This window comes from Talpa occidentalis, unplaced genomic scaffold (assembly GCF_014898055.3).
Source record: "Talpa occidentalis isolate TD23 unplaced genomic scaffold, MPIMG_talOcc4v2.1 talOcc4.11, whole genome shotgun sequence".
Lineage (NCBI taxonomy): Eukaryota > Metazoa > Chordata > Mammalia > Eulipotyphla > Talpidae > Talpa > Talpa occidentalis.
The window spans coordinates 35125192-35269370 of NW_023601104.1; the positions used below are offsets into that span (position 1 = coordinate 35125192).

The 144179-nt window shown below is 37.4% G+C and overlaps 2 protein-coding genes across 7 annotated transcripts in view; both read left to right on the forward strand.

The window, feature by feature from the left end:
* The first annotated feature begins 5102 nt into the window (after positions 1–5102).
* LRRC49 (leucine rich repeat containing 49) lies at positions 5103–117670 on the forward strand. Of its 6 annotated transcripts, none has more exons than XM_054688535.1 (17): positions 5103–5456; positions 6130–6186; positions 8031–8127; positions 13847–14044; positions 14380–14482; positions 18405–18608; positions 26357–26423; positions 30898–31041; positions 50023–50084; positions 72980–73127; positions 82326–82409; positions 86370–86536; positions 106447–106684; positions 107818–108003; positions 110693–110802; positions 115246–115399; positions 117449–117670. In XM_054688535.1, the coding sequence occupies exons 1-17, from the start codon at positions 5409–5411 to the stop codon at positions 117650–117652; spliced, it is 2271 nt and encodes a 756-aa protein (XP_054544510.1). In that variant the 5' UTR covers positions 5103–5408; the 3' UTR covers positions 117653–117670. The 6 variants fall into 6 exon arrangements, with proteins under 6 accessions (XP_054544510.1, XP_037358740.1, XP_037358739.2 ...); XM_037502843.2 differs by having other exon boundaries at positions 8031–8118; XM_037502842.2 differs by lacking the exon at positions 13847–14044.
* Positions 117671–140165: 22495 nt separating this feature from the next.
* The window catches only part of THSD4 (thrombospondin type 1 domain containing 4), a 594279-nt gene continuing 590265 nt past the window's right edge, over positions 140166–144179 (forward strand). The window contains exon 1 of the mRNA XM_054688541.1: positions 140166–140222. The gene's annotated coding sequence lies outside the window, so the exon portion shown is untranslated. The remainder of the gene's footprint in view (positions 140223–144179) is intronic.

The following is a 144179-nucleotide window of genomic DNA, read 5'->3' on the forward strand; positions in this document are numbered from 1 at the left end:
AAAACTGAGTCTCTAGAAATTATGTGAAGGAGGCAAGAAAAATATCTTGAAAAGGTAAAGTCTGAGGGGAGAAAAACTAAGAAGTGATAGAAAACCGAAATCAAAATTAAAGTGCACTGCAATTTAATTGCAGCCCTGGTAGAAGCAAACTGCCTGAGACTAATGGAAAAATATTTCAGCTGTCATTTTTGGTTGCTGTAACACATGCTATTAATACCCAAGTTAAAGAAACTTTGTGAAGAAATTTTTGTGAAGAGTCTCTTTGTAACATGAATAACATATTAAGGTTTTTATAAAATTATGACTAATTTCCACATCTATTTCTAAGCCAAGCATTATAAAGGCTTAGAATAAGCATTTATTTTTTTTTCATAAAAGATGTTTTCAGGAATTTCCTGAGACTTTAAAATAACTTTGGGCCTCCCTGGTGGTGCAAGGGGTTAAGACGCAACCTATGAAGCTATCCACAGCCACTGCAGCATGAGTTCGATCCCCTGGCCAGCCTGTGAGCAACCCAAATGGCGCAGCAGACCTCTCCTGTTACACTCCTCCCCACAGCAGTGTACTTTGGTCAGTCTGCCTGTTCTGTTCTCCACTCTGTCTCTGGTGAATCCTATCACCACCACCACCACCCCCAGCACCTCTGGCCTATACCCCAGTTCTTGTATGCATAAATAAATCTTTTAAAAAAATAAAAAATAACTTTGGTTCCTTGTATGACAATAATACATTTATTACATAGAATAATCTACACCATAGAGAGAAGCAAGGGGAAACTAAAAATTGGTCATAATCTCATTATCAATAGCTAACAACTTCATATTTTGGTGCATTTTTTTGTCCCTCCACCCTAATCACCAATCTGTTCTGTATCTGATTTCTTAAGTCCTACATATAAATGAGATTATGGTATTTGTCTTTCTATTTGACTTATTTCACTTACCACAGCCCTCAAGTTCCATTCATGCTATTGTAAATGATGAGACTTCCTTTTCATGGCTGAATATTCCTTATATACTTTTAAAGTAACTAATATTAGCACCCATACATAATTTACTAACAACTCAGCAAGTATATTAATGAAATGGATTACTAAAAACAGTTGGATATGCTTACTAATTGGATAGATTTGTTTTTCTGGATTTCTCTGTGGTTAGTCTTTGTTGGATCATAAAATCTTTGGATGTTTCATTAGCCTGACTTTTTTTCCTCCCAATTTTTGACTGGGTGGTATAATTAGGGGAAGAAAAATGGTGTACAGATATGTATGTGAGATGTTTAATATTTATCTTTTTTACTACACATGTATTTATACATGTTTGTGTAGGGATGAACAGCTGATTCAAGGGCAGGTGTTTTGACTGATATATAGCTTGGGAGAAGGGAAACTGGCAGAAGAAAATCTATTTTAGTACAAAAAAAAATTGTTCTTATAATCACATAATTCCACAAATATTTACTAAACTTCTTAAATTTACAAAATATTATTCTAGGTACTAGGCAATACAATAATAAACAAATCAGCTATGATACCTGCTCTCATGGAGTTTACATTCCAAGGTGCAGGACAAACATTAAACAAACTACATAATTACTTCATAATAACTATGATGAGTGCCACTGAAGCATACTGAAACATGAAGTATATGAAGAATGAGGATATATAAGGAGAGGAGCAAAGGATATTTGACCTGACTTTTAAAGGAAAATGATTTAACTGGTGATGATGGGTAATGAGGACCATAATTCCCAGTTATTACATGAGCAATTGAACAAAGGTTTGTTGGTAGGACTACAGTATGTTCAAGAAGTGAAAAGATGAATGTGAGTAGTATACAGCAAGCAATATGGATGGTGGTGTTGGCTAGGACTGCTGTGGTATGCAGGGATGAAGAGTATGCAAGGACTTATAGACTGTGTTAATCATTTTGTTCTTTATCCTAAAACTACGTAAGTCCACTAGAGTCTTAAGCACCCACCAACCGTAGGGAACAGGTTGGTATTGCAGAAAGACTTCTCGTCTGGCCTTTAGACCTAAAGCAACAATTAGAGGACTTTGAGGAAATTATTAAACTCTAGGATTGACTCCTTAACATAAATTGTTAAGTTTGGACTAGAGGAGCCTTGTGGTTTCTTTTCACTCTAAAATTCTATCAATTCCTTAACTTCTCATCTCTGAAAATAAATACCTTTGGATCTATTTAAGAGCTATAATTTAACCTATGTAATAGTAATCTAGAGCTGAAGTTTGATTATCTCAAAGTGCAACAGGGTGGTCCCCAGGAAAGGGGGAGGTTCCCTGCCCCACCCAAGGGAGTGTGGAGCTGAGCAGGAAGGGGAGAAGCTGAAGAAGAGACTAAGGAAGGAAGCAGGATGGAGCCAGGAGACCTGGAGGAGGCGCATGGAGCCTAGAGACACATAAAGAAACTGCGCTTGTCTTTTGGTCGTGGACTGGGTGACACAGATGTGGGTGAGACCTGTGGGGAGGTGACAATGGCAGCTTTTATCTTGATGTTGATTTTGCTCTTTTCCTTCCGGGCTTGTCCGGTTGTTTGTGACCCTTTTCTGTGGGTCCCCACTGGAAGATGCTTTAGACTTGTAGCAGGCTTTGGGGCCTTGTTCTGGGCCGATCCCATATGGATGGACTTTTACCCACGAGGGGACGGGTAACTTTGGGTGCTTCATTTAGAAACTAGACTCTTTGCCTTACCTGTATTGTTTCCTAGTTTTATTAAAGATCCTTCCCATTAGTCTCATGTGTTTTGTGTTGATGCGGCGGATGGCAGAACCCATTTAGTATAGGCAGGTTTGCGGGGTTTGGGCTGCCCCTCTCCCTGTCCTATAACAAAAGGAAGCTGTATGTCTTCTTCAAGATCCAGGAGGGAATAAGATAGCAATGATCAGATACAAAGTAAGTCTAATCAATGCTTATAAAGATAAAGCAAGCAGGCAGAAAGAGGGTGTGATGGGGAAATTCAGCTCACTATAATCATTTAACTTCAATGCAGTCAGTGGCAGTCAAGGGGTAAGTTTAAAAGTGGCGATTCATCAGTAGCTCCAATTTCCTTTCCCCAGCATTCTGACATGTATAATTGACATTTCTTCAAGCTTATGTGTTCTGCAAAGGGTTTCAAGCAACCCATCCACTGAAATTTGCTCAAATTAAACCTCTTCTATTTACAAACTCTGGAGCAATAAGTGAAGGCAATTCTGTAAACTAAAGGTCTTGAGTGTGTGTGTGCGCGCGCGCGGGCGCGCTGTGGGGGAAAGAGTAGGTAGAAATTAAAAATTTAAAAAGTAATGCTATTTTGGGGCATTTGGGTTGTTTCCATAGCTTAGCTATTGTAAATAGTGCTGCTATAAACATAGGGGTGCAGGTACCCTTTTGAATTAATGTTTCTGTGCCCTTTGGGTAAATACCTAGGAATGGAATTGCTGGATCAAAATAAAAAAAAAAAATGAAATGGATCTAGTCATTGGAGGTTTTAACAAAGACTGGAATAATTAGTAACGGATGTTAGCGATATTTCCTCTAGATGAGAAATTGAATTAAAAGGCCCCTTTCCATTTTAAAATTCTGTAATTCTCATGGAAAACATACAACAGAAATTTACTTCCAAAACAATATGAAACAAATACTTAGGAATTAAGGCTTAGGAAAGAATCGAGCGCTAAAAAAAAAAAAAAAAGAAAAGAAAAGTAATGCCAAATAGAATGTTGGAGATCAGCTCTCGAGCACACTCCTACTTTTACATAACATCTTCGAGGTAAGGTGACCTTCCCAAGGTGGAAAGTGCCTCGCCACAGTCCGAGGGTCCTTCTGTAACAGGGTGGTCCCCAGGAAAGGGGGAGGTTCCAGGTTCCCTGCCCCACCCAAGGAAGGGTGGAGCTGAGCAGGAAGAGGAGAAGCTGGAGAAGAGACTGAGGAAGGAAGCAGGATGGAGCCAGGAGACCTGGAGGAGGCGCGTGGAGCCTAGAGACACGTGAAGAAACTGCGCTTGTCTTTTGGTCGTGGACTGGGTGACACAGATGTGGGTGAGACCCGTGGGGAGGTGACAATGGCAGCTTTTATCTTGATGTTGATTTTGCTCTTTTCCTTCCGGGCTTGTCCGGTTGTTTGTGACCCTTTTCTGTGGGTCCCCACTGGAAGATGCTTTAGTCTTGTGGCAGGCTTTGGGGCCTTGCTTTGGGCCAATCCCATTTGGATGGACTTTTACCCACGAGGGGACGGGTAACTTTGGGTGCTTCATTTAAAAAATAGACTCTTTGCCTTACCTGTATTGTTTCCTAGTTTTATTAAAGTTCCTTCCCATTAAAGTGTTATATGTTTTGTGTTGATGCGGCGGATGGCAGAACCCATTTAGAATAGGCAGGTTTGCGGGGTTTGGGCTGCCCCTCTCCCTGTCCTATAACACTTCCACGACCCTCGCTGGACTTCTGGGCCTCCCTTTAACTGTGGAGCAGCACCCGCAGCCCTCTTCCAGCCCGCAGACGTGGGCAGGGTCAGCCTCGCTTTGCCTGGCTGCCTGGGGCTCTCGGTCCTTCTCGCGGCCGCCGCCCCCCTTGGTTCTCTCTTACTGCCCCTTTGACTCTGGGGAGGACACCCGCTGCGAGTGGGCACAGCACCCACACGAGCCTTGGGCGTTGAGACGCAGGTTCTGCTGAATGAAGAGATGCCACAGCGGGCCCGGGCAAAGTGGTCAGAGCAGGTGACCGAGCTGGTCACTGCACCAGCTGGCGCGGCGGCCACGCACGAAGCGGCCCCAGAGCCGTCGCGCCGCCCAGCCCTAGAGGAGCGGAACAGCAACCTTCCTCACTTGGTGGCGCTGCCGCAAGTGTGCTGCCACGCAGCGGCCCGGCACGGCCGCGGCCCGGGTGCGGAGGACCTGCGGCCCCCGGCCTCCGCCCGCGCCCACACTGGCCGCGTCCGGCCAGATTCCTTCCCGCGCCTCCGCTACCGGAAGTGCCGACCCAGACCCACAGGCCGGGTCCTCTCCTGAGAGAGCGCGAGCCCAGGCGGGGGGATACAAATTTCGCGCGGCTCGAGCTGAGGGGAGCCCTAAAGAGGGACGGACCGGAAGTGGCGGTTGTCATAGCTACCAAGGTGGTCGGCCTCCCTGTGGTGTCCTCCTCCTCATCCTCCAGCTGTTTTTACGAGCCAGGAAAATAGAAGGAGGAAGTGCTGACGCAGCAACAGCCCCCCTTCTCCCACCCCTCCCCCCCAATATAGCCGGAGGCTCGAACGCCGGAGTTGGTCAGTGAATTTCAGAGGACCAGACCGGAAATGATGGTTTCCATGGTAACCCCCGAGCGGGTTGCCGGGGAGATGACCCCTTTCAGTCTTTTCGAATCTCCGCTGTAGCGTCACTTCGCAGGCAGATCCAACAGATCCTGGACTATCTGCTGCCATGATTCCTGGGAAATACCGCTCGGTTTCTGGCCGGGCTGCGAACAACGTATGTTGGGGCTTCTACTTTCTCTTCTCGTTCATATCGTCCTTTCTGGGTGGCGTCTTTGTCTTAGGTGATGGGCTGTGTTATTAGGGCTGGGATTCCTGGGCTTACTCAAGCTTTTGTCTGACTGACCGAGGTTTTTAGATTCGTGGACCGGACCTAGGTTCTTGGAGAGTATTTATTATTGTGTGATGGGGATTCAAAGCCTTGTCCAGGATCTGTGTATCCCAGAAGGTGGAGCTGGTCTGCTGTGTAAAGCTCAGTTCATTTAAATTCCTTTAGCCAGTCAATTCCTTTTTTTTTTTTTTTAATTAAGAAGAGAGTTTATTATTGACAGACACTTCCATGTCCTTCACCAGCTCACTGAGATATTATTTATTAGACCTGAGATGGAAAGTGTTAAAAGCCTGAGGTGCTAAGCAGAGGGTTAAATTACTGCAGACATTTTGGAAAATAAATCATAGAAAAACCTTGTAATGCTTAGTTGTAATTTCCTTGTTTTCAAAAAATCCTCAGAATATGGTGATGTACCAGAAACAAGTCCCCAAAATGAGCATTTTGCTTTATTCTAATTATTTTGTTGCATCTTTTCTTGTACTATTTTTGGCGAGAAGTGGGTATATGTGTGTGTATTTAAGTTAAGAGCGTATTTTATGGCTTAATTTTTACATTGCAGGTGAACTGTGGGCTTCATCTGGTTATTCAAACTTCATCCCTTCCTGAAAAAAACAAAGTAAGATTTAAGCAGATTTGTATTGCAACTGAAGCTAAATTGTTTTATATTCTACACAAATAGCATGATTTAAACAGTAGAATGTGAGCTGGAAATTTTTAGCATATTTAATCTCCAATGTCAAGCTAATTTTTATTTTCTGCCTATATAAAGACAAAAAACCTCTTTTGAAAATGCAATTATATTTCACCAGTTACAAGAGGTCAGGATTTTTTTTTTTTTTTGTTACACTTAAACATTCCAGAATCCTTAAAATTGATGGCACATCATAGTTACTTGAGAATATTTTCTTTCTTTATAGTGGGTAAAACAATGGTATGTCTTACTCCTGACAGAACCTTAGAATGGATGAAATGTGGAAATTTGGGGGGATATGTCTATACATGCCATTTAAAATCACAGAAAAAAAAACTGTTAGTGGAAATATATTAGGGTTAATGCTGTTTAGCATTTCAGATATGAAACATCACATTCTTTTTTCCTAAACTATTTGCCCATAATTGCCCTAGTATTTCCAGTTTCTGACTTTTAATTTGATTTTTGAGATACACGATTTTCTTATCCCTCACCTAAGCAATCATATTCCAGCTGCCTCACAACTCACTCAAAAGACAACACAACTTTACTTTTTTTTTAACAAATTGGATTCTCCAATCATTACAAGTCAGGATTTTCCTAAAAATATTGCTAAATACATGTCACTGGAGAAACTCAAAAGTAAATGGCAGAATTTATAGATACACAGCTTGAGGAGGGTAAGGAAAGGCATAAAGAGGGTAGGTGGAAGGACATCATTGGTTTAGGAGGCAGCAATTGATTGCATTATGTGGATGAAAACAAACGCTTGGAACAGAGACCAGGTGATAATGTGGTTAATTAGATTAATTGAAATGAGTACTGTAATTTGGCTTAATGGATTTCCTTCTAGTTTTCCTAACATTTCCTATTGTTGCATCATGGTATATATTTCTAGAAACTATGTACGTCGCTAAATTCTTTCCAAAGCATTTCTTTTCTCTTGTGTGAACATATGTTTTGAGAAAATACCTATAGTAAATATAATTCACAAAGACATAATGTAAATGCTATTATGTTTATAGTATGAATGAACCAGAAGCATCATAATTCTTTCAAGATATATATTTAAAGTTTTTTGTGACTCATCTTGAGAGGTGATTTTGGTTTTCCCACTCTTCTTGCCAGGTAATTACTTAAAATAATTTGGAAAAAAACTTTCGTAGAAGTCTGGACTCTTAAAAGGAATCTAATAATAAAAACTGTGGTTTTATTCAACAGAATTCACTTTTCATTTTGTGTTTTTTATTTTCATTTCTGAAAATGATTCTTTTAATCATTATACTTGCAAGGTTGTGGAGGATGGAAATATGTCAGATTGGCACATGGTTTCATTGGACTGTGTTATTAACTCTGATTTTTTTGTGTGTGTGATAATAAAATACACAAAGCAAAAATTTACTGTTCTAACTTGTATAAATAAAAGGCATCAAATACATTCACAGTGTTGTGAAGCTATGATGACCATTTAGTTTTAGGACTTGACATCTCTGGAAAGGGAATCCCTGTACCTATTAAGGGGTCACTTCTCACTCCCTTCCACCTACCTTCTAGAAACCTCAAGTCTGCTTTCTGTCTCTATATATCTGCCTATTCTGGATAGTTCATATAATAAAATGCTACAATATGCTACATTTTGTGTCTGATTCATTTTACTTAGTGTGATGTTTTCAAGTTTCGTCTATGTTGTAGCATGTGTCAGTTATAATTATCTTCAGTACTTATTATTAAAATCTTCAAATGTTTTTATCTTAAATAATGTTTTTTAGGTTGAATTCAGGATAAATAAAGAAGCACCATCATTTCCTGGTCGACTCTTACAACATGACCTTGAAAGGAACTACTCAAGTAGGCAAGGTATTTTCAGTGAGTAAGACCAGACGTGGTTTCTTTTCTTTGTTTAATAATGTTGATGCTCTAGATTTAAATAGCCTTGAGTTAAAGGTGAAATGGCTCAGTGGTTAACAGTTGGTGTGCTATTTGTTTGAATCAGATTGGGTTTATATATGCAGCATAGTTATTTCCATGACAGAAAAAAATATTGTATTTTATTTTGGGGGTGGGCTATGCACAATAAAATGGAGAAGAATGTTCAAAATACTGTATTAAAACTAGGAAATGGCATACTAATGAGGATAAGAGTATGGAAACACAGATATTTAGAAAATATGGAAGCAATGGAAAGAGTAGAAAGTCAGGAGCAGGAAAGAAAATCTCCCTTACTGGAGTGTACAATTGTAGACATTTTATATCAAAGGCCTTAAAAGTTAGTGTACATCATTTGGGCTCTTGTTAAAAATGCAGGTTCTTAGTGCTTGCCTTCCCTGATTCTGATTTTGTAGGTCCTGGAAATGTGCATTTTGATATTGATGTGCTTTGTGAGATATGCTTTGGAAAAAACTGCCTGATATGATCTAGTATATTTCTAAAATATATATTTCACTTCAAGAAGAAATTTACTTTAGTATATTTGAGTAGTTAGTTGGTTGCTGACCATTGTTAGCTATCTGTTATGTGCTTATGTTATACATTACAGAATCTTTATATACAGTATTGTCTCCACCTAGGAGTTTATATGAGAGAACTGATCAGTATAGACCTCTCTAGATTGTTCATCTCATTATTATAAGAACATGTGGCAATTCTGAATATAGATTATTTTTCCCTTTTTGTTTTGTTACTCCTGAACCTTCCTTTTGGGCCCAGATACCTCATCTCATCTCACATGACTTTTCTCTTTCTCATATCCTATACTTTTGTCTAGGCTAATTGCTAGACATGATGTCACCCTATCTGCAGTTTCACTATGCAGGAAGCATTTTTCTTGCTGGTTTTGGTACTGTTCAGTACATAGTTATTGAGTGTATACTATTTGCCAGACCCTTTGTTAGATGTGAACTTGAAAAATCTCAAGTAAGATGTTTCATGTTTGCATTGTGAATTTCCTTCACATTTTTGATAATTTCTTAAAATTTGTTTTCTAAAGTATGAATCAAACTTAAGTACTTTCCCCAAGCTAGTCCCCTTGTATACATATTTGTGGGTGACTGATCAGGTAAACTTATTTAAGTGGTAAAAAGTATTATTAGATATTTGCTAATAAGGAAATTGTATGGAAGCATTGAATTTTGTGAAGCTAAGAGGTAAATTAAGCCATATATATGTATACACACACACACACACACACACACACACAAATAATGACCTATCAAATACAAAATTAATTCTTTAGGGAAAAATAAACCTATTTTTTTAATTACAAGATTTTATTATAAATTTCCCTGGGCAGGCTACTCATTTGTACCTGGTTGTTTCCAAATACTCATAGAATGTTGTTTTCTTGACTTTGTACTTAACATTCTACCTCTGGAGGCATAAAACTTTGGAAAAATTGTAAGTAGTACTTTATTAGGAAAAGCTTGGGTATCTCTATCAAATTTACTGCATACTGATCATTGTGATTAATTTTATCCCATTTCTTATTAGTCTCCATGTTGCAGAATTAATTGCACATATATAATAACCTATAAATATAAATGAACCAATGGTATTCCAAGTAAAAAAGCTCTGTGTTTTAGTTAGTCTAAATATTGTTAAGAAGTAACCCATATATCCTTGAGATTTTGCAAGAGCAAGATATTACAGGGACTACTATATAGTATAATATCAGTTAACCAGAACTTAATTGACTAAATCACTCAATTAAGAATTCTAAAATGTGTATGGAAAGAGGAAGAGGCAGTGCTAAACTCTTAAGATCTTGTAAATCACTGAATAATCTAGAGTCAGAATTTCAGTTACCAAAATAATCTGAAATAAGACTTATGTGGCATGTACTGTATCATCTATCCAGTCAATCACCCGCCCATCTGTCTGTCCATCCACTTTCCACCCATCCATTCACCTACTCATTTACCCATCTACTATCCATGTAGTCCAGGATGCTGTGCAGTGAAGATGCTTACCAATGTAGACCATTATGTTAAGACAATCTTAACACTTTGAGTTCTTCATTATGGAAGAATTTTTTATTTTCTTTTTTAACAAAGGTAATAGTACTAAATAAATTTCCAATTAACTTATGTAAGTTGGAAATTCAATTTACTAATTACCTACTGAATTTAGATTCTACCAAGAATATAATATGACATCCATCTCTAAGAAATTTATAAATTCAGTTGGGAAGACATGGGCTATCTGTCTGGTAAATTAAATGGTGACAGTTAATTTACAATAACAGGAAATATTTCAGTTGAAATTTTGATTCATAGTAATGCTGTTTATATATGTATGATTCAACATCCCACAAATATATGTAGATGTTTGATACACACACACACATACATACACACACAGATATATATGCATATCTATATATATGGGGGTGTTTAGATATCTACTTAAATATGTGGCTGTTTCAACTGAAGATCTCTCTAGTTCTCAGTCATTTAGAGTCTCTTGTTTGTGAATTTTAAGGCCTATCACTGTCAACGTTGCTATATATGGTAATATGTATGCATACTGTAATAGTGATAGTAAGATCACCATGTGGATCGTGCTTTAAATGGTGACTTCTTTGTGTAATAGGGATTGAAGAATGGAGATAAAAATCCTTTATTCACTGAATATAAATTAAATTTACTCTTGATTATTTTTATATACCAAGTCTTATAAACTTTAAGTCTACCTCTTAAATTGAAGCTTGACTTGAAGCATTTACAGAACAATTTTAAAAACCTAACTAATGCTAGCAAGAGAAATCAAGGCTGTCTGTTGTTTGGAGTTTTCCATTGATTGATTGCCTGTGAAACAGGTGACTAAACAACAGTGAACACTATAAAATTTTATATGTATGTCCATTAATTTTAAGATGTGACATTATTACATGGTTGGTTAGTTGTAAAAGAAAGATCATTTACTTGAATTTTGAGATTTATTATTTCACCACTTATACATTAATGATGTATTAAGAATGGACTTATTCTCTTTCATCTCTCCAGCCAACATCACATTTTTCCCCCTTATCACCGTCCATTATACTCCTCTGATTCTTTCTCCCTCTGCCCTTCTTCGTAATCTCGGAAACCTCAGTTTGGTTATCAGTTATCAGTGTCTGTCAGTTTAGAATTATTTTTTTCTGTCAATTTATTTTCTTTGTTTCCTTTTGTTACTGACATATATAAAATAGACCAATATCTGTCTCAGTTACTTTGCTTCACGTAATTCCCTTGAATTTCTTCCATTTTGCTATAAATGGTGACATTTCATCTTTCTACTGTAGTGGAAACTAGTTTTCCACTGTGTGCATATACCACATCTTCATCTAATTCTCTGTCAGTGAGTACTTGGATTGATTCCAAATCCTAGCTATTGTAAATAATGCTGCAGTAAACATTTTGGAACATGTATTTTTTTCAAGTTGATGATTTCATGTTCTTTGGATAGATATCCAATTGTGTGATGGTTGGAGCATAAGATAAGTCCAGATAGTTTTCCAAAATGGCTGTGCCAATTTTACATCCTACCAATAATGTATTAGGGTTCCTCTCTTTCCACATGCTCTCCAGTGCTTATTGTTGGAGGTCTTTTTGATGGATGCCATTCTCACAGATATGAGCTCATATCTCATTATGTCTTGACTTGCATCTCTTTTATTAAAAGTGACTATGAACATTTTTTAATGTATCTGTTGACCTTCAGAATATCCTCTTTGGAAAATTGTTTTCTCAGATCTGCCATTTTTTAATTGGGCTGGGTTTCTTTTCTTTGTTGTTGTTAAGTTACCCAAGTACTTTGTATACCTTGGCTATTAAACATTTGTCTGTTGTATAACATGTGACTATCTTCTTCCATTCAGTAGAGAATGTCTTTTTAATCTACTAATATTTTCTTTTGCTGTATAAAAGCATTTTCATTTGATCTAGTCCCACCCAATTGTTTATTTTTGCTTTTATTTCCCTTGGTGTAGAGGTAGAATCGCCAAAGATATTTTTATCATTGATGTCGTGTCAGGTACACCAGTGATTTCTTCTATGTATTTTATGTTGCAGGCCTTATATCTAAATCATCCCTTTTGAATTTATTTTTGTGTATAGAGTTATTAGAGAGTGATCTACCTTCATTCTTTCAACTGTGTTTGTCCAGTTTTCCTAGCCTCTTTTGTTAAAGAGACTCTCCTTTCTTGTTTTTCTCAGAATTGTTAGGGCTATTCAGGGTCTTTTAAGGTTCCATATATTTTAGTAATTTTTGTGCTACTTCTTTCAAGAATATCATTGGAATTTTAATAGCAATTGCATTAAATTTAAATATTGCTTTTGGTAAGATAGTCATTTTGACTATTGTCTCCTATTGATCGACATGGAGTTTATTTCTATCTCTATGCCTTGTTCTTTATCTTTTAATAGTGTTGTATCTTTTAATAGTGTTGTATAAATTTGTTGTATAAATCTGTCATGTCCCACCTTTAGATTTTTAACTAGCCAGTTAATCCTTAGACTAGTTTTTGTTTTTATTTTTTAACTACCTGATTTTTGATTTCCAAATCAGTTTACAAAATCGTGGTCCTTGGGTGTCCTGCTAGCAGCTGGTCATGTCACAGGACCGGTTCACTAGTAATCGTAATATCAGTTCTGAAGGCTGGTACTCCAGAATAGCATTATTAGTTATCTTGATATTTCAAACTCTTCAGAATAGTAGGGTGTGAGCGCTGATTATTTTGTTGAGGAAGCTAGGTGTTTGATACTTTGGTTTATGCCTTGCAGCCAGCAGATACCATTGCTTTACTGCTCTTTGTACTAGCTATAAGGAACTTGATTTTAAGTTATTATGATATTGTCTCATGGCTTACCAAAGAGTATGTTAGCTTCTTAGATTTGTTTTTCATCTTTTCACCTTATTTGTCAGTTTAAGCAACAGAATTCAATGGTAACCTCAGGTTCCATTTTAGTGCTTATAGCTCCCTTAAAGCACTTCAACGTCAATTGTAGCTTTTAAAAGATTTTCTATTTATAGAGGAAAACACAGTAGATTTCCTCCTGTGTCCAAACTGTCACTTTTGATGCATCACTCTAATATTATCTTGTTTTTAGAAACTTCACAGCATCTCTTTGTGACTGTTCTACATTCTTCGAGGTTTTTAGAATATATCTTAATATTCACCTGCCCTCAAACCCATCTGTAACCTTCTTCATTAAGTGAAAAATAATCAAATGCACATAAGTGTGAATATTTAAATAGGTATTGTTTTTACTTTGCATTTTGTGCATGTTATTCTATATAGTTTATTAATTTAGCACATTTGCCTTCTAGATTGAAAGTTACTTAATGGCAGAAGCAGCAGCTAATGGCAGAAGCAGTCTGTAAATCTCATAGGGTTGTTTATGCCCTGTGGACCCTAAACTACAAGTGTACAAGATTTGTTGGCATCCACTTTGATTTCTTCACTATTCTCTAATAGTAGCTGAACATACAAAAAAAAAAAGTGATGTTGCAATTTGCTATCCAAAACTACTCTAGTCTCTCTGTATTTCCTATAACAAAATCATGTATTGTGTAGCTTTGTGATAAACTTTTTGATATTTTGAAGGAGATGGAAGAGTAATAAGCCCTTCGCCTCGTAATAAATCATCATGCATCTCATCCACAACAAACGTGACAGAACTATATGGGCTGGAAATGAAAACTGCCACAAGCTCCTTATCAGCATTTGGAGATTCTACCATTCAGACACCTTCCAAGTCCAGAATCCGGCAGGGCTGTCATAGTGCTGGCCCAAGTGTATCTGGTAATAAGGGACTATCATCTCAGTTATGAGAATTAAAGTTTAGTGTTAGGAATCAGGATTATGAAGGGATAAAGATAGCACTAGGGAAGTTCTGTACTTTCAACCAATCTGTAAGGCAAGGGAAAAATTATTTGGCACACACAGAACACATAGTTTAGGTTTGATGAGGAAAGAAGCAACTCAGATTTAGTAATTTCAAAAATGAAGAGCTTTTGAAACTATACTTTCTAAAACAGATGTTTGTCGGTGCCAAAGTTCTCCAAATATAAGATTACTTTAGTTTCAAGTTTTTCAAGTTTTTCTTAATCAAGTAATTTGTATATCATTTTCAATAGGTGATCATATTAATTTGGTGAGTTCATCAGTGTCATCATTTCCCATTCTCCAACGTTCTTCTGAAGAGAAAATTCTTTACTCAGACAGGTTGACCCTAGAAAGGTGAGGACAATTTATTTTATTCAATTTTATTTTTTGATTAGATAATACATAGATTATCATGGTATAAGATTTGAAAGGTACAAAAGTCTTCCTCCCCCTTCTTGTTCACCACCTATCTAATTCTCCTACCTAGATATGATCAGTTACTAATTTTTTTATTTGTCCTTCCTGAGGCATGGGGTTTATATCTATATAATGTAAAAGATCTTGAGTATCCTCTAGCAGAATACTATAGCAATTCCAAAATATGATTTTGATGGAAATGGATCAGGATTGGAAAATTTTATAATGCAGTCCTTGCATGCTTCTGGGCCCTATCCAGTTAAGTTCCCTGTTCCCTCAGCTCCTCATCTTCTTTTAATCATTTCTTCACTCATTCTGCCCCAGTCACACTATCCCCTTGCTACTCCTGAATACACCAAACATGCTGACACTTCAGTACTTTTATCACTGTTGTTCCTCTGTTGGGAATTCTGTTCCTCTCCATATTCATAGGTGTACTCCCTTGCCTTCGGTCTTTATTCATCTGTTATCATCTCAAGGATGACCTTCCTTAGCCATCCTTTACAAAACTGCAAGTCCCTCTACCCCGAGAGTCTCCACCTCCCTTCTCCTCTTTATATTTTTTTTAGCACTTGTCAATCTCTAACATGCTAAATATTTTACTAACCATGTTTATTGTCTGTCTCCTAATAGACTATAAGCTCCAAAAGCACTGGGAGTTATGCTCAGTTCTTATCCCCAGCTCCAAGAACAGAGCCCTATACAAAAATAGACTCTTATGAAAGATTTTGAATCCATGAATATATTTAGACTTGATCCGCATCCTTAAATCTGAGCAGGTATCTGCAGGAATGGTGGATGAAGGGTTCTCCCTCTACCTTAGTGCTTCTGCTTAGCTTAGCAGTGCTATAGTGCTTTAGCTTAGCAGTGTATATCTGACTGTAAATTATTGTGTACATTTGTTTTTGTCGTTGTGGAAAAGCTCTTTGGAGTGTTTTATGTTTTTTGTAGACAAAGTAACACTTGAGGACAGTAACTCTCATGACATCTTTATAATAGTGTTAGTTTTGGGGATTCTAATGCTGTCTAGTATTTATAACTTTCATGATGTTATTGTAAAGTTTTGAGGATTTTGTGGTGATTTATATGTCAGTCTTTAAAAGTCTAGCCAAGAATAGGTACTTCAGCTCTTCAATTAAGTGTTAGTTGATACTAACAGGAGCCAGTATTTGTAAGACTGTGACATAACAAGTTAGACACTTGTGCTATTGCTGGGGGTGACTCAGGCAATTGTGAAGATGATATTTGGCAGTATGAGCCTCTTTGGGGGGAAGCAGATTGGTCAGGTGGAAAGTCAGGACCAAAGGAATTGACTCAGCTTCAAAAACTGCTTGTAACATGGTAGGATGACAAAGTGTAGGCATAATTTAGTCAGTACCAAGGTAAATTGCAGTCAAGAAAGTTTGAGTAGCAGCAAGATAGTCAGGGGTCATTAAGAGCTACTGGCTAACGGCATTGAGTTTGAAAGGCAGATCTGCCATACTTTGTTATTTCTTAACCAAGAGACTAAGGGGTTATTAAGAGTAGCATCCAGTCCTCAAAAGAAATGCTTGGAAGAGCTAGTTTTTGGCTCTTCTGGGAGTTAGGGTAGGTCTTGAGTACCATAAAGACAGCTTGCCAGCCTCAAGTAGGAACTTGAAAGGCAAAAGCGTAATTGAATAGACATATCAGAAAGGGGATAGGAGGTAACAACTCACAGATTTCATAGGCATAACAAACTCCCCTGGAAAGAACTGAGTTTTGTATGTTTGTTTGCTTTTTTGATAAATGACAGGTGCTCATGGGGTTCAGGGGTAAGCATTAGCATCTGGGATCTTGAGAAAGTGACTTTATTTCCAATTACAACGGTTTATATAAGTGGACTTTTGGAGGTTTTTATCATACCTTCCGTGATAACTGACTCAATTATTGGATAAACTATGAGTTGGAGATATTAATATGTTTGACTATGGGAAAAAGAGGGAAACAAGCAGGAACAATGAGACTGTTTAAGTTATTTGCTAAGCTGACACGTATAGATAAACATTTTAAAATAGAACACTTAAAATTTATGAAATAGAAGTACCAAGTTTGGTAGTATAATTGAATACATCCTAAATATTAAAGCACACATTAAAAAAATAAACTTGTCGTAATTTTTTTACATTTCCTAAATTTTTTTTAGGATTTATTTTTATTTATGCATACAAGAACTGGGGTGTAGGCCAGAGATATGGGGAGGGGTGAGAGGATTCCAGAGACAGAGTGGGGAGCAGAAGAGGCAGATCTACTGAAATACACTGCTGAGGGGAGCAGCAGCAGAAGTCTGCTGTGCCATGTGGGTCAGTTCCCTGGCTAGGGATCAAACTTGTGCTGCAGTGGCTGGTGATTGCTTGATAGTGCTGAGACTGAACCCCTTGTGTCACCAGAGAGGCCCCTTTTCCTCAATTTTAAGCCAATTTCTTTAGGGTCTACATTTTTAAACATTATACCTTTGTTAGCCATTAATATTTATCAGTTATTACCCTGGGGTAATCTTTCTGTTTTTATGAGGAGGATTCTGATCACTTCCATAGTTTCACTTATGCTTGTAGCCCTCTAATTTGTTTTCTTTTAAGGTTACAGTAGTTTGATTTTTACTGAAAGGAAGTATTTCTTTTTTTTTTCCTTCAAGTTTGAGGGTTTTTAATTTTTATTTTTTAATTGAAATATAACATTGCATTACAACATGATATGTTTCAGATTCTTATCATTAAAAATCAGCATCTGTATTTACTACATTAAGTTCAGCACTAAAAGTCTACTTCTATCCTTCATCATAAAATTTATTCCTTTACCCTACTTACCCATCTTCTTTTTCCCAGAAGGAAATTTTGGTAATCGCTAATTGATATTATGATTTCATTTTATTTATTTCATCAATTGTTTGTTTTCAGTCTATATCACATGTAAGTCAAATCGTAAGGTGTTTATATTTTTTGAAAGGAAGTATTTCTAATAAATATTCTTATTAGGGTTGTTCATTCTCTTATTGATAGAATTACATTTTCCTTGAAGACTGTTTAAAAATCCCAGAATAGACGCACTCCTAACTGGCTGTTTTATTTTACAAGTGGAATTCATAAAGGAACCCTGCACATGTCTATTGATACTTCACATGTAATCTTTTAAAACTGTTTGCATATTAGAGGCTTATTGTTTGAAATATAGTTAACAGTATTCATTATTAAGATTCATCCTACCCTCCATCATTCTAAATGCTCTGCAAACTTACTGTTAGTGTTAAATCTATAGACACAAACTGGTCTTTTGAAGAAGTGATCCATAAGGTTCAGTAGCGATTATCTTATCATTAGTGGATTTCAGTATGAAATTGTTTTCATCAGTGTGACTAGTAGATGACTGAGTTTCTTGTTCTTCCCATAATATCATCCAACCCAAGAGTCTGATTCTGTGAGCGACATTTTAATATGGTTTTGCTCTGATGACTTAGTTTTCTGGCAGTCTTAAAATCATTAGATTATGGCAAGGATTCTTTCTCCAGTTATGTGACATGTTTCTTTCAATTATCTCATATTCTACTGAGGAAGGCAATTACTTTGAATGCTTTCTGATAAGTCAGTTGTGAAATATTTAATATTGGAGATTTTTAAAAACACACTGAGCGCTTAGACTTAATTTTAATAATTACCCTGTTAAAGTATATTGACTTTTAGATGGATATTTACAGTTAGATGTAGGACGCTTAGTTCAAGGAGGCAGGAAGTGATTTGGTTTATCTTTTTCTCCTCATAGGACAAATATACTAATAACAATAATTGTGAGTAAGGAGGCAGGCTACCAAATCAGAACCTCATTAACTTTTTAAAATGTTTTCTAGGCAAAAGCTTACTGTATGTCCTATCATCGACGGGGAAGAACACCTTCGTTTGTTGAACTTTCAACATAATTTTATAACTCGGATCCAAAATATTTCTAATCTACAGAGACTAATATTCTTGGATTTATATGATAACCAAATTGAAGAAATTAGTGGGCTTTCTACTCTGAGATCTCTCCGTGTCCTTCTGTTGGGGAAAAACAGGTAATTTGTAGAACAATTTTTGTTCTTTATACTTGGGACTAATGTTGAATGCTATGGTGTTTACAAGCAGCTCAGAATTATATAATACTTAAGAAATTAGTGGTCTAAATTTTTTGAAAGATTATTTGAATGCATTAAAATTCAGTCATAATTTGTTTCATGAGATTCAGTTTGACAGTCAAACCAAATATTTATTTATTTATTTTATAAAAAGATTTATTTATTTATACAAGAACCCAGGTAAAGGCTAGATGCACGGGAGGGTGAGAGGGTTCACCAGAGACAGAGTGGGGAACAGAACAGGCAGACTGATGAAATACACTGCTGAGGGGAGCAGCGGGCGAGACAGGAGAGGTCTGCCACGCCATGTGGGACCCTCACTGGCCAGTCGGGATCGAACCGGCACTGCAGAGGCTACGGACAGCTTCACAGCGCTGCGCTCAAATGCCTGCGCCACCAGGGGAGGCCCCAAACCAAATATTTATTGAGTGTGTATTCTATTATTTCCTTTGCTTTCCAGTGCCATATCATAAAGTAACCAATATTGACCTAAACTTTATGTTTAAGCTTCATTTTAAACATGTGTATTTACTTTAGGTTTATATGTTCACTTATCACTTCCCAGTGCTTGACTAAGGGTAGATGCTTGTTTGATATTTTGTGATTGTCGAGTTACTGATTCTTATTCAGATGGTATTTTCAGTATTAATTTAATATTACTTCCTATATGCACTTCCCCAGTTCCTTTTATAAATCTTTTATGTAATATTGCCTCACAATTCTTGACTCATTTCCTTGAAATTTGTGCATGACGTTTCTCTATTCTGTTTTATTGGATAGCATTTGTGGTGCCTGCAAAGGAGGGATGTTTAGAAAATTCAAAAAAAGGCTTTCATATTATCAAATGAGGAAGTTTAGTGTGGTACAGTATCCGTTCATTTCTCTTCTCCCTCTTTTTTCCCCTATGTCACGCATCTTGTATTCTTTTTTCTCACTAGTCAATCATGATGTTGATACAATTTTTAAAGTCACATCCTAGAGTTCTAGGTTCTTGTCTATTCTCTGTGGTTTTTCTGAAAGTTACCATCTTTGCAGTTTGTCACCTATCATTGGTTTACACGTTAAGCTAAACATTAAAGTAGCTTGAGGAAATTTAAGGAGATTATAGGATCATAGAGTATTAGAGCTTGAAGTGACCTCAGAGAGCAACTCTCATTTTACAGGTGTAGAAATGGAAACACAAAGTGATTTTTGCAAGGCTGAATTTGTGCAAACTATATGCAATAGGAGTATGCCGTCAGAGCAATTCACTGGATAAAGTGAGGAGTAAAGTTAACTTTCCTTAGATTTAAGGCATCATCTGCTAGGTACTCCCTATTATCTCTCTCAGAGATTTTTTTATTTCTGATCCTTGGAGTTATTGGTCTGATTGTCTAACTCCCATATATTATTTCCTACCATTGTCTTTATGTTCTCCTTTTTGTTCATCAAGATTATTTTCCAGTGATATTTTAAATCTCCTTTTCCAGTTTTAAACATTGCATCTATAAGCTGCTCCCGGTTCCTAACATTTTAAATCATCTTTCAGTGTAACTTTTCTTGCTTCAAGTTTTCAGCTTCCCTAACTTCTCAGAAATAATCTCTAAATTCTTATTGGTTTAATTATTTATGCTTCAAAGACACCAGTCTATCTAACCTTCTAACCTTTCTGAAGGTTTCTTTGCTCCGCTAATGCTAAGGCACCTAATGCCCTTGCTGTATCTTTATTTTGGTCAAGTAAAAGCAATATAACACATTCTCTGCTTTCTCCTCCTACAGTCTCCTCTTCATCCTTTGTCTTTTACTACTCTGTCTTTTTGTTTCTTTGCTTTGGCCATATGCTACTTATTTTTTTCTTCATAAAATAACTGTTAAACTGGTCTATAATTATTGGTGTTCTTGAATCGAAAAAGAAAATGAGTCAGAGGACAGTTTTCCACATTCTTCCAAATTGCATATTTCTGAAATACCAGAACAATGCAAATCTGATACCTAATACATATGCCTATTGATCTCCAGCAAGCTGACTTTGTCACAGCAGGGGGTCAGAGAGCCTTGAAGTTACAAATCTGCCCTGAGGCAGTACATGAGGCAAACCTGGTGGAAGGGACAGGGGAAGAGCGAAGCTCATTTGCCATCCTGTCTCTTCCTATTTGTCTTGGATGATTTATTCTCCTCATATGGTTCATGTGCAGGAAGTTTTCTTCCTCCCACTTTGCAAAGCACTGCACTATCTTTCAGTCCAAAGCAGTGAAAATACAGGGCAACTGTCAGCTCCAATAAAAATTTTTGCTCAGAAGCTAGAAAGACCCTGCTTGGATTCTGTATGTGAAGTTTGCATTTCTACCAAAACACTGCCACCCACTCTGTACCATTTCGCTACTGAAATTCTTGCCACCCAACTTTTCCGCCTTTTATATCTCCTGCTTATCCTTGTGAGACTTTTGGTGCCCTCATGGTCACAGACTAATGAATAGAACTTTTATGCATTTTCTTCTGATCACCCTACACTGTAGATAAAAAATTCTTCAGACTCCAGTATTCCATATTTCTTTCCCTTTTGGGTCCTTAAAGTTTTGTATTTGTGGATTTGTCTCTGACACCTGAAAAGCTTAGCTTTCATATACATTTGATAGAGGGATTTTTTTTTTTAATATTCAAAAGGGCAGGTTTATTATAAAAAGGAAAGGGAGGTGAGGATATTTATATAGACATAAGTGGGCAGAAAGAGCTGCCCTGAAAGGGAGAGCTTTGTTAATGAGAGGCCTCTATAATCACAGGCGGGCAGTCTTGAGAGTAGAGCTGTTTTGCAAAGGAAAAAGGTTGGTGAAGAGTCACACCTGCAAAGTCACAGGCAGGCAGGAGAGCTGCTACAGATAGAGGGATCCTTATCCTAGCATGAGTAACAGTGTAATCTGCAGAAACAGATTGTCATATATATATATATATATATATATATATATATATATATATAGCTGCTGAGGTGATGGGTCAGCCTTGTATTTTTGTAGTTTCAGTTCTATTTAATGGTAGAAGTTCTTTTTTAAAAAATTCTTGTCATGTTGTTATTAATGTAAACATCTTCAACTATTGGGAAACTGACTAGTATTCTGCAAATTCCTCACATGAGACCTAATCTGTCCAGTGGTCTTTTAGATTAACTAATGCCTTTATCTTCCTCTGAATGCTTTAGAATTCTATCTGTTTTTATGTCATTTCAGGTGCTAGGGAAGGTGAGGGAGTCTGGGACAAAAGCAGTTAATGACAAGACAGCAAGGTGTTTAGTTGGTCTTGAGTTTAACTAAGCAACTTCTGGGTTGTTTTTTTTTTTTTTTTCCTTTTCATATGGGCAATCAGAATCTGAATTAAGAGTCATAAAACCAAAACTAAGAAAACGCTTGAAGTCACAAAAGTTAAGGAATTTGTATATGATGCCCAGTGGAACTCTCTGGGAAGACATATTGTAACTGAAGTTTTCTATAACTCAAGTGCTTTAAAGGTGCCCAGAATTCTGATTAATACAGAAACAGATTTATTGATTTCTAAGTCAGAGAATGTTGGGCTAAGACAATCTCTATTCTTTGTGTATAATTTTCAATATGTTAAAAATACAATTCTGAAACATATAGATAATAATTAAAGGCCGGCATTTTAATTAACTTAGTAATGAAGAAACCAGCAGAATGACAAAGCTTGTTAAAAGTAGGGTAAGAGAAACTGATATATAGTCATCAATAAGAATGCTGGAATAAGATTCTAAAATTAGAGTTTGGCAAGATGATGGCAAAGTCAAGACATTGGGCTAGCCTCCAAATATTTACAACCAAAATATACCTAAAACAAAGACAGTAGTCCCGATGATGAATGGATGACGATTATATATTTTCAGAACAATGGCATGTGGATTTGGGTCAGGTAAAACTAAACCATGTTTGGAACCATACCAGGGTAGTAGAGTACAGCTCATGAGAAAGAGTCATGGCTGCCATATGAAGCCTCTCTGCTGTTGTTAACACAAAGGCGCATGCCCACATCAGGGACTTTAAAATCAGGAAACTATACTGGAGAAAGGGGGGTGAATGCAGGAGAAGAGTGTACCAGTATAGATCTATAGGATTAGGAATGTTGAATGCTAATTGTTGACTTGAGTCTGTGGCTCCCAAAAGAGAATAGTTGGAGCAAAACTGTCAGCAAGGGCCAGATTGGATCACCTGTGTCTACTTACAAGAAAGCATTATTTTCAGCCTGTGGCTGTGATACATGAACTACCTGACTCAGTCACACCCAGGGCCAAATCCAAGATAACCAAAAAAATACTGTTATTAACCAGAGTTTGAACCACCTGAATTTTAACAATAGAGTAAGCACCCTAAACAAATAGAGTAAGCACCCTAAACACTCCCTAAACAAAAAGGCAAAGAGAATAATTCCTAATTGTTCTCAATAATACCCATCTGGTGCTACACTTACTGCTCATGCATATCATAGAGATTGAAACTGACAAGAGATTGAGATTTTTGGCTGGGGATTTGACCTAGGGGAGAGAGTTACTGTGGATCTCTACTATACAATTTGTTTAACCACAGTGCTATAGGACATTTGAAGCCTTGTTACTTATTGGAAGCATCCATTTAGTGTCCCAATGCTCTGGTTCTACTACCTCTTACTGGCACCAGTGCCCTGGTAATCTGAACAGATGCAGGGTCATCAATGAATGAAAAATAGACACCTACGCTTCTGGGTTAAATACCCAGGACTACTCAGTTGCTTGTAGGCAGGGTATAAAGCAAATTAATCAAGAGAAGAAATGAAAGAACCTTATTACAACAAAAAATGAAGAGACAGAAGAACGTACCACAAATTCAGGAGCCAAAAAAAGCCCAAGAGAAGTGTAAATCCAGAAGAACTGCAGAATATGCCTGAGGAGGAGTTTATGGTAATAGTTGTAACCATGCTTATTGAATTACAAAAAAGCAATAATGTATGATCAGATAAAACACATTTATAATTTTAAATGTAGTAAGAGATAGAGATGGGCTTTACGTTATGACCAAGGGCCTTTACACACCAAAAGATGGAGCACCAAGCTACATAAGGCAATTATTAATAATAACAACACAATAATATTAGAGGATTTTAATACTCCATGTACAACTGTGGACAGATAAACAACATAAGTTAAAAATTATTAAATTATAAAACAGGCTAGTTATCTTTCTATGAGACAAACCATTTCAACTTACCAATTTTTTACAAGTTAGTATATTTTGTACAAAATTTGGACCCTAATTAGTAGTGGTAAGTTAGATGACCCTTAGGTAGGCTTATTGACAGTGCTCTGATATGACATTGAAAGGACATGCAGCCATCCCTTTGCCTTACTGCCAAAATTTGGTTATCAACACCGATTACTATCTTTGCTTCTCTACTCTCATATCAGTTTCACAAAATTTGCTTTTAATACTATGTATTTATTTATATTTTATTATTTATATTTCCCATTTTATTAAATGTTCTTCAAAAGTGCAATTTTTTAAAGATCTATGTAATATATAATATATATTTCTTTTTTGTCAGACATTTACATTGTATCCTTTTTTCTTTTTTTGCTAAATAGGTGAGTTCACCCTCATAAAACTCATATGAGGGGGAATCAAAATTTGATGAGGAAGGGCCTCCCCGGTGGCGCAGTGGTTGAGCGCTGGGTTGCGAAGCTGCCGGCAGCCTCTGTAGCACTGGTTCGATCCCTGGCCGCTGGGCGAGGGTCCCACATGGCGCGCAGACCTCTCCTGCCGCCCGCTGCTCCCCTCAGCAGTGTATTCCGTCTGTCTGCCTGTTCTGTTCCCCGCTCTGGCTCTGGTGAATTCTCTCACCCTCCCACGCTTCTGACTGTACCCAGTGCTTGTATAAATAAATAAATAAAATAAAAAAAAAATTTGATGAGGAAGAAGGTGTTTATTTTAGGGCAGTGTTTTTCAGCATGTGATCCGTGGGGCAGCAATATCAGCATCACCCAAGAACTTATTAGAAAGGCATAGTTTTGGACCTTATCCCAGAAACTCTGGAGATTGTACTAAAAAATCTATAGTTTAGCAAGTCCTCCAGATGATTGCGATGAACACAGAAATTTGAGAATTGCTAGTTAAGAGAATGTGAGCATGGGAGTATAAAAGAATTAAAGTCTCTAATAGTTGTGAGGTCAGATTGCTGTTAGAAAGCATCTCTGTGTACTGTCTTAGAGTATGATATTTTTCTGCAACTCTTCTGGGTGTTTCAGCAGCAAAGCATACAGAGGGATGGTTTTGTAAATTTTACCTTTTTACTCATCTGGTTTGGCTGCTGCTGTTGTTATTATTGCTGGTTACTATTAGAGAGATTTATGTGTTATACAGTCTAGTACTAAACATTTGACTCTGGGCGAAGGTTAATGAAGGATTCCAGTGAGTGCAGAAGGATGTTTATTGTTTAGATGAAGTGACTAAAGGGTCTTCAGGAGGTGAAGTACTTTCTAGTATTCTGCCAGTGTGATGGTATGAGAGAGGAGACTGATGATAAGGTTGTGGTTGTAAGGGAGGGGACTTGGGGGTGTGTGTGTATGTCATAAAGGAGAGAGGAAAACTACAACTACATGGTGATAGTACAACGTGTGTATGATAAATATTTTTATAAATTAAATTGGATTGAATTGGTTGTGGTGTGATAGAATCCTGTAATGTGACTGAGGTTAAATACAGATAGGAATTCAGGAAATTTATTTTTGCCTATGTTTACCTGTAATTAGATAGATGAAGTTTCAAGGACAATCCAGGTTTTGGACACATTTAGGAATGTGGAAATGGTTCTGTGAGGTGGTAAACAATTGCAACAGAAGCAGTGATAGGCAGTTGATGATAAAGATGGATTGCATAAACTTCATTTTTATCCTTTCTTTGTCATTGGGCCTTTTTCTTCACTGAATAGCGATAGTAAGGGGAAGTAGGATGTATAGAAGGAAGAACTATAAGAAAGGAAAGTGTTTTTGTTTTGTTTTTCTTGTTGTAGAGTCCCCTTGGAGGTAGTTGGACAGACAAATTAGCCAGAGGGGATAGGAATAGTAGACAGTGGGTATGCCATAGTCATTAGGACTAGAACATTTTAGAGACAAAATTTTATAGATCTGAACCATGTGAAGTTCTGGGAGAAGTATATTTATGGAATAGTAATAGCAGTAGCAAATACCCTAAGTCAGCAATGAACTGGTCAGGTTAGAGACAGCAAAAAACCCCTATATGCGGTACAGAATAAATGAGTCTGAGTCATGGTAGGAGATAAGGCTGGAGAAAGAATCAGTGGCTAGATGGTATGGGACTTTGAGGACTAGGGAATGAGTTTGCCTTGTATTCTAAGTGTGAAGGCAACTGCCTTGTTTAGGTGCCATCCTACAATTCTTAGGAAGAGAACTGCTTTTTTCTAAACATAAGACTTTTAAGCTGTCTTTTTGATAGTCTAACCAGTGGGACTACAAATTTAACAAAATTAAATCATTGGGAAACATATTTTTGTTTAATATGTTTCTATATAACCTATATATTTATATGGATATATATATAGTGATCTCTGTATCTACATAGATATTGTTAATAAATTAAAATGAGTTATTTCTTAGCATGTCTTGTTTACAGTAGATGTGATGTGAATACATCCCCAATTCTATTCATTCTGATTTTCAGAATCAAGACTATCTCAAATCTGGAGAATCTAAAAAGCTTGGATGTCTTGGACCTTCATGGAAATCAGGTATTGTAAAATCCTTTCATTTCATTGTTTTTTGAAAAAATATCCAGGAAATTTGGTATTATAAAAGTTTTAAGAATTATACTTGTGTTGAAATTTTTCCACAGTTATCTTGCTGATTCATTAAAATTCCTGAGCTATAAAGTTTATATGAGATTTTTTAATCCTTCAGTAGTCAGTAGTAAATCACAGATAAAATTTATCAAACGTTTGGAATCTTCCGGACAATTTTTGTTTTAAAAATGTGCGTTACTTAACTCAAACCCAAGAACTAGAATATACATACAAATGATCTTCTAATTAAGGAAAACCCCACATTTCACATTTATCATCCCTTTGTGGATTAATTTGGATTTATAACATGTGTGTGTCTAAATAATATGTTGTTGGGCCTCCCCTGGTGGCGCAGTGGTTGAGTGCTGGGCTGTGAAGCTGCCCGCAGCCTCTGCAGCACCGGTTCAATCCCTGGCCGCCGCCAAGGGTCCCACATGGTGCGCAGACCTCTCCTGCCGCATCTGCTGCTCCCCTCAGTCTGCCTGTTCTACTACCCACTCTGGCTCTAGTGAATTCTCTCACCCTCCTGAGCTTCTGACTGTACTCAGTGCTTGTACAAATAAATAAATAAATAAATAAATCTTTAAAAATAAATATGTTGTTTAGTAATATTGTCTTTTAATTAAAAAAAGATGTCATACTCACAAGGATGGTTCAACATCCGAAAATCAATCAACGTTATCCAACACATCAACAAAAAGAAATATAAAAACCATATGATAATGTCAATAGATGCTGAGAAAGCTTTCGACAAAGTGCAACACCCATTCATGATAAAAGCCCTTGAAATTCTTGGGATACAAGGAACATACCTCAACATCATAAAGGCCATATATGACAAGCCAACAGCCAGTATCATTCTCAATGGTGAAAAGCTGAAAGCATTTCCATTAAGATCTGGAACAAGACAAGGATGTCCACTCTCACCACTGCTTTTCAATATAATACTGGAAGTCCTAGCCAGAGCAATAAGACAAGAGAAAGACATACAAGGAATCCAAATAGGAAAAGAAGAAGTCAAACTATCACTATTTGCAGATGATATGATAATATACATAGAGAACCCCAAAAAGTCCACAGAAAAACTAATTCAACTCATCAATCAGTTTAGTAAAGTGGCAGGATACAAAATCAACACGCAAAAGTCAGTAGCCTTCCTATATACAAGCAATAAATCTGAAGAAGAAGAAATCAAAAAACCAAACCAAACAAAACAAAAATCAAATACTTGGGAATAAATCTAACAAAAGAGGTAAAGGACTTATGCAAAGAAAACTATAAAACACTGTTAAAAGAAATAGAAGAAGACACAAAGAAATGGAAAGACATCCCCTGCTCATGGATTGGAAGAATAAGCATTATTAAAATGACCATCCTACCAAAAGCAATATACATATTCAATGCTATTCCAATAAAAATTTCAATGTCATTCTTCAAAGAAAAGAACAATTATTGATGAAATTCATATGGAATCACCAAAAACCCCGAATAGCCAAAGCTCTCCTGAAAAAAAAAGGGAATGGAGGCATCACACTGCCAGACTTCAAACTATACTACAAAGCCATAATCATCAAAACTGCATGGTATTGGAACAAGAACAGACATACAGACCAATGGAATCAAATAGAAAATCCAGAAATAAACCCACAGGTTTATGGTTAACTAATCTTTGACAAAGGAGCAAAGACTATGCATTGGAGCAAAGAAAGTTTGTTCAATAAATGGTGCTGGGAAAACTGGGTCGCTACATGCAAAAGCATGAAGCTTGACCACTACCTCACACCATACACAAAAATCAACTCAAAATGGATTAAAGAACTAGACATAAGACCTGAAACCATAAAATGCATAGAAGGAAATACAGGCAAAACACTACGTGATATGCACATCAGACATCTTTACAGACACATCACCCAAAACAGTGATAGTGAAAGCAAAGATAAACAGCTGGGACTACATCAAATTAAAGAGCTTCTGCACAGCAAAAGAGACAATAACAAAAACAAAGAGAAACCCCACCAACTGGGAGAACATTTTTGCACACAACACTAATGATAAAGGATTGATCACAAAAATCTGCAAAGAGCTGATGAGACTCAACAACAACAAAGAAAATAATCCTGTCAAAAAATGGGCAGAAGAGCTAAAAAGAAACTTCTCTGAAGAGGAAATGCAAATGGCCAACAGGCATATGAAAAAATGTTCAACATCACTTGTAATCAGGGAAATGCAAATCAAAACTACCATGAGATACCATCTTACACCAGTGAGAATGGCACATATTAAAAAAACTAGCAACAACAAATGTTGGCGAGGATGTGGAGAAAAAGGAACTCTCCTGCACTGTTGGTGGGAGTGCAAACTGGTCCAACCACTATGGAGAGCTGTGTGGAGATTTCTGGACCTACTAAACATAGAGCTTCCATATGATCCAGCAATTCCACTCCTAGGTATTTATCCAAAGGACACAGAAACATCAATTCCAAAGAGCACCTGCACCCCTATGTTTATAGCAGCACTGTTTACAACAGCTAAGCTTTGGAAACAACCCAAATGCCCAAAAATAGATGACTGGATCAAGAAGATGTGGTACATATACACCATGGAATATTACTCAGCATTCAAAAAAGATAAACACATGCAATTTGCAGCAACATAGATGGTGCTGGAAGGGATCATGCTCAGCGAAATAAGCCAGAAAGGAAAAGAAAAATACCGATGGTCTCACTCATAGCAGGAATCTAGAAAACTTAAATAAGGGACCGGGAAAAGGAATAACTTTAAGAAAGTGAAAATCAAAATCAACAAAAAACTATGAACCAGAGACACTCTATGGGGGAGGGGGTGGGGAGGGGAGGGATTGGGGTCAAAATAAGGGGGTTGCATTTGTATGGGGAATATAAAAATAAAATTTATTTTAAAAATAAGAATTGATATTCAAAACAATTAAAAAAAAGATGTCATACTATATGTTTAATCTATTGTTGATTGTTTGGATAGAACATTATGTTACTGTTTTAAGTAAGTAGCTGCAGTATTTATTTTTACTGGTATATGTTCCAATGTGTGACTATATGAAAACTTTTTTCTCCAGTTTATTAGTGATAGATATTTGGGTTGTTTTCAATTAGGAATAATATTTCTAAGAATATTCTTGTACATGTTTCTTCCATATACCATCTTCACGCTAGGGTATAGCTCTAGGAGTGAAACTGATGGGTCACAGGTAACTTAAATATCTAGCTAAAATATAATGATAAGTTTCTTTCCAAAGTGGTTGTATGGGTTTATACTTATATCAAAAGTACACATCCTTTTCAACATTTAGAATTGTAGAAGTTATATTTTTTTCCAATTAAATTGTATAAAGTGGTGTCTCCGGATGGTTTTGATTTATATTTCCCTAATTATGAATTTGGGCTTCTTAGTCTGTTGTCAGTTTCTCTTCCTATATATCTGTCTGTGTTAATGTTTTAATTTCTAACTCTACTTTCTTAGAGTATCTTGGCTTTTTTTTTAACCCTTTGTCCTTCCATTTAAATTTTAGTCTTTGAAATGTATTTATTTATGAATAGCTATGTGAACTAAACACTAGTGTAGAAGGTAAAGCTTTTCCTGAGGTAGTAAGTGTACAATCTGGGATGATCCAGAATCAGCCTGTTGATGAGTAAGATCTAGCATTGTTGCTTGCACTAGGTCAGATGCGAACCACAGATGATCTCTCTGGGCTTTCTAGTGTCTATTAATCCCAATTGTTTTGGTGTAAAGCTAATTTCTTATGCATATAAACACTGAACTATAGCAGAGGAGGTGATGGTAACAACGATACCCATGAAGTGATGAAGAGAGCTCAATATGATTTCAAGCCTCACTACTGTAACAGAAAACAGCACAAAGGGATGAGTTTCTACATGAGTTTCTACAAGTAGGGGTCCTTATGGAAGACTTCAGAAACCTTTTAATGTAACACACTGAAGTAACAATGCTATGCCTGGAATTAACTTGGTGTCCTTCCTTTTCCTTGCCTTTGCTCTCAGAAGTTAAGTCTTGCTTGGTCAAAATATTGTGAGCTTATGCTTTGGGCTCAAAGTAAGTTTCTGTTTGACAGGCAGTATTTCTACTTCTTGTCACCTTCATGGGACTTGGCACAGTGATGGGCACTTCGAAATGGCCCAAATGATGGACTCATTGATTATGTGATCAAATTTACTTTAAATATTTATTATGGAAAAATCATAAAATATACTCCTTTAATTTTTGTAAGCTAAATGTCTTCATATTATCTGAGTAGGGGAAATTGGAAATTGATTTTTAAATGTCTTCATATAATCTTGTTGCTGTATCCAGTTTATTTTTATGGTTTTTATAGCATGCATATCTGAAATTTATGGCTGTTAACCATTACTTCATCAATTTTTAACAGATTACCAAAATAGAAAATGTCAATCATCTGTGTGATCTGAGAGTTTTGAATCTTGCCAGGAACCATTTAAGTCATGTTGATAACCTTAATGGACTGGATTCACTAACTGAACTTAACCTGAGACACAATCAAATTACTTTTGTGGTGAGTATTAAATGGAATTAAGATATATTTCTGGTCTTTATTTTAAATAAATAAAAAAAAAAATCATGGTATTTCTTGTTCCAAAAAAGAATCTAAGACAATTCAGTTTATTTTTTCTGAATTTAAATTGTGGATATAATTACTAAGCTTTGTAACATTTTGATTTTGGAATTTTTAACATGTTTTCCATTCTTTAAAAGATAAATATGAATTTAGAAACAAAGTGGAAGTGTATTCAATAAATGAATCATCTAGTATAAATGAATAATGAATCCTATTTTGTCATCGGTATAGAATTAATAAGAAAAAAGATTATTGGTGAGTACAAGTTGATGAATTGTTGTGCCAAGTGTGGAAATGCACAGAGAGGGGAGGTTAAGGGCTGTGAAGACATGCATAAGTCATATCCCTTGTACTTTTTAAAGGGGTAGCTTGGTAAGCATTGCATAAAGCATCAGAATTATGGCCTCAGCTTCATCTCTCATCTGCGTGACCTTGAGTAAAAACACTTTCAATCTCTAAGCCATAGTTTACGCTTCTCTAAAACGAGTGCATTAGATTAGATTATCTCTAGGGTTCTTTTTGACTTATTGAATCTGAAAAATCAAATAAAAAAGGGGGATAACTGGTATGCAGGCAGTAGGAAAAGTTATTGTGGAGGTAAAACTCAGAAAGATTAATCTGGAAATTTAAAGATAAACTTCCTTAGATTTATAGTTTTTGTCAGCAACTAAATATCACCTTGGTGCTCATGTATTTTGTACTTGTGCATATGTGAAGAATACTGGAAATATGGCTTTTGGCTTTATGATATGGTACAGATTAAAAGACATCTAATCATTTATAAAAACATTTATTCTTTTAACAGGTTTCCTTCGTTTACATGCCATAGCAAACTATATACTTCAGTTTCTCTCTGGATATTATTTAAGCACTTTTAAAGGCACACACTGAATCTTAACTCTTTTAAAACTTTGAGTTCATTATAAAGAATTAGGTATATTGTTTGTGGCACACATGAAAAAGTTGGCGGGCAGATGATGCTTTATCTCTAGTCTCTTTGTGCAGGTTTGTTTAATTTTGAAATTTTCCCAGAATATATGGGCCAAGTAATGCTCACGTCTTAGAAGACTGGAATAATTTCAGAACCTTTCCTAAGACATAGATTTATTCCAGAACTCTAAATTATGTCAGACTTTTCCCAGATTGGATTTGTCAAAGATTGTCCATATTTGTATGAGTTTATCTCTGGCCTTTCTGTTATATTCCATTGGTCTGAGTTTCTGTTTTTGTTCCAGTACCATACTGTTTTCATTACTGTTGCTATGTAGTATATAGCTTGAAGTCAGAAAGTGTGTTACCTTCATTTTTGTCCTTTTGTTTTCGGATTACTTTAGCTATTTCAGGCATTTTGTGGTTCCATATAAATTTTACAGTTGTTCAGTTTCCTTGAAAAATGCCATTGGGGCTTTGATATGTATTGGATTGAATCTGTAAATTACTGTGAGTAATATGGTACTTTTTATTGATGTTTATTCTTCCAGTCCAAGAACATAGACTATCTTTCCATTTCTTTTTGTCTTTATTTCCTTTACCAGACTCTTATAATTTTCAATATATTGGTCCTCATCTCTTTCATAAAGTTTACTCTCAGGTATTTCATTCTTTTTGGTATGACTGTAAATGGGATTGTTTTCCTTATTTCTGTTTCTTTTGATGCATTGTTTGCATATAGAAATACAGCTGATATCTTTTTTTTTTTAAAGATTTATTTATTTATTTATACAAGCACTGGGCACAGTCAGAAGCGTGGGAGGGTGAGAGAATTTACCAGAGCCAGAGTGGGGAGCAGAGCAGGCAGACTGACGAAGTACATTGCTGAGGGGAGCAGTGGGAGGCAGGAGAGGTCTGCGTGCCTTGTGGGATCCTTGCCTGGTGGCCAGGGAGGGGATTGAACTGGCGCTGCAGAGGATGTAGCAGCTTTGCAACCCAGCACTCAACCACTGCGCCACCGGGGAGGCCTGCAACTGATTTCTTATATTGATATTGTATCCTGCCATTTTATTTTATTCATTTATTATGTCTAGCAGTTTTTTTGAGTTCTTTATGTATATTGTCACACCATCTGTAAATAGTGAGTTTCACTTCCTTTCCAATTTTGATTTCTTTTATGTCTTTCTTGTCTAATTGCTTTAGCTAGGATTTCCAATACTATGTTTGATAATGGTGGTGACAGTGAACATCCTTGCCTTATTTCTGATATTAGTGGAAATGCTTTCAACTTTTCAGTGTGATGTTGAGTGTGATGTTGGCTTTGGGTTTGTCATATATGGCTTTTATAATGTTTAGATAAATTCCATTTGCATTTTATTAAGTGTCTTTATCATAAAGGTTTCTTGAATCTTGTCAAATGCTTTTTGGCATCTATTGAAATGATTGTGTGATTTTCATCTTCCATCTGGTGATCTAGTGAATTACATTGATTGTGTATATTGAACAGCCTTGCATCCCTGGGATGAAGCCTGCTTAATCATAATGAATAATTCTCTTAATATATTTGGTTTGCTAGGATTTTATTGAGGATTTTTTGGCATTTATGTTCATCATAGAATTTGGTCTAAAGTTTCATTATTTTTTTGGTACTGTCTTTGGCTTTGGGGTAATTTTTGCTTCAGAGAATATGTTGGGGAGATTTTCTTTGACTTTTTTGATGGGTTTGAGTAGAATATTAGGTCTTCTTGGAAGGTTTGGTAGAACTCACTAGAGAAGGTGTCTGGGCTTTTGTTCTTAGGGAGACTTTTTATTACTCTTTCAATTTTTGTGCTTGTGATTGGACTGTTTTAGCTGTCTGTTTCATCCTGATTCAATCTTGGAAGGTTGTATGGTTCTAAAAATTATTCATGTCTTGTAGGTTGTCCAGTTTGTTTACATAGAAATATTCATAGTAGGTTCTTATGTTCCTATATATTTCTGCAGCTTTTGTTGTAATTTTGTCGCTTTCAGCACTGATTATATTTATGTGGGTTTTCTCTCTCCTTTTTTTTTGTAACCCGAGCTAAGTGCTTGTCAATTTTGTTTATTTTTTCAAAGAACCAACTCTTGGTTTCACCTATCTTTGGGACTGGCTTTTCATTTTCTATTTCTTTAATTTCTACTCTAATTTTTATTATTTCTTTCCTTCTTCTCATTTTTGGATACATTCTTTTTTTTTTCCCCCTAGTACCTTTAGCTGCAGAGTTAGATTGTGCATTTGAGATTTTTCTTGGTTTTTGTTTGTTTTTAATGTGGACTTCCCATGTAGTGCTGCTTTTAGAACATCCCAAAGGGCCAGGTAACTTGTCTCTCCATGTTTGTTAGTCTCCACATACTTTTTAATTTCTTCATTGACCCAGGAGTTTCTCAGAAGCATTTTGTTTAGTCTCCACATATTCTGATTTATTCTGGGATTCTTTTTGTGGTTAATTTCTAGCTTTATACCATTGTGATCTGTGAAGATGATTGATATAATTTCTGTTTCCATATATTTTTTGAGATATCTTTTGTGTCCCAGTATATGATCTATTCTTGAGACTGTTCCTTTTGTATTTGAGAAGAAAGCATTTTCATTTCTTTTGCGATAGAAAGCTCTATAATGTCCATTAAATTCAGCTCACTCAACACTTCATTTAAGGCCTTTATTTCTTTGTCAATTTTCTCTCTGGATTATCTATCCCTCATGTTAGTGGTGTGTTGAAATCTCCAACAATAATTTTATTTTTTAAAAAAGATTTATTTGTACAAGAACCAGGGCATACAGGCTAGATGCATGGGAGGGTGAGAGGATTCCCCAGAGACAGAGCGGGAAACAGAATAGGCAGACTGACTGAAATACACTGCTGAGGGGAGCAGTGGGCAAGACAGGAGGGGTCTGCTGCGCCATGTGGGATTCTCGCCGGCTGGCTGGGATCGAACCTTCACTGCAGAGGCTGCAGACAGCTTCACAGTGCGGCGCTCAACCTCCTGTGCCACCAGGGAGGCCCAATAATTGTATTTTTGAATGTGTTGTTTTAGATCTGTGTACCCCTAGGTGCATAAATATTAATAACTCTTGTACTTTCTTGCTGAATTGTTTCTTGATCTTTGTGTATTCGTTTTGTTCCTAGTTACATTTTTTTTTGCTGAAAGTCTAGTTTATCCAATATGTGAATAGCAGTTTCTACCTTTTCTTTGTATATTATTACCTTGTAACACTATGCTCCAACCTTTTACTTTTAGTTTGTTTTTGTCATCTGATCTTAAAATGGATCTCTTGTTTACAAAGTATACAAGCGGCTGAAATTTTTTGGCCCGCTTTTTCATACTGTGCCTTTTAATTGGTGTGTTCAGACCATTCATACTTAGTGTAATTTTATTTTCATTTTGTATTTTGATATTTGATTGTTTTATTTTCCTGTTGTTTCTTTTCCTATTTGTTTCTCTCTGCTCTTTCTGTATGCCTTACACTAGTGAATCCATCAGTTTCTTTCTTTGTAAGCCTCTGTTCTGGAGTTTTGGTTAGTGTTTACCATGGGGGTTTTGCTTGAATTACTATGCCTAAAGTCTTTTATGAGCTAGTGTTTGCTCTCTGACATCTAACTATACAGATTTCTTCCACTTCTTCCTCCCCTTTAATGTTTTGTTATTAACTCAGTCTCGTTTTCTATTTTTATTGTCATTTGCTCAGGATTTGTGCTTAATACATTCTTTTTTTGGTAGAACTCCTTTTAACATTTTTTTGTAGGGCAGATCTGCTGGTAATTAACTCCATTTATTTCTGTTTTTCTAGGAAAACCTTTATCTTCATATTTGAATTACCATTTTGCACTTTCTTCCACTCTCTTCTTGCTTGGAGAGCCACAAAATGTGAGGACAGTCTAATTTGAGTACCTTTGTAAAAATTTTTTTCTTGTTTCCTATAACTTTTTACTTTGATTTTTGATAATTTGACAATGATGTCTTTTTTTTTTTTTTTAAAGATTTATTTATTTATTTATACAAGCACTGGGTACAGTCAGAGGCGCAGGAGGGTGAGAGAATTCACCAGAGCGGGGAGCAGAACAGGCAGACTGACGAAGTACACTGCTGAGGGGAGCAGCGGGCGGCAGGAGAGGTCTGCGTGCCATGTGGGACCCTCACCTGGTGGCCGGGGATCCAACCGGTGCTGCAGAGGCTGCAGGCAGCGTCGCAACCCAGCACTCAACCGCTGCGCCACCTGGGAGGCCCGACAATGATGTCTCTTGATGTGGGTCAATTTGCATTGAAAAATTTGGTGGTTCTCTCTGTTTCCTGGACCTCCATACTTCATTTATTCCTTAGGTTTGGGGAAATCTCAGTTACTATTTCTTTGAATAGGTTTTCCATTCCCTTCTCTCTTGCTACCTTCTGGAATACCCATTATTCTTATGGTTCCTCTTCTAATTCAGTTTGAAGTTCTTGTACAGTTTCCTCATTTTCTCTATATCTTTTTTCTCTTTTTTCTAATTGGGTGATTTGTGCATATGAGTTTTCTATTTCTAAAATTCTTCTTTAAATTTAATTCTATTTAAAACACTTTCTATAATTGTCTTCACTTGGAATCTCTTTTTGAGTGTGGTTTTTTTTTTTTAATATTTTCAATCTCTTTTGTTCCCTGATCTCCTATACTTTGCATCTGTCCATCTTTGGACAGATCTTTGACTGACCTTTCAATAACTCAATTAGCATTTTTAATATTTGTTGTTTTAAAGTCTTTGTCTGATAGATCCTCTATTTCTGCATTCTTAAATTTGTCCCAGAACTACTGTTCTTCTCATTTTGCTTTTCCATTTTGTATTCAGATATTCCTTGCTTTCTTTGCATATGTTACCTTTTTTTTTTTTTTTTTTTTTTTTTTTGTGATTGGGGCTCTGGGATTTAGTTTTGTTGGGCTTCTCTTCTTAGTTTGCCTAGTCATGAGTTGGGGGCAGGATGGCAGTTGCGGGCTTTAATACTCTATTTCAGTTTGCCTAGTGAAGATGGTCACATCAAACCTCCTTTCTTTTCTCTTCACAGCAAGTTCTGTTTGGTGCTTTGGTTGTCTTAAATTTCTATGCCATTTCCCTGCTGGTCTTTCCTGCAGTGGATCCTGATCTATGAAACTTGAGTCTTCTGGTTTGGGGAGCTAGCCTGTGTTGGAGCCCAGCCTGACTCAACCTGACATCTCTTTGATATCTTCTGGGAGGAAGGGGCAAGTTTTCTTTGCCTGCTATGGTTGTGGCGCTCCCAATGTCCCAAAGTTTCTCCGAGGGAATTCTTAGTGTTCCAGAGTGCCCCTTTGTGCCTTGGATAACCCTCCCTTACTAGATTAGAGTAAGCTGTTGAATCCCACAACTTTTAGAGTGAGTGGAACGAAAATGGCATGCTCACTATGTAGTTGCCAAAATAAGAAAAACTTTACTTCTGGGGGTAGAATGTTGTTAGTTAGTATCTTTTATGCTAGGTGAAATTGTCATTCCTTTTTTTCTAGCTCTGTTGCAGTTATTAACCATCCCATAACAAAACACCCACACTCTTCATCCTTCTGACAGATACTGTTTGGAGAACAGATCCTGAGGTTTGGGTTAATGGTTTCCCAGGCAGCTGTTCTGCACATGGTTGTGTGTGTTTGTGTTTGTGTACATGAATGGCAGGAGTAGGGAGAGAGTGTGTTGGCTGGGGTGAGATGGGTTTGTTGATGTTCCAGGAATAGCTGTTGAGTAGACAGACATTTAATTACACATCCACCTGTTTAGCTACAGTTAACCTCAGTCCAAGACTGTTCTTTGTACTGATTCTGAGCATGGAATAAGATGGCATTCTGTCAGGAGGACAGCATACTATCTCACTGCAGCATACTATCTCTCTCTCTTTATGAGGTGTAACTTTCTCTGTTCAGAGTTATCATTTAATCTGAAGTTCATCAAAAATGTCAATTTGTTAAAGATAACTCTTAGTTTTAGCATTTCTGTGGATTTATTCATTTTAGTGTGTATATATATGTATATACACACACATATATATGTTTTGATTCACATAAAATTTTGAAAGGAGATGAAACAGATGCATTACTTGTTTCCTCTTGTCTAATACTATCTTTGATATAGAAAAGTTCATGATGTAGAGAAGTTATTGCTTATTGTAGTTAACTTCACTCATCTTTTTCTTGGAAATTTTGCAAATTTCAAGTGAAAGTCTTTTTAATTATATGGTATCTTTCCCTTTTTTTTAACATGCTTTGAGATTTATGTTGATACCTGTAGACATAGGTCAGTGATTTTCATTGTTATATACTATTGAATTGACTTTTTTTGTTTATAGACACTCATTATTTCCAATTTTTTGTTATTAAAATGTGGCACAAGACATTTTTGTACCTTTTTTGTGTATATGCATAATTTTTCTAGGAGAATAGCTTTCAGATTTTTTTTGCCTGTAATCTAGGCTAACAGGTGAAATTTACATTAAAATGAGATTAAATATATATTTATATGGGTATATTATAAATAATGGAAACAAGCAATTCATATTATACCTACCCATAATGCAGTTCATTCTGGTATATCTTAATTGAGTCTATTGTATCTCATTCTATTACAGCTCATTAAAAACTGTTGGAGCAAAGTGGGGAGGGGTTCCAGTGGACTGTGGTGGAGGATTGGTGGTATTTTGGTGGTAGAAGTGATGTGATAACCTACATCTGAAGAGGTGTGAACCTTTACCCCTAAATCATATATAGTCTGGCAAACCAACATTACCTCAATTTTTAAAAAAATATACAATTTTTCAAAAAGGCAAGAAAAGGAAGTTGTCTTCAAAGAAACTGAAATCCAACCAATGGAAAATTGGTTGAACTTACATTTGCAAAACAAATGCTCAGTGGTGGATGTTTGTGAGATAGAAGCATTGCTGGATTCCAGGATTGTGCACATATTTTATTTTATCAGAGATCACTGAGTTTTTCCCTAGGTGGTCATACCAAATTACATTGCCATCAGCATTACAGAGAGTTCCTTTGACTTCATATCTTTGTTGACACTTGATATTGCCAGAACTTTTAATCTTTGCCACTCTTTATGAAATTGTATAGCATTGAGATTTATGTTTTAATTTTTGTGAAGTTAAATGTGCTTCATGTTTTTATTTTTTAATATTGAGATTGCCTCTTCTCTGAATAACCTTATCTTTTACTCACTGTAGTAGCTTTTTCTTTTCCTTGTTGATCTGAGGTATTTCTTTGTTTCTGGGTCTTTTGAGGAATGACTAAAACTTGTTAGTAGTTTATTATTTCTCTTTTTTGTTTGAAAACTTTTTCTCTGTAGGCTGATTACATAAAGATATTTTTCTATATAATCTAATTAAAAGTTTTAAAGTTCTAGGTGTTTGATCTGTTTGGAATTGATTATTGCCTCATGTGGATCACCAATTTTCTCAGCACCATTTCTTGTCAATTGATATCTTTCTCTGTTGGCAATATTTCCCTCTAGCAAAATAAGTATCCACATTATGCCTGGCCTCTCTGGTCTCTTTAATTGATCTCTATCCATGTGCTGGTATAACCCTGTCTTAATGGTCACTTTCTATTATGTCTTAAAAGTTGGCAGAATGAAGTTCCCAGATTTCCTTCTCTTCCTTTTCCCTTTATCTCAGCCTTCTTTCTTCTGTTCATCTTTCTTCCTTTGTTTAAAAAATATTATCTTGGTTCTTTTTCTTTTTTTCCTATACATTCTAAAAGTAGCAGGTCAAGTTTCATAAAGAGTCCTACGGGTCTATTTAACTGAAATATGTTTGAATTTGAAGACAGTTGGCATTTTTACAGTGTTGAATTTTCAATAATTTATAAACATGGCATATTAATATGAGTGGAATAATATGAATACAGCATATATCTCAATTCATAGGTCTCATTTAATAATTTTTATGCTTTCTTCATAAATAGCTTATTAGTCGGTAGATGTTTTTCCTAAATATCTTATTTTTTCTTGTTCTTATTTTAAATATTTGGATCAGAAATAGGTTCCTTACTCTTACTAGTGCATGGAACTGCAGTTGATTTTGGTTCATTAATCTTCTGTCCAGCAACTTCAATCTGGACAATTAATTCTGATAATTAGAATATCTAATATTAAAATAAGTAGATTATCTTGGGTTTTCTATTTAGAAAATTATAATTTTTGGCTAACAATGGAAGTTTTCCCCTATTTTATATATTTTGTTTCTCCTTGTTTGAGCCAGACTAAATTTGTCTAGTACAAAGTTGAATAAAGAAGTAAAAGTGGCTGTCCTTGCCTTTCTGAAATTATGTCAAAATTAAAAATTAAAAAAGTTAAAGAATTAATATATAATAGAAAAAATAAACATAGACAGGTGATAACATTAGACTAAGGCAAGAATAATTAGTTTTCTAATATAAGCTATATACCTAGAACAAGAAGGAACATCACATTGCTGTTTATTACTACAGAGTGTAAAGAAATTATCTTCTGTAATTAGTTTGCCAAGCGATTAGTTGTTATCTTATGCCAAGCGATTATTTGATTTTTTTCAATGATTTTTCTACAACTGTTGTAGTGATCGTATGGATTATTTTCTTTATTAATTTTATAAATTATTTTGCAAGATTTTACAAGTCATCCTAGCATTCTTGGTCATTATAAATATTTTGGGCTATATTGTGTATACATTCTTGAATTTTGTTTGCTAGTATTTTATTTCTAAAGTTTACATCAATGTTAATGAAATTGGGCCTCCCCTGATGGCGCAGCGGTTGAGCCCTGGGCTGGGAAGCTGCCCGCAGCCTCTGCAGCGCCGGTTCGATCCCTGGCCGCCAGTGAGGGTCACACATGGCGCACAGACCTCTCCTGCTGCCCCACTGCTCCCCTCAGCAGTGTATTTCGTCAGTCTACCTGTTCTGTTCCCCACTCTGGTGAATTCTGTCACCTTCCCGCGCATCTGACTGTACACATTGCTTGTATAAATAAATAAATCTTTTTAAAAAAAGGTTAATGAAATTGGCCTTTTTTGTTGTTCTTTTCTAATATCAAATTCATACTAGTATCATAAAATAAGTTGGATAGTGCTTCCTATTTTTATATTGTAATTTACCATTTGGTATAAATCTCAGTTCATTTGAGGTCAAAAGCTATCCTTTGAATATTTAGTAGAACCTAACCGTAGTAAAATAAAATAGTTCAGGTAGTTTAAAAATTTTAACTCAGTAACAATAGTAGGTATCTGTTTTGATATGTCATATTTTCCTTTTGTCTAAGTTCATTTTTTGGACTGTTCCTATCTGTGATCATATCATATCCTCTTTATCACTTCTAATAGTGCTTAATTACACTTTCTTTTTTTTTTAATAAATATTACCTGAGGTTTTTCTCTCTTACTAAACATTTCAAAGAAACAGCATTTGGCTCTGTTGAATCTCTCTTATAGCTTTTCAAAAATAATATTTACTGATTTTCATATATCTTATTATCTCTGTTTTGTTACTAAAATTTTATATCGTATATTTCATACGTGCGTTTTCTGTCTTTTCAGTTTTCTAGTATAAGCACTTAAGGTTATAAGCTTCTCCTTAAGAACCACTGCAGCTTCTTTCCATGTTTTGAAATTTAGTATATTCATTTTCATTTAGTTCTAAATATTTTCTAAGGTCAATTATGATTTCTTCTTTGAGCCATGTATTATTTAAAAGCATATTAAATTTTTTTGCAATGTATGGATTTCTTTTTCTGTTTTTGGTCATTCTCTTCTAATTTAATTGCATGTGGCCAGTGAATGTGGATTTTATGTAACTGATTCTTTGAGATTTGTTGCAGTTTGCTTTATTACTTACTATTTAGTCAATATTTATAATCATTACTTATCGATATATTTGTGTAGAATGTGTTCAGTAGTTTGAATCTGTTTCTAGTACACACAGTTTAAAATTGATATATCTTCCTGCTAAATTGTTTCTTTTATCATTATATATTATCTTTATTGCTAACTCCTTCATTGAACAAGTAACTCAGGAACATGGGCCATATGGTAGCACTGCTCTAAGTATATAGTTTGTATCAGGAAACTAATAATACTTCTTGCCTCAACATTTAGTCTAATGTTAATAGCAACTAGGATAGCTTATTTTCTATTCTTTAACCTTTTTTAATTTTGATATAATTTCAGAAAAATTGGCAGCCATATGTAAGGAATTCCTAGTACCCTTTACCTAGATTCCTTAGTTAACATTTTAGTACATTTGCTTTATCCTTTCTCTTAATCGTTCTCTCTTAACTTCTCTATATCTCTACCATTCTCATTCTCTCTGCATATATTGAACCATTTAAGTAAAAGTAAATTGCAGAATGATGCCATTTGTCTTCCCATACTTTAAATGTATATTTCCTAAAAACTAGTCATTCTTTTATGTAACTACATTACAAAATCAGGAAATTAGTGTACTAAGATACTATTATCTAATCTGTAGATTTCATTTAGATTTTCCTGGTTGTTTTAGTAGTGTTCTTTATAACAAAAGAAAATCCACCATCATGTTTTGCATTTAGCTGTTATATCTCCCTAGTTTCCTTTAATTTGGAAGCACACATGAGTCTTTCTTTGTATTTTATGACATTGACATTTTTGAAGAATATTAGTTTATTATTTTGTAGAATGTACCTCAGTTTGGGCTTGTTTAATGGTGTTTCCTTGTGATTTGATTCTGGCTATCAGGTCTTTGGCAGGAATATCTACAGAAGTGATGCTGAGTTTTTCTCAGTGAATCACACTTAAGTGATTCAGTTCTTTAGCTTTCAGTTCTTTTCTTATAAAGAATGCACAACTCCTTTTTTAACTTAAAATCTGACAATTTGTCTTTTAGCCAGAGACTTTAGTTTATTACACTAATTATGTTTCCTGATATATTTAGATTTACCGCATTACTGTTCTTTTTCATGTTTTCTATTCTGATTTTCCTCTGTGTGTGTGTGTTTTTTTTTTTTTAACTTGTGCCTTATTTGGGGTTTATAGAGGTTTTTTGGATTTTTTTTTTGCCTTTTGTTAGTCACTTTAATGGTGACTGGTAACATCTTAAAATGTACACTTGACATAAATTATAGAGTTAATACACATCCCTATCATCTTCTCAAATAGGGACCCTTGAATCACTTAATCCAGTAACCCTCTCCCATTTTACATGTTTCTTTTACCCAGTATTTCCTTTTTATCCTTCTAATCCCCAAATTAGATATTTTAATTACTGCTGTTTTTAGTCAATGCTTATTTGGATTCACCCACATGCTGCTTTGATTTCACCACTCCTCCCAAAATATGTAATTTAGAAAAAGTTGCTTTAAAAATGACTGTGGTGGTAGTAAGCTCTCTCAGTTTTTGTTTGTCTAATGTTGCATTTATTTTGCTTTTATTTATGACTGTTGATTTTAATTGGTTGACAGTTCTTTTCTTCCAGATGTTTGAAGCTCATGCTCTATCATTATAATTTGTTATTATTGTCATTAAATTGTCCACTGTCATTTTTTTTTGCAGGTGGTTTTCTTTTTATTCCTCTATTGCTTTTAAGTTTTAAGGTATCTTTTTGAAGTCCTTTAGACTCACTATGAAGTTTTTCACCAATTTGAATCATACTATATTCAAACAACTCTGAAATCATCTCGAAATTACTATTGGTCAGGTTACAGAAATTTCATGACCTAAATATATGCGAACTTTGTTACACCTGTATATACTATTATTGTTTCAATTGTTGGTACTACATATTTTGAGATTAATCACTTTAAAAATATATTTTAGAAGATATACCATGATTTGGCATTGAAATGAAACATTCAGAAAAGGTACGGGTATAAAACAGCAAAGACAAAATTATTATTATTGAAACATTTTTCATTGGAGGAATAATGCAATTCCACATTTTATTGCTTATTAACAATCAGATACTTTATTTTTTAATTTATTTTTGCATAGAAGAGCTGGGGTATAGGCCAGAGGTGTGGGGGGTGAGAGGATTCACCAGAGAGAGTGGGGAGCAGAACAGGCAGATTGTGAAATACACTGCTAAGGGGAGCAGCGGGTGAGTCAGGAGAGGTCTGCTGTGCCATATGGGTAGCTCCTGGCTGGGGATCGAACTCTTGCTGCAGTGGCTGCCAGTAGCTTCATAGATTGCATCTTAACCCTGCGCTACCAGGGAGGCCCCTTGTTGGGAAGATATTTATCAAAGCTCTATAATGCTCTCCTGGAACTTGCCAGCACAATCCATTTGTTATCTGGTATATAATTTCTTAATTTGGGACTTAACTATTCTTGTATACTGTTCTTCTACCAGACATTGCGTGAAGACTTGAGAGTAGACAATTCAGTGAAAAAGAATACAATATACTCTAGATTTTTACTGGCAGTTATTACTCTTACACTTATATTATGGGGGTCTGAAAATCTTTATAGTGAGTATCTGTCCTGCTTACTAGTCTGAGTTTTAGTTCCCTTTTGTTTTTTCCTTTGGGGAGAGAGAGCAAGGATTTAATTTAAATAGTATATAGAAAAAAATCAGATTGTAAGAGTATCTTGCAGCTAGACTAACTGAAATTTATTGCTAGGTAATGGGTAGTAAACAAGTATAAAAAGCAGATAGGTGTATTAATGCCTTTGGGTAATAGCGAGATAATGGACTTTTTCCATTGCCATTTCAATATATGATTAAAGTTGTTGATATGTTGTCTTATGCATGTAACTCCTCCTGTGTGTCTATCACAAAGAGATGACTGTAGCAAGTAGTTTTTTTGGGATTAATTTAATGAAACTTTTTATAAAAAGGAATGGTTTTTTCTTTGTTTTCTTTTTCAGACTTATTCAATGCTTTATTAATAATCTGAGTTTTAGTTCTCAAAATAAAATAATTACCCCTCATATAGTGTCACTCTTTTTTAATGACAAATAAGTAACAAAAATAAGAGGGCTGTGATTGTATTATAGTCATCTTTGTCCTACTTGATGTATGCCAAAACCTCTATCTCTTTACCTTCCTTCTTCCTTATTCCTCTGCAGGAGGCTGCTCTAAAAATAGTTCCAGTAATAGCTGTTTTACACATGGTCAGATTGCTGAATCATTTGGTTCTTTTGTGGAGTTTAGGAATATGGCAAACAGTGTCTGACAGAGTAGGACAAGCATGTTTCTTAGGTGGCAAGTCATTATTCTACTGAAAATCATTATAATCCTTTCTATAATCTTACAATAAGTTATTTTATTTACATTTATTTTTAAACAATTATGTTTGAAAAATATATAAAATGGCTTTGAATCTTCAAACATGTTTTGAATGTGAGTCTCAGAATTATGTGTTATTTAATATAATAAATTTAAGATTAAGCAGATTAATAAAATGAACTATACATGTTCTATATGTGAATATTTTATTTCATCTTCTTTTTCTTATCTTAAATATACTGATATTATTGGTTCTCTGCTCTAGTTTCTTTCCCTATGAAATAGTTATCTCCAGAAAAGAATTGATGGGAGGATTTAATTTATAGTAAACTAAATGTGCTGATTGTTTTCCAAAGGATTTCACTTTCTTGTGTTACCCCTTACCTGCTGTTTCTCCTTATCATTCCAGAACAATTGTTTGTTGCTTTTTTTTTTTTTTTGATAAGCACATTGTTGAATGCTTACTCCCACCAACACCAACACATTTCCTGTTGATAAAGTAAAACTGAGTTATTACTTACTGCCAGGAATGCAACACACTGCCTTGACGTAGTCTTAGTCATGTTTTCAAGGGTAAAGTCAGGATACTTATTTTTAAGATTTCTTTCAGAGTCTGGTTTTAAGGTAGGTCTTTCAGGTGTAAAAGCTTCATTCAGATCAATGCTTTTATCATAGATTTGAATTGTTTGGTACAGCAGGATGAGTATATGAAAGTGAATAATAGACTATATTTTTGGATTAAGCTTTCATTTTCCCTGACATTAATAACTGTCTCCTTTCCCCCATTAACCTAGTATTCCTCTTAAGTACCATTAATTAATATACAAACTCCTCAACAGAACTCTAAAAGTCCTCTCTGTATAGGTGAAGATGTCAGATAATCTGTTTCATTTTTATCTCTTGGGGAAACTCTTCCTAGAGCTCTCTGTCCTCTTAATGTATGCTGGCTGTACAGCAGCACTTCTTCCTTGGATTTCTCTTTATCTTGGATTTCTGTTTACTTGCCTCCCATGTGAATCTGCTTCCTGGATCTTTAGCTCAGTCTGGTACTATCTCATATCAGAGGAGCTATCTTCTAGTAGCTTTCAACAAGTCTTTATTTTTTGCAAACAGTTCACCCATAGATAATTGATATAGCTATATATTTTTAATATTGTGATGCTAGAAACTTATTGCATAGTGTATCTAAGAATTACTAGAATAATTAAAGTTACAGATTCTATATAAAAAAGGAAATTTGGCACAACAAAAGTGATTGTGGGCAATTATTTTGCTTTTTTAAGTTTTTGGAAGGGCCATAAAGTAGTAATAGGCATATAGATAGATGATAGATAGATAGATAGATAGATAGATAGATAGATAGATAGATAGATGAATATTTTTTGAAGATTTATTTATTTATCCATACAAGCACTGGGTACAGTCAGAAGCGTGGGAGGGTGAGAGAATTCACCAGAGTCAGAGCAGGGAGCGGAACAGGCAGAACTATGAAGTAAACTGCTGAGGGGGGCAGCGGGAGAGGTCTGTGAGCCTTGTGGGACCCTCGCCCGGCGGCCGGGGATCAAACTGGCGCTGCAGAGACTGCGGGAAGCTTCGCAACCCAGTGCTCAACCGCTGTGCCACTGGGGAGGCCCTATAGATGAATTTTGACTTTCATTTTTTAAATTTCTTGTGATTTTTTTAAAATGACTTTACCAGGTAATAACAGCTAATTACTTTGAAAACTTAGTAGAGAGGTCTGGTAAAATTTTGTTTCATAAATGAAGATAAATCTAAAACATCACAATTTAATCAAATAAACTTTAAATAAGTCTTTTATCACAAATTAAACCCTGATATGATATAAGTTTTATTTGAATTCAATTTGAGTTTATATTGAAAGGTATCTGTAATCTCTGAAGAAAGTAGGCTGGTACTCAGAGACATTTTTTTTTTTTACGGTGCCTTGCTTCACAGGAGATCAAGGCTGCTGCCCTCAGTTTTTCCCAGTTAGATATCAGCAAACAGTACTCGTGTCCAGAAATATTTCAGATAGAGTCCACAAAGATTTTGGTAGAAGAGATACCCCAAGAGGGCAGAGAGGGCATTCAATTTTGCTATGACTTTTAGAGACCAGATAGAAAGCAATCTACCATTTCCTATAGAAAATAAGACCCTGAAGTAAAATGAGCCCCACTACTAGCCCATCGCTCCTCTTCCATCCCATTCCCTTCTCATTTCTGGGCGTATCAGAGAGAGGTAGCTAGTGGAGATTATTCAAGAAGTTTGCCAATATAGAGAGCTTATCACCCACTGTGGGGAATTTGGCTGCCTTCCTGTTTTTTGCAGACTTATTTCTTGACCTCTGTTGACTTACAAATATCACTTATTCACATCTGTAGAACAGGTCTGTCTGAGGGAGGGGGCCAGCAATGGCAATGCCAAATGAGTGCTAATATGCAGGTAGGGTTTTGATCACTTGCAGTTGTATTTGTTTTACCCTAGGGTCTAAGGGTTGGAAGAAGGTTGCAGAATGGTAAATAAGGGAAACTCCCTAGGAGAGTATCTTAAGCCAGATTAATTTCTCCTATACCATTTCAGAAACCAATGAGAAGTGACTCTGCCACAATTCTATCTCTTTAATATATTCTTTGTATAACACGCTTTTAAATATAAATAAATTTGGAATTCTGTTTTTGTAAAAACTGGGCGTGTCTTTAATTTTAGTGCACTTACCTAAATTCTTACTGGGACCTTGGAAATAGTAATTTTTTAACCTATTTATTTATATTTTACATCATTGTTCATTTTTAAAGTGTTTACTTACCCCACACAGGTGTAGTCCCCATAGAATTTCCTCCACCAGTTCACCTGTGCACCATCACCACAGTCCCCTGTGCTCCTCCCTCCCTCCCTCCCTCTGATCCCTCTTCCTCCCCCTCCCCTGCAGGATGTCTCTGGTTTATAATTGTCTGTTTCTGTTTTGTATTGTTATTATTTTTTCCCCTGATGTCTTGTTTGGTTCCCCTATATTCCTCCTATAAGTGAAACCATCCGATATTTTTCTTATTCCTTCTGACTTATTTCACTGAACATAATTCCTTCAAGCTCCATCCTTGTTGCTGTGAGTGACATTTATCTTTTTTGATTGCTGAATAGCATTCCATTGTGTATATATACCATTTCTTCTTGATCCAGTCATCTGTTTTTGGGCATTTGGGTTGTTTCCAGGTTTTACCTATTGTAAATAGTGTTGCATTAAACATAGGGGTACAGGTGGTCTTTTGAATCACTCTTTTTGTGTCCTTTGCGTAGATCCCTAGGAGTGGAATTGCTGGGTCATATGGTAGCTCCATTTTTAGCAGACTGAGGAACCTCCATAAAGCTTTTCATAGTGGTTGGACCAGGTTGCACTCCAAAACCACAATGAGATACCACCTTACACCAGTAAGAATGGCACATATCAAAAATCTAGCAACAACAGATGTTGGCGAGGATGTGGTAAAAGAGGAACTCTCCTACATTGCTGGTGGGAAATGGTATTTTTGAAAGGCAGGAAGATAAACAAGGAGCAAGAAAGATGATGACTTATGAAAACAGTAAGACAAGTTTTGATTTGAGTTTAAATATCAGTCACAATAATATATATGCATATGTACATATGCAGAATAGAATTATTCAAACTCATATAATGGGAATTACTGTTAATGACATTACCTAAAAAGTGAAAAACATTTTAAAGAGAAGTAGCAGTGTGCAGTATTTTAAGGAACAGACTACAGGAAGTCAGGTTAACTGGATTTTTATCTTGTCTCAGCCACCAGGACACTGTAATTCTGGGTCACCTTCCCACCCTACTCGCATCCTGCCCCTGCAACAGCCTCAATTGTTCATTTTTATTCTACACTTGTGTGAATAGTAAGGTTGTGTACTAGGTAATCACTAAACTTCCTCTTAAGATTCTGTTACTCTAGTATATCTCATACTTTTCAGAAGGTTTGTCTTTTCACTTAATGAAATTTAGATAGCTATGTATTTCTTTTGTGATATTTTAAAAAATCGTTTGAGCTAAAATCTTTCAGCTAAGGGTAGCTGAAATGGGGAGCTGCTAAGGGTAGCTATATTTAAACAGCAGTAGTTTCCTTTGAGCTGTTGTACCTAAATAGAACAGAATATTCTCCAATTGTAAGACCCTTTGGTTCTTGCTTAGATTGGAAGTTGCTCTTGCAGTGCCCTTCAGTGACATTCATGATGATCTGCTTTTAGTTTTGTGGGGAAATTGTCAGTATTGGTTCTTTTGTTGTAACTGGTATATTTCCAAAGGTTTTAGAATAATAGTGGTTAATAGCTTTGATATTCTCAGTACTCTCTAGAAAGATAATTGCATAAATTCAAAATGTAAAGCATCTGAATAGCTTTCTTATAAAAGTGATTTTTAACAAATGTTTGATAATACTATATTTGTGCTACAGTTGAAATGCTGAAGTAGCATTTTGGCTTCTTTCCCAAAAGCATACTGAAAGAGGCTAGCAGCAGCATCTCTGCCTGTTCTCCTCAGTGCCTTTTTACCTTGAGAGTGGTGCAGCTTGTTCTGCAGATGTACTGAAACCCTCCCTTTAATCTGCAGTGAAGAAGAATGGAGCTCAATGTCCAGTAGAAATCAATGGTCTAACAAGGTTGCAGTAAATAGAAATGACTATATATTTCAACAGCTGAGCGAGAAGACATTTATAACATTTTTTTTTCTTTCAGCTGGTAAATTTTTGCTTTCTATTTCCTTCTAGAGAGATGTGGATAATTTGCCCTGCCTCCAACGTCTGTTTCTCAGCTTCAACAATATATCTACGTAAGTGGAAACTCCCAACTTGTCATTTATTAATAACTTGATTGTGTGGGTTTTAGTGCTTTAATTTAGGATTTGTAAGTACCTTGGGGAATTTTGTTAACATGGAAGATTTTAAACTGGAAAATGATAGTGCAGTCTTATGACAAAGTTCTTTGTGGAAAAAACAAAGCTCTCGTGTGTAATAGTGCCTCTAATGCTAAAATGGTGAATTAGTATAACATATGCTTTTTAATTTAATTATACTTTCGAGTTTCTCTGTTATAAAACATATATGTGGACATTTCAGCATATATTTTGCTGTCCTTTGTTTGGCACTTACTGCACTAGTCAGTTAAATCAGAATTTCTTTCATAAATTATCAACTGCAATTTGTCTAGCTACTAAGCAATTTTGATATAACAGGCTATATTTGTCACTGAGCCACTTGCTCAGTAAATTAGGCCATAACTGTCTTCTAACTTGGAATACTGCTTAGAATTAATATTGCTAAGAGACTCTAGATTAGAATATGTAAATGTATGAATTTTATTTTCCAAAGATTTGAAATATACCATCCTTTATTATATGATGATGTCTCATTTAGTGTCAGTGTGAAAGATTTCAGAACTGAAGCTGAGACAAGCTCTCAGACTTTTGAATGCAAAAGGACTCCACTTCTTCCCTAATTCTTCCCTTCTCCTCCTTTCTCCAAGCCTCTTAGTTTTAACTTACATTTATAACTACCTCTGAATTTTTTAGTTTTGCTTTAAAGCTGTTCTTTGTATTTAGTTTTGTCTGAGGGTAAGAATTCAGTGCATCTCTTCATGGACTCTAGATTTATGCTTCTGATTATTAAAAATCAGCTTAGTTTTTGTGTGTTTCCATTTATCACTTTTTTCCTGCATCAGACTTCAGTGCTAACCCCATATCCCTGTACTATAGCTCAAAAAGTTAGATTGAATCCAGACATTGAGCTTTACATAGAGACATTATTTCAAAGCAAATACCCTTAATCCTTCTCTTTTTTTGTCTTCTGTGGAAAAAAATATTAAAGTTTCCTGAAAAACTTTTCATTTTCTTTTGAATTTAAACAATGCTGTTCCAACTTACTTTCTGTTTTTTTGGGAAGGTAGGACTTCTTTTCAATGACAGTGACAGGGACACTCAATATTCTTTAGGAAATTTCTCTTTAAAGGCTATTGGCAATTATTTTGAGAAGATAGTTTCTCAGATTGTTGTTTCTCATGTCTCAAAAATATATTAAGGTGCTGCAAACTATTACAGTCCCCCAACCTATGCTGGACCTTATTATTTGCCTTGATAAGGAGAATAACTTAAAGAAAAATACACATTTTGATGACTAGGGAGTATAATATTTCCAGGTCCACAGGATCTGAACTTCAGGTTCAGGAGTTCATAAGTAATTAGGAAATTTCTTCCTCTGGTGATTCCAGATAATCTCTTTTTGAGACAAAGAACATTTTCTGCTCTGTTCCTGTTGATGAATGAGATCCCAGAAACAGTTTAGAGAGTATATGGGGGGTGGGAGAGAATTGGTGAAAACGAGCCTTGAAAGCATTTCTGTGAACATTACTCAAAACATCTCAGATAGCTGGACTGTCAGATGATTTCTACTGATAAGTATCTTATCTTTTCAGAGACTCAATGCCCCACTCAAAACCTGGCAAAAAACAGAGTTGTCTGGTTTTACAGGTCAATGACCCAGAGGAAGTATAGGTCAAGAGAGGTAGAAACAGCAGTGTGAAGCTGAAAGTCAGCTCTTAGGATTCCCTGTGGAAATCTTGGTGATAGCCAGCAAATTAAAATATCCAACTAGATATCTATTTTGAAGGGACAGAAATATATTGGCTATTACTACAGTAAGGCTTCTTAGGTTTTGACCAAGTTACTAGATTCAGAGACAAGAAAACTCAAGGAAAACTTACCAGAGGGAGGTGGCCCCTGTACTGGGCTCTAAGTGAAGGGTAGACCTTAGCAAAATGAAGGGTATTTCGACATTCTGGATAGAGGGTACAACCTCTGAGTGCAGAGTGTGTAGGGTATAGAGAGAGGGAAGAATATCTACCAAGGTAGGCTTTCTTTTAAGGATGTGCTTTCTTCTCCCTTATTTTCAATCTGATGACAATTGAGGAGTCTCTCCTCTGAGAGCGAGAGGCTTGCAAATTATTACCAAACCCTTCAGTAATTGCTGGACAACTGACCCTCATGGCTGCCAACTCTCGCTGTCTCTGAGCTAGGGAATATTCTGAGGTTCTACTGGCCATCCAACGTAATGACCTTGTTTATTTCAATCTGTTTAGTAATTTTGGGTTATACTGATTCCATGTGCTTTAAATTCATTAGTGTTCCAGTCTGCTAATGAAATTCTTCTGATTTTCATACTTTAATGTTCTATCACTTCATAAAGATTTTGAGAGGGTAGAGAGAAGTCATAGTATGCCTTCAGGCAACCATGAGTTTGTCCTTCCATTGAGTGATTTCCCCAAATAGGCTACATATAAAAATATCCCTGGGTGCTTTAAAAATACATAGTCCTTGGTTCACTGTTAGCTTATCTGCTCCATGTATATTTGGAATTCAGGGTTCTCTATTTTTTAATACTTCTCAGGATTCATATGTACAACTGGATGCTAGATTTGGAAACCATTGCTTTATGGCACTCCAAAAATGAGAATATTTGTTAACTAAAGAGATTGCTGATTTATGCAAAATTTACCTTAAGCCTTCACAAGGAAAAGCTTTCTAAACAAAAATATTTTTCAGGAACAAATATTTACTACCTTCTGAGAGTAGTTGATGATCTGTAGTAAAAAATTGGGGTATTTCATCTCTTTTCTACTGAGACATTGTGTTTTGCTACTTATTACAGGTTAAGCTAACCTTTTTTTTTTTTTTTAACAAAAGGAAAGAGAGCCTTGTAATTCTTGTGCCTTGATTTCCTAAAAGAGAATATCTGCTGTTGTTTCTGGAATTGAGAAGAATTTATTATCATTGGGAAATCAATCAAAATGCTAGTCAAGTTCACAGCAGTTCAGAATTCTTGGTCTCATGTATTTTTTTTATTCTTAAATACATTTATCATGAAATATATACCATATTAACCATTTTTAAGCCTATAGGGTGGTAGTATTGAGTATATTCACTTTGCTCTGCAGCCCATGTCTTTAACTCTTCTTGCAAAACTGAAATTCTACTCCCATTCATTATTCCATTCCACTTTTTTCTAAGCCCCTAGCAACCACCACCCTACTTTCTGTCTCTGCAAATTCTACTATTCTACACCTCATATGAGTGAAATCATATAGTGTTTGTCTTTTTGTGACTGGTTCATTTCGTGTAAGATAATGTCCTCAACATATATCTGTGTTGTGGGATATGTCAAAATGTTCTTTTTAAGACTAAATACTTGTTTATTGTTCTTGAAATGGTATGGAACAGACTGAAAGAGGGAGCATGTAGAATGAGCCATGCCTACCTCTCCATATTCATTGCCTGTCCTAGTCTAGTGCCCCAGACTCCTGTTCCCCTAACCTTCCTTAAGCATATCATACTCCCCTTTGCCTGCTAGTCTTTGTATGTGTCTTCCTGTAGTAATGTTTTTCTTTTTTTTTTTTTTTTTTTAATTTTTTTTTTTTAAAGATTTATTTATTTATTTATTTATTTATATAAGCACTGGGTACAGTCAGAAGCGCGGGAGGGTGAGAGGATTCACCAGAGCCAGAGCGGGGAGCAGAGCAGGCAGAAGGACCGAAGTACACTGCTGAGGGGAGCAGCGGGCGGCAGGAGAGGTCTGCGCGCCATGTGGGACCCTCCTCCGGTGGCCGGGGAGCAGCTGGGGATCGAACCGGCGTTGCAGAGGCTGCGGGCAGCTTCGTAACCCAGCGCTCAACCGCTGCGCCACCGGGGAGGCCCTGTAGTAATGTTTTTCTAACCTCTCTCTGCCATAACTTGGACCATCTTTTAGATTTCATATTAAGTGATAACAAGGTTTTTCAGATTTTAATATGCCTAAGAATCATCTGGGATACCTGCTAAAATACAGCTTTCTGGGACCCATCATCCATGCATTCAAATTCAGTAGTTTTAGGTGGGGCTCAAGAATTTGTTGTCTTTAGCAAGTGATACCATAGGTCTGTGTTTTCCAGACTTCAGGTCAAAACCTTTGTAGGGATCCTAAAATCAGTTTAATTGTTTTTAGTTGCTCAAAATTGGAAAAACAGAAGTGAATGAAAAAGATAGCTTGTCACAGATTGTAAGGGCAAATATTGTTTTGTATAATTTTCCAGTTTTAGTTACTTTTAGGTGTGTCTATACATGCATGTGTTTGCATTATTTTACTATAGATATGTGGAAACTGAGTTGTAATGTAAATATATTTCTCACTATGAGTTAATATAACTTAAAAATATGTGCTGTGGTGTTTTGCTACATGATTTCATGCGCTGCCTGTATTTCCATTATTATTGTCGTAGTTTCTTGTACTTTCATTTTAAATTGTTCACCCTGCTAGACTATAAATGTGGGGGAAAAAAAGGAGGAATATGTCTACTTTGCTCACTAAAGACTCCCTACTATCTGGCATATATATACACTTTTGGTAAAAATAGTGCTAATCTGTCAAAAAAATTAAGAAGAGTTTAATCTCTCAGGTTGAAATATTTTTCCATTTGGCCTAAAAGGGTATTTTTGTTTTTCTTGTCATTACAAAGTCATCTGGACTTTGTTAATGCCTGAACATGTAGAGGCTAAAGTCACCAAAGTTCTCTTGGCAGACAAGGACAAATTATTGATTTGTCAATAATGATCTTGTCCAGAACTTATAGATAGGAGAAAAACCTATATAAGCTAAACCTTACTGTGTCAAGCATAGGGTTGTGGGTGTGGCCTAACCCAGGGTATAGGTAATAAGCTGCTGCAGTGTCGATTGGGCATTTAAAAACAACAATAAGGGCCTCCCCGGTGGCGCAGTGGTTGAGCGCTGGGTTGCGAAGCTGCCGGCGACCTCTGCGGCGCCGGTTCGATCCCCGGCTGCTCCCCGGCCACCTGAGGAGGGTCCCACATGGCGCGCAGACCTCTCCTGCCTCCCGCTGCTCCCCTCAGCAGTATGCTTCGGTCTTTCTGCCTGCTCTGCTCCCCGCTCTGGCTCTGGTGAATTCTCTCACCCTCCCGTGCTTCTGACTGTACCCAGTGCAAGTATAAACAAAACAAACAAATAAATAAATAAAACATGCCTCTATTAAAAAAAAAAAAATAAATAAATAAAAACAACAATAAAACTAACTAAAATTAATTTTGCTTTTCGTGATCATCATGACTGGTAATTCTAAACAATGTTAGGGAAAAATATTCCTTCCTGCCAATGTGGATCTGTCATAGCTCTTTCCTTTCCTTAGTAGGACAATGTTATTTGGACTCTGGCTTTTTTTTTATGATGTCATTGAAAATTTTAAAATAGGGTTTCATTTCTTTTTTAGCAAGGAATGCTGTTACAAGTTCTCTCATGACCTCTTTTAGAAATTACACTATGACTAAAGGTCACCAAACTGCAAGCTTTGGGGGTGTTACTTTTCCTTCATCCTGGTTCTCTAGGACAAGATTATCCTCCATGCTATTTTCAAAATTTTACTGAAAACAGTCCATAATTTTACCTGTATCAGGAAGTCATTCTCTTTGCATTTTTCTTAAGTTATACTTTACTTGGTAAATCACCCTGTATGAATTATATATCCAGAAAAGAACCTATTTCTCTTTATGCAATTCAGAGAAACTCAGATTCCTTTCCAGTTGTCTTTTTTAATTCTAGTTGAAATGTTAGGTAGAAAGTTATTTCACTTGGGCCTTCTCCCCAGTGGTGCAGCAGGTTGAGTGCAGCACTGTGAAGCTATCTGCAGCCTCTGCAGCGTGGGTTAGATTCCCAGCTGGCCAGGGAGATACCCACATGGCGCAGCAGACCTCTCCTGTCTTAACCATTGCTCCCGTCAGCAGTGCCTTTGGTCCATCTCCCTGTTCTGTTCCCTGCTCTGTCTCTGGTGAATCCTCTCACCCTCTTGCACCTCTGGCCTGTGTAAATAAAATAAATCTTTAAAAAAAAAAAAGAAAATTATTTCACTGACCCTAAGAATATACTGATATGTGTTATGAACTCAGGTTGTTACATAAAGTATTCCTGTGGTTAAGATACAGGGTTTAACTCGTGTACCTTCCAAGACCACTTATGTTATTTTGACTTCATGGAAACTAATTTTCTTTAATTCTAGTAACCAGCAAACTGTTAGGATATCCTTATTTTTTCCTGTTATGGCTTAAGTTTACAGATAACCAATAGTATGTGGATTTTCTTACTAACTTAATAGAATGGAGGTAATCAACTATTGACTGACAGGTTTTGATAACCACCTACAAGTAAAGTTTTAAAATTCTTTTTTTAAAAAAAGATCTATTTATTTATTTATACAAGCACTGGGTACAATCAGAAGCATGGGAGGGTGAGAGAATTCACCAGAGCCAGAGCAGGGAACAGAGCAGGCAGACTGACGAAACACACTGCTGAGGGGAGCAGCGGGTGCACCAGGAGAAGTGTGTTGCGCCAAGTGGGACCCTCGCCGGCGGCTGGGGATCGAACCGGCACTGCAGAGGCTGCGGGCAGCTTCGCAGCCCAGCGCTCAACCGCTGCACCACCAGGGGAGGCCCAGTTTTAAAATTCTTATTGAAGAAATTTCTTTATTGGTACTATTAGCTACTTAATTGTTCTTGAGGTGTTTGCCTAATGGTTGCCCATGTGAGTCACCTTCAGACAAATATTTAATTGCATTTTTTCTAGATGTGATGGACATCATCCAAAGAGGACAAAACAAGTTCTAAAAATCTAAAAATTTTTTTCCTGTTGCTTTTTTATTCCTTTGACATGAACAAAGCCCACAGAGGATGCTAACGCATACTCTCTTGGAGGTCATGCTTAGCTCTAACTTTTGAATTCTTTCAGAGAGATGATAGGTGGAAAGAAATGTCCACAACTATTTGCAAACTATTTCAGAAACTATTTCATAAAAACTTTGACGTGAAATAAATGTTTTATTATTCTTAGAGCTGACAGTTACTGGATCTAAATTAGTTTTATTTAAAACAATACTTTTATTAAAAAATTTTACATTAGGGCCTCCCCAGTGGCGCAGCAGTTGAGCGCTGGGTTGCGAGGCTGCCCGCAGCCTCTGCAGCACCGGTTCGATTCCCAGCTGCTCCCCAGCAACCGGAGGAGGGTCCCACATGGCGCGCAGACCTCTCCTGCCACGCCCGCTGCTCCCCTCAGCAGTGTGCCTTGGTCCTTCTGCCTGCTCTGCTCCCTGCTCTGACTCTGGTGAATTCTCTCACCCTCCCGCGCTTCTGACTGTACCCAGTGCTTGTATAAGTAAATAAACAAATCTTTAAAAAAAAATTTTTTTTACATTGTCTATTGTGCTCTTTATTTTAATGTTACTTTATAACAGGCTTTTTTTTCCTTTTAGAGATAAAAATTGGTACTGAAATATAGTAAAGTAGAAATATGTTTACTATGGGTCAACTTTATTTTCATCATTATTTTTAGGATATTCTGTTTGTTAGATGACTATGATGCTTGTGATGCATTGCATTCTAATATAAAGACTTGCTTGAATTTTTCTACATGAAGTTATGGATTACACAGTTTAGTTGTTTAATTTACTTTGACTATTGTTTTTGTGTTACAGTCAAAATGAATGTCTTTATTTCCTTTTTAAGAGTTCATCTCTTGTGAGACAGATTACTGACTGTACTTTTGTCAACTGGCAGTATAATTATTGAGGACACTGGCAATTTTTTTCAGATCTAAGAGAACTAGTCTCTCTCATTCACACAGAACTTTGAAATTGTAAGATTATCCTATTAATGCTCTATAGATAAATTAGCACTAGAAATCAATTTCTGTATATGCCTGGAACATTTTTATAGTATTTTGTATCATTATAAATTCTATAAATATTTTGTCATAAAGTAGCATTTTAAAACAAACAATACATTTGATTTGTATCTTCTAATTTACTGTTACATGTAGAATTTACTGCCAAGAGAAAATTATTCAAGTGACAGGAACAAAGGTTAAAGGATTCATTCAGCTGTATTGTCAGGAACACCTGAAAACCCAATGATTCTCCTACTGAAGCAGGGGCAGAGTGTTAATAGGATATTGGAATGTTGAATATGTGGCCTTGTGGTTTCACACAGGCAGCACAATTTCAACAGCCAGTAGTGGTTAGAGCTTGTTCTTTTTTTCATGCTCCTTGCTGAGAACTCAATAGCCATTGCAGTGGTATTTTTTGAGGACTGTGTTAGCAGGCCTTGTGGTTTTTGATGAGTCAAATAGCAGAAGGTAGAATACATTGTATAGGATAGCTGTAGCGTATTATTATCACATGCCTTAGTTTTTTATCCTCTATCTTTTTATCAGCATCTGTAGTCATTTAAAGCATTAATTCTGTAGATATAATAACATATAATGAATGCTGGCATGGATTTTATTTATAATATTAATGAAAGTACTTAACAGGAATTTTTCCAGAAACTCTTATTATAATCATAAGATTTCATTTTAATTAGCATAGAGGTTATTTATTTGTATGTGTGTGAGTTTTTCTAAAAGGAAGAATTCTTGAACTAAAATTAAACTAAGGCCCCTAGAGCAGACTGTTTGCACACCTCATCTCAGACTAGGTTCACACATACAAAGTTGAGAGGCTGATAATTATTCATGGCAGTGAATTGACATTTTTAAAAGCATTGATGTACCAAAGGCCCTTTAGGGTTTTGCTGATGTGAAGTTCTAGAAGTCACAAGAAAAATTTTGATGTGTATTACTAAGGAGAATTTGAGTCTTAAAATTATTTATGATTAAATATTATATTGGGTGATTTTTTTTCTAGGTTCAGAAACAAGTACGATAAATTGAGACCAGATGTATTTTATGATTTCCTTTTTGTTTTGTTCTAAAAATGCAGGGAAATTAAAAGTATATTCAAAAACAAACTTCAAGTATAAGTGGATTAAATAAACAATGTATATAAGTAGCTGCTTCTAGTGCTAATCCTTGTATTCTAGGAAATACTTCCCAGAGGGATTTGAAGTAGTTTATAATAAAAATCCCAAGTATAATGAACATAAGCCCTTAAAACAATGGTAAATTATACAAATTTGAAGTATTGATCAAATTGGTTAGTTCATTTCAGGGGAAAACAAAACTAAAAATCTTGCCAAAACTACAAATATGTACTTAAACCTGCAGAACTTTCAAATTTGATCTTCTGGAAGAACTTTTGTTCATCCTCTATGATCCAGTCCCCAACCCAAACAGAAAGAATTATTTTCTTTTCCTCTTACCTCCATAAGCCTCTTTAGAAAACTGCAATATCTGTTATTATTTATTTCCAGTTTTGCCATATTTAATTGATCAGAGTATCAGTCACATATGGCACATAGTAGGAAAATAATAGTGTTTTAATTAATGAATAAATAAAGCCAATATTTAAAGCTGATGTTTTTCAGTATTCATAGATAATTCTTAACTATATTCCACAACCATATTCCATATTTAGTTGTCAGATTAAATTTGCATCTAATTCATTATACATATTCCCTGGGATAAAAACTGCTTGAAAGTAAAAGTCAATGAGACAGTGAAGCCAAATTAACATTTCATCGTCAAGTTCAATTGTTGGTAATACTTGGCCTCAAGATCTTCCAGACCAAAGGCTCTTTTCAGTAGGTTAAGATTTCAGTGGGATTTTCTTTGAAGAATAAATTCAAAGCTGTTTCATGGAGAAAAACCAAGACTATCCCTCATGTAGTTTCTAAATCACTTAGTGAATGCACAGATAAAGTAACCCTCGATTATATAATAACTTTTAAAAAACCCTTATCTGTTAATTCTAACAATGGCGTCATCACCATGACTGTTTGGTGACTTTTTTTCCCCCTTTTTGATATCTATTACATTTTCTTCCTCACCTCCCTGGTAATTTTTTATTGCATTCTGGGCATTGAGGATATTATATTGTTTTGTTGTCTTAATTTAAAGAGTATTGAGTTTTATTCTGAAAGGTGGTTAGCTATAGGAGAATCAGGTTCATCCTGTTGAAGCTTATTTTTTTAGGCTTTTCAAGGGGCAGGTCTAAAGTAATACTTCTTTCACAGCTAGAGTAATACTCTTCATATCTGTATTTATTTATTTATTTATCTATTTTTTAAAGATTTTTATTTATTTTATTTATGCAAGCACTGGGTACAGTCAGAAGCGCGGGAGGGTGAGAGAATTCACCAGAGCCAGAGGGGAGAGCAGAGCAGGCAGACTGACGAAGTACACTGCTGAGGGGAGCAGTGGGCGGCAGGAGAGGTCTGCGCGCCATGTGGGACCCTCACCCGTGGGCGGGGATCCAACCAGCGCTGCAGAGGCTGCGGGCAGCTTCGCAACCCAGCACTCAACCGCTGAGCCACCAGGGAGGCCCTTTATCTGTATTTATTTTATTCGGACAGTGAACACAAGATTTCTGGGTCAGAGGCAGGCTGATTATTTACTTGTGGAACATCTTACTGGTTTCTGCTTCTGTTTCCCCCCCACAGGTCTATGTGATGAGAGCAGATTGGTACTTACATTTATGAAGTGGGTCATCTCTAGCACATGGACTCTGAATTATTAATTTTGGAGAGTATATAGGAACTGCTTGACAACTGCACCTTTTCCCCTGTAGAGACAAGGAAGGGTCATGGGATAGGGGGTTGGGGGTTGGGGGGAGAGAGAGAGAAAGAGAGAGAGAGAGAGAGAGAGAGAGAGAGAGAGAGAGAGAGAGAGAGAGAATTTTTAAACAAATGACTCCAGGCTTTATTAACCTTTGAATGTAAACACATAATCTGGGAAATAAATTTCTACATCATTCCAGAGGTTCCTGTTTATATAATCACTCTTTATAACCTAGGTACTTACATTCTGTGCTTAGAAAGCCCTGGTCATAAAAAAACATGAAAATCTTCACATTGTTTCCTGATAGAGAGCAGCTCTGCATTAAAGACAGAGCTTTTTCTGGGGGGCCTCAGCTGTATTTACTGGATGTTCAGTGAGATCTTTTCATTCTGGTTGAACTCCACCATGTGTCAGCTTCCTATGAGCTATAGGTAGGTACTCTTATCTCGCCGTCTCTTAATAGTTATATTTTGCTAGTCTTCCTGGAGTCTCACACTGTTGGCACATGCTAGTATTCAGCCACATACATAGGCCATCCCTTTGCAGATTTCTGCAATTTCTTCTCTACATAGTTTACTCCTCTCCATAATCTCTCTTTGCAAATTCCAGCCACAGTAACAGATCAAAATCTGACCTCAGTTTCATCTACCCAGTGAGACCTCTTTCTGTTGACTCCACTTCCCTTGATTTGCAAAGCCCCTCTAGGCAGAAAGTTAAAGATGAATGTGGCTTTCATGTGTTTCTCTTTTCCAAGGTTCACAGCCTGTGCTATCCAACACCCATTTCATATGTTTTTTTTCCAGTTTCATAGTTGTTTGCGTTGGGAGACTGAGTCTGATACTATCATAGACAGATTTTCAAATTGTCATGTTTATATTTCATTTTTTCCATCAATATGTCTGGTACATAAATCATATGAATTCTTTTTAAATCAACAATATAGTATTCATGTATCTAAGAACCAATGATTTAATTTAATCCTGAATTGGTATGCGCAGTTCCTATCAAAAGCTTTCCTGATATTTAAAATGAATGCTCAGAAATATTCACACAAATATCTTTTAGAGTCTTTAAACTCCACCTGACTAGAATGTTACGTGTCCAGAACACTCTGTGCTTTGTCTTTATTACTGTAGAAATGCCTTTGAAACAATGATTTCGTAATCTTTCTAATCTTTATTGTAGAGATTGAGGAAAGAATTAAACATCAGAACTCTGGCAAGTGAAAAATACTGCAGTTGAGCGCAGGTTTTTTTTATGGGTCAAAGTGAAAAGGGGACACTATAAATGAATGATTACATTATCAGGATACTTTTTCATATGTACCCCTCTGTGCCCCATCCCCAATTCTCTTCCTTTTCCCCACCCCCTACCTCAATTTTACAGTCATTTTTAGGGTTTGTTTTTGTTTATTTTTCTATTTTGTTTCTTTATATTCCACATATGCGCTACATTTTAAACCAGTATAATGATACAGATATCAGAAAAATGCAGTCCAAAATAGCAGAATGCATTTTAAATAGGTACCTACAATCAGGATTCCTAATACGTTTCTCCTGAATTAGACAATTCACTCACTCTGTCACTGCTGAGAAATTGGTAACTGACAGTCTTTGGGAGGAGTAGAGATGAAGAAAACACTCTCATTCTGGAGACTGGGCCTGAATAAATAAAATAAGAGAAACCAGGATTATTATGTATACACTTATCCTTTGGGGGTTTATCTTTTTAGGATTGTGTGTGGGAGAAGTGTGGATGTGGGTGTGTAAATAGGTTATTAGATTTTATTATTTGCTGTGTCCATATTTTACAAAGGGCTGAAACTTAACTTGGTTAGGAATTGCCTCACCTGTAAGGCTCTGGACCATAAAAAATCATTAGGCCATTAAAAATCTTTGTCATATGCAAGTGAAGGAGTTGGGATTCTCTATAAATAAGGAGTATGCTTCTGGATTCTTGCCTTATAGGCTTGAATCAGACTTGTTTATCCTGAGCATGTAAAAAGGTATCACAGTGACTTATTAATACATGCCAAGATATCTTAAAGGATAGTTCAAACTGTCAGCTAGCCTCTGGGAATTGTGTTTTGATAGCACTTAGTTCTTATGGCTTCAAAGAAAATTGACAATGTCAATTGTAGACCCTACGTCAGATACCATCATTTTTAGCTTAGGAATCTCCTGGGAAGCACCAAGTAAATTTGTAAACAAGATTAATATTTTTCTGCTAGTTCCTTTGATCTCATGTTTGGAACTTGCTGTTTTTTGTACTTTAGGAGTATTGGCTATGATTCGTGATGCCCATTTTTCATAGCAGCATGGGTTCAGCATCTAGGACTTTTTTTGGGATATCCAAAAGGATGGTAGTTAATAACTGATTCTTCACATCCTATAACCATTTCATCAAAATATTGTCTCCATATCTTACACCTAAAGAATTTTAATTTTTTCCTCATTTGGCTATTGAAGAACATTGATTATACATCTCTGTATGTACAACACCAAATAAGACATTGTGAAGAGTAACAGAAGACAAATACATGGTTTCTGTTTTCTATGAATGTGTAATCTAATGACAGAGAACAAAGACATGAGTGGCAGAAGCATAAAACAAACTGACCCTGCCCCTTGTAGAAAAATGTGCATTCTCAGATTCTGTTGATCAGCATAGCAGCTCTGGGGTAATGAACACTTCTTCTCTGATAACTAGTAGAAAGTTCTTAAATAATCTTAATGTGCAAAATTCTGATCTTGGACCTGCATTGTCAAAATTACAAGGGCACTTATCAGAAACTCAGGATCTCAAGTCCTACCCTAGATCTATCTACTGGATCAGTATCATCATTTTTTAAAGATCTCCAAGTGATTCATATGTGTATTATATATGATCTGGGAAGCTCTGCTGTAGGATATTCTGATTGCATTTATTTAGGTCAAGTGCATTGTCAGATCTAATCACTCTGGCCAGGGGCATATAGGGACACTGAATACTCAAGCCTGGGACATACATTCCCTATCCCTAAGGACAGTGGGGGTGGTAGGTAGTAGGGTCAATTTGTGGATTGGGTTTGCTACAGAAGTGTTTTGTTACCAGGGGAAGAGAAACTGAGTAGGAAGATGGAAAGAGATATCCAGTAAACTTATCTCTTTCTTTGTGTCTTTGCTCAAATTAATGTTAGTAAATACTCACTAGCCCCTTATTTTAGGTCATTCTATCTTGTGTGTGTGTGTGTGTGTGTGTGTGTGTGTGTGTGTGTACATACACACATCCTGTCCCTATCTCACTCAATTCACAGTGCCATCTGTCTACTTGACCTAGATAGCAGAGATTCTTGCTTCTTCTGCAGCATGGTTCTTCTGTCTCTTCTCAGAGAGTCATATTCCTCAAATACATATTAACAAGATAAGAATAAGCACACACATATGTGCCTAACTCTGACTTCACTTCCTTGCACTCTTGGTAGAGCAAGTATGCCTACTTATATCTTTCATTCTACCACTTAGGCATTAATCCTTGAAGTGAAGCCTTTTCTAACTATGAACTTTCTGTCCAGATACCCTTGTAACTACTGAAGGGAGTCTTTGCAGCCTTCAGGAATTATATATAACCTGTAGTGACTTTAGAACTTTTTACAGCGAAAGAGTTACAGTCCTTTACTATTATTGTATATTTCAATGCTCAGCTCTCCCCATAATTGTCATGCTGGCTTCTGTTGTCATTTTTTTAAAGATCTATTTATTTATGCATAAAAGAACTGGGGTACAGGCCAGAGGTGCGGGGGGTGAGAGGATTCACCAGAGACAGAGTGGGAAACAGAACAGGCAGACTGACCGAAATACACTGCTGAGGGGAGCAGCAGCAGACGAGTCAGGAGAGGTCTGCTGTGCCATGTGGGTAGCACCCTGGCAGACCGGGGATCGAACTTGTGCTGCAGTGGCTACAGATAGCTTCATAGGTTGCATATTATAACCCCTTGCAGCACCAGGGAGGCCTTCCTGTTGTCTTTTGATATGTCCTTGTCAGTTTTTGAGCTCTTCATTATTTTCTGACACAGTAATATATTCCAGGCTCACCTGTTGCAGTTCTGGCTCTGGAATTAGTCAAGAGTTCTAATTAGTTTTAGTGGAAAATGGTATTTAGAAACCAAGATTTGAATGCTAGGTGTACTTCTGGTTATTGGGGTGTATTGCTTCCAGGGCATCTCAATAGATAGAATTAGAACATGTACACAGTATGCATGTGCATGTCTGTGTATCATACGTTTTAATTCGTCTCTCTGTGCTTACTAAAAGTTATGCCTTCATACTGACCATTTTATCAATTCAATCCTGAAACTCACTTATGGTCTGATACCACAGAGCTTACTTTAGCCATCCACCACCACCCCCTTTCTACATTTATGATTACTTTCTCTGACATTGACTCCCCTTATGTATACTTGTTTGATCAATCTTTATATATAGAAAGTAGTTTCAAAATCACTAACCCATACTTCTGTCAGGAAAATAGCTACTAGTGACAATTCAGTATTTATTTACACTCTTTTGTTTTTAGCTTAAAAGTATATAATTAAAAACCATTCAAAAGTTGCTTGGGTTTATTCTCTACTATTTATAGTTTGATAATGTGATTCACTTCAACAGTAAAGTTTGTTTCTGTATTCTCCTCTCCCTACCCCCCATCTTGATAATTTGATATTTTTATTTTTTCAGTCTACATAATAAAAACATGGTTCCAAAACTTAAACCTCTACAAAAAAAGAATCTCATAACCTTTGTGATTATGGAAATACTCTGTGCCTGGGCTCTGTCCATTATGATAAGTTTATTAATCACATGTAGCTCTTTTAACTAAAATTAAACAAAATTAGCTTAATTAATTAGTTAAGTTAGACTTAGCTAATTAAGATATGATTGACTAAAATTAATTCCTCGGGTGAATTAGCTACATTTGAAGTCTTTAAGAACGACGTGTGTGAGGGCTACTATATAATAGGACAGCCCAGCTCTGTGGTTTTCCAGGTATATGTCATCTGCAAGTGAAGATAGTTTTACTATTTTTCTAATTCTTATATCTCTAATTTATTTCATGTATTTAATTGCATTGACTGCTATCATTAGTTAATATTGAATAGGAGTGGAAGAGTGGATACACTTGCCTTATTCCTCCAGTAAGCAGAAATGCTCAAATGTTTCCACAATACTTGGATGGCTGACTGGTTTTAGGACTGTGTTTTATTTCTCTTTTTATCATGTTGAGAAAGCTCATCAACTTCTGTAGTTTGAGTATTTTCTTAACAATCTGAGTGTTGAATTTTTTAAAGTGCCTTTTCAGTATCTGTTGAAATGTATATTTTTCCTCATATTTATTAATATTGTAGATTATATAACAAACTTGAACAAACTTCATTTCTTGATTAAAGAACACTTGGTCAAGGTGTATAATTTTCTTAATGTAGTGTTAAATTTCACTTCGTAATATCTTATTTAAGATTCTTATAGTAACGCATATGATATTGATCAGTCTTGTATAAAAAACCACTTTTTTATCAGGTTTAGGTGTCAATGTTATATTTATTTCAAAGAAAGAATTGATAATGTTTTCCTTAATTTTCAATCTCTGAAGCAATTTATGAATAATTGGTATTATCTTGTCTTTGAAGGTTTGGTAGAATTTACTTTTGAGTGTGTGTGTGTGTGTGTGTGTGTATGAGTTCAGAGAACTATTTTTGGTATCAAATTTCTGATTCTTTGCAGGCTGATTCTTTGTAGCATAAAAGCAGCCATAATCAATACATAAGTGAGTGGGAAGAGCTGTGTTCAAAAAAAACTTTATGGACACTAAAATTTGGATTTCATATAATTTTTACGTGTCATGACATTGCTTTTCCTTTGACTTTACTACTATTTAAAATCACAGATAATTATTAGCTTATGGGTTATACAAAAATATATTTGGCATGTGGGTTATAGTCTGCCAAGCCTTAGTATTTCTGAAACACTATTTTAGACATCTCCCCTCTGTAGAGCCCATAATTGTATCTTGCTTTGTTGGCTAAACTGAAAATCTATTTCTTTTAATAGCTTAGCCCATTCTTATTTATTCATATGACTGGATTCTTGAACTTTATCATATATTCTTGTAATTCTAATGTGTACTATGCTTTTATTTGCTATGTTTCTTTACTTGATGTGTTTTTTGTTTATTTTTTCTTGTTGAAATTTCTTTTGGTATTGGGGAAGTTTTGTATTTTTGCTTTTGTGATTACTTTGTACTTAATATCATTTAAATGTCCTTGACCCCTTGTTTTCTCATTTTATCCTTTATTGTCATTTTAAATGATGTACTTTACCTCTTTTGTATTGTCTACATAATAATTATGAGTTATTTTTACTTTACTCTTTTTTTCTCCCACTTCCATGTTTCAGCTGCGTTATTTCTGCTTTACTGCACATAAATCACATTATATAATGTATAGCATGTTCTTCTACCTAGATTCCTGCCTTTTAGTTTTACATCTGTAATTAATTATTGAATGTTCATCATCAGTGCTTTTACTCAAATTTCCTCAGTCATCTGTCAGTAGATGAAGCTCATTCAGTATATTCTTCAAGAAGGGCTCATGGGTATAATATATTGGATGTCTTGCAGACTTTTAAGTGTTTTAATAAGTTAATGCTTCCAGGGCAATTTCTCTAAATATAAATCTCTTGGTTCACTCATTCTTTCCTTGAGTTTTTTTAAGAAACAGTTTTACCCTTTCTTTTTTTATCTTGCAGTATAAATTGGGTTTATGATATCTGGTCCTAGTTAATTTTAGCAAGAGCCTCAATCCAGATACTTAGTTTATCATATCAAAATACAAACACCCTCACTATGTATTCTTTTCTTTAACTGTGCTTCATTCTTCAATACTTAATTATTAATATCATCTTATATTTCACTCTAGTTATTTTATGTTTGTCAAGTGTGTATATTTCAGTCCTATAAACACGCTTAAATTTTTCTGCTGCTGCATGTCATTTTAGCCTGCTAGACACATAATAACTTCAGTAAAATCCTTACTGATCAATAAAAAATAAATGGGTTTTTCATTAACATTATTTCAGGGTTTGTGGTATTTTATTGGTAGAGAAGTCAAAGCCCTTTTTTCTAAAGTACCTAATGTGTTTAATGTTTTTGGGGGGGAGGGGCGGGTAAGGGGAAAACATTCTAGCTGGAGAAATTTCACTGATATTTGAAAATTGCTGAGTATTTATGTGGTATACATGCATATGTGAGACATCTTTCTCTGTATCTTATTAAGTAAACATAAGATGGACTAAAATATTTTCCTTTTGAGGTGTGTTTTGGTCAGCAGGGACAAATGGTTCCTCTGTAGGTTCTTTACTAGATAGGAAGCAGATGTGGCAATTGGAGGAGACTAGTAGGGGAAGAACAGTGTATGAGTAATCTGGAAAAAGATTAAAGTCAAATTATGAGTTCAGTGTCAGCCTTTGGACTAAAATTTTTCCATTCCTAATACTCTGAAGAGACCAGTAACAGAGTATTCTTAAAAAGAGACTATACTTTTTAATTTTTTTTTAATTAAGGTAATATTCGTTTACAACACTGTATATAATTAGTGGTGTAGGGTCTCCCCCTTCAGGTGTTGTTAGAACACCACACCCACCACCAAGACACCCATATTCTTCTATCACAGTCCATTGTACTCCCTCTCCATGTTGTTCTCTCCCTTCTGCTCCTCTGGGAGCCTCCTGTAACTTACAGGCAGAATACAGAGAAAACAAAACAAAGCAAAACTAACAACAAACCCTAGAAATTTGGCTGTATAACTGAGAGAACATTAGTAAGCCAGTACTACTCTACTATGTTTAATGTTCTATTTCTAAATTTTATTGGTTTTTGTTCTTTTTTGAACAATTGGTTTTGATTTTCTTTTGTTAGATATGCAATAATCCTTTATTTCTCTGTACTTTGCTTTAAAAGTCTTGTTTCATTTGGTTAGAGAAAAATCTTTAAATCATAAGCACTTTGTCAATGTTAGTTTCTTATCTTATATTTCACTCTAGTTATTTTATATTAGTTTCTAGGAATGTCTGGCATGTTTATTGGTCAAGTGCCTTGCAGATGGAATGAAATTTTGTGAAAAATCTTCTGGATCAAACATGGGCATATATTACTTTGATGAAACAATTCAAAGCATAAAGACATTAGTCTGGTTGTCAATGCGAGTAGCCAATCTGGGAGTGGCCACCAGATAGTACCTGCTGAGGATTACAATAATTTTCCCATTCCTGGTGCCTCTTTTTGCTTGTGCTTGGAGTTACAGAGTAGACTAAATGGACATCTATTGGTCTTCTGTAGTGTTTTATAATGACTATATTTGCTGAGAAAGAGCATACTATTTTCTTTCATATCAGTAAACTGTTTTATATAGGAATTCAATGAAGATAGTTTAGTTTTGTATTTAATACTAACCATTTGGCACTTATTTGACTAATTCTACTCCCCAAAGGAATATTTGAGAGGTAGGGCTGGGAATAGCTACATTTATTTTAGTTTAAAAGTACAATTAGGAATAAGAAATAATAAATTTTCTACAGTCTAGCTTGTATGTAAATGTCAAATAACAAATTAGAATCTATCTATAGTGGTAGAAATCTATCTATAGACTATCTACAAAGGTAGAAATCAAATGTGAAAAATAATTGGGAAAACCTTAAATATATAGAGACTAAACAATATGCTGCTTAATAGCTGTTGGATTACAAGGAAATTAAAACAATGAAAATGAGGATACAAGTTACTGGAATCTATGGGATTAAGTGCAGTCTTAACAGGGAAGATAATTGCAAAACAGGCTTTTTAAAAGCAAGAAAAATCACAATTCAAAAAGATATTCTTAAAGACTCAAGACCTAAGGCAAGGGAAGTAAATGCAGAAATAAATAACTGGAATTATCTAAAACTTAAAATTTCACATACAGTGAAAGAAAATAAAAGTAGATTTAAAAGAAATCCTACTGACTGGGAGAAAATATTTATAAATTACGCAATTGACAGGGATTTACTACCAAGATATATAATAAACATATAAACTCAACAATAAAAGAACAAACAATCTGTTTAATCACTGGGCAGGTGATTCACAAAAGAGGATATCGACAGAGCCAACAGATAAATGAAAAAATGTTCATCTTTGCTTCTAATAAGGGAAATGCAGGTTAAAACCACAATGAGATATCCTCTCACACCCATAATAATGGCATATAGTAAAAAGACCTCCAGCAACAAGTGCAAGAGAGGACTCTGAGAAAAAAGAACCCTATCACACAGCGTTGAGAATGTAAACAGGTAAAGCCATTTTGCAAAGTGATCTGGATATACCTTTAAAAACTAAAAACGGAAGTACCATGTGTACTTCCATTCAGCAACCCCACTCCTGGGCATCTATCCAAAGAATGTGAACACATTGACTTGAAAGCCTACACTCTACAATCTTTATTGAAGCACTTCTTACAATAACTAGAACATGGGAACATCTTAAGGGCCCACTGATAGGGGGCTGGATCAAAAAGGATACGTTATATCCATACCAATAAATACTATTCAGTGATACAAACACAAAATCTTGCCATTTATAGCAAAATAGAAGCAATTGAGAGAATTAATGTGTAGTAAAGCAAGTCAGAAAGACAAATAGAGGACATTTATAGTGTGGGTGATTTAACAAAATAATTATAAAAACTAGTGGACATTGATAAGTGAAGTGAAGTTTCTGAGCTAAGAGGATGGGGAAGAGAGAAAGGGTCAAGAGAGAAAGGTGGGATATAAGGCTTGGCTATGGGAGACCAAATAAAGCAATAAGGACCCACTGTATATCCACTGGAACTGTTAAAATGAAAAAGAAGCTTGACAAATACTAAATGCTGATCAGAATGTGAAGTTGATAGGAATGCAAGATGGTACAGCTAATTTGGAAGACAGTTTGGCATTTCCTTATAAAGCTAAACATAGTTTTGCTGTATGAGCCAACAATTACTTGTTTTCCCAGTTGAGTTGAAAACTTATGTCCAAACAAAAATCAGATGAATATTGATAGCAGCCTTATTCATAAATACCGAAAACTGGAAGTAGCCAAAATATTCTGAGTAGGTGGATAGTTAAACAAACTGTAGTGATCCATACAATGGAATATTACTCATTGATAAAAAAAAAAAAAGGAGCTATGGGACCACAAAAAGATATGGATGAAGCTTAAATGCATGTTGTTAGGTGAAAATAGTCTGAAAGGGCTACCTACTATAAGATTCTGACTATATCACGTCTGAAAAAGCCAAAACTATAGAGACAATAAAAAGATTAATGGTTGCCAGAGATTTGGTATGAGGGTGGAGGGTCAAACAGGAGAATTTTTTTCGGGTTATGAAACTATTTTGTAGTATACTTTGATGGTTGATATATGACACTATGCATTTGTCAAAACCAATTAAACTTCATAGCACAAAGAGTGAACTTAATATATACAAATTAAAAAAAATAAGAGGTTGGAGGATCCCAGGAAAGCATGCAGACTGTGACAACATAATTTAACAGTATTTCAATTCTATGTAACAGCCACCCTAGAGAATAGGGGGTGGGTGAAGTGCTGACCTAAATAACTTTAAAAGTGAGTCTATAAGACTGAATGCAGGGCCTCCCTAGTGGCACAGCGGTTGAGCGCTGAGCTGCGAAGCTGCCCGAAGCCTCCGGGGCGCAGGTTCCATCCCCTGCTGCTCACCGGTCACCGGAGGAGGGTCCTGCATGGACCTCTCCTGCCGTCCGCTGCTCCCCTCAGCAGTGTACTTCGGTCCTTCTGCCTGCTCTGCTCCCCACTCTTGCTCTGGTGAATTCTCTCACCCTCCCGTGCTTCTGACTGTACCCAGTGCTTGTATAAATAAATAAATAAATCTTTAAAAAAAAAAAGAAAAAGAAAAATGGTCAGAAAATATTAAAAAAAAAAAAAGACTGAATGCAAAAGGAATTACATGTAAATATTGTACTTTAGTTGATAAAGTTGTTTCCCGTAGGGGTACAGGTTGAAAAGTCTGATACCACTATAAATGTAGTCTGTAATTGAACCACTTCAGTAAATGAATGAGTGGTGATGGAAGCCATATTTCTCCTTGTTAGAGCAGGAATTTACAGATAAGTAAGGGAAGGAGTCTATAGTACTCATTTAGGTAGTTAAAGTCAGACTTTGCAAAATGCTTCACATTTAGTTTATTATACACACAGATGGTTACAAAGAGATACACGTATACACATAAATTAGTATCACACATACATTTCCTTGCTCTGTCAGCAGAGGATTTAGAAGAATGATACCCCAGTAGCAAAGTCCAGTAGCTGGACTGATATAAGAAAATAAATGGGAGGATAAAACATTCCTAGGAAGAGGATTTTCAAATAATTTATGTAGATACTCTGCCCCCAAACAGGAAAAGCTGAACTTCCCACTCCCTAAGTTTGAGCTGCACATAATAACTTGCTTCCAATGCAGTACGGAGAGTAAGAGAAGAATAACTTTACATTGGAGAAATCTGAAGTAGATTTCTCTCGCTCAGCCAGGTGATCATGAGGTCTGCATTAACAATGACAAGTCTTGTTTACCGATTATACCTTGACTTGTCTAATCTTGAGAAAAGTACCAAGCAAATTCCAACAGAGGGACATCCTGCAAAATAATTTACAAATGCTCCTCAAAAATGTCAAGGTTATCAAAAACAGGAAAAGTCTTCTTAGACTTTGCCATAGGTAAAGTATAGAAGTTGCCCTAGGTAAGAGGTACCTAAGGAGACATGACAACTAAATGTAATACGCTATTCTGGATGGGGTCCTGGAACAGAAAAATGACATTAGGTAATAACTAAAGAAATCTGCATAAAATAGGAACTTGAGTTAGTAAGAATGTAGAGACATTAGCTCATTAATTATAATAAATATTCTATATGAACAAATATGTTACTAATAAGGAAATATAAGGATTCGGTACTCAATTTTTTTTGGTAAATCTAAAACTGTTCTGAAAAGAATTATGTCTATTAAACAAATGAAAGCACCAATTGAAGGTGTCATAAATAATCTAGTGGTTTTTGTCTCTCCTGCAGTTTTGAAAGTGTTTGCTGCCTTGCTGACTCTACTTCTCTCTCAGATATCACTTTTGATGGCAATCCAATAGCTCAAGAGTCATGGTACAAACACACCATCCTTCAGAATATGATGCAGCTGCGCCAACTAGATATGAAGAGAATCACGGTGAGAACACTTCTAAAGTGTTTACATATTGTTTTCCTTGGTATGGATTAGAAAATTGGGGTGTATATTCTTTGCTTGATGTGCTTGTTAATTTTAATGAACTATGTATTATCATGGCTATATATTTCTTAATTATGGATTTTTAACCACTTGCCCGCTCTTCCCAATTCTATTGAGTAGAGCTTTTAAATTCAGTCTTCTAGCTAATCATCATGATTGGTTTACATTCTTGCTTAATATGCAACTAATAGTTTAATTTGGAATGGTTGAATAAGAATTTTGTGGATAAGTTACAGAGTTCAGTGGTTAATAGTGTGGGTGCTGGGACAAGACTGCTTGAATCTGAATCCTAGCTCACCCATTTTATCTTTGACAGTTTATTTAACCTTCATATACCTTATATTCTTCAAAGTAAAATGAAGATAATAATTATATTATGTCATAGGGTGGCTATAAAGATAAAATAAACCTCAGCGTAGTGTGAAGTTTCTAGAAAGCTCCATATGGAGCTGCTGTTGTTATTGATGCAGTTCCACTCAAGGTAGCCATTTATTCATTCTGTCTCCATGCTAGATATTTTCTACATTTAGATGTTTTGATATAGCTTCTGATCTAAATGAAATAAAATACACATGTATTCTGGTGTACAGTGCACATTAGAATATTATTGGCTCCAAGAAGTTCTGTAATAAGGAAATCTGCCCTAATTTGTTTTATTGCATTCTAAATTTATTTAAATTTTTTTCTTTGAAAATACCTATTCATAATCTCAGTTTGACAATCTCTGACCTAGAAAAATATCTACTGTTTTCTCATATCTATACTGGTAATTTTAATGTGGATTTTGATGGAATTGACCCATTGATGTGGAATTGACCCACTGCAACTGAATTGCAGCAACATGTGTACAAAATCGACCTCAGCTATGTCATGGATATTTGAGGTGGTTTACTGATAGCAGCAATTATTGATGAATTCATGAATACCAGGGATCTTCTAGGACTCTTCCCTCTCTTTGTTCTAGCATAGTAATATAGATCTTTGTTCTCTCAGTTCAGCTCTATACTGACAATACTGTTTCATATCTTTATCTTTTTTAACTAAGAATCTTTGGTATTTCTAATTGCTCTCCCTGATGAGGTTGAGATTAGTGAAATAGGAAATGAAGCTAATCCACCTATATAAATTAGTACTTCATTACATATTATCCTTCTCATAGTGAGTTTCTGTTCAGTCTTATCTATCTAGCTAATTATATATATATATATATATATATTCCTTAAGGGTAGAAGTAATTTTCTTCCTTGCCTGACACATACAGATGTTCTGTTCAGATATTCTGTACATGTTTATTTCCTTGCCTCTATTTCACACAATGCTGAGATTGTAGTATTCCATAAAGATTTGTAGAGTGAGTAAATTTTACCTACTTCCATGCCTAAAAAAAGGAGAATAATAATGTGTATAATCATTATCTTGTGCATTCCATGGGAAGTGTTTGCCTGGTAGGGAAAAGAAGGAAGATCATGAGGGATGGGACAGTATCAAAGTTATAGGAAAATTTTAAGTACAGTATGAAATTTCACAATACTCTAAGATTTTATTCTTTGTTTTATCATTATAACCACCCCATGACTTAATATAATTATTATCTTCTTTTTACTTTGAAGAAAATCAGGTATATGTAGGTTAAATAAATTGTCAAAAGTTATATGGCTAGAAAATGGGCGCGCTAGGATCAAATTCAAGCAGTCTGGTTCTAGCACCCACACTGCTATTTTCCTTAAATCATTTGAGAGTAGGCTGCTTACTTGATTTCCCAACAACCTAAACACATTAATGTGTATTTCCTACAAGCAAAGACATTCTCCTATATAAATATAACATACAAAATCAGGATATAAACATTGAAAATTACTAGTGTCTAATTTTCATTCCACATTCAAATCTCACCAATTATATCAATAATGTTATTTAGAGCAAAATGATCCAGTTTGGAATTATACATTGCAAGTAAATGTATTTTGCTGTCATATCTTTGTTGTCACCATTTTTCATTATCATTTCCTTTCCCTGACTTTCAGGACTTTGACATTTATTTTGTAGAATGACCCTCAATTCAGATTTTAAAAATATATTTTCAAATGATTAACTTGTAGCTAGAGATCTTTGGCAGAAATATCACAGAAGTGATTTTGCATTCTCCTTGCATCCTATCAAGTGATGTACAATTTATATTTTTCCCTTTGTTGATGATTTTCACTTTAATTAAGATGGCATCTGTCAGGCTTCTCCTTTTAAAGTTAATCTCTTTCTCAAGATATTCTTTTCCTGTTGTGATCCCATTCCTGATACACATTTGAATTTATTCATATCAGAGTACACTCATGGTATTTACTCTCATTTTTTGTTTATAACTTTTCAGTAACTTTGGTAAAGAAGTAATATACTGTAATAGCATTGGCAAACAATAGTCCTTGAGCTGATATTTTTGTGAAGTTGTTTTGGAACACAGTCATGTCCCTTTATATATATGATATATGTCAGCTTTGATGCTACAGTGGCAGAACTGAGTAGTTGCTAGAGAAGTTATATGACCTGCCTTCAAGAATAAAATATGTCACTATCTGGGTAGAAAAGTTTTCTCACACCTGTTCTATAACTATTTTTTTACTTTAAAAATAATTTTTAATAAAAATTATAAGTAAATTTTTAATTTACCATGTAAACATTCTAGCTAGAGTAAATTACACAAATACTAATGAACTTCTATGCACAAGGGCTGTTGCTCTCAAGCTGTATGCCAAGGATGCTGAAATGAACTGACAGGGGCACTGTAGAATATTTTTAATTTTCAAGAGAAATATTTGATATCTGTGAGATCTGAGAAAACTACTAGCTTAATGTAATTTGCCATTTCAACATTAGGTCACATTGCATTGCTCCCTATGACATCATGTCTTTACAAAGCTCATCTTTCAGTAGTCCTTATGATAAAAAAACAAATAGTATGCCAAAATCAATGTGGAACAGGATATAAGGGTGACAGGTCCAGGTTCTGGTTCTATGAACATTTTTCTAAGGCACCCTTAGGTACGCTGAATTGAAAAGTCTCTTTGCTGGGGTCTATATGAGACGGTAGAGATACTAAGATCTGAGTCATATATTCATGCCTTCAGGTTACTCACAGTCTAGATAGAGGCAGACATAGGTATAATGCAAAATGGTAAGCTGGTTAGATAAGAAGATAAATCACCAGATACATTTACGTGCACATACATGGCACAGTGTTTTTGAGGAACAAGACACTTCTGTGTCTACTGAACAAATAGGAGAAATTTCAAAGGAGAAAATAACTGACTTGAGTCTTAAGGAGTGGCAAAGAAAGAGGAGGTTGTGTCTGTGGAGAATGTTCTAGGGAGAGAGATGGCATCCAAAATATAAAGGAGTGCTGAAAGAATACAGCAACTGATAGTTCATGTCTGAGTAATGAATATACATGATGGGGGGTTGGCGGAGAGCAGAATCAATGAATGTCTTACAAGCAAGGACATTTTATGAGGAACATTTTAAGTCATAATAAAGAGTTTAGATTTTTGTCTTGGACTTAATAAGAAGCCCTTGAAGAGTTTGAGGTAGTTCAGTTGGACTTAGGTATTAAAAAGATTGTCTATCTGGTTAGCAGCCCAGAGGATGAATTGGGGTGTACATGATGAGTTTTATGAACACCAGAGTGATTAGTCAGGCCAAGGAAGCTTGGGATCCTATCTCAATTCCTATTTTGCTTTTGTTATCTCTGTTGAGAAGAGTAACTTTTAGCTTATAAGAGTAGAAATAGATATCATTAATAATGAAGCCTGAAATGGGTGAACAGAAAAGTTTGAATCCAGATCCTCGCCTAGAGCAGGGGCCAGCATACTTTATCTTTACTGTGAAGGACTTGACAGTAAGAGTTTTTACGCTTTGGGGGCTATACAAACCCTTTTGAAAACTACTTGAAAGCAGGTTTGGACAATACATAAATGTTTGAGCATGACTCTTCCAATAAAACTTTATTTATAAGAGCCTTTGGCTGACTTGATTTGGCCTGTGGACTGGAGTTTGCCAATCTTTGATCTAGAGCACTGAGTAAAGATAAAAATTTGCTAATCCATATAGAAAGTTATAGCTGAGAAGCAGCATAGGTATAATAGAGTAGCTGAAAGGTAGGTAGGATGGCCTAATCTGTCTTTTTATCACAGAAGGGAAGAATATAAAGTCCATAAATTATAACAGTAAACTTTAAGACATGAAAGAAAACTAAAGTGGATTAAAGAATGACTGTGTGAGTACTTAAGGAATTCATCACTAGGAGGCAGCATTAGTTCACTAAAACAATTCATGCCAGGCAAAATTAGATTTCTGTTTTGGATATTATAGATTCGCTTCAAGGAATGTGTAGATAATGTAGATAACAGAGTATTTTTTATAGTGAGTCAGTTGTATGACAACACGGTTAACTGGAATTGTGATTCCAGTATACCTATAGAATATGAAGTAATGTATTAATGCCAGCTTGGAGAAAAATCTGTACTGGCATGCCATGAGGTTTTATCTGTGGGCCAATTCTGTTTAACTTTTTGATTTAATGAATAGCAGACAGTATTTTTCTGTTATTCTGATAAAATATGTGAGTGACAGAAGCTGGAGAGGTTAGAGATCCTGATATATTGGTCAGTCAAATCAGAATCCAAAAATAGTCATAACTAACTATAGCCTGTGGGACCAAATCCATCGTGCAACTTGTTTTTGTACAACTCTAAGACTAAGAATGTTTTTTATGCTTTTAAAGCTTTGAATAAAAAGAAAGAAAAACAAGAATATGCAATAGAAATTTTATATGGCTCATAAAACTAAAATATTTACTATTTGGCCCTATATAGAAAAGGTTTGCTGACATTTAATCTGGAAAAATAAGCAGAATTTAGTAAGATAAAAAAATTGATAAATTAAAATCCTGGACTTTACTCTGTAACAACAAACAATTCTTAGCACAAGTGTGAGGTTATGGGAGATGAGCTAAGCAGCATGTGTGAAGACTTGTATTGGAATTTATATATTCAAACTAAGTAAATTGTGAGATGTGATTCCTAGAAGTTAATATAGTTTAAAACTATTGAAATAAAGAATTCAAAAAAATGGAGCTAATCATTCCCATTTTTTTTTCTTTAATGATCAGATTATTACTGAACTATTAGTTTTGCAGGGGTGGTGACAAATTTGAAATATTTCCAGAGAACCTAGCATAATTCACTCACAAAGGAGAAGACACAAGTAAGATAATACAATATTTGAATACTTTCACAAGGGTCCAAAAAGAGAGATAATAGACACATTTGAGTATCTAGAACCAGGATCATTGTATAGAATATTACAGGGAGGCAGGATTTCTCTATTTATTTTTAAGGCAGTATTTTATGAATGCAGGCATTATTCTTACAATTCCAAATGGATAGGGTCTAAGTTCTCACCTCAAACTCACACTTAGTTGGCTTAAGTAAACTTGTTGGAATTCATATTAATCAGCTCAAATTTGCTTTCAAAGCATGGGGTAGCCTATTTCTGACAGAAGTGTGTTGTCTATGGTGGTAGCCATTACTAATGCTCACCAATATGTTCTGGTTTTCCTCTTCTTTTTGACATGTGGGAAGATGGTATTTCTCTTCCTGTTGTGGGCAGATGATATTTCCTTTCCCCCTAAAGTTAAATGTGGTCATGCAACTTGCTTTTGTCAGTGAAATGTCAGCAGAAATAATGAATATAATCAATCTCCATGCAGAAATATTTAAATGTCAGTGTGTGATTCTCCATGCTCTTCTCCCATGTAGTGGTCATTGTGGAAGTACATGTTGAACTGAAGAAGGCATCAGATCACACACCCAGGAGTACTTAGCCACCACAGCGACAGCAGTTGCAGTGTTCGTTCCTTGATCGAGAAATAAACTTTTCCTTTTTATTTTTTTTTTTTAGAAAAAACTTTTCCTATGAACCACTATATGTTTTGCAGTTGTTATGGCAGTATAATCTAGCTTATTTTAATTTTTTTCACCTCCTAGTATTGTAACAGCAAATACCCCTGGGCCAGTAAACATAACTTCTAATCTCCACTCTGACATTAACTGTGGCCATGGAAAAATCAGTTTTTCTCTATTAAACAAAAAGATTGTTTGAATGAAAAACATAGACCATTTCATCTAGACAAGAACTCTGTGATTCTAAAGTCTTTCAATATTTGATTTAGTCAAGTAAAACTACATCTTTCATAACTAACAGAAGTATGTTTAAAAAACCCATATTGCCATATATTTTTTAATTCTACATAATAAATTGTTCCCTATATTAGGATTACTGTTAGTTATTTGGGAGAAAAATTTCTGATAATATATATGCATTGATTAGAATCTAAGGTTATTAAATCACTGCTTCTTAATTATCAGTACTATGTCTTAATGACACAGTGAAGTAAGGAAAAAAGTAAATTGTTTTTCTTGGTCCTGGATAGATCCCAGAAATTAGATTACATCATGAAGATGCTAGAGTTTTGCAGCACTTTTTTTCCATCTTACCAGTGGGTTTATGGCTTATGTTTACAATTAGAGGTTTATTTTATTTAGTTACACTATATTTATTAGGGCTGAAATATAGTCACTAGATGTATGAATTTCTTAAAACACTCAATATTTGAATTGATTTGGTATATATCCAGTTTTCCTAAGTTTAGTTTTCCTTTTAAAGTCCTACTGCCTTTAATAGAAGTTCAAATTCTTTTTAAAAAATCTGATGAAATCATCTTTTAAGTATGTGTAGTACGTGATCTATACAGTTTTCAGTACTATTTGAAATTGGCTCTCTGAATAACCAATCTGTTTCTAGTTCAGATTTCATAGACAAGTCGACAATTAAACATCAATTTATTTCACTCTTTTGAAAAAGCTTGTTCTGAAGTAGATTGTACTCAATAGGTATCAAAGCAATGAATACTGAACCAAAGAGTTTAATTATTAATTCTGGTATTTTATGAAGCTGGGAATCAGGGTTCTGAATTTTCGTTTAGTTTATTTCTCTTGACTACCTTTCTTTAGTCTCTAAACATTGTGAATGACTATCTTCCATATTGTAAAATACACTTTAGGGCCTTCCTGGTGGCGCAAGGGGTTAAGTACCGCACTATGAAGTGGTCTGAGGCCTCTGCAGCACGAGTTCGATCCCCAGCCTGCCAGGGAGCAATCCACATAGTGAAGCAGACCTCTTCTGTCCGCTGCTCCCCTCAGCAGTATGTTTCAGTCAATCTGACTGTTCTGTTCCCCACTCTGTCTCTGGTGGATCCTCTCACCCCCCACACCTCTGGCCTGTATCCCAGCTCTTATATGCATAAATAAATAAATCTTTAAAAAAAAAATACAATTTAAACCTACCAAAAAAATCACATTAAACTTCCATTCCTTTTAAATCAACTAAGTTATATGGCGTATTACTATTTAATTTTAACCTCTCTGAGGAGAGAGGTTTCCGTCTCTAAAATCAGAAAAATAAATTTAAGTAGTCTTATTTAAAAAATACTACCAATTCCATTTCTCGCAAGACATATCTTTCATCCTGATCCTGACTTTGTCACCTTGGATAAATTACTAAACTTCTCAGAGCATTAACTTCCTCATTTCTAAAATTAGAGAGTTTTGGCAGTATGCATTTCTATTTCCCTTTTAACTCTGTGATAGTTTCTCTTTGTGCATTTAAGAAAATAGCTCTTAAGCTTGATCTCTTTTGTGTGTTCAGAACCATTGTTAATGTACCACAGCCTAGAATATATTTTCATAGTTTCTTTAACCCTCCCTGATTCTAATATAACATAGGTACTAATCAGGATACAGTTAAGCTTTTGTTTAAGATTTTGCTGTGGTGACAACTTTTCTAACCTCAGTGGATTAAAGCAGCTAAGTTTATTTCATGTTTCTGTCTGCCCATAGAATATGACCTAGATACTTTATTTGTTCTACATTATCATCATTCCAAGACTCAGGCATTCAGATTAACCCACTCTCTGCAATTTTGCAAATTCTGTATCAGAAATGAGCGAGAAAGAGTAACTATCATGTATTACCTTTGAAAGCTTCTACCCAGAAGTAAACACATATCACTTTTGTCCACATGGTATTGTCCCCAAAGCAAGTCACATCATCACTTTAACTTCAAGGGAGCACTAAGTGCTATCTCACGTTGTGGCCTGAATAAGGGAAGACACAGAAACATTTGGGGAGCAATTCTTATGATGATCCATCATGTTTTAAATCAAATGTTTACTTCTGGTCAGAGTAATTTCTGGAGTGCCAATTAGTATTACATTTGTGTAAGGTAAGCAAAATGTAGAAAAATGTCTCTATTTGATTTAGCAGTTCAAGTTTTAGAAAATTATTGATTATATAAAGATGTTTAATAATTGTTTCATTAAATATATATGTGCTGGAAGCTGACATGGTCCCTACCTTAATGGACCTGTTTGGGGCAGAACAGGGGAAAATAGTGACGGAAAAAATTAAAATTGAAACCGGTTAAATGCCTTGATGCAGCAAGTGTAGGATCCTATGAAAGCATAGAGGAAAAGTCTTCTAACACATTTTCCAATTAACTGGTTCTCTTTTCAGCTGTGTAAAATCTTTTGTTTAAGCCCCCTCATTGCATTTTTAATTTGTTTTTATATTTTTTTATTTTTAAAGAGTACTTCAAATCTGCTAAATTACATTATAAAGCTTCCTATCTCTAAAGATATTTTCAAACTTGTCTTTTAGGAAGAATTGTTTTCTCAAATTGTGACATCATTTTGAAAGCCTATGAATCTTTTGATAAAATTGAAAGTTCTGTGGTTATAATTTACTCTATTAAAACATGGCAGTCTTCAAGGGGGAAATGATCCAGATTATGTAAACAGATTGCAACTTTAAGAAATTTGTTCATAGTGAATATTTTAAGGTGAGATAGAAATGAAAAGATTTAAGTTAAGAAGAGGAAAATAAAGAACAACATGCTAACTTTTTTTTCTTTAACAGCCTATTGTCTTTTAGCATGTAGTATGCATCTTACAAAGAAAAGCAGGCTTCTGAAATCAAAGATACTTAGCTTAGAAAGGCTAACTACTTAATACTTTTTTAAAATTCCTTTCAGGAAGAAGAAAGGCGTATGGCATCTCTTGTAGCCAAAAAAGAGGAAGAGAAAAAGCGGGAAAGTCATAAACAGTCTTTGCTTAAGGTATTTTCACTTATGTCTACATGTATGTGTGTGCAGTCACGCCAACTGAAGCTAGTTAGCTTGTCATACAAAAAAATGCTTTCCAAGCTTTGCGAATTTTTCATTCCTATCAGTATGATGATTTTTATAAATGAAACAATGCTAAAACATATATTACTACCTATAAAGAAACCTGTACTTCTAAAATACAGTATAATGTATATTATAAAATACATACAAAAGGAAAGAATGTTAAAAGATACAGTAAATATAACTAACCTTATGAAAAAAACTTTTTTGAAAATTTTAGTTTTTTTCTATGCCAGTGCATTGTGTATTTAATGGCCTGTGCAGTCCATTTTGGAAATTACTATAATAGACTGTCAGCTTTACTGATACAGTTTAGTGCCCTCTGCTGCATGTTTTCTTTTTCTAATGGAGATATGATTGACAAGTAACATTTTATTAGTTTTCAGTGTAAAAAGTGATTTTTGTAACCAATCACTTTATAAGCTCTTATTTATTTTTAAATTAATTTTTTTAATAAGGTACCTTTTTCTTAAATCCTTGTTAATTTTTTGACAGGATAGCATTTCTCCCTTCTGGTGTGGTCACCATAGTTTACCCACTACCAAACACCATAACTGCTCTTCCCCTCTCAGCAGTTTTCACCTCTCCCCCTCCTGGATGCCTTAGATCTATGGTCAGCTTTCCGTGTTTGTCTTTGCTGACCTTTTGTTTGGTTCCTCTATATTCCACATATAAGTGAAACAATATTATCTTCTTCTGACTTATTTTGCTTAGCATAATCCCTTCCAGCTCCATCCATGTTGCCACAAATGGCAATGGAATACTACTCAGTGATCAAAAAAAGTAAACTCATGCCATTTGTGGCATGATGAAAACAGGATTTTGAGTATGTACATGCACACCTAGGTTTATCGCACAATTTTTCGCAATAGCCTACCTATGAAAACAACCCAAATGTTCATCAGTGGATGAATGGATGAAAATTATGTCAGTTATATACACAAAAGGTTACTAGTTAGCCATGAGAAGGTGGACCTCCTGCCATTTGTGAGAACTGAATGGACCTTGACCACATTATGCTAAGTGAGATAAAGTCAGAGAGAGATTTCATTTATATGTGAACTATAGAAAAGTCTGTGAAAAAAGCAGAGTATGTGGAGGAACAAAGTTTTTAAAGTAGCAGGAAAGGAGGAGTTAGGGGGATCAGAATGATGGTGTTTGAAGGTACAAATGTGTGGCAACTAGTAAATAAGCCACAGATGTAATATATAGGAGAATGAGCATAGACAATAATACTGTACTGTAGTGATGTAATGTGATAGATACTGCTTTTATGCAAACAATTCAAATATGTGAAACAACCATAAATAAATAAATAAATGAAATTAAATGAGTAATTTTATGCACATGAAGAGCACATGGACACATACCTTCTGACTTGTTGCTTTTGTATTTTCCATGCAACGTCCTGGGTTGAATGGAAGTGTCAAGTCTGGCACATACTGGTGTGATACTGTTCAAGTGACAGAAGCTGTAATTTGGTATCTTCTAAAAATGTCTCCTTACCACAGACTTGAAAATTTATTGCCATGTAGCTTTAAAAAATGCTTGTAATTGATATGCTAAGTGCATTCTTGATCTTTGAACATAACATTTTCTTGGGTACCCTCTTTCTGTTTTGCAGAATCTCTTGCCTTCCTTTTGCTTTGTTTTTCTTGTTCCACAGATACATAAAATGCTTATGATCTCCACCTGACCCCAGGCTACATTCCTGTTTTAAAATGTCTTCCCTTTTTTGGACTCAGTGAAAACAGAATAGATATTCTCTTAGTCAACCTGGTGTTGTTGTGACTTTAATAACCTTTTGGTAACCCTTAAAGTTTACTTTGGGCATGGCTATAGGAAATGTTTGCATTTTCAGATTGTCATTTTTTAACATGCTCAGTGGTATAAAGACATTTTGTCTTATTCTAAGCCCTGCTCTACCTATTTTACTAAGAATATTTCTTTCTGCCAATCCCCAGTCATCCAGAAAACCAAATGCATGAAGCCAGCACTTTAATCATCTTCCATTACTCACGGACCCTGCCTCTTTCAAAGTGCCTTGGCACTAAGTAAAAATAATGTCATTGCTTAGATTAAGATTTGGGTTTGCCCAGTCATTTGCAGATAACTGAAATAGAATTCCTTAAGGTAAGAATGCTTTTTTATTATAGATTCGGAGGAACAAAGTTTTTAGAGTAGAATAGTAGATTCCACTTGCTAAAGATAAGGAGGATATATAAAATATCAAAAAGTGTGAGAAGTATACACATATTTTGAGTATAACCTACTTACCTATATTGACAAATTTTAAATAACAAGCATTAGGAAAAAAATCCTAAGAAAATTTTAAACATAGAAATAGAGTTTTTAAAAAGTTTAGTTTTTAATTAAGCTTTTTCATCACTTTGCATTCAATTCCATTCCTACATGCTAAAATTTTAGATAACCATATATAGGCAGCGACTTGGAACTAAAAGTAATTATTCTCTCTCTGTGTGTGTGTATGCAATGAAGGAATTGGCAAAGAACCTATCTAACAGCTTTCACCGACTCCCCAGGGAGCAGTTACAGAGGGATCAGTATCATACTGAGCTGATTTTTCACTGGATGATTGTAAGCTTAGTAAAGACGAAATAGAAAGAGTATATTTTCAGCACCTGGATCTAACTGGCATGCCATTTTAATATGTTAACTTTTGATAATGGACACTTTGCCAGAATAGGGGTTGTTTTTCCTCAGCAATTTTTATAAAATGAGTAGAAACAGTTTCAACCTAGTGCAGCAGTTAAGGTTCAGTAGTTAAGATCTGCTTTTCTCTCCAGGTTTCTGTGAGAAAATGGAGTCCCAAAGCCCTAAGTTAGTGGTTTTCAAAGTGAGATCTGTGAGCCAGTATCATTAGCAACCAGGGAGCTTGTTAGAAATGCAAATTCTCGAGCCCTACCCCAAAACACACTAAATTATAAATGGGGTAAGAACCAGCAATTGGTGTTTTAAAGCTCTTCAGATGATTTGAGATACCCTAAAGTTTGAGAATCACTTACCTAAGGCATCTACTGCATATAATGAATTAACTTCTTTCCTATTCATTTAGGGTAGTATTGGTTAGCTAGAAATATTTCAACCTAGCACAATTTTTCTTAATCACCTATATCTAATTATGAATTTTCAGATATTATAATTTATGTTGTGATGCTTTGAATATTGATCAATTCCTGTTTTTCCTCCTTCTGCCCACCTCCTAAATCTTCAAGATTATTCCACCATATTCTAATTGTTGGGTAGGAAGATTAAAATATTAGTTACTTCTTGCTATATTTAAACACAGAGATATATAAATTTCTGTCAAATTAATCTTTCAGACAGTGAGTTTTCCTGTCTCCAATGGAAATAATTATTGTTCTGTATAATCTTTTTCTTTAAAGATGATTGACCATTTTTGATATGTTTGAATACACAGAACAAATAAAGACCCCATGTACTTTTTTTTTAGAATTCATTTTTGGTAGCTACATTTTTTAAAAAGATTTATTATATTCATGCATACAAGAACCAGGGTACAGGCCAGATGTGCAGGAGGGTGAGAGGATTCACCAGAGACAGAGTGGGGAACAGAACAGGCAGAATGACTGAAATACACTGCTGAGGGGAGCAGCGGGTGAGACAGAGGTCTGCTGTGCCATGTGGGTATCCCCCGGGCAGCTGGGATTAAACCCATGCTGCAGAGGCTGCAGACAGCTTCACAGCGCTGCACTCAACTGCCAGTGCCACCCGGGAGACCCTGGTAGCTACTTTTAAGGAATATGTTCCTTTTAAAAGTGTAAGTAGTACAAAAATATGTTCCTTGGATACTTTCTTGATATATAAATTGCATTAATGTAATTCTTGTCACAATTGAATTTTTCATAGGAGAAGAAAAGGTTAACAATTAACAACGTAGCTCGAAAATGGGACTTGCAACAAAATCGAATAACCAATATTGCTGCAAATCAAGATAGAAAAGATTCTGAGTCTTCTTCTCAGGACCCGTGTCAAATCGATGGAAACACCAACTCTGCATTTCCAGAGGAAACAGGGTATGCAATGCTAGTCTTTCCCAATATTGTGTCTTTGGGGAAGTGGATTTGGAGCAGAAATGGGAAACCATTTCACCTATAGTCAAAATAGTTTTTATAAGTAGAACTTATTCAAAATAGCAGTTTAAATAAAAAATATTAAGCTTGGAAATACTGAAAATATAAACTGACCTTTAATATAAAATTCTTCAACAGTTTTTTATTTTTCAGGGGAAAGAATATAGATCACTTAGTTTCTGAGGCTTTCTACCCACCTCATCTATTTTGTCCCCTACCATCAACTAGTTTATTCTCATACTACAGATGCAGTATGGGAGGTTGTTAGAAAGCTCCCATCAGTTACTTCCTACCTTAGAACATTTCAGAAACAGTTCTTTTCTCCCCTTATACCACTTCTCTGCCCTTCACTCCTTATTCTGCCTAACTTACTACAGCTCACACCTGGAAGTCTTAAATTTAAACCTCACATTCCTTGAAAAGTTTTCCCTAACTACTTCATGAAGATTAGACTAGATCCCTCTTTTATCTTCCAGTACTCTGTACCTTCCCTTTAAGCACTTGCCATAAACAGAATTAGTAGTTGGAAATTGTTTCATATCTGTCTTCCTCACAAGAAGGTAAGCTTCAAGAGGAAAGGAACCCTTAGTGGACTATAATGGACTATGTGGGTGCTTTGTTGGTGGATGTGGTGTGGTAACCTGTATCTGAAGAAGTGTAAACCTCATCCAGTAAATCACATAGAGTATTATAAATCAATTGTTACATCAGTTTAAAATAAAACAATTTTAAAAAAGAAGAAACAAATCCTGATAGACTTGACTTCTGTTGTGTCCTCAACAACCAGGACAGACTTTTATTTCTTAACTAGTAGTATTAAGCAATTCAACATAAAATCTGAATAATTGTTTCTATTCTGTTCTGTAATATCTGTCTATTCCAGTATTTCACAATCTCTTTTGTTCTATAGTAAATGTGTCACAGTATACAAATACCCAGGTTTATGAGCATACCTGAGTATACTGTCTACACTTAGCATCTCTCTTTTCTCTTTAAGAAAGCATATTGGAATCAAGTAAATGAGAGGGACACAAAGAACATATATATACTTTATATATGGTATATATAGTGTGTACATAATTTTAAAAGTATTTTATATAATTTAGTAATGAAGCCCAAGAGTAAAAAATAGAACAAATGTCACTTTTGTTTCTTTTGATGAAGCATGGTTATCTTATGATCTTAACCTAACTCTGAAACACATTTGAAATTAAATATAATGTATTTTTCTTCCTAAGTTTTTTCTTTAAAGCCATGTACAAAGAATGTAGTAAAGACATTCATCTATAAAGAATGTAGTAAAGGAAGTAGTTTCAGAGGCATTAGAATAATATCTTGGAAGTTTTCTATAGTTAAAAGAGTCTGACATATATTTAGACATATACACCTCTAAATTTTTAGATGTAGGACTAATTTATATTGATCAGTCTACTTCCTGCAGCTCGCTTAGGAGCCCACATGTAGTTTCTCAGTGCTTTCAAGAAGAAAAATAGGGCAGCAAGAATAGGAATTAAGTGATACTTTATATATCATTCTTATATTGTCCTAGAATTTTATTCAACATAAAGTGCCAAAATATAACTTTACTTGGTTAGAACTATAACACTTTATAAAGTTAAAATGTTATGGCATTGAGATTTAAGTTTATGAAATACTGCCCAAGTAGTTCTCTTTCTGATATCTCTTTTTTTTTAAAGAAAAAATTAAGGAGATTTTATAGTTCCAAGTTTATCCAAATAATCTTGGAAACTTTATATTGAAATAAAGTTCAGTGTTTTAAAATTTAATACATAATACATCAGTTATATTTATGATGTTAAGAGTTTGACTTAATTTTATTTCAGTTGATAGTCAATTTGATAATAATATCCCTTAATTAAACTATTTTTTTCCTTTTTTACAGCAGTGTCATCTTCATCTTATATTAAGTTCCCATAAATATTTGGATATATATTTCTGGATTATATACTCCATTTCACTAATCAATTTATCTATTTTAATGATACTATATAAAACTATTTTTATTGTAGTAGTTTTATAATAAGCTTTAATACCTAGTAGGGTAAATCTGCACTTACTAAATTCATTTCAAAGTTTTAGTTTTCATGCACATCTTTTTCTATGTGAACTTTAAAGTCATTTAATCTAGTGTAATGTTGGCTTCATAAAACAAGTTTAGTATTATTCCTTCCTTCTCAATTTTTGAAAGAGTTTGTGAAGGATAGGCACTAATTCATTTCTGAATGTTTGTTAGAATTCATTTGTAAATCCATCTGGTCCTGGGCTTTTGTTTTTGGGGAGGGTTTTGATTACCATTTCAATTTCACTGCTTGTAATTGGTCTGTTTGGTGTTCTATTTTTTCTTTATCTAGCTTTGTGCGATTGTAGAGTTGTAGCAATTTGTCCATCTGTTCTAGATTGTTGAACTTGTTAGCATATAACTGTTATGGTAGTTTCTGATTATTCTTTTGATTTCTGCTGTGTCTGTTGTGATTTTTTTCTCTTTCGTTTGTGATACTATTTATTTGTGCTTTCTCCTGATTTTCCTTTATGAGCCTGGCTAGGGCTTTGTCTATTTTATTTATTTTTTCAGAGAACCAACTTTTGGCTTCATTGATCTTTTGGATTTTTTTTTAGTTTGGATTTCATTTGATTTTTATTATTTCTTTTCTTCTACTGGTTTTAGGGTTTTTTTTTGTTGTTCTTTTTCTAGTTCTTCGAGCTGTGAGATTAAGTTGTGTCTTTGAGTTCTTTCTTGTTTCTTGATGTGAGCCTGTATTGCTATGTGTTTTCCTCTTATTACTGCTTTTGCTGCATCTCATACATTTAGGAAATTGGTGTCCTCCTTGTCATTCAACTCAAAGTATTTTTTAATTTCTTCTTTGATCTCCTCATTAGTCCAGTGGTCTTCCATTAGTATGGGTTTCAATCTCCATGAGGTAGGAGAGTTCCATGCCTTCTTTTTATGGTTTATTTCTAGTTTGATGCCTTCATGGTCAGAGAAGATGGTTGGTATGATTTCAGTCTTGGTGTATCTGTTGATGTTTGTCTTGTGTCCCAGTATGTGATCGATCCTGGAGAATGATCCGTGTGCGCTTGAGAAAAATGTGCACTCAGATTTTTTTGGGTTTAGTGTTCTATAGATGTCTGTTAAGCCCATGAGCTCTAGATCCTTATTTAGAGCTTTAGTGTCCTTACTTATTTTTTGTCTCATTGATCTATCCGTTGTTGATGGTGGTGTGTTGAAGTCTCCTACTATATACGTGTTTTCTCTGATATCTGTTTTCAGACATGATAATAGTTGTCTGATATATTTTGGTGCACCTTCATTTGGTGAGTATATGTTAATGAGTGTTATTTCTTCTTGAAGTATTGTCCCCTTGATCATAATGTAATGACTGTCGGGAAACTTTTTTTACTTTTTTGAGTTTGAAATCTGTTTTATCTAATATAAGTATAGCTGTTCCTGCCTTCTTTTTTCGTCCATTTGCTTGTTGGATTGTTTTCCATCCTTTTACTTGCAGTCTATTTTTATCTTTTGTAGATAAATGTGTTTCCTGGAGACAGCAAAAGGTTGGGTTTTGTTTCTTAATCCAGCCTGCGACTCTGCGTCTTTTTATTGTGTTTAGTCCATTTACATTTAGAGTTAATATTGATATGTTAGCATCTGTATTTGCCATTTTGTTGGTCTTTTCTCTGGTTTTATTTTTTTTTTTAATAATTTTTTTTTTTTTGGTCTTGTTTCATTCTTATTCACCTCTCTGTTGGTTCTGACTTTAGGACTCCTTGTATTACTTTTTGGAGTGGGGGTTTAGTCGTAATGAAATTCTGGAGTTTCTGTTTGTCTGGGAAGGTCCTTATTATTTCTTCATAGAGGAAGGAAAGCTTTGCGGAATAGAGTATTCTTAGTTGGCATTTGTTGTCTTGGAATTTGTTGACTATGTCCCTCCACTCTCTCCTTGCCCTTAGTGTTTCTTCGGTGAAGTCTGATGTCAGCCTGATTGGTTTTACTTTATATATTATCTGTTTCTTCCCTCTTGTCAGCTTCATTATTTTTTCCTTGTTTTGGATTCTTGGGAGCTTTATTATTATGTGTCTTGCTGTATTTTTCCTTTCATCATGGAAGTTTGGCGTTCTTCTTGTTTCTTGTATGTCTATTTTCAGCCCCTTCTTCATGTTTGGGAAGTTCTCTTCAATTATTTCCTTGAATATTTTCTCTGTTCCTATGTCTCTCTCCTCTCCTTCTGGGATTTCTATAACTCTTATATTTCCTTTCCTCAAGGAGTCTCATAGTTCCCGAAGTCTTTCTTCATTCTTTATCCTTCTCACTTCACTTTCCTTTTATGTTTTGGTTCTTTTTATTTCTGTGTCTTTGAGAGTACTTATTCATTCTTCCATTTCATCTATTCTGCTTTCATTGCTTTTCCCAGAGTTCTTTAGCTCCCCCATTAATCCTTTGATCTCCTGCATTTTTTTCACTTCCCTCTTTAGGGACTCAATTTCATTCTTCTTGATTATCTTTCCCTTATCAGGCCAGGTTCTGGCTAAATAGCAAATACAATGTGATAGACTGTGCTCCCCTACAAAATTGAGACTACCAGAGGAGAAGGGTAGGCTGTGGAAAGCAAGTGAGGATTGCATTAGAGTATGTTGGAGGATTATGGGTGCTTTGGTGGTGGGTATGGTGTAGCAATATACATCTAAAGAAGTGTGTACCTATACCTCTAAATTTGTCACATACAGTGTTGTAAACTAATGTTACCTCAATGAAAAATAGTAGAATAAAAATAAAATAATCTTTTATCTTAAAAAGAGATTAAATTTTTTTCAGTATTCCCTGAGATTTTTTTAATATTTTATTTTATATAATTCTTACATCATTTTTCATTTTTGCACAATGTATGTATGTGTTTTCATTTTGGTTATATTGGCCCAGTTTGCACTCCCACCAGCAGTGAGGAGAGTTCCTTTTTCTCCACAACCTCGCCAACATTTGTTGTTACTAGTTTTTTTTTTTAATATGTGCCATTCTCACTGGTGTAAGATGGTATCTCATGGTAGTTTTGATCTGCATTTCCCTGATTACAAGTGATGTTGAACATTTTTTCATATGTCTGTTGGCCACTTGCATTTCCTCTTTAGAGAAGTTACTTTTTAGCTCTTCTGCCCATTTTTTGACTGGATTATTTTCTTTGTTTTTGTTGAGTCTCGTCAGCTTTTGTAGATTTTGTCATCAGTCCTTTATCTTTAGTGTTGTATGCAAAATTTTTCTCCCAGTCAGTGGGGTTTCAAAAAGAGAATTAAATTTTGATTTGTAAAATGGAAAACAAGAAGAGATGGGTCGTATATTCTAGGCTAGATTATTAAGGAATTAGAAGATTGCCAATACATTGGGTAATATTTAATATTTCTAGGATTAGAGATTTAAATGAAGTCGAAAATGAGAAGTTTATGAGGTAAGAGGGTTAATAACGAGCTAGACTAGTGGGGGTTTATGGTTTATGAAGTTGAGATTTTAAAAATGGAACATATCTAAGTAATGATAGCATTAAGAGCAATTTGGAGGCCATCTTTTTAGCCATGGGAATGGGTTATTGAAGGAGAGTAGATGTGAAGATCATCTGAGGAAAGGAGATCAGTTAAGGCTGTTATCATAGATACTGAATTTTTGCAGGTAAGAGAAGTGCAGTATAGCATAGTACTAGGGACCAAACTATACAACAAATGACCAGCATTATCTCCTTCCAATCTCAACCATGAATCCTATGCTCTTCTTATATTATTGTTCACTCAGTGTACAAATTTTATTAGTTGTCTCCTGCAGTGAGTGCAAGAGAGTATTTATTAATTGACTCTTTAATTGGTAAAACTGTCTCTGTTAATTGTATACTAGACTATTAATACAACTTTCCGATACCTTGAACTTTTTATTTTTATTTTTTTTTTTAATATTAAATTTTATTTTTATAATCCCCATACAATTGCAAACGCCCCATTCTGACCCCAATCCTTCCCCTCCCGCCCCCACCCCCCAAAAAGTGTCTCTGGTTCATAGTTTTTTGTTGATTTTGATTTTCACTTTCTTATATTCATTTTCCTGGTCCCTTATTTAAGTTTTCTAGATTCCTGCTATGAGTGAGACCATCCGGTATTTTTCTTTTTCTTTTTGGCTTATTTCGCTGAGCATGATCCCTTCCAGCGCCATCCATGTTGCTGCAAATTGCATGTGTTTATCTTTTTTGAATGCTGAGTAATATTCCATGGTATATATGTACCACATCTTCTTGATCCAGTCATCTATTTTTGGGCATTTGGGTTGTTTCCAAAGCTTAGCTATTGTAAACAGTGCTGCTATAAACATAGGGGTGCAGGTGCTCTTTGGAATTGATGTTTCTGTGTCCTTTGGGTAAATACCTAGGAGTGGAATTGCTGGATCATATGGAAGCTCTATGTTTAGTAGGTCCAGAAATATCCACACAGCTCTCCATAGTGGTTGGACCAGTTTGCACTCCCACCAACAGTGCAGAAGAGTTCCTTTTTCTCCACACCCTCGCCAACATTTGTTGTTGCTAGTTTTTTTAATATGTGCCATTCTCACTGGTGTGAGATGGTATCTCATGGTAGTTTTGATTTGCATTTCCCTGATTACAAGTGATGTTGAACATTTTTTCATATGCCTGTTGGCCATTTGCATTTCCTCTTCAGAGAAGTTTCTTTTTAGCTCTTCTGCCCATTTTTTGACTGGATTATTTTCTTTGTTGTTGCTGAGTCTCATCAGCTCTTTGCAGATTTTTGTGATCAGTCCTTTATCATTAGTGTTGGGTGCAAAAATGTTCTCCCAGTTGGTGGGGTTTCTCTTTGTTTTTGTTATTGTCTCTTTTGCTGTGCAGAAGCTCTTTAATTTGATGTAGTCCCAGCTGTTTATCTTTGTCTTCACTATCACTGCTTTGGGTGATGTGTCTGTAAAGATGTCTTTGATGTGCAAATCCCGTAGTGTTTCGCCTATATTTCCTTCTATGTATTTTATGGTTTCAGGTCTTATGTCTAGTTCTTTAATCCATTTTGAGTTGATTTTTGTGTATGGTGTGAGGTAGTGGTCAAGCTTCATTCTTTTGCATGTAGCGACCCAGTTTTCCCAGCACCATTTATTGAACAAACTTTCTTTGCTCCAATGCATAGTCTTTGCTCCTTTGTCAAAGATTAGTTGACCATAAATCTGTGGGTTTATTTCTGGATTTTCTATTCGATTCCATTGGTCTGTATGTCTGTTCTTGTTACAATACCATGCAGTTTTGATGATTATGGCTTTGAAGTATAGTTTGAAGTCTGGGAGTGTGATGCCTCCATTTCCTTCTTTTTTTTTCAGTAGAGCTTTGGCTATTCGGGGTTTTTGGTGATTCCATATGAATTTCATCAATAATTGTTCTATTTCTTTGAAGAATGCCATTGAGATTTTGATTGGAATAGCATTGAATCTGTATATTGCTTTTGGTAGGATGGCCATTTTAATAATGTTTATTCTTCCAATCCATGAGCAGGGGATGTCTTTCCATTTCTTTGTGTCTTCTATTTCTTTTAACAGTGTTTTATAGTTTTCTTTGTATAGGTCCTTTACCTCTTTTGTTAGATTTATTCCCAAATATTTGATTTTTTTTGTTTCAATAATAAAAGGGGTGGTTTTTTTGATTTCTTCTTCTTCAGATTTATTGTTTGTGTATAGGAAGGCTACTGACTTTTGCGTGTTGATTTTGTATCCTGCCACTTTACTGAATTGATTGATGAGTTGAATTAGTTTTTCTGTGGAGATTTTGGGGTTCTCTATGTATATTATCATATCATCTGCAAATAGTGATAGTTTGACTTCTTCTTTTCCTATTTGGATTCCTTGGATGTCTTTCTCTTGTCTTATTGCTCTGGCTAGGACTTCCAGTATTATATTGAAAAGCAGTGGTGAGAGTGGACATCCTTGTCTTGTTCCAGATCTTAATGGAATTGCTTTCAGCTTTTCACCATTGAGAATGATACTGGCTGTTGGCTTGTCATAGATGGCCTTTATGATGTTGAGGTATGTTCCTTGTATCCCAAGAATTTCAAGGGCTTTTATCATGAATGGGTGTTGCACTTTGTCGAAAGCTTTCTCAGCATCTATTGATATTATCATATGGTTTTTATATTTCTTTTTGTTGATGTGTTGGATAACGTTGATTGATTTTCGGATGTTAAACCATCCTTGTGCCCCTGGAATGAATCCAACTTGGTCGTGGTGAATTATCTTATGGATACATTGTTGGATTCTGATAGCTAAAATTTTATTGAGGATTTTTGCATCAGTGTTCATTAGGGAGATTGGCCTGTAGTTTTCCTTTTTTGTGTTGTCCTTGTTCGGTTTTGGTATTAGTGTAATATTGGCTTCATAGAACGTGTTTGGTATTGTCCCTTCCTTCTCAATTTTTTGGAAGAGTTTGTGAAGGATAGGCACTAATTCGTCTCTGAATGTTTGGTAGAATTCATTTGTAAATCCATCAGGCCCTGGGCTTTTGTTTTTGGGGAGGTTTTTGATTACTATTTCAATTTCGCTGCTTGTAATTGGTCTGTTTAGGTGTTCTATTTCTTCTTTATCTAGCTTTGGGTGATTGTAGAGTTGTAGGAATTTGTCCATCTCCTCTAGATTGTTGAACTTGTTTCCATATAACTGTTCATAGTAGTTACTGATTATTCTTTTGATTTCTGCTGTGTCCGTTGTGATTTCTCCTCTTTCATTGATGATCCTGTGTATTTGTGCTTTCTCCCTTTTTTCCTTTGTGAGCCTGGCTAGGGGTTTGTCTATTTTATTTATTTTTTCAAAGAACCAGCTCTTGGTTTCATTGATCTTTTGGATTGTTTTTTTAGTTTCAATTTCATTTATTTCTGCTTTGGTTTTTATTATTCCTTTTCTTCTACTGGTTTTGGGGTTTTTTTGTTGTTCTTTTTCTAGATCTTTGAGCTTCGAGATTAGGTTGTTTCTTTGAGTTCTTTCTTGTTTTTTGATGTGAGCTTCTATTGCTATATATTTTCCTCTTATTATTGCTTTTGCTGCATCCCATACATTTAGGATATTGGTGTCCTCCTTGTCATTCAATTCAAAGAATTTTTTAATTTCTTCTTTGATCTCCTCGTTAGTCCAGTGGTCTTCCAGTAATGTGGCTTTTAATCTCCATGAGGTAGGATAGTTCCTTGCCTTCTTTTTATGATTTATTTCTAGTTTGATGCCTTCGTGGTCAGAAAAGATGGTTGGTATGATTTCAATCTTGGTGTATCTGTTGATGTTTGTCTTGTGCCCCAGTATGTGATCGATCCTGGAGAATGATCCGTGTGCGCTTGAGAAAAATGTGTACTCCGTTTTTTTTGGGTTTAGTGTTCTATAGATGTCTGTTAAGCCCAAATGCTCTAGGTCCTTATTTAGAGCTTTAGTTTCTTTACTTATTTTTTGTCTTGTTGATCTATCCAGTGTTGATAGTGGTGTGTTGAAGTCTCCCACTACGTATGTGTTTTCTCTGATGTCTGTTTTCAGAGAGGACAACAGTTGTCTGATATATTTTGGTGCTCTTTCGTTTGGTGAGTATATGTTAATGAGTGTTATTTCTTCTTGAAGTATTGTCCCCTTGATCATAATGTAGTGACCATTGGGGTCTCTTTTTATTTTTTTGAGTTTGAAGTCTGTTTTATCTGATATAAGTATAGCTGTTCCTGCTTTCTTTTTCCCATTTGCTTGTAGGATTGTTTTCCATCCTTTGACTTGAGTCTATTTTTATCTTTTATAGCTAAATGTGTTTCCTGGAGACAGCAAAAGGTTGGGTTTTGTTTCTTAATCCAGGCTACAACTCTGTGTCTTTTTATTGAAGAGTTTAGTCCATTTACATTTAGAGTTAATATTGATATGTGAGCATCTGTATTTGCCATTATGTTTGTCTTTCCTTTGATTTTATTTATTCTTTTAATAACTTTTTTTTTTTTTTTGGTCTTCTTTCGTTGTTATTCGTCCCTCTGAGGTTCTGGCTTTAGGATTCCTTGTAGTATTTTTTGGAGTGGGGGTTTATTCGTAATGAAATTCCGGAGTTTCTCTTTGTCTGGGAAGGTCCATATTCTTTCTTCATGGAGGAAAGAGAGCTTTGCGGGATAGAGTATTCTTGGTTGGCATCTGTTTTCTTGGAGTCTGTTGACTATGTCCCTCCACTCTCTCCTTGCCTGTAGTGTTTCTTCAGAGAAGTCTGATGTCAGCCTGATTGGTTTTCCTTTGAATGTTATCTGTTTCTTCCCTCTTGTCAGCTTCATTATTTTTTCCTTGTCCTGGATTCTTGGGAGCTTTACTATTATGTGTCTTGCTGTGCTTTTCCTTTCGTCGTGGAAGTTTGGTGTTCTTCTTGCTTCTTGTATATCAATTTTCAGCTCCTTCTTCGCATTTGGGAAGTTCTCTTCAATTATCTCCTGGAATATTTTCTCTGTTCCTACATCTCTCTCCTCTCCTTCTGGGATTCCTATAACTCTTATATTTCCTTTCCTCATGGAGTCAGATAGTTCCCGAAGTCTTTCTTCATTCTTTTTCCTTCGTACTTCTCTTTCCTTTTCTGTTTTGGTTCTTTTTATTTCTGTGTCTTCAAGAGAACTTATTCGTTCTTCCGTTTCATCTATTCTGCTTTCCTTGCTTTTCCCGGAGTTCTTTAGTTCCTCCATTAATTCTTTGATCTCCTGCATTTCTTTTACTTCCCTCTTTAGGGACTCAATTTCCTTCTTCTGATCTATCACTTTTTTAATCATGGCAATTTTAAATTCTCTTTCTGGAAGGCTCAGAAGTTCTTCCAAGTTGCTGTCGTTGCAATCTGGGGAGTGGTTTTCTTTTTGTGGTGTGCTTCTTTCCTGAGGAGTTGTTAGGTTGCGTGTGGTTCTTCTACTCCCTACTGTCTGTTTTCTAATTTGTCGTATGCGTTGGGACACTGTGTTGCTCGGACTGACTGACATCTTGGGTGAACTTCTCCGCTCCCCTCTGGCTCTTCCAGGAGCCATCTCTGTCTTCTGGGGGAGCTTTCTGCTGGTTTTAGGCAGTTTTTACTGAAGAAATGTCCCTGTTCTCAAATGGCGAAGCGGGATGCAGTCCCTGTGCCTCCGGTTTCAGGCACACTCTTCTGCGCACCCGGTCTGCCCCAGACGTGGGTGCCTGCTCCCTCTGTGGGCTCAGACTGCTGGTCGGAAGGGGCCTGGCGTGGAATAACTTCCTGGCTGGCCACTGGGTCCTACAGAAGCCTTCTGCCCTTTTCAAGCAGTCTTAAGAAATTTCCTGTTCTATGGGGTGTTAGGGACTTTTTTTTTTCCTGGTCGCTAGGTGGCGCCAGAGATCTCTCCTATTGTCCTTGGGGGGCTGTTTTTCGCCTCCCCCCACCCCGTGGGACAGGGAACAGAGCGGGAATGGTAGGGTACACCTCAACAGCTTTGGGGTGCTGTGTCTGCCTTGTGCCCCACCGTCGTGGAGAACCCACGCCCCGAATTTTCGTGCCCCGGGTCTCAGTTCAAAGCCCTCAGGTCCAGGACGCGGGCTGTAGCCCAGTTCAGTGGCGCGGGAATGGCGCCTTTTGCACCGCTCCCGTGCCTGGGCGCCTGGTTCCTGCTCACTCAGGGAGGGACCTTCAAGTCAGTGAGGACCTCCGCGCGTCTCCCCGCAAGCCTAGGTCGTCTCCCTGCAAGCCTAGGTCGCAGGCGCGGGGACCTGGGCAGCTGCGATCCCGGTCTGCACTTGCTTTTCAAGCGCGCCGAGCACGCCACTTTTCCGCGCCAGCTTACCGGCAGCCCGGGCTGTGTGCGCGTCTCCCGGGGTCTTTGTTCTTCTCTAATGGCGCCCGGAGCCGTTCCCTCACTGCTGCGGCGGATCCTGCAGGGTTCGCCTCAGCTCCCGTTCACGGGGTGTGGTGGCTGCCATAGTTCCTTTCCACGCACAGTCCCGCTTGCTGCGTCGTTAGTTCTTGTTGGTCGTTTTGGTTTGTTGTTTTCCTCCTCTCTGCGGGTCGGAGAGTGCCGCCTCTGTGGGCGGGGGAGGGGAGCAGGGTTCTGCGCTTCCCTCCCTTCTAGTCCTCTTTTATGGCCACTTTCTTCTTCGGGTAGTTTGCTGGCGTCACCCGTTTATCTTCCGTGTCCCAGTTCTCACTGGGACCTGCTGCTTTTCCTCCCTATTAACTTTTTTTAATGGGAGATCTTACTCGCAGCGTCTCCTCGCCGCCATGTTGCTCCGCCCCTACCTTGAACTTTTTAATCAGCTTATGTCCAAAAATTCTGTGACCCTTAAAAATAATTAAACATTGTAGTGTCTTCACTTTTACTATCTCAATTATAGTCAGTTCCTAAAGAAAAAAGTATATGTTAGTGAAGATTGTTTTGCTGTATAATTACTGCCAAGAGTTTCAGAATTTTTATTAGAAGCTCCATAAGTCAGAGACTTTTGAGGCAAGGAGCACATAGAAGTTTTGGGAGAAATGGAAAAAATGATGTTTGGGTTCACTGGAGATGTAGAGATGAATCATTAAGAAAAGGATTTATAATTTCTAGCAAAAGATTTATTTTCAGTCCATTGAAAGTGTACTGGCAAAGTGAACTTGACTTCATTACATGAACGATTATTTCATGTAATGAACAGTTAGCTCATGTAATGAAGACATATTACATTATCTTGGTTTGACCCTTTTTAATGTCCTAAAAGCTATTAAATCAGCGAGCCAAAGGTGATATTTATATCTGAAGTCAAAAAACCAAAACTTTAGTTAATAGTGAATTATTCGTGGGGACTATAATGCAAAGTCAGTTACTTATCACTTCCTAGTGGTTATAGATCATTTTTTCAATTTAGTTTGTAGTTATCTGATTCCTATGAAAATCTCTTACATCAAAAGGTAGAAATATTTCTAAGAGACTTTAGATAATAAAAGATCTTATTATATCTTGTATGTGTCTAAACTAGGGACTCAATCCAATGATTCAGTTTGACTTTTTGAATGTTAAGTCCTTGTTTTACTTTAACTCTCAATGCTATTTACCACAGGTGACACTTCTTTTTTGAAAAGTTATATGCATTGACACATTCACCTACTTTTCCCTTTGCCTATGTAGCTATTTTTTTATAAAAGTATATGTTGTTGACTTTTTTTTTTTTTTGCAATTGCCCAGATCCACGTTAAGAAGCCAAAAAAAAAAAAACCATCCCAACTAAATAAACAGCATAATATTACACCTAAAGCAACTTGAAAAATAGAAACAAATAAGATCCAAAGTTAGTAGAAGGTAGGTAAGAATGAAAAACAAGAGTAGAAATATAATACACATCAAAAAAGTCTACACAACAAGACCTTCAGAGAGAAAAAAATAAACAGAATCAAAATGAAAGAGGAACCATTACCACAGATGGCATATAAACACAGAAGATCATAAGAAACTATGGACAAATTTTGAAAATAATACAGTTTATGTAGAGTAAACCAGGGAGAAACCAGAGTTGCTGAATAAACTGATTACAAGTATTTAAATTGAAACAGTAGTCAAAACTCTCCCCAAGAACAAGAGCCCATGACCATCTGTCTTTACAGGGGAATTCTATCATTTTAAAAAAATAATGTCCATCTTGCTCAAATTATTTTTAAAAACCTAAGAATAAAGTACTCCCTAAAACCATTTTTATCATGCCAACATTACTCTAAAACAAAAATGCAGATAAAGACAACACAAGAAAACTACAGACCAATATTATTAATGCACATTGATGCAAAAATTTTCAACAAATACTAGAAAATGGAATTCAACCATAAATGACATGGACTATACATCATGATCAAGTGAGGTTTATCCCATGGATGCAGGGATGTTTTAATATACATAACTTGAAACACGTATTACATATGTCAACAAAATTAAAGGTAAAAATCATGATACTGTTAATAGATAGCAGAGAAAGCATTTTACAAGATGCAGTACCTGTTTATGATAAAACTCCTAAAAAGAAAGAAATAGAAGTTATCTGCCACCACATAATAAAGTCACTGTATCTCAAACCTACAGCCAATATTACACTTAATGCTAAAAAATTGAAAGCTTCCCTTTAAAGGAAAAAACAAGAATCCCCACTGCCACCACAAGTTTTTAATTTAGTATTAGAACTTTTAACTAGATCTGTCAGACAATAACAAGAAATAAAAGGAATCTAGTTTAGAAAAGGAGAAATGGGGGCCTCCCTGGTGGCGCAGCGTTTGATCGGTGGGTTGCAAGCTGCCCGCAGCTTCTGCAGCGCTGGTTCGATCCCCGGCTGCTCCCTGGCCACTGGAGGAGGGTCCCACATGGCGCGCAGACCTCTCCTGCTTAAATAAATAAATAAACAAATAAATAAATAAATAGATAGATAGATAGATAGATAGATAGATAGATAGATAGATAGAGAAGAAAAGAAGAAATGATACCATCATTATTTGCAGACAACGTGGTGCTTTATATAGAAAACCCTAAAAAATGCCACCAAAAGCTGTTAGAAATAGTAAATGGATACAGCAAAGTGGCAGGTTACAATATCAACATAAAAATCTTTTTTTATGTGTATGAGAAGAAAAATTAAGAAAACAATTTCATTCATGATCACATCAAAATAATTCAAATTCCTTGGAATTAACCTAATCAATGAGGTGAAGGACTTTTATAATCAAAGCACAAGGTGTTATTAAAGTACATAGAATGTGATATAAGGAGATGTCTTTAAATACCTGAAGTTGATTTTTAAGTTTGGAGTTGAGGTCTGATCTGTTTGTTTCCCCCCTATAAATAGAAACAGTGCCCTAGTGCTATTTATTGTGTATTCTTTCCTTTTCTCACTGATCTGTAATGTCACTCTGCCTATTTGTTGACAATGGTGGATGTAGGTGGTAGAGTCCTTTTACAGATCTTCAATTATTCAGTCTCACTTCTCAATCTAATCTTCCATCTTATCTGTTCTTTCCTTTTCAGAATTCTAGTAGGCAAGTTGGTTGCCATCTTCATTACGCTTTCTTGTACATTTTGAAACTATGGCTTCCTTTCTTCCTCTTCATCATCTGCACTGTTCACTTCCCAGCTTCCAGAAATTTGCTGAAACTTCTTACTAGCAGATTACCTCTGACTCCACCCCCCTTGTACTTATTATTGGGGGTTTATACCTTTTCAGTCACTTTAATGCAATCTTAGAAGAATAGGTTTCAAATTCATATGCTCAATCTGTCTGGTATTTTACCTGAAAGTATAAAGCAAAGCATTTTAAATTTTAGAAGTTGTATTATTACATTCTCTGTAATTTTTCAAAAATTTACAGAGTATTTATCTTGAATTATAGAAACCCAGTTCTTTCTTAATGTAGAGAGCTAGTAAGAGGTTTACAACGCTTCCTTAGAGTTCTTATTTGTCTTTTAGTACTACATAAATTTTTCCATTTTTAACAATCCATTTATAGTCTTTAGTATTTTGCAATGCCAAAAAAGTGGCTAATTCTTGTGTTACAATGTCTGTGACCTTGGGCTTATATATGTAACTAAATGTATATAACTAAATGCCTGGAAAAAATTGTCCATGAAAAAATTATAGGCACATAAAGAAAAAGATTCTGTAAAACTTTGGTATATCCCATTAATGATTTCACTGTTCACTGTACTTGGGACAGCTCTATCGTAAAATGACATATTGCAGGTTTATTTTCCCTGCCAGAAATGGGAAAGTGCTTGGTGTAATATTTTCTTTGCTTACTTTGGATGCATGTAGTGTAGCTGGTTTATTTTTGGTCATTTCCTGTCTATGAATACTGTAGTATTTTAGCCAATGATACTATAATAAAATATAATGCATAAAATGAATTTCCACACCTACCAATGTTGTAATAGAAATTCATAAAATATGGTATTATAGGAATCAGCACCACTTATTCATTGGGAAAAGAATCCTCCGAAATATTTTAAGTCTTTCTATTCTAGCCTGTTGTAAAACATCTAAACTTGAAAAAAAAAACAACTTGAAAAATACACCTCTCTGAAATATTATTTTTTCCACTTAGACCTTCGAGTATATTCTCCATTTAGCCTAACATCAAAGACTCATTTTAGTTACATTAAGTTAATCACCCTGCCCTTTCTTAGTGTCTTCTACTAATCAAGAAAGCATCAAATATTTTTCTTATTCATTCTTAAGTAGAGTTGAATGAATGAACATCTGGAATTGGAATTAGCCATAACCATCTCAAAGAGAATTCCTATTTGATGGCATACTACCTACTATTATATAATTAATATTTGAGTTAGGCAGTATATTGGACTTCACTGAATGGGAAAGAAATTTTAAAAGATGGATCCTCCATTAAAAAAAAAAGAACATTTCTTAAAGTGTTAGTTCAGACTAGGTAGAGGTAGAAAACAAGATGACACAGTAAGCTACTCTAAAAGTTGGAGACACTATTAACAAATCCCTGTTCTTCATTTGCCACAGTTGAACTATCACTATAGCATACTTTTATTGTCTCTTAAATAGCCAGTATATCTGTGTTCTCTTACATTTTCTATAGAATATTATTTCTAGTTTTCATAGCACTTTGAAAAAATATGTATGATCACCATTGTACATACAAGGAAACTGAAACTACAAAGTTATTAAATAACTTGCCACTCAGTTTGTTTATTAATGACAGATTTGTGATTTTCTAGCCAGTACGTTTTTACTACACCATGCCCTTTTTTTTGGTATGTTTTCTCATGGTCTAGTTTAATGCTATTGTGCTGACCCTCCTTCCAATTTTCCGCCAGCTTGCCTTTCTCTGCTACATTTCCACAAAGTTGAATAGGGTCCTTGATGGCAGGGAGCATATTTTATTCATCTTTGTATCCCTAGGATCACTACCTAGCTCCATTCATGGCACATTGGAGGTGCTTTAAAACTTTAATTGAATACAGTCCTATTTATTTAAAAATCTTTTCTGCTCCTCAGCCTATAAGATAAAATCTCACTTTTCAGGTTCATCTTCAGCAGTTACTTCTCTCAAATGTTTCAGTCCTATTGAAACAGTACTAAAAGACTTAAAAGTATATGCAAACAGAGCTAAAGAGTGCAAAAGGACAGTGACCAAACAGTGTTCAAACAGTGCCAAGACACGGTCAAACAGTGTCAAAGCACAGTGCCCAAGGTGGGGTACAGGTCACTGTCAGTGTGTTCTCACCTGTATGTACAGTTGCAAGACCACTCAAGCTCAGGGTCCAACAACAGGGTTTATTTAACAGACAGAAGATTGGGGAAAAGGAGGGTTTTTAAGGCCACATGTGATTGATTGTCTCACCCCTGATAGTGTCTGCAGCGGCCCACGGCAGCAGTCTGGAGGCTGGGGCCCAATACTGAACTAGACACTGACAGACATTCCAGCACCAGGTGGTGCCAGAGAACCAGAGGCTTTTGTCAGCTCTTGAGGCTGTGGGCTGAGCCCAGCAGTGCTCCTTGCAGGCAATATCAGAGATAGGGCCAGAGGCAGGTACAGCGGTTGAGTCTCTGAGAGGATCTATGGAGGTCCACTGGATCCCATGGAGATGCTGGATGCTTCTCTTTCTTCAGAGGGCATCTGCCAAATCCTCTTTGAAAGCTGGCAGCAGAGTGACTTCTTTTTCAAAGGTGCTTCTCAAATCCTTCTTCTCTCTTTTGAGGCCCAGAGCAGAAATCTTCTTTGAAGGTGGTCTGACAATCCAAAGGTCAGGAGAAAAATGAATCTCTTCTTTCTTCTGAGGCTGGCAGTTGACTCTTTTTTCTTCAGAGGCCAGGAGCAGAATACTTCTTCGAAAGCTGGGAGCAGACTTAATCAAGCTGTCCCTGATTCTGCCTTATATCCCCTTTAGGGTGTCCCATCCTACAAGCCTAACTGGATTGTTTTCAATCTTGAAGCATTTGTTTGGACCACTTAGCATCAATCAGCTCATTTTCCATTTTTTAATCCGAATAATTAATGGAGTGAGCTTGAACCTGATTGGTCCATTTAGTTCCATTTTAGAATCCTAGAGCCAGATATAAAAGGGGGGAAAGCCCAGCCCAGCCTGAAATCAGGTCAGGGCAGGCTCATGGGCCTGTTGGTTCCAGGGAGTCATGGCTGGAACCTACCTTGTTGGGGCTGGAAGAGGGGCACTGTCCACAGGCGGTGGGCTGAGGCCATAGCACCTCAGCCCAACAAAGCCACCTTGCCCTGTGGCCTCTGGGTACTGTGGGGATCCAGTTTACACTATTATTCAGTATTCCAGCCATAATGAAATTGATCTTACCTGAACATATTATACATAGTTAGGTTTCTGTGCCTTTCTTCAATCTGAGGCCCCCTCCTTTCTCCTCTTAATGAAATTTTACTATTCATCTTTCAAAGACAGTTCAGATACTACTCCTTTGAAGTCTGACTTCTCTCCCCTAGAATAGTCATTCTTCTCTGTATTCTTAGAGCATATCATTTAAATATTCATTGTACGACAATAAGAACATTATATTAAAGTTAATGTATGTATTTATCTTGCTTTTCACCATCCATATAGATTAGGAACTCTTAAAGGCAAAGAAATCTTTTTTTGCCTCATATTAATTTGCCAATTATTTATGTAACTATATAATTTTGGGAGTACAACATCACACCTTCATATGTGCACATGCTTCACTCACCCTCCACCAATACTCTTGTGCAAATGCCCTATCACCTTCCCTACTCTACGCCATCCCATCTCTGGTAACCAGTATGTTTTTCAGAGTCTAAGAATCACTTTTGTTAGGATTTGCCAGGTTATTTTCTTTGGTTATTTATACTCCACATATGAGAGAAGCCATTCAGTAATGCCTTTCACTTCCTGATTTATTTCATCTGTTTTGTCCCAAAAGGCACTATTTAATTTTTTAAAATGATTAAGTAGTACTCCACTGAATTCATACAATTTCTTTATTCTACAATTTTTTTATGTTGGCAGCATTTAGATTGGTTCCATGACTTGACTATTTTGAATAATGCCGCTATGAACAGAGTGCATACTTTCATATTAATGTTTTCCTATTCTTTGAGTAAATACCTAGTAGTGGTACTGCTGGATCATGTGGTGTTTCCAGTTTTATTTTTCTGAGCAGTTTCCGCACGTTTTCTGTAGAGGCCACACCAAATTCCTACCAACAGTGGATGAGTGTTCCTTATTTCCCTTTTTTCTTTTTTCTGCTCTGAGTCTTTGTTGGCCTTCTTTATTCTTTTTTAGTACACACTCAAGTGAAATGGCTCTTTTTAATTAAGTCTAACTTGAGAGTTTGACTTTCCGCCCCCATACCCACCTTGGGGAAGAAAGGAAAAGGTCACCAGGTGCACTTGGGTGGGTGGAGGCAAGGTGCCCTCCACTTTGTTTGGTTCCACTGTGTGGCACTTCCCAAATGTTTTTAAGCATTTTCATATTATATTGTTTTATTATAAAAATACTGTTTTGTAAAATTAATTTTTTCAGTCAAAGAGTGAATACTTTAAAGATTAAGAAACCCTTTTTGTATTGGCATGAGAGAATAGCTATGATAGATTGAATGGATTGTCTTAAAGCTAAATCAATATGTAGTACCTTTACTTGATAATTTGGGTTTAAAGATAGTATTTTATTTCACACATGCCTCTTTTTTGACTAGAAGAATGCAAAAACTTCCAGATGTTCTATAAAACATAGTCTTTGATACTCTGGGCTTACTGAAATTAATAAAAGGTAGATATACAATTTCAACTGTCTTTTCTAACAAGTCTTTATATTCTATTATGTACTTTGCATATTACTTTCATTTAGAAGGTATGTTGGGTTTTCCAGGTCTCTGGACCCAGGGCTCACCAGTGCTTTCCAGGGTTTAACTGTCACAGACACACACCTTGTTGAAGTGGATGGAGACACACTTTGTCTGTATGGCTCAGGAGCTCTGGATTCGCTGGATCGGAATTGGAGTGTCCAAACAGCAGGAATGGTGACAACAGTCTCCTTTACTTTTATAGAATTTGATGAAATCGTCCAAGTGCTTCCCAAATTGAAGATTAAGTTTCCTAATTCTCTGGTAAATGTTTCCTTTTAGTAGTATATTTGAATTATTCTCAGTCATGACTCTTGTGTTCAAGCCAAAAACCTGTTTTAAGTTTTATTTATGTACTTTCTATCTGGCAAAAGACTGAGCTTTTGTGTTGATTTTCTGGATCTGGGATTTAAATTAGCATTCATAATGGCCTTGAAGTTTTCCGTTTATATTGGAAATTATCTCTGTAGAAAATAATTCTTTATGGTGTGTAAAGGAGTAATATAATTTTGCTCAATTTATGTATTTTTACTGTATAAAGTATTCAACAGGACCTCACATGAGCCTATATTATATATTTACTTATTGTACCTGCTATTAATGGGGCATATACATTTTTATATAATTTTTACTGTAGTCTCTTAACATTTTAAATAATTTTATTAGCTCATTGAAATTATTTTGAGAATTAGCATTTTCTTATTATGGTGTTATTTATTAGTAGGTATTCACAGAAACTGTGATTTCCATGAGCTCTTCATGATTTTTTTAATCATTGTTTTTCTATTAGAAAGGTGATTTCTTTCCCTTGTTCCTTTATAGTTTTTTTTTCCTTTTGCCACACCATCTTCCCTCAGGAAGACAGCAGTGGAGACAATATGTTTAGAAAAGATCATCCAAATTCACAATACTCTTGCATCAGCTTTTCAGCTTTTGTGACTTGATTTTTCTGAAGGCATTTTAATCAGCCTACACAGTAATCATCAAAATAGAGATGATGATAGCTAACTAGGTGTTTTCAGAAGCATTTTCAGACCTGTGTTTTTGAAGTTCTGAAACTTTGATTCCTCACCTTTCCTATGAAGATGTAATTTCACTGTAAAACATAGAAGTCTGAGTTGTACACATGCTTTTTAAAAATATTTGTTAATAAATTGGGGGATATGCTTTGCAGAAGGGAAATCATTCTGACTTCAATAGTGAGCGGATTAACGGATTGCATCAGTGATATATTAGGTGGCTTAAAGTTATGTAAGTTTAATATATTCAGTTGAAAACATACTAAAACTAAAGTTCACAGATTTGCCTAGAGAATGATTAGTGAAGCTTCAATGTTAAATATTTTAAAATGATTAAGCTCAATGTTCAGCTCTTGTTTTTGTCCTTTATTATTTCAGCACCTCAAATTCAAAGAAACAAATCTTGTCATGCTACAGCAGTTCAATGCACTGGCACAACTCCGTCGCATTGACCAGTTAACAATTGATCCTCAAGGAAATCCAGTTGTCAATTTTACACTTTGGAAATATTATGTACTGTTTAGACTGAGCCATTTTAGTATGCAGAAAATAAATGGAACAGAGGTAAGCTAAATACTAAGTCAACTGTAAAATAAAAATGCCCCCTTTCAGGATAAATAGTTATTAAAATGGTCAAGAATTTAAGTAACCATGGTAGAGTTTTTAAGAATTGTTGCTTTTTAAAATAATATTATCATTTACAATGTCAAAAAGCTAAACATCTATCAAAAAAAAAGTCTAAAGCACTAAACAGTTTTGAAAATAAAATAGTAACAAAGCCATGGTGAACATTAATTATTTTTTCTCTTATTTGTAAGCATTTAGGAAAGTAAAATGTTGGTAGGGTGACAATTTCAAAAGAAAGAACATTTCTGTAGGTAACATGATCATTCTATTTTTCAAATTGCTTACAGGCTTCCTGACATGCAAGAAGGGATGGGGAAGTGATATCTAAATTTCAACTAATAAGTGTCATGGTAGAAGGAAGAGAAGAAAAGAGGGGAGAGGGAAGAGAATGTATACAGGGGAGAAGAATGATCTACAAAAAAAAAAGGAGTTAAGAAGGGGAAATGAAGAGTAAAGATAAAATAAGAGAAAAAAAGATGTGAGAAAAAAGGAAATAAAACAAATAAAAGCCAATTTCTGAATTGCTTTGTTGATAGTTTGTTAACAGCACTCTATGACATATGTGTATTGTATAACTCAGGAACCTGAATAACTACAATGTTATTAGTGAAAGTTATTTTTCAGTTTGATTCTGATTTTTAAGTTTGCTGGCGGGGAGTCCCCCAGCTACCTAAAGACCATGTCTTCTTTAGATATTATTTTGGAGGCAAAGAGTAATTCTCTGTTCTACCTCTACTGAGGAAATCCCTGAACTGAATTTATATAATCCTCCAAAGTAGGGGCAGGGGGAACAACCCTCTGTAGGTTGTCAGTATTATTGTAATTATCTCTTAAAATTGAGAGGATCTCTTGATGATAAGATTAACTGTAATCAGCTTTACCAGCACAGTGGTAATAGCAACTGTATTTCCCTGCAGTTAATGTATTGTAAGTACCTCAGCCTGTAAGTCCAAAAATTCAGCTACCGTGAGGTGAAGAAGAATCATAGAGAATCAATATAACTTATTCTGATTTAAGTTCCAAAAATGTGAATGCTGGGGATATTTGACATATCATTAAAAGACTTCAAATAAAGCTGCTTATCTGATCTTTGACAATATATAATGATATATTTCTCATTCTCATTTGTATAAGAGAGAATATTAACTTTGGTAGCCAAATTGAATTAAGTATATCAAAAAGAAAACACGGAGTAATGGCCTGTGCCAACCACTAGGTGACTATAGTAGACCAAACATCTTAGTTGTCAGCTAAGGGTAGGATTTGAGGGAATAGCAGCCGCATTAGCTATGAAGATCTAAGGAAGGGCAGGGAAGGGGAAGAGTCAGTCTATACTGATTGATGTATATAAATACTTGTGAATTGTGGAGTTTATTTTTCAGAAAATGCCCATTAAGTGAATTATATATAGTGTTAAGAATGAACTTTTTTTAAAGTTTTATTTATTTGTGCATACAAGAACTGGGGTACAAGCCAGAGGTATGGGGGATAAGAGGATTCACCAGAGACAGAGTGGGGAGCAAAACAGGCAGATGTATGAAATACACTGCTGAGGGGAGCAGTGGGTGAGTCAGGAGAGGTCTGTCGTGCCATGTGGGTAGCTCCCTGGCCGGCCAGGGATCAAACTCATGCTGCAGTGGCTGCGGATAGTTTCATAGGTTGCATCTTAATCCCTTGCGGCACCAGGGAGGCCCAAGCATGAATTTTAAAAGACCCCAACTTTATCTCAGAGTTTCTCAACCTTAGCACTATTGAAATTTTGGGCTAGACAATTCTTTGGGAGCTGTTTTGTGCATTGTAGAATGGTTAGCAGCATCCCTGACCTCTACCCACTAGATGCCAGTAGCACCCCTTCACCAGCTGAAACAAAAGTGTTTCCAGACAGTGCCAAATGTTCCCTAGGGAACCCCTGATTGGGAACCACAGAACTGAATAGAAAAGCTAATAGTATTTAAAATGCAAAGAACCTTATTTTATATTAAAGAAAATATGCTCAGATGTTAATCCAAGTCCTGCTTTTAACTTATAGTACTTTCTCGGTTGACAGAGGAATGAACATTCATAAGGAATAGCTGTATACAAGTTGTTCCTTCAAGGGAGAAAGGCAGATATAATTTCAAAATGAACTGGGATGTCCTTGTTAATTCAATGACATTTCTATCTCTGAGGAAGGAACAAAATTATCCTTACTGGAGCAAGGTGTGGACAACACCTTGACTTACCTTTGATAAATTATTCAAATAAATCAATTCCATCGGCGCTTGAGAATTTCCCCTCCTAAATCATTCTGCTACAAGAACCTCTAGGATTTCTGAAAAATTCATGAAGAATTTACGTTACTTCAAGTGTAATTCTCAGGAAATAGAACTTTTAAGTCAGAGCTAACTGCTCACATCCTGGTTATCATCCACTAACATGAGTCATATTTGTACATCTTCATCCTAATTACCTCAGGGAAGAAAATGGAATATCAATGACCACTGTCTTCTTGTAGGCCAGACTAAAAATAAAATTTTCCGGGACTAAAAATAAAATATTTAATCTGGACGTATCTTTGGAGTTATGTTAGTTGTATCAAGCCCAGAGACAGCATCGTTTTTGACCCCTCTTAATTGTATCTCTTCAGGTGACACAGAATGATATGATAATGGCTGAGAGGCTCTTTGGGATCCTAGCTCATGTAGCATCTTCTGAATTACCCCAGTACCGTCTGATTTCAATTCTGGGTGATGCCAGGTAAATTTTCATTTTGGTAGTTTTTACAGAATTAATGTTGCACTCAGAAAAGGGAAAAATGCCACACTATTTATGCATCCCACAAATGTTTACCTTAAATTTATTTTGTTCTTGGTCCTATTTAAAGTGTTGGGGATGTAAATTAACACAAAGTCACTGATCACACATGATTTATAATCTAATAAATTATATATAAGAGATATAGGTAAACAATTATGTTTCCGATTCTATGAGAGAGAGCTATAGGAGAATAAGAGAAACTATTTTGGAGTATAACAGGGAAGGCTTCTCAAGGGAGGTAAAAATGTATATTGTTCTTCAGGAATGAATAGGAATTTTTCAGGTTGAGGATATGGGGGAAAGAGGTCTGTAGAGACACAAGGAATTATAAATAAGTCACTGCAATTCACTATTGTGAATAGTGATAAGAAAGGAAGCTAGGAAGATTATGGACTGATTTTGAAGCCTTGCAATATGTACAAAACAAAATGAAAACTTGTGCTTTGTAATTAAACATAACAATAATGTGATTAAATATTGATATGTTGTAGAAAGGCTGCCATCTGAGCAGTCAGACATAGAAGAAATAGAGACCAACCAAGGGCTAATCTATAGATTATGAGGAGAGAGATTCTGAGGGCCTGAACTAAAAGAATGAAAATGGATAAGAGGATAATTTAAAAAATACTTAGAAAAGCTGACTGATACAGGATGTGGCAAGGATGGAAGGAGGAAAGCCATGGATGGATATCAGTCATGGTTCATTTATAGATACAGTTCACTTTGACTAGAGTAAGCAAAGCACATTTGACAGAGAGGGAATTAGTTATCTACAGAATCATTGCAAGGAGTGGGGAAGCAATCCCTAGACTGGGGCTCCAGAGATGACTCCCAGAGTGATAGCACCAGGGAAACTGCTGCCTTTGCTACAGCTAGGATCTGCATGTTCCCACTGCAAGGTCCAGGATCATACAACTTCAACTGCTTTAGGCATTAGGAAGTTCCCCACTGCCCTCCCCAGATCATGGCTCCAGAGCCATGTTGCACAGCTATAATTATACCACCTGATTGGGTATCTGGTGTGATACTCCTCATTCCCCATTTAGTTCAGTTCAGATTGTAGATCTTACCCAAGAGTAACTGATGGGTAGACTGAAAATCCTATAGAATGACTCTGAAAAAGAAAACAACAAACACTTAGAGAAGTAATGCTATTAAGCAAACTGTGAATGCAAGAAATAGGAAGCATTGTATTTAAGAAATGGTGTGAAATTAGTCATAATTCTTTGTTTCAAAAAAGACTAATTATAATGTAAAAAACAATAACTTGAAAATAAAAATCCCAGAAAGTCATAAGAGAAAGACAGAGTTGTCTTAGTTTATTTCCCTGTTTGGAAAAGAGAATAGATACTACGTAATACCAGAAATACATGTTTTATATCTGTATTAAATTTTAAAGATTTAAAGATTTAAAAAATTTAGGAAAAAAATTAGATGTATACTTTCTAAACTACTAAAAGGAAAAAATACTGATCAACAAAAGGCTAAAAATGGAAGTTAAATGAAAAATGAACATGGTAGTTATCACTGTAAATCTTAACAAATTAAATTCTCCTATTGATATATTAGTAGTAGCTCTGAGATTGGATTAATGTTTTTGAGAGACACCTCTAGTGAATGCAATCTATAAAGGTTGAAAACAAAGAAAAATATGTAACAGGAAAATACCAAAAACCACAAACAAATATGGGAATGTTAATATCAGTGGTAATAGAATTGATGACCCCCAAAACTGCAGCCAACCAAAAAATGCAATAATTATGAAATTTATTGTAAACAAAATTCATATATTCTAAGTTTATCAACAAGTACAAATATATTATGGCCAATTTATTTTCATTGTGACAGATATTAATCTATTTGATTAGCAGATGAAATAAAATTAAACTTGGAAAATAGTAAGCCCAAAATGTATCCAGTTATAATTGGAAAAATGTAAAAACTGGAGAAGCAATACAAAATAGATTAAAATAATGAGATGTCATTTTCGCCAATAAGATTGACTTGAAACTTTAAAAACCAATACTCGCAAGGTTCCAGTAGTACTCAGGGCAGTATACACTCTACACTGTTGATAGAAATATATCTTGATGCAGACTTTGGGAAAGAGATAATTTGGCAATATTTATCGTATTTTTTTATCTGAAAGTTGTGGTTAAAAAATACTGGGAACAACAACAACAAAATACTGGAAACATATCCAATACTGACACATATGTGCACAGAAAATTTTTAAATTTGACATTGCTTTATTGTTTGTAGTAGCCCAGTTTTGCAAAGTAACTAACTGCTTAATAATAGAGAGAGCTAAATAAATCATGATACTTCTCAAATATGGACCTAGTATTTCTTTGATACCATCTACATTACAGTAATAAAATTTTTTTTAAAAAAAAGGGAAAAAAATGATTGTGGTGGAGTTCCTGTTCTAACATAAAATGATCCAGTAACAGATAATGAAATGAAGTAAAGCACCAAACAATATACTGTGACCCAATGTTGTTATGAAAAATAAGTATCTATCTAAACACAGAGGCATTCAAATGGAGCTGAAAGAATGTACACACCTCGAAGGGCATGGATGTTAGGAGTGGGAAAGCTGGTGGAGTAGTTGAAGAGTGGTTCTCAAGTTTTATGCTGTGTGTTTATGCAGTTTGAGGCATTTCAAACTGGTGAGTTAGGTAGTTTTGACCGATCCCTTGCAGCAAAAACACCTAAAAGAATGAAAAAAATAAAAATTCCATTAAAAAATTGTAGAATTGACAAAATATAATTATTAGGCCAGGCTCTATGGGAAAATGAGAACAATGAGGAAGTAAGGTGAGCACAGAGCCTGTGTTTGACCTTGAGGCATTTCAGGGAAACTTATGTTGTGGTTTTGCTAGCTGCAAAGAAGGAAGCTTAGGACGCTCTCTAAAGTGGTGAATAAAATTGAGATCTTCCCATATTAAGCTAGAACCCCAATGGATATGCTACAGTTAGGGTGATCATATGCTACAGTTAGGGTGATCAAGAGCGCTTAGGATGCTCTCTAAAGTGGTGAATAAATTTGAGATCTTCCCATATATAAGCTAGAACCCCAATGGATATGCTACAGTTAGGGTGATCATATATAAATATATCCTTTTTCCCTACTCTCAGAATTTTGCAAGAAAGGTTGCCTTGATATGATCAGAAAAGGGGGGAAAGTTGTGTATAAAAAAATTGTGATGAAAAACCAGTGCTCTATAGTTTGCAACCTGAATTGGTAATACATGGGTGGTTTAAAATAATATTGAAGCTTAAATGTTACTATCTATAGTTAAATGGGAAAAATAAATGTATCTCCTGTGGAGTAAGTTACTTTCATCCTTTCTCAAAAAATCCCCATGGATAATGTTTACAGACTGTCAGGCAGACAAGAAGAAGGGAAAAAAAGTGCTGTTTTGTGTCTGTCTTTGCCAATTGTTGATAGTACCAATGGTAGACATGCCTGGAGACATTTACCTGGACCCAGGAAATGACACATACTTCCCATACACATTTCCCTTTTTTAAATCAGTATCACAGCTGTGCCAGTCCTTAGGGTTATTATGATTGCAAAATGCCTTTTAGTAAGAACCATCAGGAAGCTTAAAAAAATAGAGAAAATTTAAAAGATACATTCCTCTTCTGCCGTCAAACTTCTGTTCACACTAAGTAAGTTCATTTAGAGATCCCTTAGTGGTAGAAACCAGAAAGTGACTTGATGGAGAATGAGGTGTAGTCCTCTAGAATTCTGTGCTTATTGGGCTTCAGGTAATATTGTAAAAAGGAACTGTTTATGGTCTTCATAATCAGATGAGGCTTCCTGTTTCCTTAATTACTTCCTACTAGGATTTTGCCCTGATATGGTAATAGTTGTAAGTTTGGGGGTTTTTGTTTTGTTTTTGCATAAACTTAAATCAGTATCCCATTCCATTTTCTAGCGATGAGTAATACTACTGAACTGCATAATGGAATTATGAACTATTTGATTTATAAGAGGTAATTATTTTATAGAATATAAAGATTTTAAAATTTTGGTCTCTTCTATATCTTTAATTGGGTTGTTTTGTGCTCTGTGATTGTTTAAATTTTTGTATTGAGTTTTAAGGTAGAGGTTTTTTTTTTTTTTACTTTAGAAATGTTTGAGACATGTTTATGTTGATTAATAGCTATGAACCAATAGAATTCGGGTTGAGTAGCTTAACCAGTAGAAAAATTGGGGTACCTAACTGAACTCAAATAAATAACAAACTCAGACTCATGAAACAAAAAATCAAAAGAACATATGCTCCCCTGTAAAATCAACAAAAACTAAACCTATTTTAATAAGTCTGATAAGTAACTCAATTTCTGAATCTCTTCACTGTCTTTCTGTAGGAAGAAGCAGTTCCGATATCTGCTTGAAACCAAAGGCAAAAAACCTGGCATTGTCAATGAAGAAAACAATGATAGCAAAAGACTTGTAGGAGAAAACACAAACCGTGCTACACTAAATTATACCACAAGAGACTTTTATAATGAAAAGCTAGAGGTAAAACTACCATTAATCTTTGGAATCTAGTGCCTGGAAATATGCTTGGGAACTCTGCAGTTATACAGTCCTTTCTTAGCCAGTTAAGATAGCCTTTTTTGTTTTGGAATGTTAGCAACCTTATATATAAGCTTGGGGATAGTAGGTAGCAAGGCATTAGGAAGTAGTAGACCGCAAAATTCTAATAACCTTATTTTAGCAGAAAAAAATATTCAAAAGAAATTTGTACAAAAAATCTAGAGCATTGTAAGACCAAGGGTTCTGATTACTCTGGTTTAAAAAAAGGACTGTAGGCATGCTGTGACGGTGTAACTAACCCACGATATGTGTGTGTGTGTGTGTGTGTATGTATATATGTGTGTGTGTGTGTATAACATCTGAAAAGATGTTCAGATTCTGCTTGAAATTCTTCCATTGCAAGAAAGTACTTCAAGTGATTCGGTATATCACCGAACAATTTCAACTTATCCATATTAAGCTGAAATCTGTTTCCTATAGCTTTTATTTCATGATCCTAGTAAACATTGCCTTGTGTAGAAGAGAGAATAAATCTCTTTCTTATGAAAACTTCAAATAATTGAAGTTAATACCTTGAAACCTTCTCTGTATTCATACTTTCATCCACAGATCATGTACTGAGCACCTATCACACACAACACTTGGGCGTCAAGAAGTCACTGTCCTGCTCTTCATGAATCTCCTATTCTAATGGAGGTGATAGACATGTATAGGGATAATAATACATTATTGTATCAAGAGAATAGAGGAAGACTAGCTTATGGATGTCAAAGGAGACTTTCTAGACAAGTTTCCTGATATGTCTTTTTTAATTATTATTTTTTAATTTTATATATTTTTTACATCATTCATTTTTGCACAATGTATGCATTTTCATCTTGATTATAGTCCCCATACAATTCTCACCCCCTCCTTGTTTTGATCCCCCCCCACCTCCCCCTGTAGTGTGTCTCTGGTTTATAGTTGCCTGTGACTGGATCAAGAAGATGTGGTGCATATACATAATGGAATATTACTCAGCAATCAAAAGAGATAAGCTCATGCAATTTGCAGCAACTTGGATGGAGCTGGAAGGGATCATGCTCAGCGAAATAAGCCAGAAAGAAAAAGAAAAATATCAGATGGTCTCACAGCAGGAATTTAGAAAACCTAAATAAGGGACCAGGAAAAAGACTAATTATAATAAAGTAAAAATCAAAATCCTGATATGTCTTAAAGAATAAAATGTAACTATATGCCAAAGAGAAAAGGGCATTCTGGCAAATAGCATAGTATGAATAAAAGACTATGGAAGCACTTGATAGATAAGGAAATGTCCAGAAACTGCCCATTTCATTGTTGTTGAAACACAGAGATGAAGGTAAATGGTATTAAAAAATGAGACTGGAAAAGTAGTAAAAGAGGTATGGGAAAGTCATTGGATTTAATCCTTTGACCAATATGGGATTCCTGATGTTTCCAATAGAGTGGGGTATTGTTTCTTTCCAATGCCAAGTTCTGATTCTTAGGCTTTTATGAGCTTCTTCTTTCTCCTTGCACACCTTCCCCCACCTTTGTCCACATTCCTAAGCCACATCAGTCAGTGTAATGTGCTGACTGTGGTTTCCTAAAATATAGAGTGAATTCAGAGAATGGATATTTAAAGTATGTGCTGAATATTAATGGACCTCCTATCAATTGAGATTGTTGGTATCAGTATTCAAATACATTTACCACTAGAAGCCATGATTTTGTGATTCTGATGACTTGTTTGAGCTAAATTGCCTGAACTGAAAAAGAAGGAAGGGAGAAGAAGTAGCTATGACCCAGTTACTCCAGTCTGAAGCCCAGTGGGAACAGTTGGAGTGGACAGGGCGTCCTGTTGCTCTTTTCTCAAGCGGCGCTCTCTGTCAACAGCCTCGAGGAAAGTATTCCTGTTCTGAGGGATGGGAGTCAGTATAGATTATTTCAGGTTTCTCAAGTTTAACTCATTGTTACTTTGGCTTTAGATTAGTAGTGATTTAATGCGAGTTTTTTCTCTCTTTTTAATAGGAAATAAAGGAAAAAAAGAAATTCTGCAAGATGTATATAGAGGACCTTGTGAAGGAAGCCACAGAAATCAACATGAAAAATGAGGCTCTGCAGAAGCTTTGGCCACAGATGTTCATTGAACTCGTTAGGGATGCCGTCATGGAAATCCGCAATAAAAATTCTTATATGAAACTTTGCCTACAGCAGATAGCTGAGCAAAAGTAGAAATGTCTTTTAATTACAGTTGATTTAAGAAGTTTTATTTTTGAAGGTGGAAACTAGGTGGGGGAAGCATGTTAACACAACTGTAACACCGTACACACGCTACAAAGACTGGCATCCAAGCAGCACTGCTTACTGTTCATAGCTGAAGGGGTGGGAGGAAAAGAGGAAAGTGAGAGGACGGGAGAGTTCATTTCCTACATATGTCCAAGCAACCTTTGGAATCTAAGTAATTTTTAGAGCTGGCTTGGGCCTTGAAATGCACTGCACTTTCGGTTCTTGCTTTGATCAGTGCCCCTGCTGTAGCCCAAAGCACACTGTGTTTGCTCATGGTTCAGCATGAGTTGCTTCTACCTACCTTCAGCTGATCATTTCCAGTTATTTGCCTTTTTATTTTATGTTATGATTTCAAAACCAAAAATAAGTTTTTTTATGCGTGAATTATAAACTTATTAATAAATTAGTAAAAAAAAGTGTGTTTGCCTCTTTAATCCAATCATATTTACTGTATATTCTAATATAGCGGGGGAGGAATCCTTTTATTGTATAGCAAGAGGTCATATTCTTCTAGGAAGGCATCCTCAGGGTACCACAAAGGGAGGGTCTTAGGGGTCACTGTGGGCAGAAAATATGAAAATGAGTCAAAACTGAGGCTTGCTAGTTTGTGACCCCTCTGAACCTTAGATTCCTCATAATAGTAAACCACCTCATAAAACTGCTGTGAAGATCAAATGAGATAATACATTTAAAGCATTTATGATAATGCCTGGAATGCAGCCAATATCCAGCAAATAAAGCAGTTTTTCTTCCAGATACAGGTAGAATTCCTGAACTGGTACCCCAGGACAGGGAGAGCTGTTAGCATTTCTTGAGGATCCGTTAGTTTCTCTTTATTGAAATATGGACAACCTCTCATCTGAGTGGTAAGGGATGATCTCCTCTGGGGTTATATCTTGTTTAGTATAGAAATGAAATCACAGCTTGAAGTTTATGTTGAGGGGAGAAACAAGGGTATCTTGTTCTATGAGCTTCTAGTCAGTACGAAAGGCAAGAGGGGCCTCCCTGGAGGCACAAGGGGTTAAGCACCGCACCGTGAAGCTAGCCGTAGCCTCTGTAGCAAGAGTTTAATCCCCAGCCTGCCAGGGAGCTACCCTCATAGTACAACAGACCTCTCCTGTCTTGCCCGCTGCTCCCCTCAGCAGTGTACTTCAGTAGATCTGCCTGTTCTGTTCCCCCCTCTGTCTCTGGTGAAACCTCTCACCTCCCCCACCTCTGGCCTGTACCCCAGTTCTTGTATGCGTAAATAAATAAATATTAAAAAAAAAAAAGGTAAGAACTTGTGACTCCTCAGGAGTGGAGGGAACTGTTGTGCAAGCTAGGCTTTGCAGGCGAATGGCCTGGCTGTTCAGTAAAAAATCTGTCTAGCTTCCTGAATGCTTCTTCTCCTCCCAACTCTCCCATCCTTTAGGGATTTCGCCCTCCCGTGCACATGCATTCTCAGCTTTCCTCAGTTCTTCTGGGAATTTAAGGAACAACTCAGTAACTTGGCCTCTAGCATGCCCAGGCACCACTTGTCTATGCCTAGACCATTTGCCTGAGACCTACTGGTAGTGTTTCGGTCTCATCTCTAAAGCCCAGTCGCCCTATGCACAGCTTTGTCCCTTGGCCTCTCATCTCTTTGTACCACAGTTCCCTCATAACGGGCCCCTCTGTCCCATACTGATTGATTTTACTTCTTGAGTCCTTATTTTGCCTGGTTCCAAACTCCCGAAGGGTGTGTCCGCTCATCTAGCACCTGACCCCTTCAGCTCAGCTAGAATTCCTAGGTAAGGATAACCCCCAGATGAAAGGTCAAGGAGACTTGGGTCTACTGAGTCTGAGGTCAGGGAAGAGTTTTGGCTTGGTGTGATGGTCCTGAAAAAGTCCTCTCTACTTGGTTTTTTTTTTTTTTTTTTTTTTTTTTATATAGAGGCATGTTTTCTTTCTTTCTTTCTTTGTTTTTGTTTACACATGCACTGGGTACTGGGTACAGTCAGAAGCGTGGGAGGGTGAGAGAATTCACCAGAGCCAGAGCGGGGAGCAGAGCAGGCAGAAGGACCGAAGTACACTGCTGAGGGGAGCAGCGGGCGGCAGGAGAGGTCTGCGCGCCATGTGGGACCCTCCTCCGGTGGCCGGGGAGCAGCCGGGGATCAAACCGGCGCCGCAGAGGCCGCGGGCAGCTTTGCAACCCAGCGCTCAACCGCTGCGCCACCGGGGAGGCCCTCTACTTGGGTTTTTCCTTGGTCTTTGAGGAAGAGAAAGAGATTCTACTCCCTACTGGTTTGAGACTACCCGGGCTAACGTGTGCTGAAGGATTGTTTTTGCCAAAAGGAATCTCAGCCAGAAAGTGTTTTGGTTCCCTCATACTACTATCCCCCAATTGGAGAGATACTCCCCCCATGTTCTGGTTCAGCAGCTGGATGATTAAGTGTACTGCTTGCTTTAGGGGTGGTGGCTAAGTGCACTGTGGCCTGAGGCCATTTGTGCTGCTGGGGACGCTGCTGGATCAGCTCCCCACTTACTGCGCTGCTTGCGCTGGAGGCTGGCATCTGAGACCGTGAAGCCTTTACCCTGCTCCTGAGGTATTCTTGATAAAGGCAGGAGACACATTGGGATTAATATTCTCCTCCCTTGACTAAATATAATAGTAATCACCATAATAACTAAGCGTTGTTGTGCAGCGTCTCACTGTTGTAAGCTCTTTACGTTCATTATCTCATTTAACTCAACACTGGGCGAGACATGATATCCCCACTGGGATATTAGAAAATTGCAACACACAGAGGTTATAAACCTTAACCCAAGAGTATTTCAGTCAATAAATTATGTGTACAACCTGCATTCACAATGATTACCACAATTTACTTGTCATGTAAGTAAAATAAAAAGGAAAAGAAGGGAAAAAAAGAAGGAAGCAGGAAAAAAATGGAGAGAGGGAGGAAAACAAACAAACAAACAAAAAAGAACCTGGCTAGTTAGCAAGGCAAAATAGAATACCAAGAGACTGCTCAGAAAAACATTAAGTTAAATGTTGAAGAACAAAGGTCAGTTTTTATAACCAGCCTTTATGGGTCAGCTGGAGCTGGAATGATTACTATTGCCAAAAAGTTCAGAACCCAGTTGGAAACTTGAGATGGGCATCTGTGGTTGAGTGGTACCAGTAGAATATTTGTTATCTTTGATCCTGATTTTCTACTTACGCTTACATTTTCATGGCTCATTGTATGTGTCTTTTGTTGCAAGCTACCTTGACTCCTTTGTGGAAAGAGGGTAAGGATAAATAAATGAGCTAAAATATACCCAAAACTCCAAAGGATAAATGACTCATATATTTCTTGGGCAATGGAGAAATTTGCTGTTTCTTCTGAGAATACAATGAAACTATTAATTCCTTTCCCCAGTCTCTCTGCTCCAACTGTTGGAGACTCCACTTCTCTTTGTTTATCTTGAAATATTTCAATATGCAGAAATGCATGAAGAATAGTATCTTAAATAAATACCCTGTATCCATCACCAACTATATCATATTAATATCTTTCTAGTTTTGTTTTGTTTTTAAAAAATAAAACATTACAGAGATGGAGCCCTGTGTGCCTCTTTCCGTCCCCAAGTAATCACTGACCTGAATTTGATATTATTATTCGTATTTTCATACCATTCCTACTTATGCATACTTGCATAAGGAGTTTATTGAATTAAGCTTTTGTATTTTGAGATTATACAAATGCTAACATGCAATATGTCTTTTTCCACATTTTTCCTCTCAATGTTGTTTCTGCATAGCTCTACCTCAGAAACCCAATTAATGGGAATAACTTCACTTTCACTGTTCTTGGATTTTTGCTTGTATGGGCAATGCAGAATTTATATATCCATTTACCTTTGATGGGCAATGAGTGGTTTCTAGTTTAAAACTATTTTTTTTTAAACTAGATTTATTTATGCATACAAGAGCTGCAGTACAGGCCAGAGATGCAGGGGGTGAGAGGATTCACCAGAGACAGAGTGGGAAGCAGAACAGGCAGATTGACTGAAATACACTGCTGAGGGGAGCAGCGAGCAAGTCAGAGGTCTGCTGCACCATGGGGGTGGCTCCCTGGCCGACTGGGGGATCAAACTCGTGCTGCAGTGGCTACAGGCAGCTTCATAGGTTGTGTCTTAACCCCTTGAGCCACCAGGGAGGCCCCTTTAGTTTAAAACTATTACAGACAATGCTGCTTTCAATTTATTTGTTCACATTTGCGTTTAGGGAGACACACAATTAATGATGGAATTGTTGGGTCATATGCACAAGTTCTACCTTATTAAATATTGTCAGGTGGTTTCCTAAAGTGATTTTGTATCCATTCACACTCCCACAAGCAGAGAAAATATTTCCAGGTATTGACAATTAGATTTTCATTTTTTTTAGTCTGAAGTGTGTGTGCACCGGTGTGTATGTGCACATGTACTTGAGTTTGGTTTTTGTGTAGAGAAGAGACTTTTAAAGTGCTTTTTAAAAGATGAAACTTATAGTGAATTAAATGTATGGCATGTATCATTTGATTAATTTTGAAAATATAAGCAACATCCCAATTAAGATAGAAAACATTTTAATCACTTCAGAAAAGTTCTAGTCAATTCTCGCCCTTTCTCTGTGAGCAACTATATTTTTATATCTTTCATCATCAACTAATTTTGTCTGTTCGGGAAGTTCTGTAAATAGAAATAGACAATATATGCTCTTTTGTGCTGGGCTTCCTTTACCCAATAATATTTTTTGAAAACCCCCTACGTTGCTACATGGATCATTAATTAATTATTTTGCGTTATGTAGTTTGAAGCTGTCACAATTGGTTGATCCCTTCCACTGCATTGTTTCTAACTTGGGGCTATCATAAATAAAGACTTTTATACCAGGCATACTGTTCAGTGGATCTGGGTAAAGTTAAATTTAACTTCATAGAGAACTGCCATACTTTTTTCCCAAAGTGGTTGAGTAATTTTACACTCCTCCAGCAATGGATAGGGAATTACAACTGATTTACTTTTTATTGCCAACAATTGTGAGCCTTTTTTATTTTTAGCTACTCTAGTGTGTCTTTTTCAGCCATCTTGTTATTGCTTTCATTTTATTTTCCTCATATCTAATGACAAAATGGCATCTTATGTGCTGGCACTTTCGGTCATTTTTATATCGTCTTTTGTGAAATAAATGTTCAATTCTATTGCCCATTTTTCAAACCTATTGTATTTTTTACTTTTAATGTAGGAGTTTTTTATTTGTTCTGGATACAATAATTTTGAATTATTATGAAGTTCAATTCATTTTTTCATTTATGCAAATGTTTTTTAATATTTTCTCTGAGATGGTTTGCCTACCTCAAGTTTGCAAAGGTATTCTCTGCTATTTACTTCTAGCTTTTTAGTTTTAGCAATTGCATTCAAGACTGTAATCCTTCTAGAATTCATGTCTGCGAATGCTGGGAGATAGGGCTCAAACTTCACTTTCATTCCCAGTGCAAACCCAGTTGCTCCAGCACAACTTGGGCCTTCCCCCCATTGACTTTCCTTGGCAACTTCTTTGAAAATCACTTGATTTGCATTGAATGTGTCTCTTTCTAGACTTATTATTCAATCCCATTTTCCTACTTTTACATGAATACCATACTCTCGTTTCTGTGCCTCTATAGAAAATCTTGAAATCTGGTAAAGTAACTCCTTGAACTTCGTCCTTCTCTTACAAAATTGCTTTAGCTCATCTAGGTCTTTGCATTTTCAAATAAATTTTAGAATCAGCTTGCCAACTTCTATAATGAGAAAGATTTTCAGGATTTTTATTGAGACTGCAAGGGATGTCCATCTTCCCTAATTAATTGATGGATTGGGGAAGATGGACATCTTAATATTGAATCATCCAATTCATGAATGTGAGCTATCTCTTCATGTATTTAAATATTTTTCTATAAAATTTTATATTTTTCAGTTTAAATTTTATTTTTAAATAATTGTATTTTTTAAAATTTTATTTTAAAATAAATGCATGGTCCTTTAGTCCTAAAGATTTCATGTTTTTTATATTTCAAAGCATTCTAATATTTTTAAACATTTATTTATGCATACAAAAACGGAAGTACAGCCCAGGGGTATGAGGGTGAGAGGATTCACCAGAGACAGAGTGGGGAACAGAACAGGCAGATGTACTGAATTACACTGCTGAGGGGAGCAGCGGGCGAGTCAGGAGAGGTCTGCTGGGCCATGTGGGTATCTCCCTGGCCGGGGATCGACTTGTGCTGCAGTGGCTGCAGATAGCTTCGTAGATTGCGTCTTAACTCCTTGCGCCACCAGGGAAGCCCCAAAAGTATTCTAATTTAATTTCCAAATATTTTGGCTAACATATAGTAATTCTGTCACTGGACAAGGGAGAGGGCCGGGAGACCCTCAGTCCCATCTCACCCTTCAACCCCACACATGGATAAGCCTGGAGAGAGCCATCTGCTGTCTACTGCTCCACCTGCTGGGAATCAGAGGGGTGGACCAAGGGCCCCTGCTTACAACTGATTTTTATATACATTTGATCCTCATTATTCTTTATTGGCTTATTCACCTATCACTAAAGTTTATTTGCAACCCCAATCAATACTTGTGGCACTTCATGTTCATTTACAGACATGAGCAGAGTGATGAAAAGTTTGAGTTAATAAAACACTAATAAGGAATGCATAATTCTTTTAAAAGGTAGCAGACCAAGTCAATATATCATCCCCATAGGAGATTGGATTTTGTAACTCTGGCAAAGTGATATACTTTAAAATGATATATTTTAAAAGTATACCATTTCCTGAAAGACACCAAGTTGTAAAAAATAAAATAAAATATAAGTGAAGGTGTAACCTTAAAATTCATATTGCATTAATACCAGAAGTTAATATAGCCTGATGATGAGCTCTGTGTCCAGAGCAAAAATGAATCAACCGGTAGGTAATCCAGATTCTATACCTTGACTGGCCTGAATGTGTATACTTTTTCTTTGGGTCTAGTAATATTACTCTACCTCTGGGAAGAAATAAAAATATATTACTGAAATCCTAGGACTATATTAAAATAAGCATGTCACTATCCCCTAGGAAGGTATAAAATAAGCACATAAATTATCAAAGAAATGAGTAAATCCATTGTTCCTAGGTTTTAGAATAGATTCAAATGTATGATAATAAACTTTGTATTCATTGCATGTGTGAAAGAGCAGGCCTGGACAGCTTTTAGTGTGTACAGGAGCAAATTCGCTGAGAGATGTCCAAATGGGCAGAAGCCGGAGAGAAACCCCCTCTGGGAACAGCAGGTACCACTGACTGGACACCTTAATGCTTTGGGGGTCTTTAGTTCCTTCAGTCCTTCTGAATCAACTTTCCCGGACAGGGAATGACCTCAGACCTTCCAAACCTTCCTCTCTGAGAAGCCACTTCCTGCGGGTAGAGAGATTCTGCATTCTATGCGGTGGGGTGGAGGGTGTGGCCTGGGGAAAATTACTGTAGTGACAGCTGTTACTCTACACTCCTCCCACCGGGAAGAGAACAGATTTGAAAAAGAGTTCCCTTTGCAAATTTTAATCTCGGAAGCAGAGCAATCAATCACGTTGTCAACACAAACAGGCCTCATAAAAGTCAAAATTAAAGTCACGTCAGACAGTTTCCTTGCCTATAAAATGTGGGGTTTAGAGCGGGTTATTTCTAAGGGTTTTCCTGCTCTCACGTCTAGTAACTTTATGGCTTCAGCTAACAGTTAAAGCAAGAGTGGACCGCAAAAGACTTTCCTTAAAACTCAGCACTAGTCCTCAGAAAAAGAGAGTTGATTTGAAAGGTAAGAAGCCAAAATGAACTCTGACATGGAGTAGGAGAATGAGAACGTGCCTGGAAAATGTATCACTGCTTGTGTGCTCTCCAATGGGCTCTGGAAAGTTCCCAGGCTGGGTGACACCTGACTGAGAAGTATCATTCTTCATCAGTGTAAGCATGGTTTCTTGTGTTTGCCAAAGATTGGAAGAAAATTGAGCCAAGAGCTGGAGGCCAGTTCTCCACCCTTGCCCTCTACATCCAGGCTCTGGATTTTCACATTTTCTGTTACATTTTAAAACCGGTGACTTTAATTATGCTTCCCTGTCCTCTGTCACTGTGAAGCACCATGTCTCCATGGTGATAAGGGACACACTGACCTTCACGAAACCTGTTAAAATCTTTCTAGAACACGGTATAGCAGGAGTTGCCTTTCAGTTGGTGGCGATTCAGAAAGGTGCTTCTACCCAGAACAACAACACTCCTCAAACCCATAGATAAAAGAGCTCACTCGTGGAGGAAGAGGTGGCTGTAAAAATTCAAATGGCGCCATAGGCAAGAAAAGCTTATCGTAAATGTTGGCAGAGGATTCGGAACCATTGCTTTGGGAGTCGGTGATACTCACATGGGAATGGAAGCCTCTGGGATGAGAGAGGGAGCTCAGGGAGAACAAGTGTGTGCAGGGAGAAGGGGAGCGGACTCGGGACAGGAGACTGGTGGGTGGGTGCCATCTTGGGTCTGCTCCCCAGAGTGTGTTTTTCCAGTCCCTTCATGCCCTTGCACCTGCCCACGTGGGCTGGTGGAGGGTTGAATTTCTTCATTCAGTTATTGAATCATCCATTCTTTCACTTAATCACCTGCTCATTCATTGAATAAACATTTTTTTCAGCACCTACCGTGTGCTAATATTGACTCAGGAACTGAGTTCACATGGATGAATAGATACGGTCCCTGCTCACCAGGGCGCGATGCTGGGGAAGATGGAAGGTGGATGACGAAACAGGCAGACACCACCCAGCATCGCCGGGCCATGGAGGGGTGAGCCGATGCAGTGGCAGGAGCATAGCAGAGAGGCAGTAAGTCACTTTGGGCCGGGTGCACACTTAAGTGAAGGCCTGCTTTCAGGGTCCTGCTGTGTGTGGGATTGTTTGATGGGTGATGAGGGGGAGGAAAAGAGGTTCAGGGGATCCAGCTTTGGGGTCAGCTTTCACAGTGACTCAGAGACAAAGAGCATGTGGGGCTCAGAGATCCACAAGTGGTTCTGGGAGCTCAGCGGATGAACTAACAGGCTTCTAGGTGGGCTGGCACCCTCATCTTCACTAAGTGTTTACGACAGCTCCTGGGAAAAAGTCACCTTGCTTGGACTGACCACGGGCGAAGACTTCCTTGGCTCTGCTTGGCTCTGATGGCATTGGCTCAATGACATGGTCACCCGTCAGAAGGAGCGTGTGGGTTTTGGAACCAGAGTAGCCTGAAGCACCTAGTCATGGACAAGGCGGGTTGCTGGAGGAAAGGACTGACCGGAGAGCCCTTCAGGAGAATCTGGCCACCCTCAGGGTGACAGAACACAGCAGGGAAGGGAAGTGGTGCTAACTGAGCACCTGCTTCATGTCAGATGCCTGGGGAAACACTATAAGCAGCTTGTCTCCTCTCCTTGTCACCACAACCTGGTGGTGCTTGGTGTTCTCACGCTGGATTTACCAGAGGAGGCAGCGGGCTTGTAGTGTGGCGAAGCCCTGCCCTGCTTTGCACTGAGAGGTTGCTTGCTGTTTTCCTGACTGGAGCAGAGACTGTAGATCCGGGTCAGGGAAGGAAGCAGCATGGTTGGTGTCTGCCTGGATGGGAACAGGGCGGGGTGGAGGGGGGTGCGGGGTGGGGGGGGGAGGTTGGGAGGTGTGATGACAGTAGTGTTCACGTTTACAGCAGGAAGGTCAGCACATCACTTTGCTGTCATTCATCCCATTTATTTTAAAAAAGTATTATTCTGGTAGAGATACAGCAGCAAAAGCAAATGAAAAAGACAGAGGCAGCTCACGTTCTGGGGGGAGACAGATAAAATAAACAAAATGAATGTTGACTCTCTAACAGGGTAGATGGTGGTAAACATGAAGAGGGGAAGTAAAGTAATACTAAAATGTTAGGGTGGCCTTCAGGAAAAGCATGAAGAAGCTGAAGGAGCGAACTTGAAGACATCTGGGGAGAAAGCATTTTCGGCACTTGGAATGGCAAGTAGCGAGGGCCCTGAGCTTGGGGGGCTTATGTGTACTTGGGGGGCTCGGTGGCCAGCATGGGTCAGGTGTGGCTGGAGCTCAGTGACAAGGGGACAGAGTAAGGAGAGAAAAATACGAGCATTTAGGAGGAGCCAGCACCTAAGGCTTGAAGGCCACAGTAAGGACTTTGGTCTTCCTTCTAAGTAGAATGGGTGGCTTCGGACTTTCAGGTGAACAGTGCCTGTCAGATTTCTGTGTTGAGAGTCAGTGTGTGAAGGCGACAGGGCAAAGCAGGGAGGTGGATCGGAAACCAGTGAGGTCATCCAGGTGAGAGCAGCTAGCAGCCTTGACCAGAGGCCAGCGGGCGAGGTGGTAAGAGGTGGTCAGGTCTCAGTATATTTGGGAAGTTGAGTCAACAGGATTTGCTGACAAAGGATGTGTAGAGTGAGAGAAAAAAGTCAAGGAAGACCCCCAGGTGTTGGCTTGCGAAAATGGAGGAGAGACTAAAGAGATAAATAGGTTTGAGGAAGAAAATCAGGTCTCAGTTGTTGCCCTGATAAACTTAGACAGAAATGGAAGAGGAACATAAAGACTAGACAGCCCCCCGGAGGGCAAAGGAGCGTGTCAAATACACAGAAATGTCAGGGAAGGTAGGTGTTCACGGAGAGAAGGTCCTGGTATCTGGCTGGCAAAATGGCCATGCGGTCACAGTGCCGTGTAGGCAGTGACCCAGCCCCAGGATCCCCCTTTCCTGATGTGCGGGGCCCTCTCCTCTGTTCTCCCAGAAGTCCAGCCCCGCGCTGGCTGTGCTGATCCACTTCTCCAGCATTGACTTGGAAGCCTGTGCAATTGAATGATCACTCCATGGACTTCTTGGAAACTGGTGGGAGAGGGCCCCGACCCATACACGCTATTTTTACAGTCATTTTTATGGGGTATTTGTTTTTCCTGCTGAGAATATCCTGGCCCTTTCTGAATGTAGGAAACAGGGAAGTGAGGCAGAAAAAATTATTTCTGTGTCTCGCTTACAAACCTACTCTGTGGCCCAGAGTTCCTACCTATTGTGGGTTTGAGCCCAGGTCTTAGATGTCCTCACTAACGTGTTCCACTCAGGCCCTTCCTGTTTCAATGAAAGGGAAGCAGTTCAGTTCGACCCTCTCATCCGACAAATTCCCTCTGGATGGCCTGGCGCATTTCCATCCAGTAGATGGCACGAAACTGTGTTGATGGAGCATACAAAGTCTGAACATCTGTTTCTATGGGCTTCTATGATGTCATTTGTCCTGAAACTCCTCTGGTCCAACACATACAGTGCAGATTCTAAATTTGGAAAGGGAAAAAAAAACAGAAAGGGAATTCCTCCTGGGGTAAGGCTCTGTGTGTGGAGGGGAACCCCAATCTGGCTTCCATGAATGGCCGATTGAGCTAGGTAGACTCAAGAGAGTTTCCTTACTGCTTCTCTAATCTCTGGGCTTTGAAAAAAGAAAATATAAAGAAACTGGGCAAAGTCATTACTGTGTGCGGTGGGGCCAGGAGTTGGGGTTTCCAACTAGGAGCAATTGAAGCAAGCCCTTAGATTCCAGGGTGGTTGAGTTCAGATATCACAAGACAGTGAGGAACTGCCTAAAGAAGATTTCATGGTGACCCAGCCTAAGAGCCAGCTTGCTTCAAAAAGGCCCAAAGAAGTAACTAACGCCCCACAAGTGGAGGAGGAGAGGAAGAGACAGCAAAAAGGCAAAGGTGTGTGCAGGCGCCTTTAAGGCTCAGGAGGAAGGCGCCTCCCTTGGCTTCCCTGATTGCTGCCAGCAGGAGTCTCCCCCCTGGAAATGAAACAGTTCTCTGGGTGAAGCGAGTGACCCTTCCTGGTTTGGGCACCAGGACTTGGGACCACCATGCTGGCTAGGTTTGGTGTGGGGAGGGTGAGAAAGAGACAGTTAGTGAACAGTATTTGGCACAAGTGGGCGGGCTGCCGTGGAGCACTATGCAGTAGGGGTTACAGTGCACCACCGTGAGAGACAACAGGGTGCAGGCTGGGAAAGTTGGCACAGATTCTGGTTTGCCAACTTGCATACCGGAATTTCCATGGCAGTAGCCCATGGGGTCCTGCTGGTAGAAATCAGTATCAGAAGGAGTGCTTTATCTTAGGACTTTAAGAAGACAGCAAAGGGTTTGTTGATGATAGTTGAATCTATAATTTGGAATGCAAATGTTATATTGTTACTATGTGGATTATGTACATTTGATTACAAGCAACCCAGGAGAAGCCTTAACATAGCGAGCCTGAGGTGACTTTCCTTAGAAAGACTGGCTTACGGTGGCGCAGCGGTTGAGCGCTGGGTTGCGAAGCTGCCCGCAGCCTCTGCAGGGCCGGTTCTATCCCCTGCTGCTCCCCGGCCACCAGAGGAGGGTCCCACATGGCGCGCAGACCTCTCCTGCCGCCCGCTGCTCCCCTCAGCAGTGTACTTCGGTCCGTCTGCCTGCTCTGCTCCCCGCTCTGGCTCTGGTGAATTCTCTCACCCTCCCGCGCTTCTGACTGTACCCAGTGCTTGTATAAATAAATAAATAAAAATAAAATAAAATAAATCTTTAAAAAAAAAGACTGGCTTACAAAGTTGGCCCTGGGCGGGTGTGTGAGAACCTGGCCAGTAACCAGTTCCTTACACTGATATAAAAATTCCCTTACATAGTAAGTGTAGTTTGCTGCTTGTATCTTGTGTGCACAGTGTGGTTTGTGCTGAGCCCATTTTTTCCTTCAGGTAACTTGGGATTTTGGTACAACAGACTGTCCATATGACCAGCCCCTGATAATTAAACCCTTACACACCCAGTTTCTAAGGAACTTCCCTGACAGATAGCATTTCTTATGTACTAGCGTTGCTGGAGGAATGAAACACATCCTGTGTGACTCCACCAGGAAAGGATTCTGGGAAGCTTGTCCTGCTTCTCTCAGGACTTCTCACTTTTGCCTTTTTCCTTCGCCAATTTTGTTCTAGATCCTTCCACTGTAATAAGTTACAGCCACAAGTGCAAGGACATGCTAAGTCCTGCGAGTCTCTTGCAAATCGCTGAACGTGGAGGTGGTCTTGGGGACCTCTAACACATGCTGTGCCTCCGAACACGCAATGGGCAAGGTTCCAAAGCTAATGACCAGCTTCCTCTACACCAACGGGTGTGAAAAATGCTTTAACCAGGTAGGGTTGAAGGCAGATGTTGGTTTTGGTCTGGGTAGTTTGGTTGACCCTGGAATTGCGATCCTACTGTTTCTGTCCCATGCCCCATTTCACAGAGTAATTGCCTCCCGGTATCAGGACCCTCCCCTCCATGTGCATCCCATTCTGTCTGGACATAGCATGCAACAGAGGTGGAACAGAGACAAGGAAGTCGCGCTTGGGTCTTCCTGTGGTGCTGAGAACACCACAGGTGTTGGCAGGCCACTTTCAAAGCCTGCAGGACGACGCTGTGAAGCTCCTTCAAGCATAGGCCGGGGCAGGGCCCTCAGCAGGGCTGGCGGGTGCTTCCCAAGTATGTCTCCCAGATTCAGGTCTTTCTGGGTTCTAAAGTGACCTACTTCTATTTGGTCTCCACATATTCTTTCTTTAGATGCACTGGTAGACTCAACTAATTAATGCAGAGTTGTGCTCTGGCCTGTGGGCCTCAGCTTCTGTAGGGCAAGTGTCTGTCAAGCTAATGTGTTGATTTGTCTCTTCAAGCACAATTCAATTCAAATTTTGAAGCTCTTTTCACTCATAGCCCTTACCCCAATTGAAGATACCACCTTTCATATAGTATTTCTTGGAAAATCTGGTATCCTTTTTGGACCACCCCTGTAGAGAAAAACATGTTTGCAGCTTGTTTGTGCCATTTGGGGCTTTAGAAAGCAAACTGCTGGGCTCGCGGATAGTCCCTTGGGTATCAAGGCCTTCCTGGTAGGCTGGCTCATGAGCCCCAACCATGAGTCCCACGCAGACATCAATGGGAATAGGAGAAGGAAGCTTGGGGGTTACTGAGGAGGCAAGCTGAAGGAGGCCGATCTTGGAAGTTAAAAGATGTGATTATCTTATAGACCTTGACTCTTGAGCATTCTGGTTTTCTAAATGTCTTCCTCTACCTGCCTGGGAGTGTAGCCTTCATTAAAATCCTTAGGAGAAGCCAGTCCATGGGTCTGACAGCCCCCATAGAGGACCAAAAAGAAATGGAACTGCGGGGGAAATGTGGGGACACAAATGTCAATGTCTCAGGGACTGGTGGAGAGGGAAATATAACTGGACAAGATAATTCCTGAGGGGCCAGGAAACCCAAGAGCTTTTTTTTTTTTTTTTTCAGATCAGTCATATAATCCCACTGAACAATGAAATAGGATTGATGATTTTGACCCAGTGTGGAGCTTCATGGGTTGTGACAGGTGGGTTGTTATAAGTGGCTTTGGATCAAAAGCAAGAACCATTCAACAACCTGCCTCTGTATGATGGGCTGCATTCTTCCAACATTCTGATCTCAGCAGGAAAATAGGAAACTGAGAATTATCACTGCAGGTAGTGCTTGATGACTAGGGAATATACTAGAACTCTAGACTTTACCTTATGGATGCTTTCCTCATTGTTAATTTCCAAAGTCTCCAGGGTCCTAAACTCTGGGTTCCAGTCAGAGCCTGCAAGGCAGCAGGACATGAAAAGTTCTCCTGTCATAGCTAGGGTATCTGCTCTCAATGACTGGAAGAGTCAGGCCTCACCTTCTGCACTGACACAGTGCCTGGGGTGGCTGGGGGAAGCCGAAGAGTATCAACGAAGATATAACTCCTTCCTTGGGGACCTGCAATTTAACATAAGTAGGCACAGCTCGGAGGAGGCCATATTTTAAAACAGAGGCCAAGTCAATGAACAATCCCAGCTCTTACTGCTACATGATTCTGTCCTTACATGTTTCTCATCTGTAGACAGACTTGCTCAAAAGACTATGGAGGCTTCATTTCCTAGAATAATTGCTTTTTTTTTTTTTAACCCTCTAAAAATATCTCTTAAGAAAATCTTTAACAAATGAATTTTAGTTTCTCATAATTCAAGTCAATCAAATATTTATTGAAGACCTTTAAGGATGGAAGAGAATGTAGTCTCTGACCTCATGTCTCCTTTTTTTACTCTGTTGGGATTGGCTGTGAACCCCCAAATCATTGCTTGGCAGGCAGCATAGCACCTCCAGCCCCAGATGAGCCATTTAATAGGTGCTCAAGTTGAATTTTAAAAAATGTTCTAAAGAAGCAACTTTCCTAAGAATCCAGGAACATTCCATGCAGCTGTATTTTTCTCCTTCACATTTCTTCCTGCTTCAGGGGGTGGACTGCAACTGCCTCTGTCCAGGGCAATCCACCACCTGTGTACAGGGCTCTTCTCATTCAAGGGCTCTGCATCTTTCAGTGTCCCACTAATTTTCACATTTCTAGTGGTTCATCCTACATGAATACCAATATGTTATAACATCCTTTATTACATAAAAAGAGAAATAAAATATAGGTCTCTCCTTGATTTCTAAATCCTCTTTCATCCATTATTCCTATTTTGTTCTCTATGAGCAGAAGTCCTCGAAACAGCCGTTGTCATTATTTGTACTTTTCTTCTTCTTCTTCATTTTATTGGTATCAGTCAGACTTCAATCTCCACAGTTACACTGAAACCAGATTCTGCAAAGTTCTAACAACTCCCAGCTCTAAATTCATGTTCAATTCTTACCTTACCAGTTAACACAGCATCATCTTCTTCTTCTAGAAACCCTTTCATTGGTGGAATTTGGGGGTAGTTCATTCTCTTTTCGGGTAGTCCATTTTCTTCTGCTCCTAGTCACTCCTTCATCCCCCCTGCTGGCTCTCCCCTTTGTGGTTGATGTCTGAATGTTAGGGTGTCTGAGGGAGCATGTTCTCTCTCACCTCTCATTCCAGTCCTTTCATTTAAAATATTATTCATACTATAATGACCCAAACGTATCTCCAGCCTACATGACTCCCTGAGCCAACTGCCTTTTACCATGTTCACTTAGATGCATGTCCGAAATAAAACTTGGAGGGCCTCCCCGGTGGCGCAGCGGTTGAGCGCTGGGTTGTGAAGCTGCCCGCAGCTTCCGCAGCGCTGGTTTGATCCCCGGCTGCTCCCCGGCCACCGGAGGAGGGTCCCACATGGCGCGCAGACCTCTCCTCTCCTGCCGCCAGCTGCTCCCCTCAGCAGTGTACTTCGGTCCTTCTGCCTGCTCCGCTCCCCGCTCTGGCTCTGGTGAATTCTCTCACCCTCCCGCGCTTCTGACTGTACCCAGGGCTTGTATAAATAAATAAATAAATCTTTAAAAAAAGTAAAAATAAAACTTGGAATTTCCTGCCAGAACCCTTTCTCATACCTGTCTTTTCCAGTTTTCCCCTCTCTTAGTCAAGGGAACCATCATTTTCCTGGATACTCAGGCTCCAAGCGTAAGGTTTGGCATTAGTTTCCTCTCAACCATCTCTTACCATCAGTAAGTTTGGTTGGTTCCACCTGCAAAATACATTCCAGAACTAACCACCTCTCAACACCTTTCCTGATGTCACTCATCTGTGCCACCCCATCTCTCTCTGGACTGACTCCAATAGCCTCAGAACCTAACTCTCTGCCTTTCTCTTGCCAGCCCTTCGCCATTCACTCTCTCCATGGCCACCCACGTGGATATTTAAAAAATGCATGTCAAATCATGTCAACCCCTGCTTACGGCTATGAATGAGATCCAAATTCCTTACCATGACTGCCTCTTACTCCCACCTTTTCTCTCTGCCCCTTTTATTCTGGCCAAACCAACTTTTTGCATTTTCCCAACCCACTAAATTTATTTTGACATCATGGTTTTCATGTTTCCTGTACCTGCTGCTTGGAATGCTGTCTCGGGATCTTTGCATCCTCATTTCTTCACTATAGTTACAGCTGAAGCATTTATTATTACCTGGAATTATACTGGCTATGAATGTGTTTATTTGTTTATTATCTGTCTCTAATGCAATAGAATTAAAATTTCATGGCAAGAATTGATTCCAGTTTATTTATCCATGTATCGTTGGTGCCTGAAATGGGACCTGGCACATAGAATAGATTAAATAAATATTTGTTGATGTGTGAGAAAGAACAATGGCTTGAATTTATTGTCTATATCATGTGCCAGATACTATGATAGGGGCTCTGCACACACTATCTCCTGTAATACTCATGGGACCCTATTAGAGGTTTACTGTGATTTTACCAGGTATTACAGATGAAGAAACTTCAGCAGAAAAAGTTGAAGGAACTTGTCCAAGATCACACAACTAGCCAGGGACAGAACTGGCCTTGCAACCCAGCTTGTTCTCACTCCAAAGCTCTGACCACTGGATTACATTGCCTGCAGTTAACTTCCAGTGTAATTTCAAGATCCTTGCTTGTTGCCACCATAAATGCTCCTCTCTTTGCCTAACACCATTGAAAAGAGACTTGGGTCTCCTCATCACAACATTACCCCTGCAGAGTGAAATAGCAAGACTTTTCAAGCACTTTATTATTGTCAAGTTGTATTTATAAACACTATCATGCTCTATTTTAACATGCTCTATTAGTATGGTGTGCTAGGTTTTGTAGCAGTAACAAGCAAATCCGAAAACTCAGTGGTTTTAACACAATGAAGAGATGCTACACATCCAGCGAAGGGGGTGGATGCTTTGCTCATCACAGGCCGCTGAGACCAGGCCAACCAAAGCACCCTCTCGACAGCAGCTCCCACTTCGTGGTGGTTTCACAAGTGAGACAGGAACATGATGACTTGTACACTGGCTCTAAAGCATCTCCCAGCTTTTATTCTTTTTTTCTTTTTTCAATTTTTAAGAAGAGAGGTCACATTCCTTTGGTTACAGCGAGTTACAGGACCACATTTAACTTCAAGAGGACTAGGAAGGTAAATTGTCTCTTGTTCCTAAGAGGAAAATGGTGAATCTCAGCTATGACTACCCAAACCGTGTCCTTAAGAACTGTTACCTCCACTTCAGAGTTGAAAAGCTGTCGATTGCATCACTTTGCCAAAGTCACAGTTCATAAGTTAACAAGGATCCAGGTGAGCATTTGTTTAACTCTAAAACCCCGGGACCTTTGCAAATCAGATGTCTCGTCACGAAACCATCACACAGAAGATGGTTCTGATTCGATTCAGGGAACTTTTGATACTGATGAAGAGAAAGTTTGACCCCCAATTAAAAATCTTTGAAAATGTTTCTTTTTCTCTTCTTGAAATAATCTTTTTTTGTTAAAAGAAAAAAAAAAGAAGGAAGAAGGAATAAGAAAGGATGGAAGGGAAGGAAGGAAGGAAGGAGGGATGGAGGGAGGGAGAGAGGGCACATAGGAGAGGTAAAGAGAGGAGAGAGGCAGCGAGGGGAGGAGGAGGCAGCGAGAAGAAGGGGGGGAGAGAGAGAGAGAACAGGAGAGAACACGAGAGAACGGACCTTTTGCCTGCCTTTCGCCTACACTATAATATGTGACTGCATGTCGGGTGGTTTGGTTTTCTTTCCCACTGTGTGACATTTTCCACTTCTGGGACCAGGTCAGGAGAAGTTTGTCTCTTCACTGACACGCTAGTTCTTGCCTATGTTTGTTCTCTGCTTGATGCCACACCTTCCTTCACCCTTTGGATGCTCCTGCGATGGGGCAAGAGCGGCGTAGTAGAAGAAGAAAGCACAGAGCAGCACACAGTCCAGCCCCTCTCAGACTGAGAATCCTGCGAGGGAAGCCGAAGACCGTGAGTGCACATTTTCTGCCACTTCTCCGTGAGAGAGGCGTGGGCAGCACTGAGCATTTAGTGCATTCTGCAGATGAGGAGACTGAGGCTCAGAGAGGTTAAGTGATTGCTCAAGGTCACATGTCTAGTATCGGATTAACACCAGCTGTTGTTACGTTTCCCGAATCATCCCTAGCTTTCTGTCCACTCCGCTCTGCAGCCCGCCTTCTACCCTCTGACACCTGGGCGCTCTGCACTAAAGCATATCATACCAGCGGATGCAGGGGCAGCTCTGTTTGCCCATGACTGCCGCCTATACCACTTGCTTTTTGATGGGTGCAAGAGCAGGCGAGGCCCTTCACCATGGGACTCAAGAGCCCCACAGCTCAGGCTGCCCCCCTGCAGGTGGTAGATATGCAATGCTTTGAGAAGAAATACTTCTCAGACATTAGAACTCTTTTTTTTTTTTTTTTTTTTTTTTTTTACTTAAATCTAACCAAGCCTCCTGAACTTTATGATAGTCCTGCAAATTGGTAAGTCAGCTTTTACTTCTTGCTCTTTTAAAGAATAATTACATAGTATCAACCAATCAGACATTAGAACTCTTAACCTGAAATGTACAGAATTCAGGAAAGAGGCCCTGGCATTAGAGAAAATGGTGCCATTTTGTGCTGAGCCTCTGGATCAATCTGTATGGGAGAGGCAGTGGTATTTTTATTTTCACACCAAAGATGGAAATATGTAACTGGTTTAGATTAAATATGTTTTGAGCAAGACCTCAAATCCTCAGCTTTAACGTGCATGAGATTTGAAACTCAAGATGCTTTTAGCGGTTTTGATGGGGGCTACTGACAGCATGAGGTGCTTAGTTCTCCATCTGTGAACTTACAAGGAGGGGCATTGGGGAGGGACTCAAGGAAATAGCTCAAGATTAGGACACTGTGGGGTAATGGGAAGGGCGCTGGTCTGGCACTTACTCAGTGGGTTCTTGTTCCTGATCAACCACGTGTCTGCTCATAGTGTGAATGTGTGCCGCTCACCCCCTCACGCCCATGTCCTTATCTGTGTACAAGGAAGTGCTTGCTCACACCTATGACTTGAAATAGGGAAAGATGAACTTAGAAAGAAGCTGGCTGTGGACATTGATCCTATAGTTTTTGGATTCACATCTCATTCAAGAGGGATAGGGGAGCCACGCCAGGGCTAGCTTGCACAGGTAGGTCTTCTCTCATCCTCCCCAAGAGAATGAACACAGCAACTATGTCAGTGAGTCTTGATGACTCGAGACATGATTGTTGATGTCATGGTGAGTCTTCTCTTTAAGCCATAATGGGGCATGAGAGTTGTGTGGGAACCCTCTATGTTACAGAGAATGAAGAGGCCGTTCCAAATGCAGTCTGAAATAGGAAAACAAAAAAGAAAGAAATCACATACTTCTCTGTGTGTCATCTTTTCCTAGATGGATCCAAAATACGCCACATAGTTTCTCTATTGCAGAGTTTTGAAAGAACCATGGATCTAAGATCTACAAGAGAATATGACCTGGTGTCAGTCCTTTTCTTCCAGCAGGAATAAACACATTCTTTCCATTTCACAGACGAGGTTCGTGACTTCTATGGTCCTGAGGTTCGTGACTTCTATGATGCATGGCCAGTCTGTGAGGCTGGTATGGGGCCTGGGAGCCCGGTGGCCTCCTTTCACGACACTAAAATCTCACTCACAAATAAAAGCCTCCAGCATATTACAGAGTAGTGAAACCAGAAATGCTAGAGAAGAAAAAGGGAATGTAGAACCCAGGAAGATCTTGATGAGATCCATAAATAGCACACTCTAGGTCCTGGAAATAGTGGCAAGGCAAGGTAAGTAGGGGACAAGGAGGAAGAAATGAACTTGGAGGCTGTCTCACTTTGTGGCCTGTGGTGCCCTGGGTATATACACAAACCATATCTGTTTATTGGCTATGTGATATCTCTGAGACTATAAAAATTAGTTCACTCAACAAGAAAGCCATTTTGCTAAAGAGGGAAAATTGCCAACGAGGCCCAAGGTGACAGCAGTTTCAGGCACCGTGTAAGCTGATTAGCCTCAGAGACAGGCGCCCTAAGCTGGGTCTGTACCCTGCGCCTCCTGGAGATTTGCAGAGCCAGTCACGAGGCTGCGTGGGCAGGGGGTGAAGGACAAACCCTTATTAGGAGAGTCTCCCAGAAAGCAGGGAAAGGCGAGCACAGGGCATTCCTTTAGAGTGATGGATTTGTTTTCTTCTTTTCATTACAAGAGAAATGTAGAATGTTTTTGGATTACCTTTTTTTTTTAACAAGATTTTTTTTTTTTCTCTGCTTTAGGACAAACATAGCTATAGTCCTATCAGGCCTACTTAAAGCCCTTCAGATACTTCCTTTTGCTCGCTTGAAAATAACCCGAGTCACAAAATGGCCACAGGCATTACTGACCTTTAACAGATCTGCACAGGACGGCCTTCCCAATTCTATATAAAATGATAAACTGCTATCAATATATTGGTTCATTTACAGTCACTTCCCGAAGCTGTTCCTCCCCACTCCTACTCTGGAACCCTCAGGTCTTCCCCACATCCAGCAGATGGAAGAGCAGGGGCTCTAGCGGGGGTCGGGATCCGTTCTGACGAGACAGGCCTGTGCCTTTGTGGTTGTCAAGGACTGTTAACCAGGCCCAGAAGTTTCACACAACAGGATCACAGCCCAGTCCCTGACCCACTTCCCCGTTTTTTCTCTCTTGGGCCCTGAGCAGCCCTGAGCACACAGTCCTTTCTGCTTGCCAAGGTGATGGGCTTCCCTCAGGGCCTTCACCATGTGCTGCCTTCCTTCCTTCTCCTGCCCTGTCCCCTTGAGATTATGGTTAATGTTTCTCAATCACAGAGGCCGGATGGATGAATGAAAGAATGTTCAATTATGTTTGAGAGGTTGCTCATGGGCTAATTCCTTAGATCCCCATTGTCTTCACTAGTGAATTATTTCCAGCAGGAGAAAGGGGGGTCTGTGAATCTAGAGGCCACCGTGTCTGCTCCTCCTTCTTCGTGGGGCTGCTTCCAGAGACAAACAGCATCAACCTGGGCGATGCCGCTCAGCTGTGAGTATCATCACTTGAAAAGAGGGAAAGAGGAAGTGATCTGAATACCTGGGATTCCAAAAGTTGCCTTGTAGGTCAAACAGAGTTTCCCATCTCCTCTGGTCATCCACAGGGCAAGGAAGAGACATTAGACAACCTGAAATGCTTCCAGCTGGAAGACCCTCTGGCACTTCCCAGGAATCCCTGCCATTCCGCCCAGAAACCATTTTGTGTCTGTCCTCACAGCCCTTGGGTGCAGATATTGCTGGCCTGGTAGTAGGTTCCGATCAGTTGGAGCCAGTCCCAGATAGGATAGTGAGCTTGGTGTTCAGGTCAACATCCCAGATGCCCTGTGGAGGGAGAGCAAGAACTAAGTCAAGGAGGTGAGCGGGGGAGGGAGGCTTCCGAACACTCACCTCCAGGTCCTGAGGAACCAGAAAACAACAGCATCGGGTTGCCCAGCTAGGGAAGGGCTGTGCTCGTTTGCTTGTTTTATTTTATCCTGCTTCCTTTATTTTCTTGTTATTCGCTGGGCACCAGTCTGCCCTTGACTTTATTGTCTACACAAGTTTACAAACCAGAGAATGAAGAGAGTTCTGAACCAAGTGATGGGTCCTGGTACCTCATTGGAGCCTGAAATGAGGGGTTTGCATACCTGGTGTTCCTTCTACTTGCCGAGGCTGACAAGTAAGTACAATAAAGGGTTCCCTTCCCTGCTGGGGCACAACCCCTGAAAGCCCTTAGCATGACAACGCCAGTGTCTGTCAAGAGGGTAGAACAGTGTTCTTCACAGTGTAGATTTTGGAACTCTAGCCCCAAGAAATGCTCTGCTTGTAAAAGGCTTCAAAGTCAAGTAAATGTGGGAACAGCCAAATTAGCTTTCCTGCCTTGGTCTATCTTGGCGCTTATTAGTGAAGTGACAAAGCTGTTTAATGAAACGTTTTCCCCACAAATGTTGTCCTGAGTTCCTTCTTGCAACCCTGCTCACATTTTGCTCTCCCTTCAGCTCCACAGGCCACAGTGGCATTCACCAGTATGCCCTTTGTCCTCACACATGTGGGATCCCTCTCCATGCGCTGACACTGTGCTCCTTCTGGGGCCCCCAGGAGAAGGGCCAAACATGGAAGATGTGGCCCCAGGCAGGGGGCAGACTTAGTGTGGGTGCAGGAGTGGAATCTGCAGGATGATCATTTATCATTCCCCCTGGGGCAATGGAGTGAAGGGGCCGTTGTTAACTGTAATTCTAGCAGGACAGGAGGTGTAAACTAGGAATGTCCTGCATATACAGAGCTGATGCGAGGCAGAGGGCCTGTTTTTGTTGCCTGTCATTTCAGGGGCTGTCTCTAGGGCCAATGAGGAGTTGTCCAGGGGAAGGTCTCATTAAAGTGAAAAGCATCTTTCTAACAGAACTTCCAACAACAGTGCGGGTTTTTTTATGTGAGCACCTTGTCACTGCAAGTATGCAAGAGGGTAACAAACAACAGCCCACTCTCCCAGATGCTGCGTCGAGAAACTTTGGGTCTGACTCTGTTATGTTTCTCTATGTTCCACCTATAAGTGACACCATCCAGTATTTGTCTTTTTCCTTCTGGCTTTTCTTTGTATAATCCCCTCTAGTTCCATCCATGCTGTCACAAGAGTTCATCTTTTTTAAAATACTTCAAAGCCTTCATAATGAGGTTGTTTGGTAAATAAATTTCTGTTATAATATCATTAAAAGAAGAAGGTGACATGGACCCACCATGGAGATGCCTGGGCTGGATGATCTCAGGGTGGCATCTGACTGTGGGCTGAACCACCTGCTCTTCTTTGCCCTTTGGTGAGAGCTGGCAGCTCACTCACACATTAGGACGAAATCCTGCCATTTTGATTCATTTGTGCATACTCACTTGGATCAAAGTAGAATTATAAGAGGAGTCAAAGGAGCAAAAATTTGCTGGTTTTGCATATTAATATTCACTGTTGCCAAGACATCTTGTAAACATCTCTGTTTAAAATAATGCCAATTTGGGCCTCCCTGGTGGTACAGGGCTTAAAGTCTCAGCACTATCAAGCTATCACCAGCCACTGGAGCATGAATTTGATGCCCAGCCAGGGAGCTACCCACATGGTGCAGCAGACCTCTCCTGTCTCAACTGCTGCTCCCCTCAGCAACATGTTTCAGTAGATACACCTGTTCTGCTCCCCACTCTGTCTCTAGTGAATCCTCTCATTCCCTGCACCTCTGGCCTGTATCCCAGATCTTATATGCATAAATAAATAAAAATAAATCTTTTTTTAAAAACCCCACAGATTTCACAGGATAGTCTTGCTATTAAACAGCAATAACATTCTAAAATAAGCAATTTGACCAAGGTAGACATGGATCGAACTCAGTTCTGAAGAGCCACACTAGGCCAGATGAATCGAGTTTGGTCAATAATAATTGTACTTTCATTTCATAAGATGTTAACATTACAGGAAGACAAGCAGGAGATAACATTTTCCAACTTGTCAATAAGTCTGTAGTTTAGAAAGACTCCATCTCCTTTGCTTCTATGCCCCGTTCAGATCATGCCCTGCCTGATGGACTTCCCTCAAGTGTTAAAATTCAGAACTTTCAGAATTATGCTCCCCTTCCAAGGGCCCTTACATATGTCTTCATATCCCAATCACACCCTATTAGGGTGATGTTCACTGCCTCACACCGTCTTCACCACACTGAGCTGCTTTTGGATGGAAAGCCACCTTCCTTTCATCTCCCAGGACACTCACTGACCCTCCTCAGCCCTCAGTACATGTCTTTAAATGAATGAACAAATCAATCCAATTTGGACAGCAATCCAATTTTATTAGTTTTGCTTTCTCAAAAAAAAAAAAACTGTGGTAAAATATACATTATATAAAATTTGCCATGTTATCCATTTTGTGGTGTCCAATTCAGTGGCACTAAGTACAATCCAATGTTGTGTCATTTTCCTATCATTTTAAATGGCTTAAACCGGTTAGAATTTACTAGAGCTGTCAGAGCCACTTCATCTGGACCCGTGGGACGCAAATCACTGAGAATTAACTTTATCCCACTCACACCAGGTGCCTCCTATCACAGTCTGTTTGATCAAGGATGGAATTATTTCATCCATTTGAACCAGCTTGAATCAGTCAGAACTGGCTCTGCCAGGTTCCGGGCCAGTCGTCAGACTCAAAGTTGGTTCTCTCTCTTGGGTTCATCTCCAGAGTTGCCACTCTCTTTTGTTCATTTTTTTTTTTTTTTTTTGTTCCTGGGGCTAGCTCCTTCCTGCTCCCACACACTGCACCCCTCCCTGGCTCAGCCTGGCTCTGGGGCAGGAGCCTGTACTTGACTGCCACCTTCACTGTCCCACTCCTGCACCTGCACTTTCAAAACAACCGCTGGAGGCGGGCTTGGGAGGCAGAAACACAGGACTGACTCACGTTCAGGAACACGCCCTGTGTCTGAAAGGCCTCTCTCCCTGTTGAAGGTCACTCCCACCCCCTCCTGGGAGAGCAGGTACCCCATTCCCTCCCTCATTAGCTCTAAACACCTTCTGTTTAAATTTCAAGAATGTAGCACTGTTTTAAGAGTCAAGAAACTGGGTTCTAGTGATTTTCTTGCCATTAACTGTGCAACTAATGGGTTTGCGGGGTTTGCAGGGTTTGGGCTATCCCTCTCTCTGCCCTGTAACAATTTCCCAATGAGTACAAGAAAGGACTTGACCATACAGACCAAAGTTTGATTTTAAATGCTATTTGCAGCAGGCTGTTCTCTTCCAAAACAGTATTACCACAAATAAGACCAGATGCAATGCTGAAATGCACCGGTGGTCGGAGCCTGTTTTATCTCCTCCTGGTTTTGCCTAATCCTAGTTAGAATTTGGAGGACTCTGGTCCCTTCCTCTCTCCTGTGAAAGGAGCCTCGTTTTCCTTGTGTGAGTATGTGAGTGCGACTGTGTGTGTCCTGCAGACAAGGCTCCTCCTTCCTCATCCTGAAAGTAACTGCCTTCTCCCCTCTGGTTTGCAGCCAAAGTTCCCTTACCTGATCTGGGCATCCGTTTCAGCCCCATCCCGTTCCTGCCAGAATGTCGTTTGAAATACAAGGCTGCCCGTGTCCCTCCTGTGCTTCAGGGCGTCAGTGGCTCCACAAACCTCAGGATAAGATTCACCTGGACTTCTGGGCCTTCCACCTCCTGGCTCACCCCTTTTCCTCTCATTAGGACTGCCCTGGACAGCCCAGACCTCTCTTCCTTCCACTGTCGCCATCCTCTCGCCCCTGCTGCCTCGCTTCCGACTGTCCTCCCCTCTTTGGAATGGTGTCCCCTCAAGTACACAGGGATCAGTCTCGCCCCTGGTTGTAAAGGGACCAACGCGTTCTTGGGGGTGAATTGGGGGCCTGGTGCTTCCCGAGTCTGCCGCCAGGGGGCGGCCGGGGCGGCCCCCGATGACAGCAGGAGGCCCCGAGCCGGGGAGGGCGGAGGGACGCAGGGAGCGCGGATCCCGGCTCTGCAGATCGCAAACTCCGAGCCAGAACTCTACGCGCGCGCCCTGGCCGCTGGCAGCCCGCGCAGCCCGACGCGGAATCCGGGCGCAGCGGGAGCCCGTGCCGGGTGGGCGCGGGGCGCGGCGGGCTCGGGGCTGCCCGGCGCTGGG

Coding starts and splice junctions, on each gene's coding strand:
- LRRC49 (XM_054688535.1), top strand. CDS start 5,409: ATGATTCCTGGGAAATACCGCTCGGTTTCTGGCCGGGCTGCGAACAAC. Junction 14,045..14,379: donor TGCTGGCCCAAGTGTATCTG/GTAATAAGGGAC, acceptor CATTTTCAATAG/GTGATCATATTAATTTGGTG. Junction 26,424..30,897: donor TGGACCTTCATGGAAATCAG/GTATTGTAAAAT, acceptor AATTTTTAACAG/ATTACCAAAATAGAAAATGT.